Source organism: Loxodonta africana, chromosome 12 (assembly GCF_030014295.1).
Source record: "Loxodonta africana isolate mLoxAfr1 chromosome 12, mLoxAfr1.hap2, whole genome shotgun sequence".
Taxonomy (NCBI): Eukaryota; Metazoa; Chordata; class Mammalia; order Proboscidea; family Elephantidae; genus Loxodonta; species Loxodonta africana.
The window spans coordinates 49,229,505-49,373,683 of NC_087353.1; the positions used below are offsets into that span (position 1 = coordinate 49,229,505).

Sequence of the window (144,179 nt, forward strand, 5' to 3'; positions counted from 1 at the left end):
GATATTAGAAACAAAAGTAATAAGTACTCAAAATATTGCATTTTACTATTGAGATTATTTCCACCTATTGTGTCTGTATAGTCGAAACACTATGTAATTGTCTTACTGTGCATTTCTTCCCAACTCCATGTTTAGTAACTTCTTGTTGGTAGGTTGAAATTAGCCATGGTAGAATATTTATACCATGGAAATTAGCAGACATCACACATCAGAACTTTTTCCCCTCATCTATCTGGGTAGTGCAAGTGGTTTATAATCAGCTGCTATCCTAAAGATTGGTGGTTTGAATACACCCAGTGGTTCCATGGAAGAAAGACCTGGAGAACTGTTTCCATAAAGATTGCAGCCAAGAAAACCCTATGAAGTAGTACTACTCTGTAACCCTCGGGGTTACCCTGAGCCAGAATCGACTGGATGGCAATGGGTTTGATTTTTGTTTTAGATTGTTGGTGATTAAACATTCATCAGCGTACCACTAGGTGAAATGTATACAACTTTGTGTGTGTGTGTGTACCTATGTTTTAGTTACCATATTACCAAACAGAAGAACATTTCTTTTGGGCCTCTTTCCTCCTACCCATTAGATTTGGTACAGACCTATCTAAGTGTTGAGTCTCTGACATGCCCCTCCAAGTAAGTCTTTTTCCTTTTCTCACTTTCTTTCTTTCTTGCCTTCACCTTAAGAATGTTGGAGTCTCTGTAGTGTTCTCTGCAGCTCCATGGCACTGTGGACTGAGGTTAAAGCTGTTGCTAACAAATCCTGGCAGAAAACAAGAAAAAAAAAAATCAGAATTTCAATCATGACTATTTCTGCTGCACAAACAGTTGTTGATAGTGTTAAAGCAATGTAGCATTGTTTTTAGCTTGCAAAAATTGTTGAGTCCCAGTAATCAAGTCTGTGAAATCAAACATTTATTACTAATCAGTTTATCTTATCATTACCCATGTTTTAAAAGTAATATTTCCATGAATATTCACACATTGAAGATAACTAGCAGGAGATAAATTTTCTGGGAGTCTCTAAATCATTTAATTAGCCCAGGACCACATGTCCCCGTCTGCCCAGAGTGTGCGTGTATATATATATACATATGGAAGCTCTTTCATGATCATAAATGTATGTGTTCAGTCCCTTACCATCCTCATGGTGGGGCATAATGAATATAAAATAATTTTATATTTATGTGTTTTGCCAAATATTATATTGAGATATTTGGCAACATGTGGACAACTGATTGAAGGGAGACACTCTCCCCAGGCTCACTTCTCTTTCCCTTTTAGAGTTGTGCAGGCCCAAGTTATGTGTAAAGTCACTCACCTGGACTTGTGAACTCATATCACCAAAATCTATCACAGCATGTGTGGAAGATCATTTTTAGGCGGTAAATTTTGAAAGTCTGGAAATCATATAATTAGCCCAATACTATATCTCCCATCTGCCTAAAGTGTGTAAAATGGAAGCTGTTCTGTTTCATCAGATGATTAATTCCCTTCCTTTCATCTTTGTAGGGCAGCATGTAAATAAGTATCTCATGAGTGTGTGTATGTGTGTATCACCAAATATCTTACTGGGTATTTGGCTACATCTGGACAACTGATTGAAGAAAGGCATTCTGTCCCCAGCCCCGCTTCCCTTGCCCTTTTAAGAGTTCCTGCAGGCCCAGGTTAAGTATGAAATTACTCTCTGGAGTTTGTGGCTTATGTCATCAACCACTGCATTTCATAGCATATATGGAAGATGAGGAAACCCTGGTGGCATAGTGGTTAAGTGCTACGGCTGCTAACCAAAGGGTTGGCAGTTCGAATCCGCCAGACACTCCTTGGAAACTGTGCAGGGCAGTTCTACCCTGTCCTATAGGGTCACAATGAGTCGGAATCGACTCGACAGCACTGGGTTTGGTTTTTCTTTTTTTGGTATGGAAGATGACTCTTAGGAAATAAATATTAGAAGCCTAGAAATCATTTAACTGCTCCAAGCACCAAGTCTCCCCCATCTACTTAAAGCGTGTAAGTGGACTTTCTTTCATCCTCATTGGCACAATGATACGCCCTCCTTTTATCTTTTAGTACATGTTATATATAAATATTTTGTAATATATAATACATGTTATATATAAATACATTTGATAATGTATATGTACCAACTGAAAGGTTAGCATTTGGAACCCACAAACTGCTCTTCAGGAGAAGGATATGACAGTCTGCTCTCAAAAATTTACAGCCTTGGAAACCCTATGGGCTGTTCTACTCCGTCCTGTAGGGCCTCTATGAGTTGGTATCGACCCAATGGCAATAGGTTTGGTTTGGTTTTTTGGAAGGCCCTTCTAGGAGTCCTGGTGGTGCAACGGTCAAGTGTTTGGCTGCTAACAAAAAGGTCGGTGGTTCAAACCCACCAGCATGCTCCTTAGGAGAAAAGACCTGGTAATTTACTTTTATAAAGATTTACAACCTAGGAAATCCTATGGGACATTTCTACTCTGTTCTGTAGGGTCGCTATGAGTTAGAATTGACTCAACAACAAGGAAGCCCTTCCACCTCCAAAACTTTCCAATCCTGTGATCCTAAAATGTTTCTATTGCCTCTGAACATGGGTGAAGGATATCTCTTTTGCTACTTCATTTCCCTCCAGATGGCTTTGTTCCAAGGAAGAAATCTGAACATTCATAGTTATTTGTACCTCTTCAGCAGTTTTGACTAATTCTTCAGGGTAGTTCTTGATGAGCACCTTTTCCGAAAGGGTATTTTAAAATATCTAGTTTTTTCTCCTTAGAATTGATGAGGAAGGAGAGGAAACACAAAAAAGGAAATTGAGCACAGTAAATGCAACACGGATTTTGTAGGCTTGTATCTGAAGTGTGTGTGTGTGTTTCTGAGCACATATTGACTAGGTAGGAGGAGGAAGCCAATTTGAACAATTGAGGGAACATGGACCAGGATTAAAAATTTCCCATGGATAATCTAAATATGGGTAAATAGTAATTGGCTGTTTGGTGAAATGAAATGGATAGAAAAATGTGTTTTCTGGGGAAATTTTATTTTAGTACCAAACATTGCCAGTGACGATCTCTAGTTAAGAAAGAAATTATTGTAACCTAAAATTCTTATCTCTGCCACTTTGGTTTTTGGAGAAAAAAAAAAAAAAACACTCATATATGCATGGAATATTTCTATTTTAGTTAAGCCTTTACCTTAATTATGTTTCGTCTATTCGAAGAGAACAAATAAGCATTTTAGTTGCATTTAAAAAATGTAAGATACTTGCATGCCAGTAATGTGTAATCTTACTAGTTCAGATGCCTGTAACGTGTGGCTTTATGTGTACCTGTATTGTTTTGAAGAAAACAAAGGAAATAATACTTTTGGAAGCTGTTTAAACTTGGAAGCATTTATTTAGCTAAGCACTTACTGAAAAGTCTACATAGTTGCATGTTTCATTTTGAAACTTTTCAAAGGTGGACAATTTATTACATTCATTGGGAATTAAACACTAATTTGCCTTTTAAATGTGAAGTTGAACATTGTGCAGAAAGCAAATGTGTGATGAAGCAGAATGTATGAAGTATGAAATACTTTTACCCTGATAATTAATAAGGTCCCAAATAGCCCAATAGGTGCAATTTTTGACCCTTTGGAGTTAGGAAGCTAATAATAAATGTGAACTGTTAATTAATAAAGATCATTTAGCTTTCAAATAATATATTCATTTGTGTCTGAAATGGAATTTCTAAATGCAGGTATAAAGAACATTGGAAATTAATAAACTCTTTTTAAAATGAAAGTAAAGACTGGTTTTATAAATGGTTGGCATCAAGTTCTTATATTAGACCAGAAAATTTGAAAAATGAACTATAAAGTGACCCTATCATAAGGAAGATGAATAGAAGTAGATAGACAACCAGAAATAGCCAAAGGGGAAAAAGAGAGCTCCTTGTCAAAAGAAAAATGCACACACTTGGCTGAACAGTTAAGAATTTGTTAGATAAATGGGAGCAGGAATTCAGATAACTCAAACAGGTTAAGCATTTTACCTTGAATTTTTATATTAACTTTGGATTTACACTGTAATGATTTGTTAAGCCATTCTGGAAGTTTGTAATACTGAACACTTAAAAATAATAAAATCACATTATGAAGGTTTGACTCTGGGTAAACAGGAACATCTGCTTTCCTCTCTCCTACTGAACTGTACTTACTCTGCACCCTGCTCAGTGGATTTCATCACTTTGTAGACTGATGATGGGGTCCAGCTAAGAAGCAAGGAGGGCCTGTGTCTAATCTCTATAACTGCTATTTCACACCTTCTCTTGGACAAGGAAGTATAGTAATTATTTTGTGTAAAGGATTCTCTCTTTCTGTCTATGGGGTTGTAATACATAGGGGTTACTAGTATGGACTCTGGGATCAGACTTGCCTGGTTTCAAATCTCACTTCTATTAGTTGTGTGAGCTTATTGAAGTGACCTAATCTCAGTTTCTTAATCTGTAAAATAGGATGAATGTGTAAAACACTTAGAACAGCGCCTGGCATATATTCCATAGGAGCACTTAGCTATTATCCTAAATTCTAACTTAAATAAATATCCATGGGTATTAATGCCAGCAAAATTATCCATTTTATGCTGACAATGCCAGGAACTTAAATAGGATAGAATAGAATCTTACTCTTTTTTTTTTTTTCATTTCCATTGTGACAGACAGGCCTTCCCTATCACTCCAAGAATTGAATATAAACAAGATAGAACTGACTCAGGAGTTACTCCTGATACACCCTCTCACTTATCACAGCTCCTCATGACTTCCCTGATGTTTCCACCTGTTTGTACTTGCTCTGCACTTCTTTTGGATTTGGTTGTCTGGCTTTTGGAGTGATTCCTTGACTTCTAGATCTATTGTATGTTAGACTTGACGCTGTTATGGACCATCCTCTCTCACCTTGATAATTTAGCCTTTACCTATGGCTACAAGAAGTGGTGCCCCACACCCTCTCTGCCCTGCCCTGACTACCAACCCACTGCCCAGTCCTGCCAGTCAGGGAGAAATGATTAGATGCCCACAGCCTCTAACAAGTGTCCCATGCATCACAGGAGCTGAGTAGGAACTGGGTGTAAGTGTGTTTGAATTAGGTTGGACTGTGCTTTGGGGCCAACCAATCTAAGACGGGACATGATGTAGGAAAATCAAGCAGGTGCTTGACTAAAAAGTTGTGGTGCAGGGAGTAGATTCTCCAAATTATAGACCACTGAACTTACTGTCTTAGTTATCTAGTGCTGCTGTAACAGAAATACCACAAGTGGATAGCTTTAACAAACAGAAGCTTATTCTCTCACAGTCTAGTAGGCTAGAAGTCCAAATTCAGGACATCACCTTCAGGGGAAGGCTTTCTCCCTCTGTCAGCTCTGGAGGAAGGTCCTTCTCGTCAGTCTTTCCTTGGTCGAGGAGCTTCTCAGCATGCGGACCCTGGGTCCAAAGGGCACACTCTGCTCCTGGCACTGCTTTCTTGGTGGTATGAGGTCCTGCTGTCTCTCTGTTCACTTCTGTCTTTTATATCTCAAAAGAGATTGGTTCAAGACACAATCCAATCTTGTAGATAGAGTCCTGCCTCATTAACATAACTGCTGCGTATCCCACCTCATTAACATCATAGGGGTAGGATTTACAACACAGAAAAATCACATCAGTTGACAAAATGGTGGACAATCACACAATACTGGGAATCATGGCCTAGTCAAATTGATACACATATTTTTGGGGGACACAATCCCATCCATCACATTCTACCCTTTGGCCCCCCAAAATTTACGTCCTTGCCACATGTAAAACATTCACCCCATCGTATCATAGCAAAAGTCTTAATTCCAAGTCGAAAATCCAAAAATTCTTCATCTGTGAAATCTAGAATACAAGTTATCTGCTTCCAAAGGTACAGTCTCAGAACAGGTACAAGCTAGGCAGTTCCATTACAAATGGGAGAAACTGAAGGGAAAGAAGGGATAACAGGCACCAAGCAAGTCAGCAGAACACATCACATTAGCCCTCAAGGCTTTGAAAATAATCCTCTGTTCTCTGAGATAATGTACACAATGGCCCTGGCCCCTAGATTCTAGGTATTAGCCACACTCTGCAGATTCTGAGTGGAGGCACCTGGGCCCTGGGCTTCAGCTCCGCCTTCCAGACCCACTGGGACGGTAACTCTGCTCCCTCAGCTTTAGGCACACCATTCTCCCAATCCATTTGAGTGGCACTCCACCCTTAGAAATACCAGAGGCCGTGGCTCCCCCCTTTGAAGCCCCAGAGGTCGTGGCCATACCCTTTGAGACTGAGGTAGCTTGGCTTCTGGTGTTCTTTGTCTCTTCAGCTTCTGCTTCCTGGTTTCTTAGCCTCTTGGCCCCTTGGGTCTCTCTGCCCACATCTGCCCTGCTGGAGCAAGTGTTCCAAAGCTCTGTAGCTCCACCGATAAGTACCCAGAGGCACCCCACTCCACCTGGAAGCCTCCCGCAGAAAGGCACTCAGCTCTCTCACTCTGTGGGTTGGCTCCAGCGCTGTCTCACACTAGTCTCCTGGTTCTGCTGCTGCTGGTCCTCTGCTGCTGCTGGTCCTCTGTTGCTGTTTCTCACCATCTACACCTTCTCTGGCGTTAACAGTTCACTTCCTTCTGAGTCCTCTATCCATTCACAGTTTCAAAACTGCTTCCACATTTTAGGTATCTGTTAGAGCAGTACCCCACTCTTGGTATCAAATTCTGTCTCAGTCATCTAGTGCTGCTGTAACAGAAAAACCACAAGCGGATGGCTTTAACAAACAGAAGTTTATTCTCTCACAGTTTAGTAGGCTAGAAGTCCAAATTCAGGGCATCAGCTTCAGGGGAAGGCTTTCTCTGTTAGCTCTGGAGGAAGGTCTTTGTCTGTTATCAGTCTTCCCCTGGACTAGGAGTTTCTCCACACAGGAACCCCAGGTCCAAAGGACATGTGCTCTGCACCCAGAGCTGCTTTCTTGGTGATATGAGGTCCCTCTGTCTCTCTGCTCACTTCTCTCTTTTATATCTCAAAAGAGATTGGTTCAAGACACAATCCAATCTTGTAGATTGAGTCCTACCTCAATAACTGCTGCCTATCCCACCTCACTAACATCATAGAGGTAGAATTTACAACACATAGGAAAATCACATCAGATGTCAAAATGGTAGGCAATCAAACAATGCTGGGAATCATGGCGTAGCCGAATTGATACACATATTTTTTGGCGACACAATTCAATCCATGACACCAACCCTGCACAAAATTTTAGAAAAGCGCGTTATCCATTTTAGTGGTTTGTAAGCACTTAGAAGTAAAGCACTGATCTCTAAGATCCGGCACAGATTCACTTAGAGTGATAGGATTATCATGACAGTGCAGTCAAAAGAGGACACTCTATTCAGATTACATGAAGACAGTGGACAAAGCCTCATGACGTCCTTGAGAAATGTGGGCTGCATAATGGTGCAGCTAAATAGTTAAATGTCAGAGTCATCATTATCGTCGTCTTTTTTTTTTTTTTTTGTGGTCAATATATACGAAACAAAGCTTTTGCCTTTTCAACATTCTTCATGTGTATAATTCAGTGGCATTAATTATGCTGATCACGTTGTTCGACCATCACCACTGTCTGAAAAAGGAGTCTTATTTGACTCTTGATTGTAATTAAGTGCTGATTAACAGAATCATTTCAATCAGAAGAACCTTAGTAGCTATCACAGGGCTCTTCCCTTGACATGTCTTGATCAGCAGTTTATCAGTAACTTGGATGTGGATACTGATAAAATATTGAATCTATAGCTGATGGACACTGGGAAGGAGAATGAGTACTTTGACAGATAGATTAAAAAAAAATCTGGATAAAGCTGCAGTAAAAGCCTGTATCTATAGATAAAATTTAATAGAAGTAAGAATAAAGTATTCTACTTTTAACCCAAAAAATCATTTACAAAAAGATAGAATGGGAAAAATATGACTTAAGAGTCATCTGTGTGGAAGGAGACTTAGGCACGTTAGTTGACTAAAAGCTTAATGTGAATAAGAAGTACAATGTGCTTGAATGAAAGCTAACTCTGTCTTAAGCAACATTAAACAAAAAGTCTTGGTATTTGGCCTTGACTTTGAACCAGCTTTTGGAATCCCTACTTCAATATCATTTTCAACATCCTTGAACTTTGGCATGATTGGTGATTTTGTGTTCATAAAGCTTAAAAAATCCATTGCCGTTGAGTTGATTCCAATTCCTAGTGACCCTATAGGACATAGTAGAACTGCCCTATAGAATTTCCAGGGAGCAGCTGGTGGATTTGAACTGCTGACCTTTTGATTAGCAGCCTAATGCTTAACCACTGCACCACCAGGGCTCATATCTAATTAACTGTCGTTATGGATTGAATTATGTCCCAAAAAAATATGTGTTGTAAATCCTAACCTCTGTAACTCTGGTTATAATCCCATGTGGGAATCGGTTGTCTTTGTTATGTTAATGAGGCATAAAATACAAAAGAGATTAAACAAGCAATTAAGAGACAAAGAGTGGGGGGAGAAAAAAAATGCCAATGAAGACTGCTTAGGACCGGGAGCTCAAAGAGTCAAGGACCTTCCTCCAGAGCTGACAGAGAAAGCCTTACCCTAGAGTCGTCACCCTGAATTCAGACTTTTAGCCTTCTAAACTGTGAAAAAGTAAATTTCTGTTTGTTAAAGCCACCCACTTGTGGTATTTCTGTTATAGTAGCACTAGGTAACTAAGACAATAGTGTCACTGATTATGAACAAAATATGTCATTTAGATTTGTTATTATTATATGAATATTCATTTTCAGATATAGGCAGACATTATAGATGTAACCTGAGTGAAAAATCTCATTTATTTGTTGAAATCCTATCAACGTATAAATGTATATTAATTATCGGATGAGTAAAATGTTATAATAATTGCTGATTATAAAAGGTTTTATGTTCAAAACCAATTAAGAACAATTAGGAGCTGTTAAGTAGATAAATACAGAAGCAGATTGACAGCTAATACAAAATAGTGTATTAACTAGATAATTAAGGAAAAATATTATATCCTTTTTGAGACAATAAATACTTATAAAATTTTAAATAATACAAGACATGATAAGTAGAGATTGTATCACATCATAGCTCTGGTCTTTGTAGAAATATATGGTGTACCTAGCATTTATAAAATTAAAGAAAATAGCCTTTAAAACCTGTATTTAATTTTTAGTTATTAATTCCATTTAGAATGAGGTCTTGTTCCTCTGCTCACATCAGCAGAAATGTGACTCTCTGTAGTGACTGTATGAATCCAAGGGCTGCCGGTGCTGGGCAATCATTGCTCCTGTACTGCAATGTTAAATGCTACAATGTTAGCATTACATTCTTAATAATATTATTATAATAATAATTAAAATTTTTGGATAAAATTTCAGATTTATTTATGTATTCCAGAAGTTTATTCTTTGATAGTGATGTTTATCATTAACCTTGGCTTGAGCTGAACAGTGATTTTAATTCCCAGCCCTTTGGAATTTTGCTGAAATGTATATTCAGTACACCTCCAACAGAAGTATAATGTGGTATGAAAATATGGGGAAAGGCAAAATTAATTCCAGCTGGTGGCATTTAGGGACGTTTGTGTGAGGAACAGGCATTCGAGGTGGATGGTGAAACATGAGGAGGCTTCTAATAGGCAGAGATAGGGTAACAGGGAAGTGCATTTCAGTCCAAAGAGTTTGCTAGAATTCCTCCTATAAAATCATATGCCTCTAGTCAGGGAATTTTTTTTTTTTCATTTTTTAAAAGTCATCTACTTTTAAAGGTTCAGATCATTTCAAGTTGTTTTCCCGGACTCATCCTTAGAGATGAGTAGCTTAGATAATTAAAAAAAAAAAAAAACTCAGGAAGAAATTTTTAAACGTTTGCCTTTTCTTCTCTAATGAGATAAATATACAAGCTTTAAAATATAATTACATATTAGAAGAAGGGCAGGTCCATTTATAAGAGGTATTGGATTTTTTGTATGGGAAAACAGAAACGTGTCAAGGCAGACATTAGTGCTTCAAAAAACATGTGAAATGAAATAAAAAATCAGGGATTTTCCTAGAGAAGTCTTCAAGCTGTTCAAGTATATTTATTCCTTCTAAGAAAACCAACTGCAATACAGGATGTCTCTGTCCCAGGGCAATCTAAAACACAAACTCTCAATGTACATAAAGAAAATATATCTGTCTTAACAACATGGAAGAAAAGCAACATTCTAGGCATAGGAATGTATTTTCTCAAATTCTTCCTTTTTTTTTTTTTTTTTGAACTGGATTTGTAAGAGCATGGAGGCTTGGGAGGAGCAGGTGGAGGCTCCAGAGTGCTGGCATTTGCGCCTGACTCCTAGAGCTGGTTCCTACAGAGCAAAGGGCTCTCTGGGACTGCTTACCTCAGTGATCTCTTTTGGGACCAGAATGGAGGGCTTTCCAATGAAGGGTGTGAGACACCTGCTGCCACAGCAAGAAATTACTAAATGAGGAACCATATTTGCCATCTGAAGAATTCTTTAAAATTTGAATATTTGGGTAACATTGACCAAGGCTGTGCCCTGATTTTCTATTTCTGAAAGCCACACTTTAAGTTATATATTTTTTGGTTTGCATGTTTCCATTTATCAACAGATATTTGTAGAAGTTAAATCATGGTATCTTCCCAAAAGGAAGAAAAAGAACAGTCCTTCATAGGAGCCCCTTTTCTTTGTATCTTAAATGTCAATGATCACAAAAACTTCTGGCTTCTCTTCATCATAGGCCTGCATGCCGAGTATGTTACTGCCTTGACTTCAGTTCCCTGAGGGTGCTTGGAGAATGCAAATTTTTCTCCCCACCCAATTGATGGTAATTTGAAGTTTCTTTGATCAATACTGAGTACTTTCACTTCCCAGGGTATGAAGAACTCATCAGCACTGAACTTATAAAGCCACTCATCCAAAAAATGAAACAGAAGAGACTATAAGTCATCTTCTTGGGTTTCTACTTCTACTGTATGAAAGGACTCAACAGTTCCAGTATCTGTCATGTAACCAAACATGACCATTGTACATTGCTCAAATGCTTCCTCCAGAGTATCTCCCCATGCATGCAACTGGACATCACTTGTATGATCCAAATACTTGTGCTTCCAATTGACTGGAGGATACTTGGCCTTGACCTCCTTCTGCTTCTCAGTCAAATTATAGTCTCTCACATCTTGTCCCCCCTATTGTGCCATGATTACAACATTGGCTACCCTCTAGTCAGAGTATTTTGTCTTCTCTGATTCCTACCTTCCACTGTTTTAACCAACTCCAAGCTCCCAGAAAGAATTCTCACCTTTCAGTTTCAAGTTTATGTCTTAAAATTTTCTGAACTCCCCTATAAAATACATGTTTTTTTAAAAAATGCTGAAGTATACTGTTATGGATGGAATTGTGTCCCCCCAAAATGTGTGCCAACTTGGCTAGACCATGAATCCCAGTATTGTGTGGTTGTCCTCCATTTTGTAATCTGACATAATTATCCTATGTGTTACAAATCCTAACCTCTATGGTGTTAATGAGGTAGGATTAGAGGCAGTTATGTTAATGAGGCAGAGCACAATCTACAGTATTAGATTGTATCTTGAGTCAGACTCTTTTTTGAGATACAAAAGAGAGAAACAAGCAGAGAGGAGAAGGACCTCACACCACCAAGAAAGAAAAGTTAGGAGCAGAGCATGTCCTTTGGACCCAGTGTCCCTGTGCTGAGAAGCTCCTAGACCCAAGGGAAGATTGATGACAAGGACCTTTCCAAAAGCTGACAGAGAGAGAAAGCCTTCCCCTGGAGCTGGCACCTGGAATCAGACTTCTAGCATCCTAAACTGTGACTGAATAAATTTCTTTTTGTTAAAGCCACCCAATTGTGGTATTTCTGTTATAGCAGCACTAGATAACTAAGACATACACCAATGAAGCTATTTCCTAAAGTAACCCTTTGATAAGAAGAGAATTGCTGCTGATGTTCATTTGCATATGATGATTCAGTGTGACACGCTTTACAAGTTACTCTGTCTGGAAGCTTGAAGATATTACTAATTACGGCTTGTAATATATTAAACAGAGTTGGAGTTTAATTTTATCAATCACTTTCAGTCTAAGCAAGCCCTGAAAACTAAATGGAACCTAACTCTGCCCCTTAGCCAAACGTTTTATCTAACAATCTCAAATTTGCTCTCTTTAATATATTCAGCTTCAACTCTTTTTCATTACTTGAGGTGGGATCAAAGGCAGGGAGATGCCATGCCAATTCCACCTCAGAGGACCGCTTTTAGTGAACAGACATTGTGGTAGTCAGCTTGTTCTAGTTAAGTCTGTGGTAACAAGCACACCTGAACCTCTGTTTACTTCTTGCTCACATTACAAGTCAGCCCCTGTGGCTGGCTGATGCACTGATTTCCCATTCTAAGACCCAGGCAGAATGAACAGCCTGTATTAGGATATACCATTCTCTTGGCAGAGGAGAAGAGCAAGCATACTAGCAGAAAATAGCAATGACTCTTCAAGGTTCCACTCCGAACTGTCGTATTGTCACTTCTACTCACGTTTCAATGGGCAAAGCAAGTTTCATGTTTGTAGGCCTTGTGATTATAATGTGATAGCATTTGTCTGAAGAAAGAAGGAAAAAATCCACCACTAGATGATGGCCAAGCTTGGAAACATCTACAGGGAGGCCCTGCAGGTCACACAGCAATGGTTTGGGCTTCTGCTCCTCTTACAGGGAGAAGGAGAGCAAATATTTGGAAACAATATTTCCATCTATTCAATATTTCACTTATTTATGTTAACATAATTTTTAGGGTTCTTTCCTTTTTTATTTTTTTGTTCTTCAAGAATTGTGTTTTGCTAACTATAAGCTAATAACTGCAAACCATAAAGAGAGCTCTGTCTCCATTTCAAGATGAGTTTCACTGAGTATTATTCTCCCATGTAGCCAACCCTCTTGCAACTGGTTTTATATGGGCATCAGATCACTAGTTGGCATTTATAGCTGAACCCTTCTGGTTCTGTGCCCCAAGATGAGAGTAGGAGGGAGAGGGAAGGATCCAACATTCATTTATACACAAATATTTATGGAATAGCTACCTATGCGTTAAGTCACACTGTTCTAGATGCTAGAGATACAGAGGTAAAAAAAAAGCAAATCCTTATTGAGCTTACACTAAGTAAACAAGCAACATGGTTGATAAATGCTACAAAGTAAGGAAAGGGGAGAATAACAGTAAGGCGATCAGAGAAGACCTTTCAGAAGCGACATTTGAGCAGAATTGTCCTTAAAATGAGGGCATGAATTCTTAATTCAGCAGCACATATACTAAAATTAGAATGACACAGGAAAAATTAGCACGGCCCCTGTACAAGGATGACATGCAAAATTTGTGAAGCGTACTGTATTTTTTTGTATGAGAGACTGACTTGATTTGTAAACTTTCACTTAAAGTACAATTAAAAAAGAAAAACAAACGAAAACCGAGGCCATAAGTCATGAGTACCTGGGAGGAAAAGCATTCTCCTGTGTAGTGCAAAAGCCCTGAGGTGGGGGTGCGCTTGGCATGACTGAGAAATCCCAAGGAGGTCAGTGTGACTACAGCAGCATGTAGGGGGTGATAACTTTGGATTTGACTCTAAGTGTGATGGGAAGCGTAAGTGATTTGGACGAGGAGAGTAACAATCTGATATGTTTCTAAAAGATCCTTCTGGCTGCTGGTATAGAGAATAGATTGTAGCAAGAAGACTGGAAGCAGCAGGAAAGGCTCTATTTCTTACAGTTTTATCTTATAATACTATGATGTTAGTCTTAATTCCTCTGATCCCATATGTGGTATTTAATAGATACAGGTTTAGGAGATTTGTGTTTGTGAGCCTTGTGATTACAATATGATAACATTTGTCTGAAGGAAGAAGGAAAAAATTTATCACCTGATCACTTTATTTTAGAAAAAGGAAATAAGATGCAAACATTTGTTAGGAAAAACTTAAGAGCCAAAAATGAAAATACATGAAATCTATGCCTAAAGCCCCATATTGGAAGTTCAGGGAAGAAAAGTATCACAGATTAAATCAGCCAGCCACTGAATAAAAGCCCTCTCTGCCTAAAAGAGGAGTTCCTGGGTGGTGCAAATGTGCTCAGCTGCTAACAGAAAGGTGGACGTTCAAGTCCACCCAGAGGTGCCTTGGAAGAAAAGTCTGATGACCTACTTCTGAAAAATCAGCCATTGCAAACCCTATGGAGCACACACATGGGGTCATCATGAGTTGGCATGGACTCCAAGGCAATGAATGGTGTTGGTGTTACCCAAAAGAGCAAAGCAAAATCAGCCACGTATCAGAGGAAAGTCATTCTTAAACCGTGTTTGGATGGCCATGGATCTAAAGTCTGGTTTTCTGCTTCCATGTTCAGGAATTCCATTTCGTCAGTTCCTCCAGGGGTGATACCCCAGAGGTATAGCATTTTATCACAAGATACTTACTGGTAAGCCGAGCACTTACATATTAACTAAAACGAGAGATAGAACTATTGAGTGAATCAAAATATTAATCTCATCCAGAGTACCATCTCCCCTAGGCTGTGTTAGAGAATTCTTTTTCATGTACCTTGGACATGGTCACAGATTGTCTTACTTTAAAGAACTTGATGAGGTTTAGGAGATGTAGCAGTCTAATCAGCAGTGGAAAGCACCTGAGAATTTGAGTCAGAATATATGGATTTCATTTCTGGATCTCCAACTTACTGGTAGGTGGTCTTGTACAAGTTACTTAACTTTTCTGAGTCCTAATTTTCTCATCTGTAGAAATGGAGGATGCTAATATATTCCCTGTAGAGTTATTTTGAGGATTGAATGAGATAACATAAGTGAAATGCAGGCACAGTGTTTGGCATGTACTAAGTGCTCAATAAATATTAATTGAACCTGAATTCTAGAGAAGATTTCTCTCAGCAAACTGTTTTCTCCACAAATATTCAAGATACTGATTCACACTATGATGCTATAGACTGTCTTCTAAGAGTATTTGCAATTTAAGAGTTTTTTTTGTTGTCGTTTGTTTGTTTTGTTTTTTAACAACCCCAAATCATTAGTGATCTTCATTGCTGGGATTAGTGGGTGCCAGTTGCTGGTGCATGAAATTCCAGGGTATTTACCTTGGGCACTCCCTGCTCTGAGAGGAAGGAGTAGATGCCAGGGGAAGGTCTAACCATTAGGAAGCTCCTGGGTGTAGCTGGAACGTACTGCAGGAGTCACTTCAGGCCCCCTCTTTGTATGCACAAAGGGCAGCCATTTCATAGGTCACCTTCCAACTGTCCTCCGAGGTATTCCCACCATGTTTGTCTTCTCCTCCAGACTACCCATCTGTCCCAGTCCCCTCTTTCTGTTTTTTGTTTTTGTTTTTCCTACAACCCACGTCAGCCAAGTCCCACTGCCAGGTGTAAAGCCTGAAGTGGAAATGGAAAGATGGGATGGAACTGAGACTGCTGGGAAGTTAGGGGCAATCGCTGCTTGGTCAAGGAGACCACTAGGGTCACCACACCCTTGAGGTGACATCCCCCTGATTTAAGCCCTCTTGTGCCTTTATTTGTTTATTTCCTATCAGTCCTTCATGACAAGTTTGAAAGGCTCGGTGTCATCAGCAGCCAAAGGTATAGTACAAGCCCTGTTTGTCCAGCCCTGCCGGGTCAAGGTAAAGAGGAAATCTATACCGAAGAGCTTCCAGTTGTTATTTAAAGCTTCTATAAGGTCGCAGGTAGGTATTTCTACGAGCAGAGAGCATTGTCCCAGGCCCGGGTAAGGCTTGTTATCCTCAGCCCCTTCCAACGTCCTGCCCATTCTAAGGACTAGGGTCTGCACCGAGGCTCGCCCTTCTCTCTCGAACTACAACTCCCAGGGTGCCCTGCGCGCTGGGAGTGCGCACGAGCGTCGGCGGCGGATTGGGAACAAGCGCATCGACAGCACGCTTGAGGTGGGGGAGCTGCTTGCGGGCTGGTAGGTCCGGCAACTCCCTCTGGGAGGCTCACAGAGGCAGACGGGTGGCTACTGGGAGCCGAGCGGGTCAGAGCTGCCGGCAGTCCCAGCGGATCTGTGAAGGAGGTCGGTGTTCCCAGAGGGCGCCAGTCAGGTAAGCCCAAGCCCAGTTCATTCCAGGAAGTCCGTCTGCGGGTATGGGCAGGAAGTCGCACCGGCCATGGTGGGAGAGGGAGAGGTTGCTCCTTCCCGCCGCCTGGCCCGGCCTCCTTCCTCTCGGCTTCTTCTCGGGGAGTGGGGGCACACTGGGGCTGGCTCGGGGCAAGCCGGCTTGGGTCGGAGCAGTGCCACCCGCCGGGCGTCGCCCGCCGGTCGAGGCACGCACCGCAGTGGCTGATGAATCACCCCGGCCCGGCCTCGCAGGCTCGGGACCTGACCCTTGCCTCCTGCCGGCGCCGGCAGCGACTGCGCGCTTTCACCCCGCTCAGGAGTGGCGAGGGACCATCAGCTTAAAAGGGTTTTCTCACCAACGCTCAAAGGTTGCTGCCTGTTGAAAGTTATAAAAAAAAGAAAACAAAAACAAACTTAGAGCGCACACCCTTTTTGTGATTGGAATCTGGCCCGAATTGCATCCGCCGTTTTGATATATCTGCTCTTAGAATAAATTCCTGGCTCCGGTGCAGCACAGCTGGATCCGGCTGGGAAATTTGTGTGTTGGTTTGTTTTGAGGACGTGACTGGTCACTGTATTTTTGCGTACAGGAGTTGGCGTTTCCTTTGCAAGCCTGCAATCTGATTGCAAACAGAAATGGGAAACAGCGCAGTTTAGTTTAGCTTTTTTTTTTTTTTTAATGTTAAAAATCGCATTTTCAACTTGCCCTCGACTTCTCATAAAAGCAAGTCATCTCAGGAAGGACACTGCAGTAAAACTTATTACAGGAGGCCATACTTCAGCAGGAAATAAGCCTGTGGAGATTGAAGTTAGTTCTGTGCCCTCTCCCCTGATCCTTAACGTTTTCATGCAGGTCATGTTTCTTTTTCTGAGAATCCTTCAGATTAATTTTCCGGCAGATTAAATTGATTAATTAACTGGCTTGTCTAAAATATGTTAGACTTTAAAAATATGTCTGTTCAGACTCATTTACTCTTGCTAGTCTCTGCTTCCTACTTATAGACATCCTCCTACTCTATCACTTCTTTAAGAGCCCACAAATATTTTCCTATAATGCTTAGAATCCTTTAACACACTCCAATGAAAGGAACAAAAACGGAATTAAAACGTGAGTTCTAATACCTTATGTTATGGCACTTTTAGCTTTCTGGCTTTTGTACCTCTCATGATTTCTACTTTGCCCAACCTTAAAATGCAGTTATTGAACTACATGACCCCAAGGTTATTCGGGCCTAAATAGCTCTGATTTTGAAAAATTTATTTACTTATTTTATTCATTCCGAAACATTGCCACATACATCATTCCAAGCTTTGTGCTAGATATGAAGCATCAAAAATAAGTAAGATGAGATGTCTGTTCTTGAGTATGTTATTGACCTCAGTTTCCTTTAATCATATATTTTTATGACTAATTCTGGAGTTTTGTAATATACCCCTCAGGCCAAATTACTCTGTGATTAGTAAGTTCATCTAAAATTAAATATGTACAGGTCAAATTCCATTACAATTATTGGTTCCACTCTAATCAAAGATTTTGTAGTCCCAGCCACTGGCTTATTTAAATAAAATTTTACAGGTTCAGCACAGCAGAAAGGACCTGAATGGTGTACAGCAGTGTTTCTCAAACTTCTAACTTGCATACGTCACCTAGGATCTTGTTAAAATGCAGATTCTGATCCAGTAATTTTGAAATGGGGCCCCACGTCTGAGAAGTGATGCCCTCGTCATGCTACTGGCCACACTTTGAACATCAGGGTTTGGGAGATAATTTTAAAGGTGTCTATCATGACATTTAAAGATTGATGCTGATAGCTGTGATATTGGATGCATATTGATGGCTTTTTCCAACTCTCAGATTTTAAAATTAATCCTGTTCAGTCTAACTAAAACCATTGCCTTCACAACAAGCTTTTTTACCTCTGTTCTTTCCCCTTTTCTTTTTCTCCTCTTTCTGTTTCCTCTCTTACTCTTCACTGTGTCCTCTCAGCTTTTTTTTCCTCTCTTCCTCTCCCACCCTCAACTGTTTTTGTTCCCATGAATTCAGTAATTCAACAAGCATACGTTTCCATTCATCCTGTATAAGGCACCGTCTTTGGTCTTGGTGAATGCAGACATAGAAAACATGGCTCCTGCGGGGGAGCTTACTCTCTTTGAGGAGGTTAGATGTGTGTACTTGTTTATAGGACAAAAGCTGTAAGAACCCTCTGTAGGGAATAAACAAGGGTGGTAGGAGTTCAAGTGCAAGGAGCCCTGGTAGTTCAGTGGTTAAGTGCTCAGCTGTGAACTAAAAGGTCACTGGTTTGGCCTAGCAGCCACTCCGTGGGAGAAAGATGTAGCTGCCTGCTTCTGTAAAAATTACAACCTTGGAAACCCTATGGGGCTGTTCTACTCTGTCATATAGGGTCACTGTAAGTCAGAATCAACTTGATGGCAGTGGGTTTGGTTTTGATAGGAATTCAGACAGAGTGATCTTTACCTGAGGGGGTAGAAAACAAATGAAGTAATCTTCCTTTTCCCTTACTGGTCATGTCTTCCCCTCTAGGCTATACACGCTGTACTGTTTGACTGTATGTGACATACATGGGCAGAGCCCAGCACAGATTTGTCAATTTATATCACTGTCTTTTAAAAATCAAATTAGCTCGCAAACTATTCTTTATGCTTTTCAATCTCTCTTAAAATTAAATATGTATGGATCCTCTCTTGATTGGAATAGTTGAGGATGGCACTATTCTCTAGGCTGTAATAGTGACTAAAGCAATGTCATCCTCCCATCGTTGACTTTCCTTGCTGACATTTGATTTTCATGCTTTACTTCTCAGTCAGTTTTATTAACTCAGATCCTTTAAAACCACAAGTATAAGATCACATTAACAGGAAAATGATAATACCTGTTGCCATTGAGTCAATTTTGACTCATAGTGACCCTATAGGAGAGAGTAGAATTGCCCCATAGAATTTCCAAGGAGCATCTGATGGATTCCAACTGCTGAACTTTTGGTTAGCAGCTGAGCTCTTAACCACTGCACCACCAGGGCTCCAAAATGATATAAAAAAAGAAACCAAACCCATTGCTGTCGAGTCAATTTTGACTCATAGCAACCCTATAGGACAGAGTAGAACCGCCTCATAGAGTTTCCAAGGAGCGCCTAGTGGATTTGAACTGCCAACATTTTGGTTAGCGGCCATAGTACTCAACCACTGTACCACCAGGGTTTCCCCAGAATGATATAGAAAATAGAAAATTCTGTTGAACCTCAAACAGTCCATTAGGTACATATTGAAATTGTGAAGAATCAAATTTAGGTTACTATTTATGAAAAATTAATTATATGAACATCTGTTCTTGTATCCAGAGCCCTGATGGCACAGTGGTTAAGAGCTTGGCTGCTAACCAAAAGGTTGGCGGTTTGAGTCCACCATCCGCTCCTTGGAAACCCTATAGGGCAGTTCTCCTCTGTCCTATAGGATTGCTATGAGTGAGAATCAACTCGATGGCAGTGGTTTTTTTGGTTTTAGATTTCTTGTATCTTTCTGTGTGTCATAATCCATTAGGTTATTTACAGTAATGAAAGAATAGAAGTATGAATAATCCAAAGTGGCAAATAACTGAAAATGCGTGTGTGTTGTTCTAGAAATTCATCTGAAACAAAGTCAGTAATCTATGTCTTGAAGCAGAGGGCTACTTTGTAGTTTTTAATTGAGGTATAGTTAACATTCAGATCCGCAGATCTTAAGTGTCATGTTCAGGGCGTTCTGGTTTATACACTGTATGTTGTATTGTTGTTGTTGTGTGCTGTGGAGTCAATTCTGATCATAGCGACACTATATGACACTGTATGCCCATAGGGTTTTCTCGCATATGCGTGTGAAAGCTGGAAAATGAGTAAAGAAGACCGAAGAGGAATTGACGCCTTTGAATTATGGTGTTGGTGAAGAATACTGAATATACCATAGACTGCGAGAACAAACAGATCTGTCTTGGAAGAAATACAGCTAGAATGCTTCTTAAAAGCTAGGATTGCGAGACTTCATCTCATGTACTTTGGACATGTAATCAGGAGGGACCAGTCCCTGCAGAAGGTCATCATGTTTGGTTAAGTAGACAGTGAAAAAGAGGAAGACCCTCAGCAAGATGGATTGACACAGTGGCTGCAACAATGGACTCAAACACAGCAACAATTTTGAGGATGGCACAGGACCTGGCAGATTACCAGGTCTTTTTCCCCATGGAGCAGCTTAGTGGATTCAAACCTCTGACCTTTTGGTTAGCAGCTGAACACTTAACCACTATACCATCAGCTCTCCTTATACGCTGTATAACCACCACCAAAATAAGATGGAAAATATTTTTATCACCTTAGTAAGTTCCCTCATGCCCCTTTCTAGCCATTTCCCTCATTCACCCTCCTCCAAAGACAACCACTTTCTAACTTCTGTCCCCATAAATTTTTGGTTAGTCTTGTTTTTTTTTTTTTTTTTTCTTGTACATCACATAAATGGAATTCTGCAATATGTGGTTTTTTGTGCCTGGCTTATTTTGCTTAATGTAATGTTTTTGAGATTCGTCTGTGCTTTGGGGTATATCAGTTGTTTGTTCTTTTTTTATTACTAAATAGTATTCCATTGTATGAACATACCCCAATTTCTGTTTTCATGTTGATGGACATTTGGGCTATTTCCAGGTTTTGGATATTATTAATAAGGTTGCTGTGAACATTCTTGTACAAGTCTCTTGTAGCCATGTGTTTTCTCTTGAGTGGAATTACTTAGCCATAGGGTAGATGTATGTGTAATTTTATAATAAACTGACAAACAATTCTCCAAAGTCAGGTATATGTGTGAATTCTAGTTGGTATATGTTTTTAGTGTTGCCAGCTGTGTTGTCTTGTCAGTCTTTTTTATTTTTGCCATTCTAAAGGATGTAAAATGGTATCTCATTGTGGTTTTAATTTGTGTTTTCCTGAGGATTAGGAATGGAGTACTCTTTTGTATGCTATTTGGCTATTACTATATCTTCTTTTGCAAAGTATCTGTTCAAGTCTTTTGCCTATTTTTTTCACTGGGATGTTCATTTTTGTTGTTGTTTGTAGGAGTTCTTTGTGTATTCTGAGTACAAGTCCTGTGTCAGATCCATATGTTTTACTCAGTCTGTGGCATGTCTGTTTATTTTTTAAAAGATGTTTTGATGAGCAGAAGTTTTTATGAAGTCTATTCCATCATTTTTTGTGTGTCCTGACCAAGAAATCTTTGCCTTCTTCAAGGGTTGTGAAGATATTCTTTGTTTTCTCCTAGAAACTTTAATTGTGCTAAGTTTTACATTTAAGTCTGTGATCCATCTCAAATTAATTTTTGTGTTTTGAAGTGAGGTAGGGATTGAGGTTCGTATTTCCCCTATATGGGTATCTAGTTGTTCCAGCAACACAGATTAAAAACTTTGCTTTCTGCATTGAATTGACTTGACACTGTATTTTAGTTGTGCTTGGTTTGTACGTTTCTTAAGAGCAAGCCTTGGATCTTAAAAAACTTTTCTGCACCTCTTCCAGGCTAGGGCTAGATTGATTGATCCAGGGTTGGTTGCCATATATTTCCTGATGAAGAAATGCTAACTATGAATTTGAATTGTAAATGCATTTTCTGTAGGTCGAGTTAATGGAGGCAACCTCATTTCAGGAGAATATGTGCCCTGCCCATGAGCTAGGCAAATGTTGGGGAGAAGGAAGGAAATTCAAGCCTGGAGAGATCACCAACCCCCATAATAGAGCAAGCCTACAGAAGCTTAATATGTCTACTGACTTGGTTAAAATAAATGTAAATATGTATTACCTGTGTGTTTTTCACGTTTCTGCCCCACTACTTCATTTTAATCCTTGATGGCACACAGTTCCTGAATTTGCCTTGGAACAATTTCTAAGGAGACAGGTCGGTTATTTTTCTTCCAGGTTTTATTTACTTATAAGACAATAAGATGACAACATTATTTTTAAAAGAATGTCACCACAATCTTGTTGCTGTAATGCAGCTGTTTCCTTTTCTCATTTCCTTACAGGTCTTGTTTATTCACATACATATTTTTATACGGTTGTAATCATAGCATACATGTTATTTTGTATTCAGAGATTTAGTTGTAACTAGTGAATGCTTTTGCCCATGCGTGGGTCACCCTTGTGAGTGAAAACAAACAAGGCTGGAGAAGAAGAGAAGACAAGGGGACTTATCAGTGGGGATCCGTGAATCCCAAAGCTTAATTAAAATAGGAGGAGAAAAGGGCTAAGGTTTTAAAAGACAGGGTTACCCTTCATTGAAAATGCAGGATGACTTTGGTTCCCTTATACACTTTTAGATATAGATATAAAATAGCTTTATGAGATATAATTCATATACCATAAAATTCACCCTTTTAAAGTATACAATTCAATGGTTTTTAGTATATCCACAGAGTTATGCAACTATCACTGTAATTTTAGAACATTTTTATCACCTCCCCCCCCCCAATAAAAACAAAAAAAAAAACTTATCTGTTAGCAGCCACCACCCTCTTCCTCCAACTCTCCCAGCCCTAGGCAACTACTAATCTACTTTTTGTCTCTGTGGATTTGCCTATTCTGGACATTTCATGTAAATAGAATCATTCAGTGTATGATCATTTGTGATTGACTTCGTTCACCCTTATACGCTTTTAACAGTTCATTTTGAGAATTACTGAGGTACAGTCAAGGCTACTTCACAGATGCACACACTTTTTGACCAGTAAAGATATACACGCCCTCAGGTACATATGCTCAAACTCACTAAGGAAGGAACACAAACATACCAAGATAAACTTACTGAGGTTGCAAATAAACAGCTTCATATCTGGACATATATAAGCACCAGCATCACTACAGGTAAATACTAGTGAACACAATTCCTGAAGTGTGTGTGAGAAAACAGATGAAAATATGGTAAGTTGGCAGAAAGTGAGGGCTGAGTGGAATAGAGTGAGAGTGAATCAGAGTGTGGATGGCAAGGGTATTCTCCTGATTTTTAAAACACTTCCTAGAGCTTTTAGTTAAGTTTTTTAACCAGTAGCAGTTGTTTGATATGTCTATATGGTTTCATATATATAGAAACTTATAGGTAAAATTGTTGTAGTTTCTTAACCTATGACATAGCAGTCTCTTTGAGCAGGATATTATTATTATTAATCATCAAGTAGGGAATTTCCTTATAGAAAATTATAACCAACAAAATATTTTTATTTCCTGGGTGTGGTATTATAACTTCAATGAGGTGTTGTTAAGGAATATTCCTTTGATATGCATGTCCAGTGAAAAGAAAGGAGGCCCCTCAAATGTATATACTGTAAGTGGCATATATTCTAGCAGTCCTTATTCTGGGGCAAGCATGGTGAGATTTATTTTCCTTCATGGTGAACTATTATTAACCCAAGTTATTATTCCTAAGGAACTGTTTTCTTTCTTTTGTTTCCTCTTTAATATGCCCACTAGGGTGCTAAACCCGAGAAGAGGGAAAAGCTCTAATTTGATTGGGAAATGTTAATACCAAAACCTGTTGCTGTCAAGTTGATTCTAACTCATAGTGACTCTATAGGACACAGTAGAACTTCCCTACAGGGTTTCCAAGGAGCTGTTGGTGGATTCGAACTGCCGACCTTTTGGTTAGCAGCCAAGCTCTTAACCACTGCACCATCAGGGCTCTGAAATATCAATACATATGTGATTATTTCAAAGTTGACCCCTCTTCCTGCCCTCCCACTGTGTTTTTCTGGTTTTGTTCCTAGGATCTACAGTTTATTGGAGAAAACGGCAGAACCATACAGAAATGGACAGATTTGTACGGTTTCCCCTGTGTGAGGCCTTCAGTACGGCTCAGCCCCCTGTCAGTCATCAGCACACCCTCTACGCCTGCCCTTTCTTTGCTGCTTTTCTCCAGCCCCATCACCACCCCTTCTGGTCAGGCCAGCTCGCTTCCCACTCTCCTAAGACGTGAGATGATATAACAAGTAAACTCCTGGGTGTGGTTTGCTGTCCACCAGAGGATAGCCCTTGTCACTACATTCAGGCTCTTAGCCTTCCCTGCCTCAAAGGAAACCATATCCTCTTTTCTTCCTTTCTTTTCCCACTGCCCAAACCCTAGTTCTGGCCTGTGTCTTCTTTTGAGTAGAACACCAGGGAAGCCTCTTGAAAGAAATGTTATTTGAGCTGGGCCCTGAAATATGTGAAAGGACTTGAACATGAGATCAGGAGGAAAAGGTTATTTCAGGTATAATGAACAGGGTAAGCCAGGGACTGGAGGCACAGAAGCCGTATTATATGGCTGTAAACAGGTTGTGTGAAGATCGGTTTCCCTTCACTTTTCTCCCCCTCCTTTCCCTGGGACCCCTCCTGTTCCCCCATTTTTTAGCCTGAGTTTTGATCTCTTTTTTTGCTATGCACTTCTCTCTAGCTAGCTAAATGTATCCTTCCCTGACCACCCATAGTGATTTCTGAACTTCTCTAGCACTAATTGTCAGTTAATTATATGTTGGCCTTGATTTAAAAAAAAAAGCTTTATGTGCATGTCTCATTTTCCCCAAATAGTGTCTCAGTCAAGCTTTTAGGTCCCAGGGAACACAAACCCACTTGAGCTCGTTTTTTTTTTTTTATGGAGGCAGGCCCTGGGGTTGTAGCAGGTTGTTATTCTAAGGCTGATCTCCCTGAAATGAGCTGCAGCTGAAATCCAGAGCAGGCACTTGGAAAGCCCCCTGACCTCTCCTTTCTGTCTCTGTGGTTTGCGTGGGCTCTCTTTTGCTTCTTTCTACCCCTTTGCTCCATTCCAGGACATTTATTTTAACTTTTGAAATTATCAGGCATGATAATATTAATTATCTTAATTACTGAGTGTTTTGGTGTCCTCTTAAAACTCACACCCTAGGCGCGTGCCTCTCTCTCCAGACTGGCTCTGACTCTGCTTCTGTTCTCTCTGCTACAGATTGGCTTTCTCTGCTTTCACATGGCTTTTTTCTTCTCCCTAGCTTCAGCTTAAGTGTAACTTTGGCTTGCTGTGACGCTGCCTCCAGACTTCATAATATATGATCTCGCAACATAGGTTTTGTCTCTCAGCTTTCCAAATTTCTGGAGAAGAATTGGATTTGACTTGTCCTGCTTGGGTTGGGAGGTGACCTCTGTACCAAACAGCTGTGACAGAGGGGGCATTGTTAGGTGGTCACCTAAGCTGGATATTTCACAGGTACTGGGAAACGTAAGGGTGATCCCAGACAAGGGGGCTTGTGGTTAGACTGTCATCCCAGTACATGCTTTCTTTGCTACTGGAAGTCAGAGGGACAGGACCATGCCTTACCTTTTTTGTATCTGCACTGCATCCAACAGATTGCATCCAGATGTGTTTCTTATTTAGTGTGTTTATTGCTATGGCTTTTTGACCATTTGACCATCAGAATTAGCTTTTAGGCATAGCAGGCAATACAGAGCAATACTTCAATGTTTAAAATAAATTACTGAAATTTGTTTTATCATCATTTGAAAAATTTTAAAATTGCTTTTTGAAATTTGTTTACCAGTTCAGAAAGAATAGGGGAGTAGAATATTGATAGTCAGTTAAACAAAGATTAGTAATTAAGCTTGTACTGACTCTGCCTCCAGCCCAGTTAGGATATGGCAAAATCAGGTACTTCCATCACTGAGCTCAAAGGTTACTGAGCAGCCCTAATTATTTTACTGTACATTTATTTAGTGTCTACTATGTTGCAGTCACTACATTAAAAAAATAAACCAAACCCCTTGCCGTCAAGTTGATTCCGACTCAGTGACCATATAGGACAGAATAGAACTGGCCCATAGAATTTCCAAGGAGTGCCTAGTGGATTTGAACTGCCGACCTTTTGGTTAGCAGCTGTAGCTCTTAACCACTGCACCACCAGGGTTTCTGGCACTACATTAGGTGCGGCTAATATAAAAATAAATCTCTGCCCTCAAAGTACTCACAGTTGTTTATTTACACAACTGAGTATAATACAGTGAGGTAAATATTGATAGAAGTACAGGCAAAGTGTTGGCTTCTTGTTTTCTTTGTGTACATCTACTCTCATGTTTATATGTATTTATACTCTACCTCTCTCACCAATCTCTGCCATTAATTGTCTGTTATTATTATATGGAGCAAAAACCAAAAAAAAAAAAAACAAAAAAACCCAAACCCATTGCTGTTCAGTGGATTCCAACTCATAGTGACCCTGTAGACCTGCCCCATAGAGTTTCCAAGGAGTGCTTGATGGATTCGAACTGCCCACCTTTTGGTTAGCAGCACTTAACCACTACACCACCAGGGTCTCCTTGTATGGAGCAGAGTATAGTAATATCTCATTTGCCCAACTGGAGCTGATACAGTATTCGTTAAAAATGAACTTTGGCGATGATAATGACACCATTAGCTAACATTATTGAATACTTGGTCTGTGTCAAACACTGTTCTAAGTGTTTTATATGTATTAAATAATTTAATCCTTGCATCAGCCCCTTAGGATAGATACTGTTCTACTTGTTAGAGAAGAAAGCAGAGGGACAGAAGAATAATTGTCTTGCCCGAAGTTACAAAGCTAGTGAGAAATCGAAACTTTTCTTGACAAGCTATTTTAAATGTCATTCTTTGTGAAGTACATTATATATGCAGTTTATTCTGGTCGTCTTAAATGGAGTCCTCCAAAGCACTGGGGTTTGGTTTTTAAACTTAATTTAACCAAAGTGATTTGGGGATCATGGAATTTAGAATTCATTGTGTGCCTCAGTGTAGACTATTGGTAACTGCATTAACTAGTCCTTTGCTTTTATGTGTGTGTGTGTTTTCTCATTAAACTTTGTTTTAATGGGTTGCTTTTGTATTTTAGTTACTTTAGTAATAGTTTTCCTTCTCTTTTGCCTCCAGCTGTGGCTTCTTGCTGTCAGTTATTGTCACTTAATTTGCTTCTGTAATGTGTGGTAACATAATACTAAGAACATGGTATAGAGTATTTTAGAGACACATGGATTTTAGGGTTAGGTTCAAACTTCACATCTGTTATTGAGACCTTGGTCAGGTGCTTTATCCTCTCTGAGCCTCACTCAGTTTGTTCATCTGTGAAATGGGAATGTAATATTTTGCAGTTATTATAAAGAGATGTATGTGGTAAAACGCCTGGCATATAATAGGTATGCCAGTAAAAATTGATTTTTTTTCTCATCATTACATGAAAGTATGGTACATGATCCCTTTGTTAATCTGAGAAACTCAGATAAATGGAAGAAAAGTGTTCCTAAGGTGTACGTAAGATATGGTAGTTTTATCACTTGAAAATTATATTTAAAGTTGGTGTCATGGGTGTTAATTTTAGAATTACATCCTGAACTCCTGTTTTTGGCTCTTATACTAATCTCTCAACAACCTCCTCTCTTTTCCATCTGTTAAATTGTCTTTTACTTCTGTGTTGCTCTCTTGCTTTCTCTTATTTGCTATCAAAGGAAAAATGACCTTTAGCCCGTTTTTAAAGAGTATATACCAAAGCAGACATTACGACCCTGGGGGCAGTAAACCTAGCTTCTTGGCCAAGAGCAATGATTTCTAAGACTTCTCTTCTTTCAACTATCCTCAGTCTTAAATATTCATTTGTCTTTCTTTCTACCCTCACTGCCTCCCATTTCTCCTTTCCTAGACTATCCCCACTAGCTGTATGATTCTATTATTAGTAGTTTTGTATGGTTTGGTTTTTATTGTGTGTGTGTGTGTATGTATTTAATAGACTTTATTTTTTAGAGCATTTTTAGGTTTATAGAAAAATTACACAGAAAGTACAGAGAATTCCCATATTTCCCCCCCCCATACTATTTCTTCTGTTGGTAGCATATTGTACTGGTATATTTGTTACAGTTGATGAACCAATATTGATACAGTATTATTAACCAAAATCCATAGTTTACGTTAGGGTTCACTTTTTGTGTTGTACAGTAATGCCGGTTTTGACAAATGTCTAATATCATGTATAATTACAGTATTATGTAGAATAGTTTCTCTGCCCTAATAATGTCCTATGCTCCCACCTATTCATCCCTCCCCCTGAACCTCTGGCAACCACTGATCTTTTTACTGCTTGTGTAGTTTTGCCTTTTCCAGAATGTCATGTAATTGGAATCACACAGTATGTAGCCTTTTTAGCCTGGCTTCTTTTAGTTAATGGTAAGCATTTAAGTTTCCTTCATGTTTTTTCATGGCTTGATAGCTCATTTCTTTTTACTGCTTAATAATACTTCATCATATGAATGTACCACAATGTATATGTATTTCTCAAAGGTCATATTTTAGTATTTTCTGTAATCATTGATAGTGAACTCTCCTGTCTTAATATCTTGAGAAATTTCAGTTTTCATACCAGAGGTTTTGTGCCTTCTGTCTTCCAATAAAAACCTGTGAGTACTACCTCCTTCTGGACTGTTGGGTGCTTCTCCGCATGCAAATACTCCAGCTCAAGGCACCAAATATCTTTTTTTAAAAACAGTTTTTTCAAGGTACGTACCATAAAATCCATCCATTTTAGATGTACAATTCAATGATTCCAAATTACTTTTCCTTAGCAAAACTCTTCAGTGCTGTCTTTGGTCTATAAGAGAATAATCATCTTGCTCTATTCCCTTTTGTTTCAAGATCGCTTATGGTGGGTGGGTGAATATTGCCCCTGGCCGCCATTTGGTTACTTACAAGCACCTGATCTGTTGGTTTTGCTTCAGTTATTCCTTCAGGATATCACATTAGGAATGAGATTCTCTGCAGGTGGTATACAGGGCCGAGGTAGTGGGGCTGCGCCATTTTCTTGAAGAATGCCTCCCTTTTGCCCTACTATTGACTGAGAGGGTTCACTTACTCTCTTGTTTTAGGTAGTCATTTCATGCTTTATCCCCTTGATAAGAATTATACCTTAACTCCAGGGGCTACCACATCTCTTTGATTGGGTCTAAATTTCACATCTCCTCTGTAAGGCATCAAGATACATTATGCAGCTTGTCATCTTGTGCCTCCTCAAATACCTATCATAACTGCTTCTTCCTGTTAGTCTGAAAATTAATTTAATTGCTATAGCAAAGCTTGTTTCATACCCCCCACCTTGAAACCGAAAACCAAGCCTGTTTCCATCAAGTCTATTTGGACTCGTAACAACACTATCGGACAGAGTAGAACTGCTCTGTAGGGTTTCCAAGGAACACCTTGTGGATTTGAACTGCCAGGCTTTTGGTTAGCAGCTGTAGCTTTTAACCACTATGCCACCGGGGTTTCCATTTCATCCCCAGGCCTCTGAAATTGATTAGAGTAATACCAGTGGTATCCCTAAAAGTCATTAGTGTACTGTGTCTTCAAAGGTGTGTATGAAATGCCTACACCATGTAGGGGTAAAACATTCAAAAACAAAAAAAAACTCATTGCCGTTGAGTTAGTTCCAACTGATAGAGACTTAATAGGGCAGGGTTGAACTGCCCCATAGGGTTTCCAAGGAGCAGCTGGTAGATTTGAACTGCTGACCTTTTGATTAGCAGCCACTGTACCACTAGGGCCCAAAGGCATTTGAAGGTGTATATGAAATGCCTACACCATGTAGGGGTAAGGCATGGTTCATCAAGGAGCATGCATATGTGTCAGCTGGGACACCAGGCAGACACGTGAAACACTGACAGATATCGGGGCTAAATGATGTGATGCACCCTGAGCACTGATGGCCTTCAGAAGGGAAAAAAGGCTAAGGGTTGGAGGGGGATCCGTAGGTGGTGCAGACAGTTTGCACTCACCTGCTAACCTACCCACCCAGTGGCACCACAGAAGAAAGGCCTGGCAATCTGCTTCCATAAAGACTACAGCCAAGAAAACCATTTGGAGTTCCACTGTGTAATATATAGGGTTGCCATGAGTCTGAGTTGACTCGATGGAAATGAGTTTGGAGTTTTTTAGGGTTGGAGGAGCTAGGAAAGGTTTTAGAGAGGAGGGACTTGAGCTAGTCTTTGAAGAGGATAGGATGGAGAAATGTGAAAATTGAGGATGGGTCAAGGAGGGTTGTTGAAGAGAATTGTACATACCATTGTGGAAAACAAATGAGGCAAATTAATAAAATGTGTATTTAACTTCTTAATTAAGACTTCTTTTTGCATTTATTCCTATGATTTAATGATATATTGGAAATTTATATTTCCTAAAAATATTTGTAATATGAAAATCAATGAGAAAATAGGAAATGATCTGTAGAAATTTCTTTATTTGGTGAGTTTTTGGGAAAGCATTTTTTAATATTGTCATACCACTTTAATTTTTTTTTTTTCATGGTACTTATCGACTTTGGCCCAAGTTTAACTTCATTATTTTTCCATTGTTTATCTGTTCTGGTTTTGCAAGTCACCTTCCTGAACTGTTTCACTTTGTTTTGTTTTTGTGCTTGTCTAGCATGATTCAGCTTTTATGTTTTTTCTTTCTACATATACATTGTTCATCTTGGCAGTGTTGAGGGTAAGTTAGTTTTTTTCCCCAGGATTGGGTTAAATGGTGTTTCTTTAAGATCACAGATAATTAGAGCTAGAAAAGACTCAAGCCCATCTGGCCCAGGGATACAATGAATGAGTTTCACCCCTTTCGGCAATTCTCATCTGTTGGTAGTGACTGCTTGGGGATTGAGGGGAATTTGCCCTCAGGGGTAAAGGCTGTGTTTGATTTGCAGTTTGTCATAGATATGGCGGGCCTATTGTAGAATAGGTGCCATATTTTGGCTAGCCTTCATCTAGCCCAGAAACTGAGAAGTAAAGTGACTTGCTCAAAGTCACCAAGCCCTTAGGTACTGTAGATCTACTGACCCCTTGTTCAGTGTGGGGAGCTAAGTGCTTGGCTTTTTCTCCCAAAGAATTTTGGTGTTCCCTATAGGTTTTGTTGGTTTTATTGTTTTTCCTCCTTGGTCTCTGTGGTGATTGGATTAGTGAAGGCCTCTATAATCTCCATGGTATTCCTCAGGCAGTCTAAAGATAGAGCCCTGTCTATTCTAGCAAAGAAAAGGAGTTCAAGTCCCATAGTCTAAAAGAAAGAAAAGCTTTCTTTTCATTTCTTTTTAACTGAAGGTTTTCCTCATTAAAATTTAAAAACTTACTACGATCTTATCCCCATTACAATCCATCCAGACCCACTGTCCCCTATAAAACAACAACAACAACAAAAAGTAGAATTTTATTAGGAAGAAGAGAGTTTGTTGGTTCAAAAACAAAATCTGGTCTGGAACGATTAAAACACCAGTAAAGTGAGACTGGGTAGGAGGACATCTTAGTATTTAGTATGGTATTTTAGACATTTACTTACTGTACCATTTGATATTTTTGGCCAAGGTAATGCATTATTTTGCAATTAATCAACACAAACAATAGTAGTAAGTGTGTACGTATATCAGTATTTTCTGATCATTAATCTAGGCAATCTTCATATTAAAAATATTCTAACATAGTCCATATCTTCTGGGCTTATTTTGGCAGTTTAAATTAGTTTTGGTAATCCCTTAGAGCACTTTCTTCTATGTTAGAACAAAACCTTACCTTTTTAAAGTCTCCAGAATGCTGGGATTGCTTTCATACAAAATGTTTTTGCACTTCCATAAAACAAAACTAGACTAAAGGGGTACAGCAGCCCAGGGGCAAGAACTAGATGGAGAAGGGGACAGGAAAACTGGTAACAGGGAATCCGGGGTCGAGAGGGGAGAGTGTTGACATGTCATGGGGTTGTTAACCAATGTCATAAAACAATATATATACTAACTATTTGATGAGAAACTAGTTCTGTAAACCTTCATCTAAAGTACAATAAAAAGAAAAAAAGTTTTTGTGCCTTAAAAACCAAACCAAACCCAGCGCCATCGAGTCGATTCGGACACATAGCAACCCGATAGGACAGAGTAGAACTGCCCCGTAGAGTTTCCAAGGAGCGCCTGGCGGATTCGAACTGCTGACCCTTTGGTTAGCGGCTGTAGCACTTATCACTACGCCACCCGGGTTTTTGTGCCTTACTGTTTATCAGCGGATCTACTGACTGATGACAATCGTGAACATCTTCATTTAAGCACACTTTGTTGAGCGTAGTTGATTTCTCCCAGCAGAGTTTCCTCATTGGGGGGTTTGTTTACATAAACACCTTCTCAGTGAACAGTGATGTGCTTCTCAATCTTTATTATGGCTTAATTGTGGATGTATATCATTGCTAGAAGGTAGAGTTTTTGCGCTCAGATGTGAAGTGGGAGTGGAGAAATAGAAAAAGTGAAGAAAAAGTGATGGCTTCCCAATGCATCGGTTGAGTCATGCCCAGTAATGGAATTGGCAGGAGAGGGTCCGGGGGACAATCAGAGTTACTTCTGCTATTTGACCAACTTTGCTGGTCACCACTTTTATAATTTGAGAGACACCAATGGTGTATCCAAAGAAAATTTAAAAGTACTAGCTTTGTAGCTACACTTAACATTTAATTTACAATCCAACATTACAGTCTCTGTGCCCAGTTCGTGCCCTATCCTTGATCCTTGTCATCTCTTAAATTCTGGTTTGAGAAACATTTCGGAAGGGGGTAGGGGAAGAGAACAAGAATCTGTCCTATACAATTTTTTCAATTTCTCTTCTTCTCCTTCCCATGGTCCCTTTCCTCTGCCTATGCCCTACCCCTCCAGTCCAGCACTACCCACCCAACCCCAGGGCAGTACATTAAATGTGATAGGCACTTAATAAATGTAGGCAAATATATCTTGATTTGAAGATGATAAAGTTGAAAAGAATTTCTGAATTCAGAAGATCCATCAGAAAATGAAGCTAAAAATCTGGTCTGAAGTCCCAAGGAATTCAGAAGGGATAAAACTGAGGAAAGATGTTACGGTTTACTTTTTGTTCATTGCATAAAATTCAGCTTGCTGTTAGCATGATTTCTTTAAATCTAGCCTAGTTTATTTTAGGGTTTTGTATATAGTTCAGTGCTTACTAACTTGGTGGATAAAGAAATTCATGCAAGAGGAAGGTTGAGTCATGCTTCCCTTTCGGAGAGAGAGAGAAAGAAAACCCATTTCTCTCCATTATGCACTTGGACTGGATTCAGCATTTTGATTGATGGTTGAGCTCTGATAAGCCTTCCCTGCAGGCCACCTCGTATCATATTTGGTTTTGTCCGTAGTATGACTGGTGGAAGACTCGTGGGTTACCAGCATGGATAAAGAGCTCTGTAACCCCATAACCCCAGAGACTTGCTCACATGATGTGATTTCTATTTTAAGATTTTTTGAGTTTTCAGCAACTTCTAAAAAAGCTTCAGCATTTCCTAGTCTACCCAGTCTATTAAACAAACAGACCAAAAAGATGAAACTGAGTATGCTAAGGGTGCGGCTATTGCAGCATTTATCTTTGGTATGCACAGAGGTAGGTTCCCCTCTGGCCTTGCCTTGGCTCCCTCAGATGCCACAACTCCATAGGGAAGAACTAAAAAGAGAAGAGGTGGGATAGGACTGGGAGTTGGTTTGGCTGCTTTAAGCCTGAAAAGGAGGTGGGGTGATCTTATGAGAGCCACAGAATCTCTCAGTAGGATCTTGTGAAAGATTGTTCTTAAAGCGATATGAGTAACCTGTTAAGTATTTTCTTGTAATAGTCACAGAAATGATCTGACTGCTTTCTACTTTAAGTTTGACTTCAGTAACCTGCTTCCAGTTAAATCTCTTCTTTATTCTGGCCGGGGAAAGTTTTCCTGGACTGCCTTCAGACTTCAGATTTTATTCTCTTTCCTTGTGCTTTTGAGGAGCCCTGATATGCATTGGTTAAGAGCTATGGCTGCTGATCAAACAGGTTGGCAGTTCGAATCCGCCACATGCTTCTTGGAAACCCTATGGGACAGTTTTACTCTGTCCTATAGGGTTGCTATGAATTGGAATCGACTCAACGGCAACAGGTTTCGTTGTACTTTTGAGATCCTCTGTTGATCTCATTTAAAAAAAAACTCAAGGTGATGTCAGTAGCAATAGCAGGAAAGGCAGGCTACTTAACTAATCTCATACTTGGGTTGGTTAGTTACCATGGAAATTTTGCACAAAATGATCAACCACCAATTCCCCAGACTTCCATGTGCACAGCAGCCACCTCTCTCAGATGTGCCCCTGCATCTGGTTCAATTATCACGTCCAAAAAAACTACAAAATTATTCTTTAATGTACTGTCTTTTAGATTTCATTGTATACACAAATTAGTGAACCTAGCAGAAGGATAGATTTAACATCTAATTTATATCCTTTATAAATGTCTTATATCTTATAATACTTTGTTGTTGTTGTTGTCATGTGCCATCGAGTTGGTTCTGACTCATAGCAACCCTATGCACAACAGGATGAAACACTGCCCGGTACTGAGCCATCCTTACAGTCATTGTTATGCTTGAGCTCATTGTTGCAGCCACTGTGTCAATCCACCTCGTTGAGGGTCTTCCTCTTTTCCGCTGACCCTGTACTCTGCCAAGCATGATGTCCTTCTCCAGGGACTGATCCCTCCTGACAACATGTCCAAAGTATGTAAGACACAGTCTCGCCATCCTTGCTTTAAGGAGCACTCTGGCTGCACTTCTTCTAAGACAGATTTGTTTGTTCTTTTGGCAGTCCATGGTATATTCACTATTCTTTGCCAGCATCACAATTCAAAGGTGTCAATTCTTCTTCGGTCTTCCTTATTCATTGTCTGGCTTTCCCATGCATATGATGCGATTGAGAATACCATGGCTTGGGTCAGGTGCACCGTAGTCTTCAAGGTGACATCTTTGCTCTTTAACACTTTGAAAAGGTCCTTTGCAGCAGATTTACCCAATGCAATGCATCTTTTGATTTCTTGACTCCTGCTTCCATGGCTGTTGATTGTGCATCCAAGTAAAATGAAATCCTCCACAACTTCAATCTTTTCTCCATTTATTGTGCTGTTGCTCATTGGTCCAGTTGTGAGGATTTTTGTTTTCTTTATGTTGAGGTGCAATCCATACTGAAGGCTGTGGTCTCTGATCTTCATTAGTAAGTGCTTCAAGTCCTCTTCCCTTTCAGCAAGGAAGGTTGTGTTATCTGCATAATGCAGGTTGTTAATGAGTCTTCCTCCAATCCTGATTCCCCGTTCTTCTTCATATAGTCCAGCTTCTCGTATTATTTGCTCAGCATACAGATGGAATAGATATGGTGAAAGAATACAACCCTGACGCACACCTTTCCTGACTTTAAACCAATCAGTATTCTCTCGTTCTGTCCGAACAACTGCCTCTTGATTTATGTAAAGGTTCCTCATGAGCACAATTAAGTGTTCTGGAATTCCCATTCTTTGCAATGTTATCTATAATTTGTTATGATCCACACAGTCAAATGCCTTTGCATAGTCAGTAAAGCACAGGTAAGCATCCTTCTGGTATTCTCTGCTTTCAGCCAGGGTCCATCTGACATCAGCAATGATATCCCTAGTTCCACATCCTCTTTTGAACCAGCCTGAACTTCTGGCAGTTCCCTGTCAATATACTGCTGCAGCCCTTTTTGAATGATCTTCAGCAAAATTTTGCTTGTGTGTGATATTAGTGATATTCTATAATTTCCACATTCAGTCGGATCACCTTTCTTGGGAATAGGTATAAATATGGATCTCTTCCAGTCAGTTGGCCAGGTAGCTGTCTTCCATATTTCTTGGCGTAGACGAGTGAGCACCTCCCTTGCTGCATCTGTTTGTTGAAACATCTCAAATGGTATTCCGTCAATTCCTGGAGCCTTGTTTTTCACCAGTGCCTTCAGAGCAGCTTGGACTTCTTCCTTCAGTACCATCGGTTTCTGTTCATCTGCCACCTCTTGAAGTGGTTGAATGTAGACTAATTCTTTTTGGTGTAATGACTCTGTGTATTCCTTCCATTGTCTTTTGATGCATCCTGCATCGTTTAATATTTTCCCCATGGAATCCTTCACTATTGCAACTTGAGGCTTGAATTTTTCTTCAGTTCTTTCAGCTTAAGAAATGCCGAGTGTGTTCTTCTCTTTGCTTTTCCATCTCCAGCTCTCAAAATGAGAAGCAACAGCTGCAAACATCCATTAATAATTGGAACTTGGAATATACGAAGTATGAATCTAGGAAAATTGGAAATCGTCAGTCTACTTCTGAAAAGCATTAGCCAGTGAAAACCTTATGAATAATTGTCTGATATACTGCTGGAATATGAGCCCCCCAGGTTGGAAGGCACTCAAAAGATGACTGGGGAAGAGCTGCCTCCTCACAGTAGAGTCGACCATAATGAGGTGGATGGAGTAAACCTTTCGGGACCTTCATTTGCTGATGTGACACGACTCAAAATGAGAAGAAACAGCTGCAAAAATCCATTAATAATCAAAAATGAAATGGAACACATAAACATCGATATCCTAGGCATTAGTGAGCTGAAATGGACTGGTATTGGCCATTTTGAATCGGACAATCATATAGCCTACTATGCTGGGAATGACAGCTCAAAGAGGAATGGTGTTGTATTCATCATCAAAAAGAAAGTTTCAGTCTACCCTGAAGTACAACGCTGTCAGTGATAGGATAATATCCATACGCCTACAAGGAAGTCCAGTTAATACAACTATTATTCAAATTTACGCACCAACCATTAGGGCCAAAGATGAAGAAATAGATTTTTATCAGCTGCTGCAGTCTGAAATGCAATCAAGGTGCATTGATAATTATGGCGATTGGAATGCGAAAGTTGAAAAATAAGAAGGATCAGTAGTTGGAAAATACGGCCTTGGTGATAGAAACAATGCCGGAGATTGAATGATAGACTTTTGCAAGACCAACGACTTCTTCATTGCAAATACCTTCTTTCACCAAAATAAGCGGCAACTGTACACATGAACCTCGCCAGATGGAACACACAGAAATCAAATTGACTACATCTGTGGAAAGAGATGATGGAAAAGCTCAATATCATCAGTCAGAACAAGGTCAGGGTCCGACTGTGGAACAGACCGTCAATTGCTCATATGCAAGTTCAAGCTGAAACTGAAGAAAATCAGAGCGAGTCCACGAGAGCCAAAATATGACCTTGAGTACATCCCATCTGAATTTAGAGACCATCTGAAGAATAGATTTGATGCATTGAACACTAGTGACTGAAGACCGGATGAGTTGTGGAATGACATCAAGGGCATCATCCATGAAGAAAGCAAGAGGTCATTGAAAACACAGGAAAGAAAGAAAAGACCAAGATGGATGTCAGAGGAGACGCTGAAACTTGCTCTCGAATATTGAGCAGCTAAAGCAAAAGGAAGAATTGATGAAGTAAAAGAACTGAACAGAAGATTTCAAAGGCATCTCGAGAAGACAAAGTAAAGTATTATTATTATGATGATACTTTAAAAGTAATCATACACAACTAAAACAATGGGTTTCATTATTTTTTAACAGAAAAGATTCTTATTTTAAATAGTAATATAAAAAATGGATTTTTAATATCTTTTTTTCTGCTTTAGATGAAAGTTTACAGCTCCTTAGTTTCTAATTCAAAAATTTATACACATTTTTTATGACATTGGTTGCAATCCCCACAATGTGACAGCAGTCTCTTCCTTTCCACCCTGAGCTCTTCATGTCCACTTGTCCAGTTTCCTTGTTCATTCCTGCATTTTTGTCTTGCTTTTGGGCAGGAGTTGCCAGTTTATAGGCCTGTCTAATCTTTGTCTAAGAAGTGGGCTTTGGGGGTGGTTTCAGTTCTGAGTTAGAGTGTGGCAGGGGGGCATATTCTCTCAGGTTCTGCCAATCTCTGTGATAAGATCCTATCATCTGTAAATAGAGATACTTTTACTTCTTCCTTACCAGTTTGGATGCCCTTTATTTCTTTCTCTAGCCTGATTGCTCTGGCTAGGACCTCCAGCACAATTTTGAATAAGAGTGGTGATAAAGGGCATCCTTGTCTGGTTCCTGTTCTCAAGGAGAATGCTTTCAGACTCTCCATTTAGGATGATGTTGGCTGTTGGCTTTGTATAAATGCCCTTTATTATGTTGAGGAATTTTCCTGGTGTTCCTATTTTGCTGAGTGTTTTTCAGTTGTCTTTTCTTCAACTGATAAGATCATGTGGTTCTTGTCTTTTGTGTTATTTATGTGGTGGATTACATTGTTTTTCTAATGTCGAACCACCCCCACATACCTGGTATGAATCCTACTTGGTCATGGTGAATTATTTTTTTGATATATTGTTGAATTCTATTGGCTAGAATTTTGTTGAGGATTTTTGCATCTATGTTTATGAGGGATTCTGGTCTGTAATTATCTTTTTTTGTGGTGTCTTTACCTGGTTTTGGTATCAGGGCTTCATAGAATGAGTTTGGGAGTATTCCATCCCTTTCTAGCTTCTGAAATACATCTGGTACTAGTGGTGTGTACTCTTCTATGAAAGTTTGGAAGAATTCTCCAGTGGAGACTTCAGGGCCAGGGCTTTTTTTTTCTTGTTGGGAGTTTTTTAAATTACCTTTTCAATCTCTTGTTATAGGTTTATTTAGTTGTTGTATCTCTGTGTTAGTTTAGATAGGTCCTGTGTTTATAGAAATTTGTCCTTTTCCTCTAGGTTTTCAAATTTGTTGGAGTACAATTTTTCATAGTATCCTGTTATGATTCTTTTAATTTCATTTGGGTCTGTTGTGATATCGCCCATCTCATTCCTTATTCGGGCTATGCTTCCTCTCCTGTTTTTCTCTTGTCAGTTTGGCCAATAGTTTATTGATTTTGTTGATATTTTCAAAGAACCAGCTTTTGGTCTTGTTAACTCTTTCAATTGTTTTTCTGTTCTCTATTTCATTTAATTCTCTGGTTTTTGTTATTTGCTTTCTTTTGGTGCCCAAGGGCTTGTTTTGCTGCTCTTTCTATTTGTTCGAGTTGTAGGGTTAATGTTTTGATTTTGGCCCTTTCTTCTTTTTGGATATGTGCATTTGTTGCTATAAATTGACTTCTGAGCACTGCTTTTGCTGTGTCTGAAATGTTCTGGTAAAATGTGTTTTCATTCTCATTTGAATCTATGAATTTCTTTATTCTATCCTTGATTTCTTGTATAACCCAGTAGTTTTTGGTATTGTTCAGTTTCCATGTATTTTTTTTTTTTCCTTGCTTTTTCAGTTATTGATTTCTACTTTTATGGCTTTATAGTCAGAAAAGATGCTTTGGAATATTTTGATTTTTGGATTCTTTTAAGGCTTGCTTTGTGGCCTGATATGTGGCCTATTCTGGAATATTCCATGTGGGCTGGGAGAGAAATTATACTTGGGTGCTATTGGGTGGTGTGTTCTGTATATGTCTGTAAGATTAAGTTGGTTGATAGTGTGTATTTTTTCCTTTAAGCACACATTTTCAAAACAATGTTTTTTCCTTGAAAGAGGCTACTCCCCCGTGTATATCTCTGCTAATATTGATTTAGAAAATAATGTTCCTCTAAACAATTTATGGGGCAGTTCACAGTGAAACAAGCATGCCTTAAACATACTGTGCTTAGGGAGAGTACTCCGATAGCAATACATTGAAAATCTCTTGATGGAAAAATTTTACTTTAGCACATATTTTCACTTCTTTTCCTCTAGAACTCAGTTATTAGAAATTCTAAATTCTATCAACTAGCTGTTTTGATGGATTTGAATTTTATTCCTCTCCCTTTTTTCCCCAGTTTCTTTTTGGTCAACAAAAGACAAAAGGTAAAGCCAGTGAATGATCCATAAAGGCAAGGTATGATAAATGGACAAAGAATAATATATGACTAATGGAAATTTTATTTTATTTAATCTAATAATGGATCTAAATAGGTGGAGATGACTTAATTTTTTTTTAATTCTTTTCCAATAGTTTTAAGAAAAAGTAGAAATCACTTCCTCCTGTACTGAATATTGCAAAAATCAAGCGGCTTCCTACACTGCTCATTATGGCACTGCCATTCCAGAAGGACTTAGAGAAGTACAAGGACCTTGATGAAGATGAGCTCCTTGGCAGTCTGTCAGAAATAGAACTGAAGCAACTGGAAACTGTTCTCGATGATCTTGACCCAGAGGTAGGTTCTAGGTAACAAAGAGAAATGAAACAACTTTTCATATTCTTTGAGACAAAGTAGCTGCCTTCAGCAGTTAGTTTTTTCAGAACATTCTCCTGGTCCCACCCACTCTCCTCCTCCTCTTTATCTAAATGAACTTGCTTTTTGCTTCCTCTCCAGCTCCTGCATGTCTTCATTAATATGAACATTCTAAACTCTTCCCCAACATCCTCATTTTGAAACTTCTGTTGAAATTTTCTCTGTTCTAAGAAATCTTTTCTGTCTGTGCAGAGAGGTATGTTTTTGATAAAATGCAGCAAGCGATTAACTCTTTTATATGTGCCAACCTCTGGGCTTCTTCAGAGCTTCTATACCAGATTCGCTCCAGCACAGAGCATCTCTTGAAGGTCCTTCGTGACTTGAAACCTATCATTACCTTTCTGAAAGATACTGACCAAATTGAGTAATTTTCTAGTGATTGGTAGAATAAACCTAAGTAGGCTTTCAGCAGTACTGCAGCCTACCGTGGAGCAGACCTGAATATATGTTTTAATATAGGAAGTGATACTTTTTGTCTTACAAATTACACAAGGCTGAGGTAGAGAACCTTGGCTTACTGTGGATTGTTATTTCCGTGTGTGTACGTGCGTGCATGCGTGCGTATGTAGAGCCTGATACTAATGGCTGCTTAACCTGAAGGTAATGGTTACTTGCTAGGTTACTTTTCTTTACCACATGTTTCTCTATGCCAAGACATTGTTTTTTTTAATTTTCATTGTGCTTTAACTGGAAGTTTACAAATCAAGTCAGTCTCTCATACAAAAATTTATATACACCTTGCTATAGTACTCCTAGTTGCTCTCCTTGTAATGAGACAGCACGCTCCTCCTTTCCACTCTGTTTTCATGCCAATTCAGCCAGCTTTTGACCTCCTCTGCCCTCTCCTCTCCCATCCAGACAGAAGCTGCCCACAGAGTCTCATGTGTCTGCTTGATCCAAGAAGCTCCCTCCTCACAGTATCATTTTCTATTCCATTGTCCAGTCCAATCGCTGTCTGAAGAGTTGGCTTTGGGAATGGCTCCTGTCTTGGGCTAACAGAAGGTCTGGGGATCATGACCTTCGAGGTTCTTCTAGTCTCAGTCAGACCATAAAGTCTCGTCTTTTTATGAGAACTTGGGGTCTGCATCCCACTGCTCTCCTGCTCCCTTAGGGGTTCTGTTGTGTTCCCTGTCAGGGCAGTCATCGGTTGTAGCTGGGCACCATCTAGTTCTTCTGGTCTCATGCTGATGTAGTCTCTGATTTATGTGGCCCTTTTGGTCTCTTGGGCTCATAATTACCTTGTGTCTTTGGTGTTCTTCATTCTACTTTGCTCCAGGTGGGTTGAGACTAATTGATGCATCTTAGATGGCTGCTTGCTAGCATTTAAAACCTCAGACACCACTTTCCAAAGTGGGATGCAGAACCAAGACATTGATTTTTAGTATCTTTTACGGATTGAGGTAGTTTCTCTATGTTTTTGTTACTGCCACACATTTATTTCCTGCTGGAACATATTTTGAAAAAAAAATTTTTTTTTTTTTTTTTCACAATTACACTCCTGTCCTGAGCATTACTTCTTTCTGTCCCTGTACTCAAAAAGCTTAGTACCCACATGAAGCCCAGGGACACGGCACTGGTTATGAGTATCTCAGCGTGCCCTGTACATGTGTAGCCTGTTGACAGTGATTGCTGCAGCTGTATCCTAGTGTGTATGTATATACACATACACATACACATACCTGCAAAAGTTGAACCTTTCACATTGTTTAAACACAAGTAAGTAAACGTTAATCTCTGATATATCATGTATTGTATACATGTTTTACTTATGAGAAAGGTTATTAGAAGAAATAAGATGTATCTAGTCTTTTAACATTCTTTTTTAATCAAATTATTCTCTCTTTACAGTCTGTACTGAGTAGTTATTAAGCATTAAAAAAACTATTTCTTTATTACCATACCAGAAAATTTAGAAACTAAAGGGTGTTTCCTACTAGCAGCATACTTTCTAAAGGAAATGTATACATGCTTATTTTAATAATGATGTAAGTTAATTCTTCCTAATCAAAAAAAATCTTTGATTTATTTTTTTCATTGCTGCCCCCAAATCCGGTGATGACGTGTTTAATGCCTACCCCACATTCTAGTTTCTAATTCTTGCTTATTCTCGTCTATAATTCTTTCTTACACGGGTAATTTATGGAAACACGTTGCATTGGCATCCTTGGTGGTTATAATGACTGATTCATTCTCTTCGGCAGAATGCCCTTCTGCCTGCAGGGTTCCGACAGAAGAACCAGACATCAAAGTCTGCCACGGGACCATTTGATAGAGAACACCTCCTTTCATATCTGGAGAAGGAAGCATTGGAGCATAAGGACAGGGAAGACTATGTGCCCTACACTGGAGAAAAAAAAGGTATGCACAGAATTTTGAAGTCATTATTTGATAGCAGTTGATTTTTTTATTGGGTAGGTATGAAGACAGTGATATTTTTAGAGGTACATCATTGGTAATCTTAGAGACGTGATACTCTTGACATAAACATTTATTAGATATTTTAGACCTTTCATTTACATTTTTCCTTAAGTTGGACAGTAAGTTTCTTGTTAATGATTTTTTGTGAGGTTTTATTACACAATGGTTTTGTATAAAGTTCTTTAGCTCCCTACTCTAATAAATGTGTGTTTAGGTAAAAATTTTAATTCACTGTTATGGAATACAAATGTTATCAAAGCTCTGCTCTGTTCCAACTCCTATCTTTATAGTGGAATACTGTAAACCAACTCATGCCATATTTTCAAAACTTTTTTTAAAGGCTATCCTACTGCCTTCCTTAGTAATTCACGCTAACAATTGTTAATGCTTCATAACTATTACTTTCAGGAGATTTTTCTAATCCGGGTCCCTCCCATTGCAGTGTTTGATCCTGTGTATCCTCCATGAAGACAGAGTGCACTTGTGTTTTTAAAAATCTTACATATAGTAGCACTTAACATGAAATAGGTTAACTTTCTTAGCTTTCAAAGCAAATACTAGTTAATTCAGGCTTTTCATGTGGCTCCTACTGTCTGACTTTTTAGGTCTAGTAATAACTCAACTTCCCAGTACTGAAAACTAATAAACTGAATTATTAGGCTGTGGCCAGACTGTAGCCAGCTGTGAATACACGTTTGCCTAAGAAGCCAAATTCTACTTGCACTCTTATTTAGGACATCGTGTATGGAGTGCTAAGGATGGCAGCAGTAGTAGAGCTGATGATCAACTCTCCCGGGCACTATTTTGCACCTGAATCCTTAGCCCAGGCAGGAAGAATAGGTTAGAGCATAAAACTTTCTCCTAGTGAGGCTTTGGCTTTTTATTTGGGAAGAAAGCCCCCCTCAAGAATTTTGGTATGTATCTTAACTGTTTATGTCACATGGCTACCCCTTAGCTGCAGGAGAAGGTAGAAAGTTCTATTAACATTCTTGCATCTATAGTGGAGGTTCCACAAGGTCTGCGTCAGGCTTTTTCGAAATTATCTTTTATCCCCTGCCCTTCCACTCTTTCTTTAGACCCCACCTTTTCTTCATTTTCAGTGAGAATCACTCCTTAGCTACTGTTAAAGATGAACTTGTCATATCCCTCAGGTGTTTTGGACCAGAAAAATGGTTGAAAGTCAATGCCAAGTTTTGGAGTGTGGAGAATCACAAAGATAGGCAAGAGCATCAGTTCTTTTGCATTTTCCATAGGAAAGATTGCCAGTTATATTTTGGTCTGTATTTATAGCCATACCTGAAACACAGTGTTTATAACTTTAATTCTTTTTATATAGAAAAAACATAATTTTATGAGAACAAATATTAACTGATTACCGTTTACTGTCATGTGTGCTTCAGGTAGACTCTGGGGGTATAATTAGGAAGACTGGAAATAGAGAACAAAGAAAAATGTAAGAAAAAAATATGGCATTTGAGGACAAGAGGAAAAGAAAATGAGAGATATGAAAGAGAACTGCATTTGTCCTAAGCTGACCAGGAATCTTCCCAATATGCTCTTGTTTCATAATCTGCAGTTACCTAGGTAAAGATTTTGACGGATTAGAGGAAGTGGAAAAGAAAGTAGCAAAGAATTGTGGAAAATAAGGAAATATGGGAGGGAAGAAATGATAGAGGCAAGGAATAAGGAACAAATGTATCAATAAGAAAAAATGATATACCCTCAACTATAGTGTAACAGTTTTTATTTCCTTTCGTATCTTTTTTTAAATTGTGCTTTAAGTGAAAGTTTACAATTCAAGTCAGTTTCTCATACAAAACTTACACACACATTATTAGGTGACCCTAGTTGCTCTGCCTATAATGTGACAGTACACACCTTCTTTCCACCCTGTATTTCCCATGTCCATTCAACCAGCTCCTGTCCCCCTCTGCCTTCTCATCTCACCTCCAGACAGGAGCTGCCCACATAGTCTCATGTGTCTACTTGAGCTAAGCAGCACACTCCTCACCAGTATCGCTTTATATCTTAGTCCAGTCTAATCTTTTGTCTGTACTGTCAGTTTGAGGAATGGTTTTAGTTTTGAGCTAACAGTGTGGAGGCCGTGACCTCTGGGGTCCGTCCAGTCTCAGTCAGAACCATTAAGTCTGGTCTTTTTACTAGAATTTAAGGTCTGCATCCCACTTTTCTCCTGCTCCATCAGGGATTCTCTGTTGTGTTCCCTGTCAGGGCAGTTATTGGTGGTAGCCCGGCACCATCTAGTTCTTCTGGTCTCAGGCTGATGGAGTCTCTGGCTTATGTGGCTTTCTGTCTCTTGGGTTCATATTTTCCTTGTGTCTTTGGTATTCTTCATTCCCCTTTGGTCCGGGTGGGTTGAGACCAATTGATGCATCTTAGATGGCCGCTTGCTAGTTTTTAAGACCCCAGACGCCACTCGTCAAAGTGGGATGAGGAACATTTTCTTAATACACTTTGTCATGCCAGTTGTCCTAGACGTCCCCTGAAACCATGGTTCCTAGACCCCCGCCCATGCTACTCTGTCCCTTGAAGTGTTTGGTTGTATTCAGGAAACTTCGTAGCTTTTGGTTTAGTCCAGCTGTGCTGACTTCCCGTGTGTTGTGTGTTGTCCTTCCCTTCGTCCTTTTCTATCTTTTTAAAACTTTATCTTATTTTTTGCTTTAGATTTTAGATTTATAAGAAAAAAATGAAGGGGAAAAAAAAAAGAGTACCTGCTGAGGCTTCTTATGTACAACCAAACATCTCATGGGATTTGATTCCTTGGTTTGGAGGTTTAGGGTCATGGTTTTATGGGACATCCCAGTTAATTGGCCTAATAATATGTTTAGTGCTTCTGTTCTGCCTCCTAGTTTGTTGTGTAGTGTTCGGAGTCTTAAAAGCTTGTAGGCGGCCATTCAAGGCACAACAATTGGTCTCTGTTCACCTGAAATAACAGAGGAAGAAGGAGAGTCAGGAATAGGAGGAGGATATAGAATATGTGGCTAATTGCCTCCATGAACAACTTCCTCTTTTGCCATCAGACCAGAAGAACTAGATGGTGCCACGCTACCATTACTGGACATTTTGATCAAAGATTCACAGAAGAATCCTGATCAAAAAGGGGGTGGGGATTTAGAACAGAATTTTAAATTCTAATGGACTCTTGACTTTCTGGAGCCATGGAGGGTGGATGAACCTCTGAAACTATTGCCCTGAGATAATCTTTAAACCTTAAACCAAAAATATCCCCTGAAGTCTCCTTAAAACCAAATGGTAGTTTAGCTTAACTAATAAAGAATATCTGTCTTGAGCATTATGCTCTTTTAAGATCTGTCGGGATCAAATTGACAACAGCAACTCAAGAGATTAGATAGGAACTTCAGGGGACAGTGAGTTTATGTTAATGGGGAGAAACAATTTGGAAAAGGAGAGTGAGAATGATTGCACAACTTGAAAAATGAAATTACTGTCACTGAATTGTACATACGGAAACTGTTGAATTGGTGTGTGTTTTGCTGTGTATATTCTCAGCAACAACGAAAAATGAAATTACGAAAAACAGAAAAAATGGAAGTAATTGATTTAAAAAAGCAAGTAATTTTGCATTCAAGATACAGTAGTTTTCTTTTTATGTTTAGTATTTTTACTGCCTCTTTTAAATATATTTATCCATTAAATACTGCTGGTGGGCAGCTATGATGCAGAGATTAAGACCATGGCATTATTTTAGATAAGGAACTTGATATTGAAGTATAACATGCTTACAGAAACTGCACAAATCATAAGTGTACAGCTCAATGAATTACAAAGTTAAGACACCCATATAATCATCACCTAGGTCAAGACTTTATCAGCACCTCCAGAAGGCCCCTTTGGGCTCCCTCTCGCACACATTTTCTTCCCTGCTTCCCAAAGGTAACCTGCAATGTAGTTTTAAATACAGTAGGTTAGTGTTGCTTGTTTTTGAGCTTTATGTAAGTAGAATCATATAGTCTGGGTTGTAATTTATGTTGTAAGATTCATGCTGCTGCATGTTAGCAGTAGTTTCTTCATTTTCATTGCCATATATTCTCCTACTATATGATTATAACACAATTTATTTATCCATTCTACTGTTGGTGAACATTTAGGCTGTTTCCAGCTTTGGCTGTTACAAGTAATGCTGCTATGAACATTCTTGTACATGTCTTGTGGTGTGTGTATATGTGTTCATTCTCATTTCTGTTAGGAGTGGAGTTGTAGAGTGTGTATTTTGAGTTTTAGTAGATATGCCCCACAGTTTTCCAAATGGTTGTACCACTGTAGGCTTTCACGAAGAGAGAATGAAAATTCACGTTGCCCCAGATCCTTGACAAATTTGCTGTTGTTACTCTACATTCTGGTAGGTATGTAATGGTATCTTTTAATTTGCATTTCCCTGATGACTAATGAGGTTGAATAATTTTTTAGATACTCTTTGGATCAGTGAATAGCTTCTTTTATGAATTGCCTGTTCGGACCTGTTGCTCATTTTTCTATTGGGCTGTACATTTTTTTCTTACTGCCTTTTAGGAGTTTTTAATAAACTCTTGATACAGACCCTCTGTCAGGTATATATATATTGCAAAATGTACTCTGTGGCAAAACATAGATTTTGATATTAGAGAGGTTCAAAACAGTTCATCCATTTAAAGTGTACAATTCAGTGACTTTTAGTAGATTCACAGAGCTGTGCATTCATTACTACAATCAATTTTAGAACATTTTTATCGCTCCCAAAAGAAATCCTGTACCCCTAGCACCACACATCCCCCACAAATCTCACAGCCCTGGGCAACTATTAATTTACTTTTTGTTTCTATAGATTTGGCTATTCTGGACATTTCATATAAATGGAATCATACGATACGTGGTCCTCTGTGGCTGACTTCTTTTACTTAGCATAATTTAGAATTTGTCCATGTTGTAGAATGTATCAGTACTTCATGTCTTTTTATTGCTGAACAATATTCCATTGTATAAAAAACATTATTGAATGCCTGCTGAGTGTCATGGAGGAGTGGTCCAGAACCACAGAGATAAGTTTTTGAGTTTCAGCAATCCATCTAACAGAAGCAAATGCTACCACCCAAGATTGGCCAAGGTCAAGCCTTAACAGCATGTCACTATGCCATAGTCCTGAAGGAGGGAGAGTTCCTCTTCAACAACTGTGGAACTTAGATAGAACTCTCCTTTGAAATATAGCTAAAAGCCAAAAAGTCTTTTAGTCTAGAAGCTAAAAGTCTTCTCAGATCCACCCTAGTCCCTCATCCTTAAATCAGCCTTGGATATCCTTAGTCACATATTAGCTTTCCTTTCTCTGGGTCTTATCTCCAAGATACTGATCACATTCTAGAAGATCCTTGGAATAATTCATCTATATCTTGTTAGCATACCTCCCAATCAAGCTAAACATGAATTCTGTCCTTACTAATAGCTCTGAAAACCCAGAAGTTTGTTGTTTTAAGATGTCTTTCCCATGACTCTTTGCCCTCAACACCTGGGTGGAGTCCCAGTTTTTTTACTTAATGGCTATTTCAGAGGAGAAATAGACTCCCAGACTGATGATACCTTCCCAGACAGTAGAGGTTCTCCTTATTTTTCATTAAAACACTAACAAACCTATCTCTGTTGAAAGGAAAATGTTTTACTTCTTTGGACCACTTGGGCTATTTAGAATCCATAAAATACATCACTGGCCTCTGAGCTAAATCATTTTTCATCCTGAAGCTGACTGGTCTCAGAGTTCACTACCTATGACCATATTAGTTTTCTGTGCCAGCGAGTGGTATAGCAGTGTCACTTAGTTCCTTGAGCCCTTTCCAAGTCATAGGCCAAGGTCACATAGTGATTTCTAACAACAAGTTATTTTTTCATTCTTTTTATTTTAATTTTTAACAATATTTTTTTTCAGTGGAGGTTTACACGGCAAATTAGGCTCCCCTTCAACAATTTTCTGCACAAATTGTTCAGTGATATTGATTACATTTTTCAGAGTCTGTCAGCATATTTATTATTTCCGTTCTGGTTGTTCCATTTCTAGTAATCTAGTTTCCCTGCCCCTTTGCCTTCTCATTGCTTTAGAGTAAATGTTGACTGTTTGGTCTCATATAGATGCTTTTTCAAAGGAGCACAGTACTCACAAGTTATATTCTTTATTTTATAAGCCAATCTGTTATTTACCTTAAAAGGTGAGTTCAGGGAATACGTTATTTTTAAAAATCTCTCAGGTGACTACTCAGTTTTATTTAAAAAAAAAAAAAAAAGGAAACCATTAAAAGAACTAGTTATTCAATCATTAGCATTGACTACTTTATCAAATACACACACTCCTCACTTATCGACATGGTTAGATTCCAAAAATCAAGTTCGTTTGTTATGTGAAAATCAGCATTATAAACAAGTGGAGGATTTTTTTTGTGTGTGTGTTTTCAGACCATTCGTCTGATTTTTTTTTTTTCCACTTAGAAAACATGATCATAGAAATAATACCAGCTGAGATTTACTGATGTGCTCATCACTGTGACAAGTCCAGTTTTGGATTATTCCTCTGCAGAGAAGGAGCCTTGGAGGGGACAAAGCTTGGCTTTGTAACTAGAGGGCCGACGGCTTAACCACTTCCCCTTCCTCCTGTGCTGGATCAGAGCTTCCCTCACAGAGCTGCCTCCAGGGCTCCACTTCCACCTGTGCAAACCCTGTGTTCGTGCCTGGCCGAGCACCCAGCCCCACCAGCGAAGGCTTCAGGACCAATTTGGCTCACTTTGGGATGTTATTAAACTCCCACGCATCTCTTCCAAATGCCAATGCCTCTTTCTTTCCTCCCTTCCTGCCCCTCAGTAATTTTCAGCTGCAGGGCCTCGGGCCGCATAGGAGCTGGAAACCCAGAATAGGCGCCCTCTGGCTTGATGCTGCCTGTGCATCCACTTGGAGTCCGTGGCCATGGAGGAGGCTGGCCCCATGCAGCAGCTGCATGCGGTGCCCCTGCTGGCAGGAGGGAGCATAGCGTACGGGGCAACATGGCCCAGCTTTCTGGAGGCTGCCTGGAAACCCTCTTCAAAGGAGAGGGCGCTCCACAGCCATTGCTGCATTAATGCACAAAATAGTTGAATAGTAGATTTTTTTGTTATTGTTGTAAATGTATAATGTCAGATAACAAAATAGTTGATAAGTGAGTAGATGTAGAGTTACTAAATGACAATTAAACCCTCTCCTCACTTACCAACATGTTTAGGTTCCAAAGACCAAGTCATTATGTAAAAACCAGCAACATGCAAAAATGGAGGATGACCACATCAGCTCACAAAGTGGAAGATGACTGTATCATTACATAACTGCCAGATCACATCATTGCATAACTACCAAATTACATCATTATATAACTGCCAAACCACTGAGAATTATGGCCCAGCCAAGGTGACACATAACCTTAACCATCAAAGCCAGCAATACTCTCACTTCAGTGTTCTTTACTGCCAGATATACATTGTTAATGTGCAAAATAGACAGTAGATTTTTTACTGTTGTCGTAAATGCAAAATATTGAATAAGATAGTCGATAAGTGAGGAGTAGGTGTAATTATACTTGTTATGCTACTCTTTCCCTCAAAGGCACACTTTGTTTCTGGAGCTAAAATTACACAACCGGCCATGGCAGAGGGGAACCCAATAAAACTGGAAATTGCATGTTTTAGGATTTTCCGTATTGACCAAGTACAACAACTTTATATTCGTGCCAAATTCTATCTTTCTAGATCATCTCAAAATGTTTTAAAAAGACAGACTGAGGACACTTGACAGTTAAAATATGTAGGTAAATTAGTAATTACATTTCATGATTTGTGAAGTGATTGTTTATAATTTTACCTTTTACAAAATTGAAAGAGCATGTCAACATCTGAGAAGAAGGTATTAATCCTAATTAAGTGAAGTTCAAGGCGTTATGTCTTAGATGCGTTTTGGGAGCATTTTGTCCTACACTAGTAAATGTTCTACTTTTAATACTGTAATTTTATTAACAGCAAAAAAGAAGGCATTAGGCAGCTAGTAAGGACAGAGCTAACAGAAGGTATATTAAGGACTGTTTTTAAGTGCATTATTTACAGTTACCGTTAGGTGTTGAGTCGGTTCTAACTCATAGTGACCATGTGTACCACAGAATGAAACACTGCTCAGTCCTGTGCCATTCTCATGATCGTTGTTATGCTTAAGCCCGCTGTTGCAGGCACTGCGTCAATCCATCTCATTGAGGGTCTTCCTCTTTTCTGCTGACCCTGTACTTTACCAAGCATGGTGTCCTTCTCCAGGGACTGACCCCTCCTGATAACATGTCCAAAGTATGTAAGATGCTTTTAAGGAGCATTCTGGTTGACTTCTGCCAAGACAGATTTGTTTGTTCTTTTGACAGTCCATGTTGTTGTTGTTAGGTGCCGTTGAGTTGGTTCCGACTCATAGCAACCCTATGCACAACAGAACGAAACACTGCCTGGTCCTGCGCCATCCTTACAATCGTTGTGCTTGAGCTCATGGTTGCAGCCACGGTGTCAATCCACCTTGTTGACGGTCTTCCTTTTTTCTGCTGACCCTGTACTTTGCCAAGCATGATGTCCTTCTCCAGGGACTGATCCCTCCTAACAACATATCCAAAGTATGTAAGATGCAATCTCGCCATCCTTGCATCTAAGGAGCATTCTGGTTGTACTTCTAAGACAGATTTGTTCGTTCTTTTGGCAGTCCAAGGTATATTCAATATTCTTCGCCAACACCACAAATCAAAGGTATCAGTTCTTCTTTGGTCTTCCTTATTCATTGTCCAGCTTTCACATGCATATGATGCAGTTGAATATGTCATGGCTTGGGTCAGCAGCACCTTAGTCTTCAAGATGACATCTTTGCTTTTCAACTCTTGGAAAGAAGTCCTTTGCGGCAGATTTACCCAATGCAATGCGTCTTTTGATTTCTCGACTCCTGCTTCCATGGCTGTTGATTGTGGATCCAAGTAAAATGAAATCCTTGACAACTTCAGTCTTTTCTCTGTTTATCATGATGTTGCTCATTGGTCCAGTTGTGTGGATTTTTGTATTCTTTATGTTGAAGTGTAATCCATACTGAAGGCTGTGGTCTTTGGTCTTCATCAGTAAGTGCTTCAAGCCCTCTTCAGGTTCAGCCAGCAAGGTTTTGTCATCTGTATATTGCAGGTTGTTAATGAGTCTTCCTACAATCCTTCCCACAGCCCAGCTTCTCAGATTATTTGCTCAGCATACAGACTGAATAGGTATGGTGAAAGGTTACAGCCCTGACACATACCTTTCCTGACTTTAAAGCACACAGTATCCCCTTGTTCTGTCTGAACAACTGCCTCTTGATCTGTGTAAAGTTTCCTCATGAACACAATTAAGTGTTCTGGAATTCCTGTTCTTTGCAATGTTTATTTACAGTAGGCTCCACAAATACACCTCTTAAATTAATATAAATTTAATAAGCTCATGGTGTCATGGTATCAGTGGAAATGTTTTTTCTTTGTGTCTGCTGGGTTCAAAGTGTCGAGAAGCTCGTCTAAATGTTTAAGAAAATTAAAACAACATATTTCCAGTATATGTTCCTTTTACTTAAAAAATACAGTGTTAAAATGTTGGAAATTTGTAGCTTTTTACCTTTTCCTCAGAATTTTGCAAAAATATTTAACTGAGACACAGACCAAGAGTGAAAGAGAGTGTTCATCTAGCTCTTGAGAATATGCAAATGCACAGAGGGTTGACACTACAGCTGGTTAATATTTCTCATCATATTTTTACATATCTTGAGTATTCTAGGAGCCCTGGTGGCACAGTGGTTAAGAGTTTTGCTGATAACCAAGTGGTTGGCAGTTTGAATCCACCAGCCACTCCATGGAAACCCTATGGGGCAGTTATACTCTGTCCTGTAGGGTCGCTATGAGTCAGAATTGACTTGATGGGATCACATTTGGTGTTTTATTATTTTTTTTAAATATTCTAACTTCAAGATAGATAAACCTTGTCATGAATTTGTCACTTAAAGAAATTTGCCCCAATGTTTATTTAATATTTCTCACTCAATTTCCTTTTGCTTTGATTTCCTGAACAGCTCCTTCCCATTTCTAACATCACACTTCATCATTACCTAGGTTATTCCTGAGTGTCCCTTATTTCATGGAGGGACCAGAGCAGCGGCTGGCACTTGTGCACTACATTGAATTAGGCATACCACCTAATTCCATATGAGCTGTTTACTCACCTTGGTTGGGCTCCTCCCTTTCTGGCAAAGCATTCCTATTCTTCTTATTGGCCTTGACCCTTGGGATACAGCCATCTATGTTTTGTCTTGTTTTTCCTTCTCCACCCTGAGAATGGAACGCCCTTAAGTTTCCTTCCCGGGAATCCCACATGCCCCACCCTACTTACTAAAGATGAGGTTAACCAGGTTGCCTTAAACTAGGTACTTCTCATATACTTTCCAAGTTATTTGGAGCCCTGGTGGCATGGTGGTTAAGAGCTATGGCTGCTAACTAATAGGTCAACAGTTTGAATCTACCAGCTGCTCCTTGGAAGTCCTATGGGGCAGTTCTCTTCTGTCCTGTAGGGTCACTATGAGTCAGAATTTATTGGATGACAACAGGTTTGCTTTTTGGTTTTCGAAGTTACTGATTCACAATAGCCATAGCTTTCCAGAAAACTTACTGTAGTCACACTTATTCTAAAACAAGTTTCTCTAACCCTGCTATATATATGATTTGAGGAAAGACAGGCCTGATCCTTTAGTAAGCCAGAAAGAGCCTGGTTATAACCTGCCTAAATCCAAGGGATTATGTAACTGCCAGTGAGCAATTGTTTTCCACTAAGTGCAAGATAAAAACTGCCTCTTATTTTTGTAGTCATGTTGTATGAGCTCTGAATGTTGAGAAGTGGTTTTCCTGGGTGCTGCAGTTGATACCTGAAATGCTCGCTTAAACTCACCATGCAGATGGCGCATCCTTTTCAGACTGCTCACTTTATATCCTTTGATGATTCGCTTGTTATTCCTTTGGGTGAGGAATTAGCCTGATGGATCTCCACTCATCTTTGTCCTTCCTGCTCTCTTACTCATGTTATTTTCCTTATCTGGTATGTTCTCGCTCACCTCCACTGCCTAGTTCATCTCTTACATTAAGACCCTGTTTTGTGGGAAACTTCCCCTGAATAAATACACGCACTCTAGATATTCCTGTCCCATCAACATTTCTGTATAAAATTTAAATACCATGGAGTACTGCTTTTTATTGTTCTAGAATCATGTACTATGAGACTCTGTTATTAGATTTCATTAGTTTAGGATTGTTACGTCCTTTTAATGAATTGACTCCTTTGCCATTATAAAATGACCTTCTTTATCCCTGGTAATATTCTTCGTTCTAAAATCTACTTTGTCTGATATTAATATAGCCAGTCTTGCTTTCTTTTGATTAGTGTTAACGTGGTGTATATATTCTGTTTGTCCCATTGTTCTTTGTTTCCTTTTCCTCTTTTTTCATTTGTTTAATTGAATTTTTTTTATGATTCCATTCAGTCTCCTTTAGTGGCTTATTAGCTGTAACTCTTTGTTGTTATTTTAGTGGTTGCTTAAGGTTTATAGTGTATGTCCTTATCACAGTCTATCTTCAAGTGACATTATAACACTTTACATATAGTATAAAAAAGAACCTTAAAATAATATACTTTGATTTTTCCCCTGTTGACCTTTGTGCTATTGTCATACTTTCATGTAAGTTATAAACCCCGTAATACATTGTTACTAATCTTCTTTAAATAATTATCCTTTAAAGAGATTTAAATAATAAAACAATTCTTAGATTTATCCATGTAGTTACCATATTCAGTGCTCTTTGTTCCTTTGTATGAATCCATGTTTTCATCTGATTATCATTTTCCTTTTCTCTGAATGACTTTAGCATTTTTTGTTTGTGGGTCTGTTCGCAATGGATTCTTTCAGCTTTTGTATGACCAAGATATCTTTATTTTGTTTTTGAAAAAGTATTTTGCTGAATATAGAATTTGACGTTGATGGCTTCCTTTCAGGAATCCATGAGTGGCTCGAACAGGTCACGCTCAGCTGCTAACCAAAAGGTTGATAGTTCTAACCTACCCAGAGATACCTCGGAAGACAGGCCTGGTGATCTGCTTCCAAAAGGTGACAGCCTTGAAAACCCTATGGAGAGCAGTTCTACTCTGAAACACGTGAGGTCTCCATGAGCCAGAGTCAGCTCCACAGCTACTGGTTTGGTTCAGTTTTTTAGTTTCCTTTCAGTACTTTAAAGATGTTCTTCACTGTCTTCTCACTTGTATTGTTTCCGACAAGAAATAGCTTTCATTTTTATCTTTGCTACTCTGTGCATAATGTGTCTTTTTTTTTCTGACTGCTTTGAACAAGGAAACCCTGGTGGGGTAGTGGTTAAGTGCTGTGGCTGCTAACCAAAAGGTCAGCAGTTTGAATCCACCAGGCGCTCCTTGGGAACTCTGTGGGGCAGTTCTGCTCTGTCTTATAGGGTTGCTATGAGTCGGAATCGACTCGATGGCAATGGGTTTGGTTTTGGTGGGTTTGCTTTGAACAGTTTCCTCTTTATCGCTGGTTTTGAGCAATTTGATTATGGTGTGTTTTGGTGTAGTTTTCTTCATGTTCTTTGTCGTTTGGTGTCATTGAACTTCATAAATAAGTGGGGTTATCAAATTTGGAAATTTTTCATCAAAGTTGGAAATTTTTCAAATTTTTTGTGTCATTCTTTTTCTCTCCTCTCCTTTGGGAACTCCAAGTACACATGCATTAGGCTGCTTGAAGTTATGTCACAGCTCGGTGATGCTCTGTTCACTTTTTTCTTATTCTCTTTTTTTCCCTGTGTTTCATTTTGGGTAATCTTACTCCTATATCATCAAATTTGTTACTTTTTTCTTCTGTGAGGTTTAATCTGTCATTAATCCTGTCCAGTGTATTTTTTTTTTTTTAATCTCAAATATTGTAGTCTTCATTTTCATTGTACTTTGATTTGGGTCTTTTTAAAAATATCTTCCATGTCTCTACTTCTTTTTGGTAAGTGACATTTTTTTAAAATAATATTCTGTTTTCAGTGAAGGTTTAACAGCAGTTTAGGTTCCCATTCAACAATTTCTGCACAAGTTGTTCAGTGACGTTGGTTATATTCTTCACAATGCATGAACATTCTCATTTCCATTCTGGTTGTTTCATTTCTCTATTTTTTTGAACATATGGAATACAATTATAGTGACTTTAATCTCCTTGCTTATTTTATCTTCAATAGATTTTTTTTTTCCCCCTTCTCCTTATGGATCAAGGTTTCCTGTTCTTTGTTTGCTGGCAATTTTTGATTAGATAAAAGACATTGTGAATTTTACCTTGTTGGATGCTGGATATTTTTGTTTCACTATAAATATTCTTGAGTTCCATTCTGCAACACAATTAGTTATCTGAAAATAATTTGATTCTTTAGGGTCTTTTTAAGATTTGTTAGATGGAACTGGAGCAGTATTCAGTATAGGGTTAACTATTTCCCACTACTGAGGCAAGACCCTTCTGAGTTCCCTACCCAAGATCTCATGAATTGTGAGGTTTTTCTTTTGGCTGATGGGAATATTCAAAGGCGGCTCTCTACAGATCTCCAGATTTCCCTCTCTCTGCAGCTCTATCCTCTCTGGTACTGTGTCCTGCAAATGCTAACCACTTTGGTCTTTCTAGATCTAGACTGCCGGAAGATGAGCCTCCCAGGTTGGAAGGCACTCAAAAGACGACTGGGGAAAAGCTGCCTCCTCACAGTAGAGTCAACCTTAATGACAAGGATGGAGTAAAGCTTTCGGGGCCTTCATTTGTGTTGTGGCACGACTCAAAATGAGAAGAGACAGCTGCAGACATCCATTAATAATTGGAACCTAGAATGTACAAAGTATGAATCTAGGAAAATTAGAAATTGTCAAAAATGAAATGGAACACATAAACATCGATATCCTAGGCATTAGTGAGCTGAAATGGACTGGTATTGGCCATTTTGAATCAGACAGTCATGTAGTCTACTATGCCAGGAATGATAACTTGAAGAGGAATGGTGTTGCATTCATCGTCAAAAAGAACATTTCAAGATCTATCCTGAAGTACAATGTGGTCAGTGATAGGATAATATCCATATGCCTACAATGAAGACCAGTTAATATGACTATCATTCAAACTTACGCACCAACCACTAAGGCCAAAGATGAAGAAACTGAAGAATTTTATCAGCTTCTGCAGTCTGAAATGGATCGAACGTGCAGTCAAGATGCATTGATAGTTACTGGTGATTAGAATGCAAAAGTTGGAAACAAAGAAGGAGGATCAGTAGTTGGAAAATACGGTGTTGGTGATAGAAACAATGCCAGAGATCGAATGATAGATTTTTGCAAGACCAATGACTTTTTCATTGCAAGTACCTTTTTTCACCAATATAAGCGGTAACTGTACTCACCAAATGGAATACACAGGAATCAAATGGACAACATCTGTGGAAAGAGACAATGGAAAAGCTCAATATCATCAGTCAGAACAAGGCCAGGGGCCGACTGTGGAACAGACTATCAGTTGCTCATTTGCAAGTTCAAATTGAAGCTGAAGGAAATCAGAGCAAGTTCTTGAGACCCAAAATACGACTTTGAGTATATCCCACCTGAATTTAGAAACCATCTCAAGAATAGATTTGACGCATTGAACGCTAATGACTGAAGACCAGATGAGTTGTGGAATAACATCAAGGACATTATCCATGAAGAAAGCAAGTGGTCATTGAAAACACAGAAAAGAAAGAAAAGACCAAGATGGATGTCAGAGGAGACTCTGAAACTTGCTTTTGAACATTGAGCAGCTAAAGCAAAAGGAAGAAATGATGGAGTAAAAGAACTGAACAGAAGATTTCAAAGTGTGGCTTGAGAAGACAAAGTATTATAATGACATGTGCAAAGAGCTGGAGATAGGAAACCAAAAAGGAAGAACATGCTCAGTGTTTATCAGGCTGAAAGAACTGAAGAAAAAATTTCAAGCCTCGAGTTGCAATAGCAGAGGATTCTATGGGGAAAATATTAAATGACGCAGGAAACGTCAAAAGAAGATGGAAGGGATACACAGAGTCATTATACCAAAAAGAATTAGTCAGTGTTCAACCATTTCAAGAGGTAGTATATGATCAGGAACCGATGGTACTGAAGGAAGAAGTCAAGCTTCTCTGAAGGCATTGGCAAGAAACAAGGCTCCAGGAGTTGATGGAATATCAATTGAGATGTTTCAACAAATGGATACAGTGCGGGAAGTGCTCACTCATCTATGCCAAGAAATTTGGAAGACAGCTACCTGGCCAACTGACTGGAAGAGATCCATATTTATGCCTATTCCCAAGAAAGGTAATCCAACTGAATGTGGAAATTATAGAATATCATTAATATCACACGCAAGCAAAATTTTGCTGAAGATCATTCAAAAATGGTTGCAGCAGTATATTGACAGGGAACTGCCAGAAATTCAGGCCAGATTCAGAAGAGGACGTGGAACCAGGGATATCATTGCTGATGTCAGATGGATCCTGGCTGAAAGCAGAGACTACCAGAAGGATGTTTACCTGTGTTTTATTGACTATGCAGAGGCGTTGGACTATGCGGATCATAACAAATAATGGATAGCTTTAAGAATGGGAATTTCAGAACACTTAATTTTGTTCATAAGGAACCTGTACGTAGATCAAGAAGCAGTTGTTCAGACAGAACAAGAGGATACTGATTGGTTTAAAGTCAGGAAAGGTGTGCGTCAGGGTTGTATTCTTTCACCATACCTATTCAATCTGTATGCCGAGCAAATAATCTGAGAAGCTGGACTACATGAAGAAGAACGGGCAATCAGGATTGGAGGAAAACTCATTAACAGCCTGCGTTATGCAGATGACACAACCTTGCTTGATGAATGTGAAGAGGACTTGAAGCACTTACTGATGAAGATCAAAGACCACAGCCTTCAGTATGGATTACACCTCCACATAAAGAAAACAAAAATCCTCACAGCTGGACCAATGAGCAACATCATGATAAACGGAGAAAAGATTGAAGTTGTCAAGGATTTCATTTTACTTGGATCCGCGGTCAGCACCTATGGAAGCAGTAGTTGGGAAATCAAAAGATGCATTGCATTGGGCAAATCTGCTGCAGAGGACCTCTTTAAAGTGTTGAAAAGCAAAGATGTTACCTTGAAGACTAAGATGCGCCTGACCCAAGCCGTGGTATTTCCAATTGCATCATGCGCATGGGAAAGCTGGACAGTGAATAAGGAAGACAAAAGAAGAATTGATGCCTTTGAATTGTGGTGTCAGTGAAGAATATTGAATATACCGTGGACTGTCAAAAGGATGAACAAATCTGTCTTGGAAGAAGTACAACCAGAATGCTCCTTAGAAGCAAGGATGGCAAGACTGCGCCTTTCATACTTTGGACATGTTGTCAAGAGGGATCAGTCCCTGGAGAAGGACATGATGCTTAATAAAGTACAGGGTCAGCGGAAAAGAGGAAGACCCTCAACGAAATGGACTGACCCAGTGGCTGGAACAATGGGCTCAAGTATAGCAATGATTATAAGGATGGCACAGGACCGGGCAGTGTTTCGTTCTGTGATACATAGGGTCGCTATGAGTCGGAACTGACTTGACAGCACCTAACAACAATCTGTCTCCTCAACTAAGGGTTCATCATAAGGCTGTGCCTGAGTTCCCTCTCCCTCTGCTATAGACTGGAAACTTTCTCTGGGCAGTAAGCTGGGCAGTCATAGAGCTCACCTCATTTGTTTCCCATCTCTCAGGTATCACTGCCCTTTGTTGCCTGATGATCAGTGTCTGGAAGACTGCTGTTTCATATGTTTTTTTTTTTTCTGGTTGCTTCAGACTGGTGGGTAAATCTGGTCCTTGTTACTTCATCTTGATTGGAAGTGGAAGTCATCAGAATTATGTATTTATAGATGGCCTGTTTCCTAAACTAGAGTATTAACTCCCCAAAGTTTCCCTCATTTTGTTTCCCTCATGGTATCTTTCAGCTCATTATGTAGTATATAGATATTCACTGAACATTTGTTGAATAAATGAGCATTTGTTGGTGACCATATTGCAGTATTGAGCAGGTGTCATGTGTGTCATTGGCTCAAAACAAAAATACCTTTCCAGGATCTGACCCATCATCTTTTAGTTTGATTGGTTTGAGGTTTGTGTACTTCCTATCAAAAGGCATAACCTCCTAGGAACTTGTAGTTGCCTAAAAAAACCCAAACCCATTGCTGTTGAGTTGATTCTGACTCACAGCAACCCTATGGGACAGAGTAAAACTGCCCCATAGTGTTTCCAAGGAGTGGCTGGTGGATTCGAACTGCTGACCTTTTGGTTAGCAGCCGAACTCTTAACCACTGTGCCACCAAGGCTCCTATAGTTGCCTTAAATCTTTTTGGACAAGGCAGCTCAAAAAGAAATGAGTAAATTCGCTGGGGCGTTTCAACTCTGTAAGAATGAAATAACTAAGAGCTATCTCTGTTTCTTGTTGTTACACTTGTTATATACGCAGCAAGAACGGGAATTCTTAATGTTGATTTCAGAGCAAAGGAGATGAGGACTAGTGAAGAAATGTCCTGGCAGTGAATTGTTAACATGGTTCATAGTATCTCTTACTGATTTTGTGACAGCAACAGGGATCTTGGCAGGATATTCCTTTTTTTTTTCTTGGTACAAACATGGTTTAGATAAATGCCATATATTTAAATTGCTGTGGTAGGAATTCTTATCTTGGTTTCTACTATTAGCTGCCATTTTCTAGTTGGAGAAATAATACTGAACTGTCTTAACATTCTTAGCAACCAAGAGTCATAGCCCTGTTTTGTTTGTTTTGTTTTATTTGGGGTGGGGGCGGGAAGCAGGGACGTGTCATTTCATACCTGTCTGAGAGTTTTTGCTCTGATCTAGTCATTGCCTATTTTTTAATTTTTGCTAAGCTAAATGTAAGGATGGTAATTTCAGTTTTTAAAAAAAGTTTTATGCTCTATTACGTTAAAGAAACTAAAGCCATTTAGATAGAATGCTGTGTACTGAAGGATAAATGTGCAGAGCTATTTTCTCAGAATGTTATTTCAAATAAATGCAAATATCTGAAATCAGGGCTTTATGACCATATTTTAAGGAGGGGAAAATAAAATTGGATCAACTCATTATAACTCACTTTAATCTTTCCAAACCTGTAATTTTACAAATTCCAAAAAACAAAACCCAGTGCCTTGATTATGACTCATAGAGACCCTATAGGACAGAGTAGAACTGCTCCATAGGGTTTCCAAGGAGCGGCTGGTGGATTTGAATTGCCGACCTTTTGGTTAGCAGCCAAGCTCTTAACCAGTGTGCCGCCAGGGCTCCATGATTATACAGATTAGTGGTTTATCAACCTGAATTGGGTAAGAATCAGGATTACCAGTGGAGCTTTTTAGAAATATATCTGTCTAGCCAATCCTCATTCCCTGAGTTTAAGAATCACTGATATAGGTTCTTGGGACTATGTAGTTTTCAATCCTCTTGGGTTGTTAGTTTGTTTTATAAAACTGTGTCCCTGTCTCTCTCTCTCTCTCACACACACACAGGAAGTTCTAGAGGGAATAATAAATAATAGTGTCTGCTATGTTTACTATATACATGTTCCTTTATATATGCTAAATTATTTTATCAGAATGAAATAGAGATTTCTGTAAGGAAATATTCCATGACTTAAGGAAAACATATCAGAATCAAGATGATCATAAAGTAGAATACTACTAAGTTTGTTAGTAGATGGCTTTGGACAAAAGAAACATCAAACTTGCTGCACATTCCCTGCTCTCTGCAAAAACAAACAAAACCCTACATAATACTTCTACATCTAATAAAAACCTAGCATTTCATTCACCTTGCGAGACATTCAGGTACAAACTAAACTGACCGTTTTTAAAGCGATCTATTGTATTTACCTACATCTCATAGTCATTAAGATTTTTTACTTAAATCTAATTGATATTAGACATTTAAATTAATTTATATATGTATTTTTTTTTGTTATATGAAATCTTTCCAGCAGTTTGCTAATTACATATTTCTCAGGAAACAGCTGATTTTGACTAACAAATACACCGTGTCTGACTCACTCTGTCTCAGAAAATTATTTTTTCTCTGTACATTTTATATAAATTTTTATTTATGTAGTATAAATATATTAAGATATAAACATGTATTTAATTAATACATCAGCATTTTAGTTTAAAACATCTTTATTGAGATATAATTCACATGTCATAAAATTTTCCCGTTTAAAGTATACATTCAGTAGTTTTTAGTATATTCACAGAGTTGTGCAACCATCAATACAGTCCAAGTTTAGAGCATTTTCATCACCTCAGAAAGAAACCCCCAACCAATTAGCAGTCAATCCCCCTTCTCCATTCTACTCCCTAGTCCTAAGCAACCGCTGATCTAATTTTTGTCTCTATAGATTTGCCCATTTTGAATTATTTTATATAAATGGAATCATATGGTATGTATGTATTTGTGACAGGCTTCTTTCACTTAGCATAACATTTTCAAGATTGATATTGTAGTATGTATTAGTACTTCATTCCTTTTATAGCTGAATGGTCTTTTATATGGATATAACATTTTGTTTTTCTGTTTATAAGCTGATGGACATTTGAGTTGTTTGTACCTTATAATGCTTCTATAAACATTTGTGTACAAGCTTTTGTGCAGACATACGTTTTCATTCCCCTTGGGTATAGACATAGGAGTGGAATTACTGGGTTATATGGCAATTCTATGCTTAAAAATTTGAGTTGCTGCCAAGCTGTTTTCCAAAGTGGCCGTACCATTTTACACTCCCATTAGCCGTTTATGAAGGTTCCAGTTTTTCCACATCCTTGCCAACACTTGTCTGTCTTTTTTGATTGTAGTCATCCTAGCAGGTGAGAAATGGTATCTCATTGTGGTTTTGATTTGTATTTCCCAGTGTCTAATGCTATTGAGCCTCTTTTTTCATGTGCTTTTTTTTTTTTTTTTTATCTTTGAGAAAATGTCTGTTCAAATTCTTTTCCCATTTTGAATTGGATTGTCTTTTTATTATCGATTGTAAACGTTTTTTATATGTTTTGGATACAAGTCCCATTCTGGGGTTTGTCTTTTTACTTTCTTGATGGTATCACTTACAGCACAGATTTTTGTGTTGTTGTTGTTCTTAGGTGCCGTTGAGTCGGTTCCAACTAATAGCGATTCTATATACAACAGTATGAAGCACTGCCAGGTCCTGTGCCATCCTCAAATTTGTTTTTATGCTTAAGCCCGTTGTTGCAGCCACTGTGTCAGTCCATCTTATTGAGGGCCTTCCTCTTTTTTCGCTGACTCCCTACTATACCAAGTATGATGTCCTTTTCCAGGGACTAATCCCTCCTGGTAACATGTCCAAAGTATGTGAGATGTAGTCTCACCATCCTTGCTCCTAAGGTGCATTCTGGTTGTACTTCTTCCAAGACAGATTTGTTCATTCTTTTGGCAGTCCATCATATATTCAGTATTCTTCCCCAGTACCACAACTCAAAGGAGTAGGTTCTTCTTCCGTCTTCCTTATTCATTGTCCAGCTTTCACATGCATATGAGGTGATTGAAAACACCATGGCTTGAGTCAGGAGCATCTTAATCTTCAAGGTAACATCTTTGCCTTTTAACACTTTAAAGAGGTCCTTTGCAGCAGATTCGCCCAATGCAGTGTGTCTTTTGATTTCTTGACTGCTGCTTCCATGAGTATTGATTGTGGGTCCAAGTAAAATGAAATCCTTGACAACTTCAGTCTTTTTTCTGTTTATCATGATGTTGCTTATTGGTCCAGTTGTGAGGATTTTTGTTTTCTTTATGTTGAGGTATAATCCATACTGAAGGCTGTGGTCTTTGATCTTCATCAGTAAGTGCTTCAAGTCCTCTTCACATTCAGTAAGCAAGGTTGTGTCATCTGTATAACATAGGTTGTTAATGAGTCTTTCTCCAATCCTGATGCCCTGTTTTTCTTAATACTGTCCAACTTCTCGGATTATTTGCTTGGCATACAGATTGAATAAAAGGTATGGTAAAAGAATACAACCCTGACATATACCTTTCTTGACTTTAAATCATGCAGTATCCACTTTTTCTGTACAAATGACTGCTTTTTGATCTAAGTACAGGTTCTTCAGGAACCTTTTCTCTGAATGCTGTTTCTCACCACCTGCACCTTCTCTGGTGTTAACAGTTCTCCTCACTTCCTTCTGAGTCCTCTATCCATTCAGTTTCAAAACCGTTTCCACATTTTAGGTATCTATTATTAGAACAGCACCCTACTCTTCCAGTACTGAATCCTGTCTTAGTTTTCTAGTGCTGCTATAACAAAAATTCCACAGGTAGATGGCTTTAACAAACAGAAATTTATTTTTTCACAGTTAGGAGGCTAGCCATCCGAATTCAGAGTCAACTCCAGAGGAATGCTTTATCTCTGCAACTTTGGAGGAAGGCCCTTGCTTCTTTGAGCTTCTGCTCCTCGGAAATCTTCATGTGCTTGGCATCTGCCTTCCCCTTTGTCTGCTTCTCTTGCTTGTTTAATATCTTTTATATCTCAAAAGAGATTTTCTCAAGATACACCCTAATCTTTCCTCATTAACATAATAAACTAACCCTGTTGACATAACCTAACCTAATCCTGTCACATTAACATAACAAACTCCCATTCACAAATGGGATTATAACTGCAGGCAGAGATTAGGATTTACAATACATATTTTTAGGGGACACAATCCATAACAAAGATGCATCAAAATTGTTATAGATGTTAATCTTGAGTTTTTCCTTCAGCTCAATTGCACATACTTTTAATAATTGTTATTAAAAAAATTTAAATTAGAAGGGTAAAATGTTATAATGCCAGTAAGTCTTAGTGAAATTAACAAACTGCTTTATTTTTCAGGGAAAATATTTATCCCTAAACAGAAACCTGTACAGACTTTTGCAGAAGAAAAAGTATCTCTTGATCCAGAATTAGAAGAAGCTTTGACGGGTGCTTCTGATACAGAGTTGTGTGATCTTGCAGGTATCTCTTAAAGCAAATTGATTTGTGAGTGAGTGTGCACACATGCATGTGCATTGTACAGATGTGTCTTTTACCTAACGAAGTGCTATTAAATCAGTAACAATGTATTTGGCTTTGTTTTTTACACTATAAATCTGACAAAAGATTTAATTTCTTAAATTATATAATTATAAAAATAGCGAAATTTTTATATTAATAGAATTTATTGTATTATTTGACATTCTGCCCCATATTGTCATATTTGAAAGTCTTTATAAAAATCTTTCATCAGCTACTGCTCTACTAGAAGCTGCCCTATCCAAGCACTGGGAAAGAGTCTTCAGGGTCAGGTGCTACCCCATTATATCAGTAGGTCCAGAGATGGGTGACTGCAAAGCAGATGGCCCAGTCAGCCCTGAGCCACATTCACCACCTTCCCATAGAAAAATGTGAAGCATAAGGAGACCTTAGTGCCAAGTAGCCTCAAGAACTAACATGTTTCAAAGTAACAGTGATGGTTCTTTGAGAAAGACCCTGGAAAGGGACAAACCAAGGCTTGTGTCACAGCCAGAACAGGTTTCTTATTCTTTAGGGGGCTGAGGACTGATAGATCTGTAAATACATTCATTATGATCAGAGCGAAATGGGCCAGGGCATACTGTAGCTTTTGCCTTATTTGTGCACAAGGTCATCAAAAACAAAAAATGAATGTACTTTCCCTCCAAAGTGTCGTTTTTGAGGGATGCTATTGAATCTTAAATATGAGAACTTAACTATACATCTAGTATTCTACTCTTAGCTGGAATGCAAATATAAATTAATGATATGAAGTTTAACAGGTTAAGTTGAAAACCTTCATTATGTTCCTTGTGAGAAGGGTGAACAACAAAAATACATCATTTCAGTTTTCTCTTAACCACCAGATGGAGCTAAGCATAAATTTAAGTTTCGGATTAGGCTGACTCCAGTATATGTCTGAATTCAGAAATTTGGGGGGGGGGTTGGCGGGGGAGTATGGATGAGCAAGAGATTGTAAGTGATTTTAATCACTTTGTCTCCATTTTTTGCTGTAAAGTGTGTATTTAATAGGAAATAATCCAGAGAATGTTAAAATCATTGATGTAAGTTTTTGGTTGTAAAATTAATTATGTTTAGAACAGATGGAATAAAAAATAATTTTCTTTTTCTGTATTTATAGCTATTCTTGGGATGCACAATTTGATAACAAATACACAGTTCTGTAATATAGTGGGAAGTAGTAATGGTGTCGACCCAGAACATTTTTCAAGTGAGTATTTAAAATGCCTTGTGAGTCCCTATCCTTTATTAAATATTTTTTTCCATGTATCGACTTTAGTGCTTACATAACAAATGTTATGTACATACTTGAAATCTAAGATTCCAGTTTGATGGTATTAACATAGAAACCCATTAAAAATAGAATATTAAATACTGTATGTTAAATATGTCAGCAAATGTAATAGGAGCCATTTACACTCCAGTAAATAACACAAATGGTAAATAGTATAAAAACTAAGTCTATATCCATTTGCAAAAAAATGAAACAGGACCCATACCTCACACCATGCACAAAAACTAACTCCAAGTGGATCAAAGACCTAAACATAAAGACTAAAACAATAAAGATCATGGAAGAAAAAATAGGGACAACGTTAGGAGCCCTACTACAAGGCATAAACAGAATACAAAACATTACCAAAAATGACGAAGAAAAACCAGATAACTGGGAGCTCCTAAAAATCAAACACCTATGCTCGTCTAAAGACTTCACCAAGAGAGTAAAAAGACCACCTACGGACTGGGAAAGAATTTTCAGCTATGACATCTCCGACCAGCGCCTGATCTCTAAAATCTATATGATTCTGTCAAAACTCAACCACAAAAAGACAAACAACCCAATCAAGAAGTGGGCAAAGGATATGAACACACACTTCACTAAAGAAGATATTCAGGAAGCTAACAGATACATGAGAAAATGCTCTCGATCATTAGCCATTAGGGAAATGCCAATTAAAACTACGATGAGATTCCATCTCACTCCAACAAGGCTGGCATTAATCCAAAAAACACAAAATAACAGATGGGAGAGGCTGTGGAGAGATTGGAACTCTTATACACTGCTGGTGGGAATGTAAAATGGTACAACCACTTTGGAAATCTGTCTGGCGTTATCTTAAACAGTTAGAAATAGAACTACGATACAACCCAGAAATCCCACTCCTCGGAATATACCCTAGAGAAATAAGAGCCTTCACACAAACAGATATATGCACACCCATGTTTATTGCAGCTCTGTTTACAATAGCAAAAAGCTGGAAGCAACCAAGGTGTCCATCAACGGATGAGTGGTTAAATAAATTGTGGCATATTCACACAATGGAATACTACGCATCGATAAAGAACAGTGAGGAATCTGTGAAACATTTCATAACATGGAGGAACCTGGAAGAATACTATCTCTCTATGATTAGTCAGAGGCAAAAGGACAAATATTGTATAAGACCACTATTATAAGATCTTGAGAAATAGTATAAACTGAGAAGAACACATACTTTTGTGGTTATGAGGGGGGTGGGAGGGAGGGTGGGAGAGGGTTTTTTACTGATTAGTTAGTAGATAAGAACTACTTTAGGTGAAGGGAAGGACAATACTCAATATATGGAAGGTCAGCTCAACTGGACTGGACCAAAAGCAAAGAAGTTTCCGGGATAAACTGAATGCTTCAAAGGTCAGCGGAGCAAGGGCGGGGGTTTGGGGACCATGGTTTAAGGGGACTTCTAAGTCAATTGGCAAGATAATTCTATTATGAAAACATTCTGCATCCCACTTTGAAATGTGGCGTCTGGGGTCTTAAGTGCTAACAAGCGGCCATGTAAGATGCATCAATTGGTCTCAACCCACCTGGATCAAAGGAGAATGAAGAACACCAAGGTCACACGATAACTAAGAGCCCAAGAGACAGAAAGGGCCCCATGAACCAGAGACTTAGATCATCCTGAGACCAGAAGAACTAGTTGGTGCCCGGCCACAACCAATGACTGCCCTGACAGGGAGCACAACAGTGAACCCCTGAGGGAGCAGGAGATCAGTGGGATGCAGACGCCAAATTCTCACAAAAAGACCATACTTAATGGTCTGACTGAGACTAGAGGAATCCCGGCAGTCATGGTCCCCAAACCTTCTTTTGGCCCAGGACAGGAACCATTCCCGAAGACATCTCATCAGACATGGAAGGGACTGGACAGTGGGTAGGAGAGAGATGCTGATGAAGAGTGAGCTATTTGTATCAGGTGGACACTTGAGACTGTGTTGGCATCTCCTGTCTGGAGGGGGGATGGGAGGGTAGACAGGGTTGGAAGCTGGCAAAATTGTCACGAAAGGAGAGACTGGAAGGGCTGACTCATTGGGGGCGAGCAAGTGGGAGTATGGAGTAAGGTGTATATAAACTTATATGTGACAGACTGACTTGATTTGTAAACGTTCACTTGAAGCTCAATAAAAATTAAAAAAAAAAAAAAAACAGCTAGTCTAACTTGGGTATTGTAGACATCTGTCCTAATTATCAGGTGCTGCTATAAAAGAAATAGCACAAGTGGGTTGCTTTCACAATCAGAAACCTATCTTCTCACAGTTTAGGAGGCTGAAGTCTAGGGGAAGGCTTTCTCTGTCAGCTCTGGAGGAAAGCCCTTGTCTCTTTTCAGCTTCTGCCCCTGGGCAGTCTTCCGCCATCTCTGTTTGCTCATTTGCTTGTTTAATCTCTTTTATATCTCAAAAGAGATTGATTTAAGACACACCCTGTGCTCATACTATCTCATTAACATAACAAAGGACGCTCATTCCCAAATGGCATTGTAACCACAAGTATAGGGGGTTAGGATTTACAACACATATTTATGGGGAAACATGTTATTGTTCCCCCTTAACAATCTTATTATCAGTGTTATGATTTTCAAGAAATTCACAACGGTGCTGACAAAGAAACCGAATTATAAGATCAAATCAGGAGAAACCACAAGACTGTTTAGCCTCTAAACTTTTTAGTCTGATTTGAAATATTAAGCATTTTAAAAAATTAATTTGTAAAGTAATACATGCTTATGTGACACATTTAAGTGGTAGAGAAGGGTATAAGGTAAAAAGTGTCTCTATTCACAACGATCTGTGCCTTCTGCTCCCCGCCACCCCTGGCCGTAGCTCTTAATAAGCTCTTAATAAAAAAAAAATAGCTGGGTGTATATCCTTTTAGATGTACTGTGTTAATGTAAACTTATGTATGTGTACATGTTATAAATGTGTAGTCTTTTGTTTTTTAAAAAAATGGGATCATAACAATTTTTTTATCTTTTGCTACTTTTTTCAATAATAATATTGGCTGCCTTTTTTTTTTTTTGAATGCTTACTATGGGCCATGTTTTGTGCATAACACTTAAATGTAGATTTTTCTTATTTAATCCTCACAATAGTTCTGCGAGATAGGTATCGTCTTTAATTTACATATGAGAGAGCTAAACTTTTAGAACGATTAAGTAACTAGCCTCAATGTCACATGCAAGTAAGGATTTTAACACATACCATATAGTACTATATCACTTAGTGATATATAATGTTTCCTAGTTAGTATATTCGACGGCACTGGGTACTAGAGTTAGTATATATAGATCTAACTCATTCAGATATCTGCATAACATCCCATTGTATGAATTTTCTGTAATTTAGCTATTTCCCCAATTTTTGAATGGTTTATTATATGAATGTTCAAACATACATAAAAGAAGAAAGAATAAAGTATTCATCACCCAGGTTCAGCTGTTTTTAGCCTTTTTGTCAACCTTGTTTCATCCATCTTCTGCCTCCGACCCTATTTCCTACACTTTTTTTTTCCCCCTTGGAGTATTTTAAAGCAAATCCTGGTCACTTCTGTATTGTTTCACCTGTAATATTTCTATATGTGTCTCTCACAAATAAGGGCTTTTTTTTTTATTCAACATTACCATTACCGAACTTAAAAATTAGTAATAATTCTTTATCATCTAATATCCAGTCCATGTTCAGATTTCCCCCATTCACTTTAAAATTTTATTTGTTCAAATTGGGATCTAAACAAGGGTCACATATTACGTTTGGTTGTTTGTCTTTTCAGTGTCTCTTAATTTCTTAACAATACCCTCTCCCCAACCTCTTCCCCCTTCCCTTTTTTTTCATGATATTTATTTCTAGAAGACATTGAGTCATTTGTCATGTGGCATTTCTCATACTCTGGATTTGGCTGATTGCAGCCTTATGATGTCATTTTACATGTTTCTCTGTCTCCCACATTTCTGTAAACTATTAGTGAGGCTCGATCAAATTCAGATACAGTGATTTGGCAAGAATGCTTCATAGGTGGTGGTGTGATTGAATCACACTGTGAAGCATATAAACTCTGGTCATCCCACTTTGAATGATGTGTTTAAACAATCAGTGGGTCCAAGTGTTGGTATCCTGATCCACCTCTTATAAAGTTCCCCATGAACCTTTCACATAGTGGTTTCAGCATCCTGCTAACTGGATCCATTATTGCATTAGGGAGCAAGTCTCTTTAAATACACACATTGTAAATTTTAATTTTACAAAATTTAGAATTGGGGAAGAACTAATCTAGTTTCCCAGTCAGTGAGGCATATTGGAAGAGAACAAGGTACTTTTGGAGGAAATTTATTGCATAAGTAAGCAAAGCACCTTGCCTCAAGAAGAGTTTTGCACCTAAAAGAAGAGAGCAGAAGAGAAGAACTAAGCCAGACAACCATCCATTCAGAGCCTTGTTAGTTTTTCCATGTCATTTGCTCTTAACCTTTGTGGGGTCTGTCACCTCTTCAAGAATCTGTTACTATCGATATTCTCCCCAGAAAATATATGCATAAAATTTTGTCTGTTATACGGGGGATCATGGGTCTGCACACACATGCTTGAAAGTTCATGTATATTTTATGAAAGGATTCAAGGATTCTGGGTCCTCTGTCTTTCCATTTTGAATAGGTGTATTCTGGTCGTGTGTGTGGGCATATAAGGTGAAGGATTGGTGGGTGGGAGTGAAGGAGGACAGTGATTTTTGGAATTTGTGCTGCAGTAGCTTTTCCCTGCACACCTTTACCTCTCCCTCCCTGCTCACTTCCTATCCCTGCCCTCTCCTTGAGAGCCCCCCTTTTCCCATTGCATGGTACTGTCCATGAGAGAAAGAGGTCATGTATCCTTCTATCACCCCACTTTTCTTGTTGAGTCTTTATTTCTTCAAATCTGTGTTACTAGTGCATTTATACAATTACCAGTCAAGTCTCAGATGAAATTATGATATGTGAGTTTTTATCATATTAGACTTTTACCATGGATATTGCTAAAAATAAGTGGGATCATCAACTTGTGATGTATTTTAGTGGAAAGGGTGTCTTGTAATATACCAAGTGAAAAAGGACAAATATTGTATAAGACCACTATTATAATAACTGGAGAAATAGTTCTGATGGCTACGAGATGGGGGAGGGAGGGAGTGAGGGAGAGGGCTTTTCACTAATTAGATAGTAGATAAGAGTCATTTTAGGTAAAGAGAAAGACAACACAATACAGGCGAGGTCAGCACAACTGGACTAAACTAAAAGCAAAGAAGTTTCCTGAATAAACTGAACTCTTTGAAGGCCAGCATAGCAGGAGCGGGGGTTTAGGGACCATGGTTTCAGGGGACATCTAAGTCAACTGGCATAATAAAACCTGTTAAGAAAACACTCTGCATCCCACTTTGGAGAGTGGAATCTGGGGTCTTAAACGCTATCAAGCGGCCATCTAAGATGCATCAATTGATCTCAACCCACCTGGAGCAAAGGAGAATGAAGAACACCAAGGACACAAGGTAATTATGAGCCCAAGAGACAGAAAGGGCCACATAAACCAGAAACTACATCAGCTTGAGACCAGAAGAACTAGATGGTGCCTGGCTACAACCAATGACTGCCCTGACTGGGAACACAACACAGAACCCCTGAGGGAGCAGGAGAGCAGTGGGATGCAGATCCCAAATTCTCATAAAAAGACCAGACTTAATGGTCTGACTGAGACTAGAAGGACCTCAGAGGTCATGGTCCCCAGACCTTCTATTAGCTCAAAACAGGAACCATTCCCAAAGCCAACTCTTCAGACAGGGATTGGACTGGACTATGGGGTAGAAAATGATACTGGTAAAGAGTGAGCTTCTTGGATCAAGTAGACACATGAGACTATGTTGGCATCTTCTGTCTGAAGGGGAAATGAGAGGGCAGAGGGCATCAGAAGCTGGCTGAAAGGACACAAAAATAGAGAGTGGAGGGAAGGAGTGTGCTATCTCATTAGGGGGAGAGCAATTAGGAGTATATAGCAAGGTGTATATAAATGAGAGACTGACTCAACTTGTAAACTTAAAGCACAATAAAAATTTTTAAAAAAGTGAAAATGTTCATTTGTTAACATTTTTAAAGTCTGACTCATTGCAAACAAATTAAATGTTGGAATGTGTTTTTATGTATACACAATGCAGTTTTATTTGGGTGCTTTACTTAAGTGTCAGCACATAAAGGATCTTTCAGGAATTGTGGAGAAGGAATTTTTAAACCAGTTCTACTAAGTAAGTATATGTCTTTGTGTGTGTCTGTAAGTGTAGCATATATGAGTTACCAAGTTAACATAGCATTCACTTTAATAGTATCAACCAGTTAGACTCTTGATCTTTTTGTTAACTGCAGATGTGGTAAAAGGTGAAAAGATTCTTCCAGTATTTGATGAACCACCAAATCCAACCAATGTTGAAGAGAGTTTAAAGAGAATGAAGGAAAATGATGCTCGTCTTGTTGAAATTAATTTGAATAATATAAAGGTAGGTATGCTAAGCAGACAATAAAGTTGTTTTATATTGCTTTGAGTCCATTGGATCTAGGGTGACAGCTAGATAGTTTTGATATAGTAGTGTAATTCTGTCTGCTTAAAGGTTAAGTTTTGCCTCTAACAGCATACTAACATCGGTTCCTTCATATTTAGAAATTAAATTATTATAGTATTTTCTGACCGGCTTCTTAAACAGTTCATCAGATATAAAACCTTCAGACTGTCAGTAGAGTAAATCTCTCTGGCATTCAGAATACTGCCCACTTCTAAGAACATTTAGTTTTTTGGGCTTTGTCTTATTTTAGGTTTTTTAGTGTACAGTTCTGTAAGTTTTGGGAAATAAATACATATGGTCATCTAACTACCACCACAATCAAGATGGAGATGTGCATCACCCCCAGAAGTTCTTTCCTACCCCTTTCTGTTATCCTCTTCTTCCATCCCTGGCTCCTGGCAACCAATGATCTGTTTTCTTGCCCTATCATTTTCCCTTCTCCAGAACATCACGTAAATGAAATCACACAGTATGTAGCCTTTTGTCTCTGATTTCATTAGTATAATGCATTTGAGATTGATCCATGTGGTTGACTGTATCAGAAGTTTGTTCTTTTTTATTGCCAAATAACATTCAATTGTGTGGATATCCTGTTTTGTTTACCCATTCACTAGTTAATAGACATTTGGGTTACATTTGGGGCAGTTATGAATAAAGCCACCATAAACACTCACATACAGGTTTTTGTGCAAACATATGTTTTCATTTATCTTGAGTAAATGCCTAGGCATGGGCTTTTCCTTGGATTAAGGAAAGAAGAAATGAATTAGGAGGGCATAAAGGTAGTTATTTACTAAAGAATAAAATCAAATTGTTAGGTAGTGGCCCTTGCATAATAGCTTAATTACAAATTCCTCATTTTAAATCTGGATTTATCTGGATTAGGAGGGGAACACCTGGAAATAACAAAAACCAATGAGCCACATGCAGTAAGACTTTTGTGCCCCTTTAGTGGATGTTCCTTCATGTGAGCTGGGGGAAGAAGGTCTTGGGGAAAGCTAATAATATTCTTAGTTGATCACTAATCTTAATTTGTAAAAAAAAAAAAAAAAAATTCAGTCCCTGTATCTCCCTGTGTCTGAGTCAATAGTAATGATCTAAAAATGACCAGGCTACAGGGAATTGAAGGCTTTAAAAGGAGAAATTAGTGCCTTCTGTATCTCTCCTCATTAGTTTAGGGCTAATCACTCTTAATACCTTGTAGGTTAAACTAAGTGACCAGTAACTATATATATGTTGTCTGCATCAGGAACCATGCTCATTAGAGGTTGAGTACCCACTTCTCTCTCCCTGTGGAAAAGTAGATCCACTTTGAATCATCAAGGATTGGCTTATTATAATACTAGTAATTTTAAAAAGTAGAATAGCAAGTGTTTCTTTAAGCTAAACGCAGGAGAAATGGTGACGTGTACTCTTCTGGGGCAACAGACAGCTTGTACACATGCACCACACCAGAGGGGTCAAGTAGATGTGGAGGAGGCCAAGTTGTTTTCATTAGTAGACTAACTATTGTGTGTTTATGTAATTTTTAGGTATATTTTAAAGCAAAAAATATATAAGTATAAATATATTCAACTAACGATATGAACTGAATTTCCTAAAAACTTAGATGTAATGATGCTTCATGTTATTGTCTTTCAAGAATATCCCAATTCCCACCCTAAAAGATTTTGCCAAGGCTTTGGAAACCAACACTCATGTGAAATATTTCAGTCTTGCAGCCACCCGGAGCAATGACCCTGTTGCTATTGTAAGTAAGGTACTATTGGTATATCAGTATTTGAACAACATACCAAAGTGATGGTTAAACTCTGATTTTTTTAACTCTGATTTCATGAACAAGATTTACTCCTTTTTTCAATTGATTTTAGCTCACTATTAGGCAATCCGTTATTTACTAACCTTTGTGTTAATTTTTCCTGTATTTTCTTCTTGTGAATTTTTTTAAAGCGTGAGTAGAGTCATGCAATATGTGGTGTTCTGCACTTTGATTTTTCACTCAGCGGTAGAGCTCACATCAGTACATAAAAATCTATACCATTCTTTTAACATCTGCAAGAGGATTCCACTTATGGATCTGTAGTGTTGGATTTTTTCCAAACATTTTTCCTCTATCTACTGAGATGATCATGACCTTTATCCTGTTACTGTGGTGTACCACTTGGTTATGGCATGCACCTTTTCTTCAGTTGATATCACTTCCTTTAGTTCTCCTACCTCACTGAAAATTCCTTCTGAAGTCTTCATGCGGGTTCCTCCTCATCTCTCCAACCTCTAAACATTGGAATGGGCCAGGACTTGGTCCTAGGCCCTTATCTTTTCTCTATTTACACACACATTCCGTTTTGTTGCTGTATCATGTATATATGCAGAGTCGGCATTGCTGACATCTCCCAAGATTATTGCCTCCAGTTCATATCTCTTCCTGAACTCCATACTCATATCCAGCTACCTACTCAACAGCTTTACTTGGGTATCTAATAGACTTCTCATATGTAAATACCAAACCAAACCCCTGACTAACACCCCATACCTGCTTCTCTGATGCTCTTTTCTACCTCACTCAGTGGCAGCTTTATTCTTTCATTTGCTCAGGCCAAAAAAAAAAAAAAGGAGTCATCCTTGACTTCCGTCTTTAAACAACCTTAAATGTATATCCAGCTCAATCTTCAAAATATTTCTAGAATCCAACCGCTTCCTGCCGTTTTCACAACTCCCACCCTGGTCCAAGCCACTATACTCTCTCATCTGAATTGTTACCATAACTTCCTAAGTGAGTTGCCTGCTTCCATCTTACCAACCCCAAAGCCGATTCTTTGTACAGCATCAAAAGTGATTCTGTTACAACTTCAGACAAATTACATGACTCCTGTACTCAGAACCCTCGAGCAGCTTTCCATCTCACTAAAAGTAAAAATCAGAATTTGTCCAGTGGCCCTGTGAAGCCCTATGTGAGGAGACCTTGTCCTCTCTTTCATTCTACTCCATCCATGTAGTCTTCTTGCTCTTCCTAAAACATGTCATGCATGCTCCCAACTCAGGGCCTTAATACTTGATGTTCTGTCTTCCTAGAACTTTCTCCCTAAAGATATTCCACATAGTTTTACTTTATCACTTTTCAAGTCTTTAAGTATCACTTTCTTGGTGGGCCTTTACAGATAGCCCTATATAAAATAGCAACCCCACCCCTAGCCCCAGCATTTCCTGTTTATCCTACTTTGCCTTTTTTCCCCTCTGTAGCCCATTTTACCAACTGATACAGCATTTTGTTTCCTTGTTTATAGTTTGTACCTCCCCCACACACTAGATTGTTAGTTCCATCAGATAGGGACTTGTATGTTGTATGTTGTGTTTCTAAATCTCTAAAACAGTACCTAGGAAATAATAGGCACACAGTTATATTTGAATAAATGTATGTATAGATGGATGGATAAGGGATTTGTTCTAGATCACATAGCTAATTACTGCTACTAGAAAGTACAAGCATGTAGATGTCTGCCCCAAGCTTTTCTAGTATCCTTGCCTCCACTGCCTTTTTTTAATCTTAACTTTGAGCTTGATCTTATCCATGTTTTCTAGAGTTTAACCTTGCCTTTGATCCTCTAAGGAGCTCTTTTACACATGTACTCATATTTCTCTCTCTCTCTCTCCCTCTTTCGGGTCTTTTACCCCTCTTCTCACTTGCAGGCTTCTCTTAATCAATGTGGTGTTTATTAAATACTGAGTTGAATGTCTGACACTGTACCAGATCCTGTGAAAACTATAATGGAAGCAGATTGAAGACATGCCATTCCTTGAGGAATTTTAATATTTAGTTAGCCTCTTCTTCTCTGTAGCCTTTGAGCTCATTTGGTTCTAGTTCTCTGTGATCTTTCTGCCTTAAGCATTCCTTTTGGTCCCTGCCTTGGAAATTAGTCTGTGATTTATCTTCGTTTTGTCTTTGCAATGACCTAGCTAAAGCCAGGACCCAAATAAGGAAAAATGTTTCAAAGAGACGTTGATGGAGTTGGCCCTACATAGAAACTGAGAGAATATGTCAGAGACAGAGGAGAAAAAGCATGATGGAGGGTATGAATGAACATTAGAACGTAAATAGGAGTAGAGAATGTTACCACAGTACATCGGGAATTGCATGTGACAAAAACCTTAAAAGTTGTGACAAAGTGCACATGAAAAGTAGATATATGTGAGATGTTTGAGGTAATGTGTCAAGCTAAAACAATCTAATGAGAAACATTAAGACAGTTATGTTAATTGATACAAATTGTTTATGGCATTACAATGTGTAACAACATGGGTGGTATGAAATTTTAATTTCAAAATACTTTCTTCAATTTCTAGGCTTTTGCAGATATGCTGAAAGTGAACAAAACTTTGAAGAGTTTAAATATGGAGTCCAACTTTATTACGGGAGCTGGAATTCTAGCACTGCTTGATGCTCTAAGAGATAATGAAACCCTGGCAGAGCTCAAGATCGACAACCAGGTCAGTGATCGATAACAGTAACTTTGAGGGAGCTACAGCCGCCTGTTGCTGTGTAGGGCTTGGAGACTCAAAAGGTGGGTATGGAGAGGGCTTTCAGGGACCCTTTTGGGAAGGTGATGTGCTGAAAGGGAATGAGAGGACGTTTGGGACATCTAGAATAAGGATGCATACAAAGCAGCTTTCTTTAATTGTAAGAGAATTTAGATAACTGGCTATTTTGAACTAGAAGGACTTTTTGAGGTAACTCAGTCCATCCTCCAATTTTTCAGCTCTTAGATGGCAAGATCCACTTTGTAGACTCTCTGTATGTCGCAGTCCCAAACACACAGGAGATGAATAGAAGAGGGTGAATCAAAGAACAACAAGCCCCAATACCCGGGTTAGCCTAAGGGGGTGTCTTCTGTCCAGCCATAATGATCATGTGGGGTTGCCCACACCCAGATGAGCTTCTAAAGCAGCAGAGACACACATGTTAGAAACGTTTACATCTAGAGTGGTTATTAATTAGAATAAATCAGCATAAATATTTGACTGAAACACATATTTGGTAAATTATTCCCTGAGTCCTTTGAAGTCAGCAAATTTTGTAGACTATGAAGGTGAAAAGGAGGATTATGTCTAAAAGTTTAATCAGAATCCCACTTAATCTACATTTAAATTTTTTTTGAGATATAATTCACATAAAATCTATCCTTTTAAAGTGTACAGTGCAATGGTTTTTAGTATATTTGTAGCACTGTACAACCATCAGCACTATCTGATTGCAGAACATTTTCATCACCCCACAGAGAAACCCCATGCCCATTAGCAGTTACTTCTCTTTCACCCCCTCACCAACGCCTGGAAATCGCTATTGTAGTTTCTGTTACTATGAGTTTGCCAATTCTAGATGGTTCATATAAATGAAATTATACAGTATGATCTTTTGTGTATGGCTTTGTTCACTTAGCATGTTTTTAAGTCGTCCTTCTTGTAGAATATATCAGTACTTCATTCCTTTTTATGGCTGAGTAATATTCTGTTATATGGATGGATCACATTTTGTTTATCCAGTCATCAGTTCACAGGCATTTGTTTCTGCCTTTTGGTTATTATGAATAATGCTGTTATGAACATTCACGTACAAGCTTTTGTATAAATACATATTTTCATTTCTCTTGTGTATGTACCTAAGAGTAGAATTGCTGGGTCATATGGTAACTATGTTTAACTTTTTGAGGAACTGTCAAACTTTTTCAGTGGCTGAACTATTTAGCATACCCACCAGTGTGTATGAAGGTTCCAATTTTTCCACATTTTTGCCAACACTTGTTATTGTCTGTCTTTTTTATTGTAGTTACCCTAGTGAGTAAGAAGTGTTATTTCATTGTGGTAATCTACATTTTTTTTTTTGATGTCTACGTGATCATATACTGAACTTTTAAATTTTATTTTATGTACTGAAGAATTGGGAAAATTCAAAGACCAACAGAAGCAGCATATGCCTGAATGTCTTAGTCTTTCCTTGAGAAGTATTTTGATCTAATTTATTAATAGTCTTTATTTCTAATTATTCCAGAGGCAGCAGTTGGGGACAGCTGTAGAATTGGAAATGGCCAAGATGCTTGAGGGAAATACAAATATCCTTAAATTTGGATATCAGTTTACACAGCAGGGACCCCGAACAAGGGCAGCGGATGCTATAACAAAAAACAACGACTTGGGTAAGATATATCTAGTATCAAATTGAGATTCTGAATTGGATTATTAAGCTAATATACTGGAGGAATTTCTTTTATGTTTTACATTTTAGCAGAGAAATTACGTGGCTGTTGTTTGTAAAACCTGCATAGTTTTCTTTATACTGACTAAATTAAAGTCAAATTCAAGTGGCTGATAGTGATCATAAGGTGAGTGGGTAAAATCAACTTCCTTTGACAAACGTATTTTACAACTTTAAGTAAACAATTTCCTATAACGAACATTTTTTTTTTTAATTTTTATTGTGCTTTAAGTAAAAGTTTACAAATCAAGTCAGTCTCTCATATAAAAATTTATATACACGTTGCTATATACTCCTAGTTGCTCTCCCCTTAATGAGACAGCACACTCCTTCTCTCCACCCTCTATTTCTGTGTCCATTCAGCCAGCTTCTATCCCCCTGTGCCTTCTCATCTCCTCCCCAGACAGGAGCTGCCCACATAGTCTCGTGTCTACTTGATCCAAGAAGTCCACTCCTCACCAGTATCATTTTCTATTTTATAGTCCAATCCAATCCGTGTCTGAAGAGTTGGCCTTGGGAATGTTTCCTATCTTGGGCTAACAGAAGGTCTGGGGACCATGACCTCTGGAGTCCTAGTCTCAGTCAGACCATTAAGTCTGGTCTTTTTATGAGAATTTGAGGTCTCCATCCCACTGCTCTCCTGCTCCATCAGGCGTTTTCTGTTGTGTTCCCTGTCAGGGCAGGCATAGGTTGTAGCCAGGCACCATCTGGTTCTTCTGGTCTCAGGCTGATATAGTCTCTGATTTATGTGGCCCTTTCTGTCTCTTGGGCTCATAATTACCTTGTGTCCTTGGTGTTCTTCATTCTCCCTTGCTCCAGGTGGATTGAGACCAATTGATGCTCCTTAGATGGCTGCTTGGCAGTGTTTAAGACCCCAGACGCCACTCTCCAAAGTGGGATGCAGAATGTTTTCTTATAGATTTTATTATGCCAGTTGACTTAGATGTCCCCTGAAACCATGGTCCCCAAACCCCCACCCCTGCTACGGTGGCCTTTGAAGCATTCGATTTATTCAGGAAGTTGCTTTTGGTTTGGCCCAGTAGTGCTGACCTCTCCTGTATTATGTGTACAACGAACATTTTAACAAGTGTTTCTTATAACAGTTATTTTGTTCTTAGTTACAAGTTAGTCCACGAAACTATTAAAACAAAGATTTCAACATTATAGGAAAGTTTTTGCTCTTTTTATCAAACAGTCTCAGATATAAGTTTAGTTTTATATGATAAAATACAGGATAATTATAGCTTTAACCCAAGTTTTAGTCACTGGTATGTAAATGGAGCCATGGTGGCACAGTGGTTAAGAGCTTGGCTACTAACCAAAAGATTGGCAGTTCAAATCCAGCAGCCGCTCCTTGGAAACCCTATGGGGCAGTTCTGCTCTGTCCTGTAGTGCTGCTATGAGTCGGAATTAACTTGATGGCGACAGGTTTGGGTTTTTTTTTTTTTTTTTTTTTTTGTGCCTTACCAATCTCCTGCCACGACTGCCCAGTAGGGCAGCCTGTCTTCTCACTGTGCCCGTCTGGCTCAGGGTCATCAACTGTTTCATGCTTCTTTATCTAACTGCTGGGGCTTGTGGCTTCTGTTTGAAATAAGTTTTCAGCCAAAGCTCAGTTAAAGAATATAGTGCTTATAATTTTGTTTCTGCATGTTTCCAAAAGTCCACTCTTTTAGGTTATGGTTTTTGTCATTGAAGTATTTTAAAAGATGCATTTTAAACAAAAAAATAAGACTCTCAAAGGGAGGAACATTTCAAAGCGGTGCAGTTCTTTTAAACTTCAGCCATATTTGAGTTGGCATTCTTTAAAAGTTTTTGGAGCAGGAAAAATACAGCTTTATTCCTTTAATCCAGATCACTGAAAAATACTAGTTCAAACCCTTTCTGTCTTTTGTATGACCGTAGTTTCCCAAAGAAGATTTTAGCATCTTGCTTTTTGAAAGAGAAAAATTGGGGGACTGGGGGTGTGTATGTGCCCACGTGTGGTGTATTGTTAATTCTAGATGTATTTTGCAAAGTCATAGGAATTGTTTTAGTATTGGTTCACTAATTACCTAGCATTTTTTCCTTCAAGTGTTTAATTTTACTTTTTAGAACAGTGTTTCTCAAGTTTGAACTTCAAAAAAAATAATTGGAGAGCTTTAAAAACATACAGATTATTGGGCCTCCTTCCCTTTGAGATTATGATTTAGTTGATTTAAGGTGGGATTTGGGCATTGGGACCTTTAACAGATACTCCAGCTGCTTCTGCTCTAGGTGGCTCACACTTGGTGATACACTGGCTTATTTCTCCAATTTCAAATGGGTGTTTGACTCCCTGAGTTTATCATTGTTGTACACTTTCAGCAGGTGTGCCCCCACGTGCCCTATACTTCTCGTATTTGTCACACTTTTTAAATTGCCTTTTTACTTAGTAAGTTAGTCATACTTCATTTTAATACTCCGTTTTCAGAAACCGTAAAGTTTTTGAGGGCAGGTGCCATGTCCGTCTGTTGAATCCTCAACTCTCTTAAAACCATGCCTGACATACACCAAAAAAAAAAAACCTGTTGCCATCAAGTCGATTCCAACTCACAGTGACCCAATAGGACAGAGTATAACTGCCCCATAGGGTTTCCAAGGGGTAGGTGGTGGATTTGAACTGCTGACTTTTGGTTAGCAGCCGAACACTTAACCACTGCGCCACCAGGGCTCTGCAGCAGTATGTAATAGAGAGGACAGGGAGGCTTTGTTGGAGACGTTGTGCTCTAACACAGAATTGAGAGAAAGACAACTTTGTACTAGTAAGTCTATAGACTCCCTTTCAAGCTGTGTCATTCTAGGCCGAACTAGGTTTTCAGACATGGGTCTCAGGCATGAAATGAGAATAAGAAAGGACATTCCTGGAGTGAGGAGTTGTGTGGATAAAAGCTTAAAGCTGGGAGCAAACAAGTTTTTATTTTCTTCTATTTTGCTTTTTAATTTTTTTTTTCACACTGCATTCTCACTAGGTTTTTTGTTTTTAGTGAAAGCTTATGGCCCAAGTTAGTTTTTCATTCAAAAATTTATACACAAATTGTTTTGTGATATTGGTTGTAATCCCTGCAACATGTCAGCACTCTCTCCCTTTCCGTTTACACCCCGGGTTCCCGTGTCCATTCATCCAGTTTTCCTGTCTGTCCCTTCCTGCCTTCTTGTATTTGTTTTGGGGCAAGTGTTGCCCATTTGGTCTCCTAAAATTGATTGAACTAAGAAACATGTTCCTCACATGTGTTATTATTGTTTGTTTCATAAAAAAAAAAAAAAAAAAAAAAATTTTTTTTTAATTGTTTCATAGGCTTGTCTAATCTTTGTCTGAAAAGTGGGCTTTGGAAGTGGCTTCAGTTCTGAGTGAGCAGGGTGTCTGGGGACCGTAGGTTCTTCCAGTCTCTGTCAGACCAGTAAGTCTGGTCGTGTGTGTGTGTGTGAATTTTTTGAATTATGTTCTACGTCTTTCTCCCGATCTATCCGGGACCTCTATTGTGATCTCTGTCAGAACCATTGTGGTAGCCGGGCACTGTCTAGTTCTTCTGGGCTCAGACTAATGGAGGCTGTGGTTCATGTGGTTCGTTAATCCTTTGGACTAGTATTTTCCTTGTGTTTTTGGTTTTCTTCATCTTTCTTTGCTCTGGACAGGATGGGACCAATATATGTATCTTAGATGGCTACTCGAAAGCTTATAAGACTCTAGACGTTACTCACCAAAGTAGAATGTAGAACATTTTCTACAGCCTTGGAAATCCTATGGGGCAGTTCTACTCTGCCCTATAGGGTCGCTATGAGTTAAAAGTGACTTGATGGCAGTGGGTTTGGTTTTTATGCCATTTGACCTAGGTGTCCTCCAAGATTATAGTCCCCAGCCCTCAGCCCCAGTAATTCACTCCCTCAAGGTGTCTAGGTGTGTCTAGGAAGTGTCTGTGACTTTGCCTTGGTCAAGTTGTGCTGATTTACCCTATATTTTGTATTGTCTTTTTCTTCAACAAAGTTAACACTTGTCTACTATCTAGTTGGAGCCCTGGTGGCATAGTAGTTAAGAGCTCAGCTGCTAACCAAAAGGTCAACAGTTCAGATCTACTAGCTGCTCCTTGGAAACTATGGGGCAGTTCTACTCTGTCCTATAGGGTCACTATGGGTTGGAACCAACTAAAAGCACCTAACAACAGCAACTAGGTAGTTAGTGATTTCCCCTTCCTATCCCTCCCCTCCCTCTTAACCATCAAAGATTGTTTTTTCTGTGTGTAAACCTTTTCTTGAGTTTTTATAATAGTGGTCTCATACAGTGTTTGTCCTTTTGTGATTGACTAATTTCAGTTAGCATAATGCCCTCCAGATTCATCCATGTTGTGAGATGTTGCATGAATTCATCATTGTTCTTTATCATTGCATAGGATTCCGTTGTGTATATGTACCATAGTTTGTTTATCCATTCATCTGTTGATGGGCACTTCGATTGTTTCCATCTTTTTGCTAATGAAGAATGAATAATGCTGCTTGAACATGGGTGTACATATGTCTGTTCGGGCTCCGGCTCTTATTTCTCTAGGATATATTCCTAGGAGTGGGATTGCTGGATTTTATGGTATTTCTAGCTTTTTAAGGAGGCACCGTATCATTTTCCACCAGTAGTACATAAACATTCCAATCTCCTGCAGCCTCTACAATATTTGTTATTTTCTGGGGTTTTTTTGATTCATGCCAGTAATGTTGTGGTGAGCATTTCTCTAATGGCTAATCGGAATCGACTCAATGGCAACGAGTTTTTTGTTTTTGTTTTTTAGTGGCTAATGATTACGAGCATTTGCTCATGTATCTGTTAGCTACCTGAATGTCTTCTTTGGTGAAGTGTCTGTTCATATCTTTGCCCATTTTTTAATTGGAGTATTTGTCTTTTTGGTGTGGAGGTGTTGAAGTAGTCTACAGATTTTAGAGATTAGACCCTTGTCAGATATGTCGTAGCCAAAAATTTATTCCCAGTCTGTAGGTTCTCTTTTTACTCTTTTGGTGAAGTCTTTTGATGAACATGTGTTTAATTTTTAGGAGACCCCAGTTATCTTCTGATGTTCATGCACTGTTAGTTATGGTTTGTATTGTATTTATGCCATGTATTAGGATCCCTAGTGTTGTCCCTGTTTTTTTTTTTTCTAGGGCCTTTATCATTTTAGGTTTTATATTTAGGTTTTTGATCCATTTTGAGTTAGTTTTGTGTATGGTGTGAGGTATGATCCTGTTTCATTGTTTTACAGATGGACATCCAGTTCTGCCAGCACTATTTATTAAAAAAGATTGTCTTTTCCCCATTTAATGGACTTTGGTCCTTTGTCAAAGATCAGCTGACCATAACCAAACCCAAACTCACTGCCGTTTAGTCAATTCCAACTCATAGCAACCCTATAGGACAGAGTAGAACTGCCCCATAACGTTTCCAAGAAGCACCTGGTAGATTCCAACTGCCAACCTTTTTGGTTAGCAGCTGTAGCTCTTAAGCACTATGCCACCAGGGTTTCCCAGCTTACCATAGGTGGATAGATTTATGTCTGGGTTCTTGATTCTGTTCCATTGGTCTATGTATCTGTCGTTGTACCGGTACCTGGCTGTTTTGAGTACTGTGGCTATATAGTAGGTTCTAAGATCAGGTTGGAAACCCTGGTGGCGTAGTGATTAATTGCTACGGCTGCTAACTAAAAGGTCGGCAGTTCAAATCCGAATCTACCAGGCACTCCTTGGAAGCTACGGGGCAGTTCTACTCTGTCCTATAGGGTTGCTATGAGTCGGAATTGACTTGACGGCAGTGGGTATAAGATCAGGTAGCGTGAGGCCTCCTACTTTGTTCTTTTTCTTCAATAATGCTTTGTTTATCTGGGGCCTCTTTCCTTTCCATATAAAGCTGGTGATTAGTTTTTCCTTCTTGTTAAAGAGTGCTGTTGGTATTTGAGTCGGAATTGCATTATACCTGTAGATCACTTTGGGAGCAAACAAGTCTTTTATGCAAAGGGAAACTTGCAGATTTTGAGAACTGACTCTCATAGCATGGTGACAGGTCCAGAATAAACTTAACAGGATAAAAGGTGATAGCAACAGACTAAGAGGGAGACTTGGTAGAAGGCCCCCAGATTACATGGTAATAAATTTAGATTTCTTCAGCTTGTTGGTGGGGGGCATTTGAGAGCAATTATAGGCCACTGAATGCATGATTAAAATGATATTTCACAAAAGCTATACCTATTACTGTGGTTTCTGGCTGCTGCAAATAGCCACTACTAGCTGAGAGGTTTGTGGTTCAAACCCACCCAGAGGTGTCTTGGAAGACAGGCCTGGCCATCTGCTTCTTAAAGATCACAACTTTAAAAATTCTATGGAGCAGTTCTACTCTGCACACATGGGGTCACCATGAGTTGGAATCTACTTGACAACAGCTAACAACAATAACAGCAACATTACTCTTTTAGAGATAGAAAGAAAATGAGATTACTTAGGACTTATTTGCAATTAACTAATCATGATTAAAAAAACCCAAACCCCGTTGAGCCGATTCCAACTCATACCAACCCTATAGGACAGAGTAGAACTGTCCCATAGGGTTTCGAAGGAGCACCTGGTGGATTCGAACTGCTGACCTTTTGGTTAACAGCCAAACTCTTAACAACTATGCCACCAGGGTTTCCATCATGATTATCCATCATGATTAGTTAATTGCAAATAAGTGTTGGGAATTTATACCAGTAGAGTGAGTTTTAGAAAAAAATTAGACCACACCTAAAGTATTGTTAATAGGGCAAAATTCATAAGCTCTTATCTATAGTGTGAACTGAGGAATTGCTGGAAGGTTAATAAGTAAGCACCAAGTGAGAAGGAGGAACCAGAAATGGCTCTTTGCCCCCATCTTTCTCTGCTATGTTGTCCTCACAGCAACAGCGGGTCACCATCCACTCACGCTTGATTTTTTTCAGCCCTCCATTCTGATTTCTGCCTTTAGATGAAGAGGCAAGGTGAAGACCACATTTTCCTCCTCAAAGGTTTCAGCAGCCTGATATGTGGCAACTCAAAAGAAATATCAGAGAATAACACTGGAACCTTGCACAGAATCTCTTGGGCATATAACCTTTCTTCACCTTGCAAATTGGTCTACATCAGGTCTTTAGTACTCCGATTTTGATGTCTTCCCTGTCTCATTGTGTTCTTAGTCTCAGCTGTTGGTTGAAATCATTCTACATACTCTACATCTCTCCAGCTAAGAAGTATCACAGTTATAGCAGCCAAGAGGTTGTATGGCACACATGCAATATTCCATTGAACTCTGGGTCTCATGGTATTATCTTTACACTAGCTAACCACAGTTTTGTACAACTTTGTTGCACTCCGTCCTATAGATTGTGTTTATGTGTTTTTAATAACATATATTTAATGTGTGAAATGGTCTGCCGCAACATTCAAACCCTGCTGCAATCTAAAATTTTCTTCGAAATCTTCTTACCTAAAGAATTTATCTGGTTTGCCTTTAAGATTTTTCTATATTTTTCAGATATTTTTCTATATTTCAGCTCTGGAACAGGAGAACAGCAACATCTGTACTTCATGGCCGTGCAATGAGAGACACGCTAACCTGCTTAGTGCGGTAGAGAACACAGTGAGCGTTCACTGAAGAATACTACACGTCACCATCACCTTAATGATGTACATGAAATAAGTTTGGGTTTGAGGTCACCATTTGGTTTTTTCTCCTTAATATTTCAGTAAACACATGACACTTGTTCTTTGTTAAAATGGGCTAAAATTAGAGTCGGGTGAACTTGATTAGAGAATTATAAAAATGTCCAGGGGGACTTGGTACTCTAGAGTTCCTGCTTGTTGTTTGTTTTTCCTAGTTAACACCCAGCTAATGGCTGGAAAAGCATTAGTGCACATCACCTACATGTCTAGCCTCGTCCTATTGAAGGCCAGCAGACCAAAGCCAGCGGTCTGGATAGCCAAGAACAGAGCATCTGGGCCAGAGGCCAGGTGTGCCTGTTGGCTTTTCATTTCACTGCCAGGCAGTCTGTTCTGGCTGAACAAAGAGGCAGCTGCTTTCCTACTTGCTTCCATAGGCAGAAAAGAGTAGAAAATTAATAGACCAATAACTTAAACAGAGGAAGTTATTGGGAAGCATATAAAAATTAATAACCCATAAATGCAAGTCCTCTAACTGTAATAACTAAATGACTTTGGTAGCTTTAAAAAGATGGCTGACCAGGGCCTCAGAACCATGTCGTAACCACCTCTGTGGCATGTGATGGTGACGTGTAGTATTCTTCAGTGAATGCTCACTGTGTTCTCTACTGCACTAAGCAGGTTAGTGTGTCTTTAATTGCATGGCCATGAAGTACAGATGTTGCTGTTCTGTTCCAGAGCTGAAGACTAATTTTTTTAATTAATTAATTAATTGTGCTTTAAGTGAAAGTTTACAAATCAAGTCAGTCTCTCATACAAAAACTTACTAATACCTTGCTATGTACTCCTAGCTGCTCTCTCCCTAATAAGACAGCACACTCCTCCTCTCTTCCCTCTGTTCCCCGTGTCCATTCAGCCAGCTCTGTCCCCCTCTGCCTTCTCACCTTGCCTCCAGACAGGAGTTTCTCACATAGTCTCAGGCGTCTACTTGAGCCAAGAAGCTCAACTCCTCACCAGTATCATTTTCTATCTTATAGTCCAGTCCAATCCCTGTCTGAAGAGTTGGCTTCTCCAGGACAAATTTTTACAGAAGCAGACTGCCACATCTTTCTCCCCAGGAGCGGCTGGTGGTACACTACAAAAAAGTGGCAGACTCATGATTCACACTCTGCCGCTGACTCCAGAACCTGTACTTTTTGTTCTGTAGTACACTGCCTCTCTAAATAGGAGTTGGCCACAACGCTGAGGAGCCCTGAATTGGTGGTTCGCAGCAGATTCTCTCTGATGATTGATAGGTTGAAGGGTGAAGGAAGCTAGATCATGAAGCCAAAGGCCTTGCACTGCTACTAGTGAGCACAGCCTAGTGCTTTGAGGTCACCAGTCTGTGGAAAGATGGATGGGGATAGGTCCTCAGACATAGGCACCTATCTTTATTCTGTCAGCTGAGCTGGGCCACTTAGCTGGCCCAAATTTATAGAAGCAGAAATGACCTTACAACATTACCAGGGTCTAAGATGTTCATTACTTTGCATTTGTTGTTTTATCAGAGCCCTGAACCAGTTCATTTTGTAGGAGACAAGAGAAGGAAAATTTGGAAAGCAGTAGCAAGTCACTTACCTTTAAAAATGACAAAAAATGTTTTTGATATGTTCTTTCATAGACTAAGCAAATCCGTTGTAGTGTCTAATCAGAAGAGCATGCAAATAGTTACTTCAATATTTTCTAATTCCAGATACCTGAAGGTCTTTTTAAAATTTAATACAGTAATTTATTAATCTTTTTTTAGCAGGAAAATTATATAGGCACAATGACTAAAGGATAATTACTGAAAAAAAAATTTTTTTTTTTAATTACTGACCAGTCTATATTTTAGATTTTGGATGTTGTTCTTATATAAGCATAAGTGTCCATCCATGATTTTATGATGTATAGTTCTTATTTTGAAGCCCTTCAGTTCTCAACAGGTAAATTACAGTGATGTATGATGAAGAATTTTTTTTTTTTAATGGTCATGTGGTCTGGAAATTTCATTTTTGTACAACTGTAAATAGATTATACAGAAACCTGGTTGTTAGCAGCAAGTTAACAATGGTAAAAACTAATAGGATTTCTAACGTATTTTCTTATATTTTTCTCACAGTTCGCAAGAGACGAATTGAAGGAGACCACCAGTAAGTCGGCCGGGATATAATCTTTGGAAGACTTCAGAAGATCGCAAGGGCTTATAGCAGATATAAAATTTTCCTGGGTAGAAGGGAAAAGACTGGAAGCTTTTTTTTTAACTATATGTATCTTTATTCTAGTTGTTACCAATTTCAAATAGTAAAATCAATAGCAGGTGATCTGTTACATTTTTAAAAATTATTTCAACTTTCTGCTAAAATCAATTTTAGCTAAATTGAATAGCTTATGATGAATCTTGGGTAAAAATATGCAGTTGTAAAAAAGTTTCAGAAGTCATTTATGTAGAAGAATTTGAACATTTTGAGGACCGATCTTTTTTAAATCAAAAAGGGACACTGCTGATACCAAAATTGCTGTTTCTCTTTTTAGGTGTGAAGTACCTAAAAGCTTTCCTTTATCTGTGACCTGGAGAATTTTCTACTTTGTAAAATATGTGAACTTGGCAAGGGTGTTCAAGAGAACAAAATGCCAGGATTAAAAAAAAAAAAAAAGCATTGCCTTCGAGTTGATTTTGACTCATAGCAACCCTATAGGACAGAGTAGAACTGCCCCGTAGGGTTTACAAGCCTGTAATCTTTACAGAAGCAGACTGTCAAATCTTTCTCCCACAGAGCGGCTGGTGGGTTTGAGCCATCAACCTTGTGGTTAGCAGCTGAGCGCTTAACTACTGTGCCACAGGGCTCCTCGGATTTTAAAACAGATGGCTTAAAATATGGTCATGTTTAACTGCAGAAGCAGGCCTCAAGAGGGAGAAAACAGTCTTCAATGCAGTCCAGGTCACTGTACTTACCTGATAGGTCTCAGCAACACCTAGATTTTTTTTTTTTTTTTTAAATCTAAGTCATCAGCTTTGCCAGGTTACATACTTTGTTTAGAAGTATGGTTATGTCTAACTTTATTACAGTTTTTCATTTTGATAATGTGGGCATTACTAAATTTTATGAAAGCTAATAGTAAAAAGTATCTGAGTAGAAAGCTATTTTCTTCCCTGTAAAAAAGGCATACAGCCAACTCTTATTTAGGGTGAAAAAAGAAAGCTATTGTTAAAAACATCAAATCAAAGATAATAAACGTGGTAGAGTTTTCTGAGAAGCTTACAAAAAGGTCATTTAAACTGGTTACTGTAAGTAAGTTAGAAACTGGTGTGTGTATACATTACCTACTGTTGCACAGTGTAGTGGGAATTTCCTACATGCAGTGCAGAATTGGAGAAACAGTATGTAATCACTACTACAAATTTTCCAACCAATAAGGAAAACTGCTGTTCTTCACAAGTCTGATTTTTAATATGTTTCCTTTCAACTTGTATATTTTTATCCATATTGTGTAAAAGTAATTCCTTATAACGAAAATAGCTTTCCTGTTGCCAAAGTATTAAAGGAAACAATTCAACAGAGTTCTGTGGTGGGAAGACCATTATGAGACTCCAGAATCCGTGCTATCATGGAGGGTTCAGACTTGTATCCAAGCCCCATCTCAGGGCAGCCTTTGAAGCAGGAGATGGCCGAGGCACTTACAGCTGAAAAAGATAGGGAGGAAAGGAATCTGAGTAATCCTGGCTTCAGAGATTCAGGCCTGGCTGGATCACTTACAGAGATTTTTTTTTAGAGAATCTGGTTTTAGAGTGGGGGCAGTAGTTCGTTGTTAATTTTTTTTTTAACTTTCTGAAATTGAATTACAAAATGTCTGCTACTCCAGCTTGGGCTGGACAGTTTATCTAATGATTGAGGCAGCTTCTTGTGCTCTCTGGGAATACGCCTGCTGAACAAGCTACAGTTTCCCTCATCACAACTGTGGTGTGTGTGTTTGTTTGAATCAGTATCCAGTGTTTTAAAGGGGCCAAAGCTTAACTTCACACTGTTCCTTTCAGTTGTAGGCCGCTGACTTTTTTTTCCAAGTTATAGAAGCTCTTTTTACTTTCCTTTTTTTTTTATGGACAACTTTTGAATTGTACTTGATCTTAGAGATGGCACAGTTCTGAAAGGGTTGGGAGTCAGACATGGAGCAGCAGCTCTGTGAGGACACTAGGCAAAGTTGTCACACTTTCAGCCAGGCTTCCTTGCTCGCATTGTCCTATAACTCATTAAATTGATAAGTGTGTTCCCCTCCCCCCATACTTTTTTTTTCAATATAGGTAGATGGGACCCTGCCTGAAACTTTGTATCATATTTATGGGAAATATCTTTTCTCAAAATATGAGAAAGTTAAATATATGATTGATGAAAACATTTCTTCATAAATAATTTTAAAGATGAACATTCATCCAATTAAATATAGAAAATCTTGCAAGGGTTGTAATTATAAAGCAGAAAAATGATGTTTACTTTGATCTTTAAAAATCTGGTACCTCTTTACCTTTTAGGAACCTTCAGTATTTTATCTTGCTCTGAAATTTTGTAACAGAATAAAAAGAGTATGCTTTTGAAATAGTCTTGATTATTAAACCAAAGATTTTCTAAGACCTTGAGATTTGTAGTCTAATGAATTTAAACTTACCTGGTTATGGAAACTCTGGTGGCTTAGTGGTTAAGAGCTATGGCTGCTATCCAAAAGGTTGGCAGTTTGAATCCCCCAGGTGCTCCTTGGAAACCATATGGGGCAGTTCTACTCTGTCCTATAGGGTCACTGTGAGTAGGAATCAACGGCAATGAGTTTTTTTTTTTTTCTTGGTCATCTAAAAGAATACTCTTTGCATTTTTAAATTGCTGTTTTTTAAAAAAGCTTTTAATTACCCATTTTATAAAATTTTATATCCAGACTTATCTAAAGTTCTGATTTTTCCATTATGTCATCGTGAAATCGTATGTGTTAAAAATCCAATATTAATGGCTAATATTGATATTATTAAAATGGATTTTGGTGCTATATGGTTGTAGTTAAAGCCTAGTAGAAGTCTACTCATAAAAATGTCCCATAGAGTTTCCGAGGAGCGGCTGGTAGATTCAAACTGCAGACCTTTTGGTTAGCAGCCGAGCTTTTAGCCCCTGAGCCACCAGGGCTCCAGTAGAAGTCTACAGTATAGGTGAAATACATTTTCTAAGCATGCCTGTCATTTAAAAGACCAAATAAACATTTCATGTTAAATAAATTAGCAGATTGTTAGAGAGTTTAAAGGAGCATTATCTTGGTCATTCAGTTGCAAATTCTCATTACTTGAGTAAGAGCACCCACATGCTTGCTTTGTGTGAATGGTGCACTCTGGAAATGTTACCTGTAAATAGAACATTGTAAAATGTTTTCTCATTGACCAAGTATCTGATGTGTTTTCATTTTAAAAGGGAATTTGGTTATATGATAAAAATTATAAAAGAAAAAAAGTTTCAATAAAATGTTATTCATGCTCCACTGTACTTAAATAAGATGAAAGAACTCATGGGGTTTCATAGAATCTTATATTTTGGGCTCTGTGTGTTTACATAGTTGCCCCACTTTTTCCCTATAAAATTAGGAACCACTGTTCCCTCCTGGCAGATCCAAGATTGTGCTTTCTCTGGAGTCCATAGCTACTTCCATTCTTTACAAGTTCCATACAGGCTGACTCTGCTCCTTTATTACTGGCCACTTCACTTTGAATAAGGAGCCCTAGTGGCAGAGTGATTAAAAGCGCTCAGCTGCTACCTGAAAGATCAGTGGTTCCAATCCACGAGCCACTTAGTGGGAGAAAGACGTGGTAGTCTGTTTCCATAAATATTACAGCTTTGGAAACCCTAGTGGACAGTTCTACTCTGTCCTTTAGGATCACTATGGGTCAAAATTAATGCAGCGGCAGTGGGTTCACTTTTGAATAAATTGACTAAAAACACAGCTCCCAAGAGAACAGAGCACATGGATGTATCAGGGAGCATATCTGTGATTCCTTCCAGACAAGTGGCATGAAGTCTTGGGTCTACACATCTACACAACTGCCTCATACAGTGTTCAAAATTACAAGTATGAATTCAGGGTGTCAGCAGGGCCAGGCTGTCTGTGAAGGCTCTAGGGGAAGGTCCTTCCTTGTCTCTTCCAGTTTCTGGCAGCCACAGGCGTTACTTGGCTCCTGATAATGTAACTCCAATCTCTGCCACCATCTTCCCTCTGTGTCTCATCTGTTTTTACAAGGACACCAGTTACATTGAATTAGAGCCCACCATGCTCCAGTATGACCTCGTATTAACTGATTATGTCTGCAGAGACCCTATTCCCAGATAAGTCCACATTCACAGGTACTGGGGGTACTTGAACATATGTTTTGGGGGGATACAATCAACCCACAGCACTAAGTATTTCAGAAAGCCTTTATTGACAAAGAATTTTATTTAGGACACCTACTGTAGTGGCTAGAGCCAACATGGCACTAAAGACAGAAGCATCACGTTGTCCTTCTGCAGCAAAGACCTGAAAAACTAAGTGAAACAGATAAAACCTCAATCCTGGAACCCTAACCACTAAATAAAGGAATAAACTCATTCAAGCACCAAATGGAGTAAGACACTGACAGCACAGAGAACAAGGAGAGCTATAGAGTGGAGGTCACTTACCGGCTAATGTGGCCAGATTCACCATCTTGGACTACAGCCACCAAAGAACACAGGGAAAACGGGAAGCCAACTTCATGGAGCTGCCAGCAGGAGACAGGGCATCCAATGACCAGGGATACACACTTTCCCACCCCGCACCCTTTTCCCCTGTACACAGCCTCTGCTGCTTCCCAACAGTCCACAGTTGCTCGGCCAGAGAGACGCCAGCTTTTTGCCACCAGAGTCTGCCCCACCCCCACCAGCTGGCCTCTTCAGCACCACTTTTGGTTGGTTGGTTGGTTTTTTTGATATTGTTTTTTGGCTTTTTTTGTTGCTTTCTCTCTCCCTTTCCTTTCTCCTGCCCAGCTAGCCCTGTGTGCCATCCTCTCCCCTTCTTGATAGGCTGTGATTTTTTTTTTTTTTTTCCAATTTCTTCTCTGTCTCTCCTTTCCTTTCTCGCACCCATCCAGCCCTTCTGATTGGAGAGTCACTACGCATGGCCTCCCCGGGTCTGTGCTGTCACTGATCGGCTCCCTCAGCACCATTGTTTGTTTGGTTTTTTGTTATTGTTTCTTCTGTCTTCCTTTCCTTTCTCCCATCCACCCAGCCCTGTGCACCACCCCCAACTTCTTGCATGGCTGTGCTGTACCGCTCAGCTGGAAATCCTCTGGCACACAGCCTCACCGGGTCTGTGCTGCTCCCACAGCCCAGTTCCCTCAGTGATGTATTTTTTATCTTTCTCCTTTTCCTTCCCACCTAGGCCAGACGCTGCCTCTGCCCCTTCCTGACAGGCTGTGCTGTGCCACCTGTTGAGAGAGACATCAACTCGCCACCACCCCAATTCTGCCCCACCCCCAACAGCCAGTTCCACAACCACTATATATTTTTTTTGTGGTTGCTGTTTTTATTTTTTGTTCTCTCTTTTTCCCCTCTTTAATTTCTCCTGCCCACCTAGCCCTGTGCGCCAACCATGCCCCTCCTCAACAAGCCAGTCTACGCCACTCTGCTAGAGAGCCACCAGCACAGGGCTCACTGAGTCTGCCCTGCCCCCATCTGCTGAATACAACTGTGCTGCTTCTTTACTTTTTTCCTCTTATTTTTATTTATATGACTTCATTCATTGCTTTTTTTCCATTTGTTTTGCTTTTGTTTTCTTTCACCCAGCCACTTAACTCTGCACAGCACATTCTTTCCTTTCACTCCTGCCTATGTACACCAAGTGCCACACCCCCGAGAGGTACCAACTCAGTCCCCCGGATCCTGCCCTGCACTGCCCCCCAGCCTTGCCCCATTACCCCCAGTTCATGCTGCAATCTACCCATCCCCACCACTCCACCCCCCTGGACCTGCCCTGCAGCACAATAGCTGAGTGACCAGCCCTGATCACCTGGTCATGGTGATGAGAAGTATCATGCATACAGGCGAGTAAGCAACAAAACACGTCCAGTCCGCCTGCCCAGCTATAACCAAATAAAAAAGTAGGATGAAAAAAATCTATAATCAATAAAGTAATTCCTGCATGTCTGGAGACAGACAATCCCTATCAAAACAAAAAATAGGAGAGGGTGGCTCCGAAAAGCGACCAAATAAAACAACAGATAACCTTCTGCTAGAAGAAAAGGCACTGGAACTACCTGATAAGGAATTCAAAACTCTAATATTCAGGATTCTCCAACAGATGAAGGAAAATGAAGGCAAAAATAAGGAAAAAAATAGACAAGATCATGGAAAAGACAGACAAAACAATGGAAGAATTCAGGAAAGTAATACAGGAAATATCAAACAACTAGGACTCAAACAAAAACAGCAATTAGAAATCCAAAAGATAACATTATAGAAATGGACAGTGCCATAGACAGTTATAGGAGCAAATTTGAAACAACAGAAGACAGGATCAATGAAGTTGAAGACAAATCCTTGGATACCATTTTGAGGGAAAATGAGAGAAAAGAATGAAGAAAAATGAAGAAACCCTGAGAGCAATGTGGGATACAATCAAAAGAAATTTGCATGTGATTAGAGTTCCAGAACAGGGAGAAAATGGAAAACACAGAGAGGATCACTGAAGATTTGCTGACAGAAAACTTCCCTAATGTCATGAAAGATGAAAAGCTGACCATCCAAGAAGCTTAACAAACCCCATATAGGATAGACCCGAAAAGAAAAACACCAAGTCATGTAGTCACACTCACTAAAACCAAAGACAAAGAAAGAATCCTGAAAGCAGCTTGAGAAAAACAAAAAGTCACATACAAAAGAGAATAAGACTAAGCTCTGATTACTCAGCAGAAACCATGCAGGCAAGAAGGCAATGGATGACATATATAAAATCTTGAAAGAGAAAAAACTGCCAACCAAGAATAAATATATCCTGAAAACTCTTGTTGAAATAGGGTGGTGAAATTAGGACATTTCCAGATGAACAGAAATTAAGGGAATATGTAAAAACCAAGCCAAACTTACAAGAATTATTAAAGGGAGTCCTTCAGTTAGAGAACCAACAACATTAGACAACAACCTGAATCTAGCACGTAAGACAGCATCAGCCAGATACCAACCTGGTAATGAACTCTCAAGGATAAACAAAACTAAAAAATTTACAACAGGGAACCAGAGAGGTCAATCTATAAACAGTAACGATGTCAGAACAATAAAAGGAAATAAACAGTGTAGGTATACAACTTTCAAATGGAGAGGAAGTCAAGGCATCATCAAGTAATAAAAGACTGGTTTAAACTTAGGAAAAAAAAAAAAGATGGGTATATTTCAAGGTAACCATGAAGAAAGTTAACAAACCTACTCACCAAAATAAGAAAAACAAAGTCTCAGTAAACACAAAATCTACAAAAACAACGTGATGGTTAAGATTGTGTGTCAACTTGGCTGGACCATGACTCTCAGTGTTTTGGCAGTTGTATAATGTTGTGATCAATTCCCTGTTGAAATTTGATATGTGATCACACCTGTGATAGAATCTGCTGTGGCGACTCACTGCCCCTTCAGCCTTCATCTCTCCACCCTCTACCATCTACTTCCTTCCTGCTCACCTTGCCAAGGTTTTTGGCTTGTTCTGGATCCAGCAGCTGCCTTTTTTCTGACCTCGTTCTTGGGACTTGAGCTAGCAGCTTACTTTTTGATCTTGGAATTCCTCGACCTTCACAGCTTGTGAGTGGGGGCCCTGCTCTCCAACCTGCTGATCTTGGGTTCACCAGCTTCTATGGCTGCATGAATTGGGAGAGGCCTCTATCCTGATCCATGGACTTGGAACGTTCCAACCTCTACAATCATGTGAGCTGTTTTCTTGATATAAATCTGTCTGTCTGTCTGTCTGTCTACCTACCTACCTACCTACCTATGCTTTACTGGTGTTGCTTCTCTGGATAACCCAGCCTAAGACATTTGGTACCGAGAGGGGAGTCTAGAGAAATAAAATTGTAAGGATGAGTTTTCTCAATTGGCTCTCAAGTCATTAATCTTAAAGATGTTGATGACACTGTTTCCAGCAGTAAAGAGGGCACTGCTAATCCATAGCATCAGGAGGTGATACGAATACACAAAGTATCACCACCGGTAGATCAGGTATTGGTGAAAGGCAAGGCTCTGGGTGAGCACATGTGTGATATCTCTCTACAGTTTTGTCAGAATGAGAAGGATAAGGAAGCTGGTTGGTTGGTCCTACTTTCACTAGACAAACTGGTGGAAAGAAAGAGATGTGCTCAGGGCTTCAGAGTCAGAGCTCACGTGCTGCATAAACAACCTCAAAGCTTCCACTTGTGCTTTGAAAGAAAGCCTTATTTCTTATAGTAACAGAGCTGATTTTGCCAAAAACCAAACCCACACTTTTATTGTAAGAGTAGCTGAATTACAATGCCAGCTCAATTGCCAACCTCAAGAGGCATCTGAAGTTAAATGAGAGCACTGATTGAGAAGAAATGGGATCCTGAAACTTGGGAGGGGATATATGGGCAGATAATCAGGAAGCTGGAGACACTGAGCCCCTAAATTCCATTGAATCACTCCTGCTGACAAAACCACTCCCATCTGAAGAGATTACTTCATATTTGTCTGCTAAACAATCCTGCCCAGAAAAACCATTAGCCCCTCCACTTCCATCTAATGAGATTAGCCCTAGCGCAGCTGCCTCTAAAGACCCCTTGCCTGAGTCATTGGCTGGGGCATCACCTGAGGTATGTGCTTTACAAGACAATGCTGAATGTTCTCAAAACAATTCCACAGTACTGATTCTGGCTTCTAGACCTATAACTTAAGTTCCATCAAGCCCCAAAAGGTGAAGTACAAAGTGTGACCCAGGAGGAGGCATGCTACTCTCCAAAAGAACTACTTGAATTTTCTAATATGTACAAACAGAAACCTGAGGAATATGTGTGTGAAGGGCTACTAAGAATGTGGGATAATGGTGCAAGGAACATAAAGATGGATCAGTCTGTGTTTATTGATATGGGTCCACTAAGCACAGATTATTCCTTCAATGTTTTAGCTCAAGAAGTTAGGAAAGGATCTAATAGTTTGTTTGGCTGGGTTGCTGAAGGATGGATTACGTGGTGGCCTACACTAAATCAAGTTGAAATACCAGACCTGCCTTGGTATACTGTAGAAGAATGTATCCAAATGCTTAGGGAAATTGGCATGCTAGAGTGGGTTTATCAGGATAGACCCACAGACCCACACATGGAGTTCCCAGAGGACACACCTTTTATCACAACTGTAAGGAACAAATTTGTGAAGGGAGCTCCAGCATCCTTGAAGACTGCTGTGATTGCTATTTTGTATAAATTAGATTTGACAGTGGGAACTCCCCTAACTGAATTAAGACACCTAACTACAATGGGGCTGATTGGACCCCATGGTAAGAGGGGCCAAATGGCTGCACTCAATCGACAAAGACAAGGTGGGTGTGGTTACAGTAATGGCCAGTGGAGTCAAAGCAGTAATCAGAAGAGTTTGACTTGTATGGACTTATGGCATTGGCTACTTAGTAATGGTGTCCCTAGGAGTGAAATAGATGGGAAATCTATTAAATATTTACTTGATCTGTACAAACAGATGAATTCTAAGTCAGATGAACAGCAGTCTAACTTGAATAGCCAGAATAGAGAGTTACGGTCCCTCAGTCAATTCCCAGACTTGATCAAGTTTAAAGACCCACAACCCCTTGAGTGAAGGGGAGGCTTTGTCCCCTTGAGGAAGGACTCCAATACACTGCCAAAAATTTATACTGTTAACCTCTCTCCTAGCCTTCCCCAAAGGGATCTACAGCCTTTTACAAGAGTGACTTTTCACTGGGGAAAAGGAATTAATCAGACTTTTTGGGGATTACTGGATACTGGCTCTGAACTGACACTAATTCCAGAGGACCCAAAATGTCACTGTGGCCCACCAGTCAGAGTGAGGGCATATGGAGGTCAGGTTATTAATGGAGTCTTGGCTCATGTCTATCTCACAGTAAGTCCAGTGGGTCCCCAAAACCATCCTGTAGTGATTTCCTCCATTCCAGAATGCATAATTAGGGTAGATATACTCAGCAACTTGCAGAATCTCCACATTAGATCCCTGAAAAATGGAGTAAGGGCTATTATGGTAGCAAAAGCCAAGTAGAAGCAATTAGAACTGCCTCTATCTAGGAAAATAGTAAACCAAAAGCAATACCACATTCCTGGAGGGATTGCAGAAATTACTGCCACCATCAAGGACTTGAAGGATGCAGGGGTGGTGATTCCCACCACATCCCCATTCAACTCGCCTATTTGGCCTGTGCAAAAAACAGATGGATCTTGGAGAATGACCATAGATTATTGAAAACTTATCCAGGCAGTGACTCCAATTGGAGCTGCTGATCCGGATGTAGTTTCATTGCTTGAGCAAATTAATACATCTCCTGGTACCTGGTATGCAGCTGTTGATCTGGCTAATACCTTTTTCTCCATACCTGTTTCAAAGGACCACCAGAAGCAGTTTGCCATCAGCTGGCAAGGCCAACAATACACCTTCACTTGCCTACCTCAGGGCTACATTAACTCTCCAGCCCTATTTCATAATTTAGTCCGCAGGGACCTTGATTGCCTTTCCCTTCCAGAAGATGTCACACTGGTCCATTACATTGATGACATTATGCTGATTGGACCTAGTAAGGGAGAAAGGAGTTACCATGCTGGCTGGTGTGATTGATCCTGATTACCAAGAGGAAATTGGATTGATATTACATAATGGAGGTAAAGAAGAGTATATCTGGAATGCAGGAGATCCCTTAGGGCATCTCTTAGTACTACCATGTCCTGCAATTAAAGTCAATGGAAAACTACAGCAACCCATTTCTGACATGACTACTAATGGCCCAGACCCTTCAGGAATGAAGGTCTGGGTCACCTCACCAGGAAAATAACCACGACCAGCTGAGGTGCTTGCTGAGGGCAAGGGAATATAGAATGGATGGTAGAAGAAAGTAATTCTAAATACAAGTTATGGCCATGTGGCCAGTTGCAGAAATGAGGACCATAATTGTTATGAGTATTTCTGCTTTTGTTTTCTTTGCTTATAAAATACAAGATGTAAATGCGGCTAGTGCGTTTTTGGTTGTACATGTGTTTTATCATGTTAGGCACAAGTATGACTTTTTAATTGTGTTTATTCAGAGATTATTATGGTTTGGGGAGATGAGTACAGGTGCCAAGTTGACAAACGGTGGATTGTGATGGATAAGATTGTGTGTCAACTTGGCTAGGCCATCATTCTCAGCATTTTGGCAGTTTTATAATGTTGTGATCACTTCCCTGTTGAAATTTCATATGTGATCACCCCCATGATGGAATCTGCTGAATGGTACCGGCAAGGGCGGGGTCTGTGGCAGCTCACTGCCTTCACAGCCTTATCTCTCCTCCCTCCACATCCTACTTCCTTCCTGCTTGCCTTGCCAAGGTCTTTGGCTTGTTCTGAATCCAGCAGCTGCCTCTTGTCTGACCTCCGGTTCTTGGGACTTGAGCTAGCAGCTTACCTGTCAATCTTGGAAGTCCTCGAAATTTACAGCCTGTGAGCAGGAGCCCTGCTCTCCAATCTGCTGATCCTGGGTTCACCAGTTTCTATGGCTGCGTGAACTGGGAGAGGCCTCTGTCCTAATCCACAGACTTGGGATGTTCCAATCTCTACAACTATGTGAGCTGTTTCCTTGATATAAATCTCTCTGTATGTATATATATGTATTTATATGTTTTACTTCTCTAGAGAACTTAGCCTAAGACAAACGAAAATGAAAAGAAATCCACAAACAAAAGTAATTCAGCACAGAAGAGTAAGAGTAACAAAGAAAACATGAGTACCACAAAAAAAGCACTACAAAATGACAACAATAAACTCACAGGTATCAATAATCAAACTGAACATAAATGGCTTAAACGCACCCACAAAGAGACAGACAGTGACAGAATGGGTAAAAAAAAAAAAAAAAAAGAACCCATCAACATGCTGTCTGTAGGAGACACACCTTAGAAACAAGACATAAATATATTAAAAATCAAAGGATGGGAAAAAAATAAGCAAACAGCAACCAAAAAAAGAAGCAGTGGCAATAATAATCTCGGATGAAATAGACTTTAAAACAAAATCCACCATAAAATACAAAGAAGGACATTATATAATGATTAAAGGGACAATCCACCATGAGGATGATGTAACCATAATATCTAAGAACCCAATGACGGAGCTCCTAAATTCATAAAACAAACTCTAATAGCACTGAAAAGAGAAATTGATAGTTTACAATAATAGTAGGAGACTTCAACACACCACTCTTGGTAAAGGGCAGAACATCTAGAAAGAACCTCAACCAATATACAGGAGATCTAAAGGCCACAATCAACCAACTTGACCTCATAGATACATATAGAACACTCCGCTCAACAGCAGCAAAGTTAACTTTCTTCTCCAACGCACATGGAACGTTCTTCAGAATAGACCACATCTTAGGCCATGAAGTAACCGTCAACAAAATCCAAAACATTATGATAATACAAAGCATCTTCTGTGATCACAATGCATTAAAAGTAGAAATTAATAACAGGTAGAGCAAAATGGAAACTAATACCCTGCTTAAAAACCACAGGGTAATAGAAGAAATCAAAGATGGAATGACAAAAATTCCTGAAATCAAATGAATGAAAACACATCATATTAAAACCTCCTGGACACAGCAAAGCAGGGCTCAGAGGTCAATTTATAGCAATAGATGCACACATCAAAAAAAGGTACCAGAAGAAAGCAAATAATAAAAGATCAGAGCAGAAATAAATGAAAAAGAGAATAGAAAAAATCAACAGAACAAATAGTTGAAATAGTTGGTATTTTGAAAGGATCCACAAAATGGAAAAACCACTGGCCAAACTGACAAAAACAGGAGAGGACACAACCCAAATGAGAAACAAAATGGGGGACATTACAACAGACTCAACTGCAATAAAAAGGATCATAACCAAACTATGAAAAACTGTACTCTGACAAATTTGAAAACCTAGAGGAAATGGACAAATTTCTAGAAACACACTACCTACCTAAGCTGTCACAAATTGAGGTCGAAAATCTGAACAGACCCATAACAAGAGATTGAAAAGGTAATTAAAAAAAAAAAAAAACTCCCAACAAAAAAAAAGCCTTGGTGAAATTCCTCAACATAATAAAGGACATCTATACAAAACCAACAGCCAACATCATTCTTAATGGAGAGAGGCTGAGAATATTCCCCTTAAGAACAGGAACAAGACAAGTATGCCCTTTATCACCACTCCTATTTAACATTGTGCTGGAATTCCTAGCTAGAGAAATAAGGCAGGAAAAAAGAATAAAGAGCATCCAAATTGGTGATGAAGAAGTAAAACTGTCCGTATATGTGGATAATATGATACTATACACAGAAAATCCAAAAGACTCCATGAGAAAACTACTGGAACTAATAAAAAGATTCAGCAGGGAAGCAGGATACAAGATAAACATACAAAAATCAGTTGGATTCCTCTACACCAATAAAGAGAATGATTAAAAGAAAATGAGGAAAACAATACCATTTATAATAAAGCTCCTAAAAAAAGAAAATACTTAGGAATAAATCTAGCCAGGTATGTAAAAGACCTATACAAATAAAACTACAAAAGGCTACCACAGGAAACCAAAAGAGATCTACATAAATGGAAAAACATGCCATGCTCGTGGATAGGTAGACTCAACATTCTGAAAATGACAATTCTACCCAAAGCAATTTACAAATACAGTGCAACCCTGATCCAAATACCAACAGCATTCTTTAAACGGATGGAAAAATTAATCATTAGCTTTAGATGGAAAGGGAAGAGTCCCCAGATAAGTAAAGCACTATTGAAGAAGAATAAGGTAAGAGGACTCATACTACCGGACCTAAGAACCTACCATACAGCTACGGTAGTCAAAACAGCCTGGTACTGGTATGACAGATACATTGACAATGGAACAGAATTGAGAACCCAGATGTAAATCCATCCACCTCTGGTCACCTGATCTTCGACAAGGACCCAAAGTCCATCAAATTGGAAAAAGATAGTCTTTTTTAACAAAAACTAATTCAAAATTGATCAAAGACCTAAATATAAAGCCAAAACTATAAAGATCATAGAAGAAAAAATAGAATCAATGTTAGAGGCCCTAACACAGCATTAACAGGATACAAACCATAACTAACAACACACAAAGTCCAGAAGATACTCTAGATAACTGGGATCTTCTAAAAATTTAAACAACGCTCATCAAAAGACTTCACCAAAAGAGTAAAAAGAGAAGCTACAGACCGGGGAAAAAATTTTGGCTATTACAAATCCAACAAAGTTCTAATCTCTAAAATCTACAGAAAAATCCAACACCTCTACAACAAAAAGATAAATAATCCAATTTAAAATGGGCAAACAAAATGGACACTTCACCAAAGAAGACATTCCACTGGCTAACAGACATGAGGAAATGCTCGTGACCACTAGCCATTTAAAAAAAGACCAAACCCATTGCAGTCAAGTCGATTTCAACTCATAGTGACCCTATAGAACAGAGTAGAACTGCCCCATACGGTTTCCAAGGAGTGCCTGGTGGGTTTGAACTGCCAGCCTTTTGGTTAGCAGGCATAGCTCTTAACCACTATGCGATCAGGGAGAAATGCAAATCAAAACCACAATGAGATACCATCTCACTCCAGCATTACTGGCATGAATAATAATAATAAAAAGAAAATAACAAATGTTGGAGAGGCTGTGAAGAGACTGGAACTCTTATCCACTGCTGATGGAAATGCAAAATGATACAGCCATTTTGGAAAATGATATGGCACTTCCTTAGAAAGCTGGAAATAGAAATACCATATGATCCAGCAATCCCAGTCTTAGGAATATATTTGAGTCTTCACACGAAGTGATATATGCACACCCATGTTCATTGTGGAAACCCTGGTGGCATAGTAGTTAAGAGCTACATCTGCTAATCAAAAGGTAGGCATCATTGCAGCATTGTTCACAATAGCAAAAAGATGGAAACAACCTAGATTCCCATCAACAGAGGAATGGATAAACAAATTATGATATATGCATACAATGGAGTATACCCAAGAATAAAGAACAATGATGAATCTGCAAAGCTTCTCACAACATGGATGAATCTGGAGGGCATCACGCTGAGTGAAATAAGTCAATTACAAAAGGACAGACATTTTATGAGGCCACTACTATAAAAACTCATGAAAAGGTTTACACACAAAATGAAACAATCTTTGATGGTTACAAGGGTTGGGGATAGAAAAACATGAAATAGACAATAGATAAGTGGTAACTTTGGTGAATGGTAAAACAGTACACAATACTGGGGAAGCCAGCACAACTTGTACAAGACAGGGTCATGGAAGCTCCATAGACACATCCAAACTCCCTAAGGAACTGAATTGTTGGGCTGAGGGCTGTAGGGACCATGGTCTCGGGGAACATCTAGCTCAATCGGCATAACATAGTTTATAAAGGAAATGTTCTACATTCTGCTTTGCTGAGTAGTGCCTGGGGTCTTAAAAGCCTGTGAGTGGCCATCTATGATACTCCACTGGTCTCACGCCTTTGGGAGCAAGGAAGAATGAAGAAAACTAAAGATACAGGGAAAGATTAGTCCAAAGGTTTAATAGGCCACAACTACCACGGCCTCCACCAGAATGAGTCCAGTACAAATAGATGGTGCCCAGCTGCCACCACTGACTGCTCTGACAGGGATCACAATAGAGGGTCCCAGACAGAGCTGGAGAAAATCGTAGAACAAAATTGTAACTTATAAAAAAAGACCAGACTTACTGGCCTGACAGAGACTGGAGAAACCCCAAGAGTATGGCCCCCAGACACCCTTTTAGTTCAGTAAGGAAGTCACTCCTGAGGTTCACTCTTCAGCCAAAAATTAGGCCCATAAAACAAAACAAGACTAAAGGGACACACCAGCCCAGGGGCAAGACTAGAAGGCAGGAGGGGATAGGAAAGCTAGCAATAGGGAACCCTGTGCCGAGAAGGAAGAGCGTTGACATGTCACGGAGTTGTTAACCAATGTCATAAAACAATATGTGTACTGTTAATGAGAAGCTAGTTCTGTAAACCTTCATCTAAAGTACAATGAATAAATAAATAAACAACACAGGGCAACCTAGAAATTGAAGGACAAGGCTCAATAAATCTTTCTGAGACAACCCCTAAGTCATGACCCCTGTCCCTAAGTCCAAAAAAAAAAGACCCCTGGCCCAGATGGCTTCACCGGAGAATTCTACCATTCAGGGAGGACTTGTACCAGTATTACTCAAACTATTTCAGAATTTAGAAAAGGAAAGGATACTATTGAATTCATTCTATGAAGCCAGCATAACCCTGATACGAAAACAAGACAAAGACACCACAAAAAAAAATTACAGACCAACATCACCCATGAGTATAGATGCAAAAATTCTCAACAAAATTCTAGCTAATAGAATTCAGCATCATATCAAAAAAATAATACAGCACAACAAAACAAGATTATACCAGGTATGCAAGGATGGCTTAACATTAGAAAATCAATCAACATAATCCACCACATAAATAAAAGAATCACATGATCTTCTCAATCGATAAAAAAAGGCATTCAACAAAGTACAACACCCCTTCCTGATAAAAACTCTCAACAAAATAGGTATGGAAGGGAAATTCCTCAACATAATAAAGGATATCTATACAAAATCACTTAATTGTGTTCATGAAGAACCTGTACATAGATCAAGAGGCAGTCATTCAAACAGAACAAGGGGTACTGTGCGGTTTAAAGTCAGGAAGGGTGTGTATGAGGGATGTATCCTTTCACCATACTTATTCAATCTGTATGCTGAGCAAATAATCTGAGAAGCTGGATTATATGAAGAACAACCAAGCATCAGAGTTGGAGGAAGACTTATTAATAACCTGCATTATGCAGATAACACAACCTTGCTTGCTCAAAGTGAAGAGGACTTGAAACAGTGATGAAGATCAAAGACCACAGCCTTCAATATTGATTACTGCTCAACATAAAGAAAACAAAAATCCTCACAACTGGACCAATAAGCAACATCATGTAAATGGAGAAAAAATTGAAGTTGTCAAGGATTTCATTTTATTGGATCCACAATCAATACCCATGGAAACAGCAGTCAAGAAACTAAAAGATGCATTGCATTGGGCAAATCTGCTGCAAAAGACCTCTTTAAAATGTTGAAAAGCAAAGATGTCACCTTGAGGTATACCTCACCCAAGCCATGATGTTTTCAGTCACCTTCTATGCATGTGAAAACTGGAGGATGAATAAGGAAGACCGAAGAAGAATTGATGCTTTTGATTTGTGATGTTGGAGAAGAATATTGAATATACCATGGACTGCCGAAAGAATGAACAAATCCATGTTGGAAGAAGTACAACCAGAATGCTCCTTAGAGGCAAGGATGACAAGACTACTTCTCATAAACGTTGGACATGTTGTCAGGAGGAATCAGTCCCTGGAGGACATCATTCTTGGTAAAGTAGAAGGTCAGCAAAAAAGAGGAAGACTTTCAATAGGATGGATTATCACAGTAGCTGCAACAATGGGCTTAAGTGTAACAATGATTGTGAGGATGGCACAAGACTGGGCAGTGTTTCATTCTGTTGTACATAAGGTCAATATAAGTCAGAACAGACTCAATGGTGCCTAACAACAATAACAACAACGTCCAAAACCAACAGCAAACATCATTCTTAATGGAGAGAGGCTGAAAACATTCCCCCTAAGAAGAGGAACAAAACAAGCTTGCCCTTTATCGCCACTCCTATTTAACACTGTACTGGAAGTCCTAGCTCAAGCAATAAGGCAAGAAAAAGAAATAAAGGGCATCGAAATTAGTAAGGAAGAAGTAAAACTATCCCTACTTGTGGAAGATATGATACTATACATACAGAACCCAAAGGGCTCCACAAGAAAATTACTAGAACAAATAGAAAGTTTCAGCAGGGAAGCAGGATACAAGATAAACACACAAAAATCTGTTGGATTCTTCTACACCAATAAAGAGAACTACAAAAAGCAAATCAGGAAAGCAACACAATTTATAATAGCTCCTAAAAAAATAAAATACTTAGAAATAAATCTAACGAGGAAGGTAAAAGACCTATACAAATAAAACTACAAAACACTACTGCAAGAAACCAAATGAGACCTACATAAATGGAAAAACATACCATGCTCATGGATAGGTACACTCAACATTGTGAAAATGTCAATTCTACCCAAAGCAGTCTACAAATACAATGCAATCCCAATCCAAATACCAACAGCATTCTTTAACAAGATGGAAAAACTAATCATTAACTTTATACGGAAAGGAAAGAGACCCTGGAGAAGTAATGCACTATGGAAGAAAAAGTAGGAGGACTCTCACTACCTGACCTCAGAACCTACTATACAGCAATGGTAGTCAAAACAGCCCGGTCCTGGTAATACAACAAACATTGACCAAAGGAACAGCACTGAGAATCCAGATGTAAATCCATTCACCTACAGTCACCTGATCTCCAACAAAGGCCCAAAGTCCATTAAATGGGGAAAAGACAATCTTTTTAACAAATGGTGCTGGCAAAGCTTTAGGTCCATCTGTAAAAAAATGAAACGGAAACCATACCTGACACCATATACAAAAACTAATTCAAAATGCATCAATGACTTAAACATAAAACCCAAAACTATAAGGATCATAAAATAAAAAACAGGGTCAACACTAGAGGCCCTAATAACATGGCATAAATAGCATACAAACTATAACTGTTGTTGTTAGGTGCTATCGAGTTGACTCTGACTCATAGCAATCCCATGCACAGCAGAATGAAACACTGCCTGGTCCTGCGCCATCTTCACAATCCTTGTTATGCTTGAGCCCATTGTTGCAGCCACTGGGTCAATCCCTCTCCTTGAGGATCTTCCTCTTTCTCAGTGACCTTCCACTTTTTGAAGCATGATGTCCTTCTCCAGGGACTGATCCCTCCTGATAACATGACCAAAATATGTAAGAAGTAGTCTCGCAATCCTTGCTTCTAAGGAGCATTATGGTTGTATTTCTTCCAAGACAGACTTGTTCTTCCTTTTGGCAGTCCATGGTATATTCAGTATTCTTCTCCAACACCGCAATTCAAAGGCGTCAATTCTTCTTCGGTTTTCCTTATTCATTGTCCAGCTTCAAATGCGTAGGAGGTGACTGAAAACATCATGGTGGTCAGGTGCACCTTAGTATTCAAGATGATATCTTTGCTTTTCAACACTGTAAAGAGGTCTTTTGCAGCAGATTTGGCCAATGCAATGTGTCTTTTGATTTCTTGACTGCTGCCTTCATGAGTGTTGATTGTGGATCCAAGTAAAATGAAATTCTTCACAACTTCAGTCTTTATCATGATGTTGCTTATCAGTCCAGTTGTGACGATTTTTGTTTTGTTTGTTAAGGTGTAATCCATACTGAAGGCTATAGTCTTTGATGTACATCACTAAGTGTTTCAAGTCCTCTTCACTTTGAGCGAGCAAGGTTGTGTCATCTGCATAACACAGGTTTTAATGAGTCTTTCTCCAATCCTGATGCCTGTTTCTTCTTCATATAGTGCAGCTTCTCAGGTTATTTCCTTTGCATACAGACCGAATAAATATGGTGAAAGATTCAACCCTGATGCACACAATTCCTGACTTTAAAACATGTAGTATCCCCTTGTTCTGTTCGAATGACTGCGTCTTAATCTATGTACAGGCTCCTCATGAGTGCAAGTGTTATGGAATTCCTATTCTTTGCAATGTTGTCCATGATTTGTTATGATCCATACAGTCAAATGCCCTTGCATACTCAATAAAACAAAGGGAAACAGCTTTCTGGTATTCTTTGCTTTCATCCAAGATCCATCTGATATCAACAATGATATCTCTGGTTCCACATCCTCTTCTTAATCTGGCTTGAATCTCTGGCAGTTCCAAGTCAATATACTGCTGCAGCCACCCTTAAATGATCTTCAGCAAAATTTTATTGGCATGTGATATTAATGATATTGTTGATAATTTCCACATTTGGTTGGATCATTTCTTGGGAATAGGCATAAATATGGATCTCTTCCAGTCAGTTGGCCAGGTAGCTGTCTTCCAAATTTCTTGGCATAGACGAGTGAGCTCTTCCAGGGCTGCATCCATTTATTGAAAGATCTCAATCGGTAGTCCATCAATTCCTGGAGCCTCATTGTTCGCTGATACCTTCAGTGCAGCTTGGAATTCTTCCTTCAGAACCATAGTTCCTTATCATATGCTACCTCCTGAAATTGTTGAATGTTGACAAATTCTTTCTGGTATAGTGAGTCTGTGTATTCTTCCCATGTTCTTTTGATGCTTCATCTTTGTTTAATATTTTCCCTATAGAATCCTTCAATATTGCAACTCGAGACTTGAATTTTGACAATAACTAACATTACACAAACACCAGAAGATAATCTAGATAACTGAGATCTTCTAAAAATTAAACATTTCTGCTCATCAAAAGACTTCACCAAAAGAGTAAAAAGACAACCTACCACTTGAGAAAAAAATTTTGGCTATGACAAATCCGACAAAGGTTTAGTCTCTAAGGTCTATAGGAAAATCCAACACCTCTACAACAAAAAGACAAATAATCCAATTAAAAAATGGACCAAGTATGTGAACAGACACCTCGGCAAAGAAGACATTCAGGCAGCTGGCAGACACATGAGGACATGCTCAGGATCACTAGCCGTTAGAGAAATGCAAATCAAAACTGCAATGAGATACCATCTCACTTCAACTTTACTGGCACAAATTGAAAAAAAAAAAAAAAACAGAAAATAACAAATGTTAGGCTGAAGTGAGCTTAGAACTCTTACGCACTGTTGGTGGGAATATAAGATGGTACAAGCATTTTGGAAAACAATATGGAGCTTCCTTAAAAAGCTAGAAATAAAAAACCATATCATCCAGCAATCCCACTTCTAGGAATATATCCTAGAGAAATAAGAGCCGTCACATGAATAGACATATGCACACCCATGTTCATTGCATCATTATTCACAATAGTGAAAAGATGGAAACAACCTAAGCGCCCATCAACAGATGAATGGGTAAACAAACTAGGTACATACACACAATGAAATACTGCGCAACAATAAAGAACAATGTTGAATCTTCGAAACATCTCACAACTTGGATGAACCTGGATGCATTACACTGAGTGTAATAAGTCAATCACAAAAGTACAAATGCTGTATAAGGCCACTATTATAAAAACTAACGAAAAGCTTTACACACAGAAAGAAGCAACATTTGATGGTTACTAGTGAGGGGAGGTCACTATGACTTGGAATTGACTCAATGACAGTGGGTTTGGTTTTTTCTTTTGGATTATGGAGGGGAGGGGTGGGAATGAAAAAATACTAGTCAATAGATGAGTGGTAACTTTGGTGAGGGGTAACACAGTACACAACTCTGGGGAAGTCAGCACAACTTGACAAAGGCAAGGTCATGGAAGCTTTGTCGACAGATCCAAACTTCCTGAGGGGCTGAATTGCTGGGCTGAGGGCTGGGGACCATGGTTTCAGGGGACATAAAAAAAAAAAAAATTTTTTTTTTTTATAGCTCAGTTGGCATAACATAGTTTAACAAAGAAAAGATTCTACATGCTACTTTGATGAGCAGCACCTAGGATCTTAAAAGCCCGTGAGTGGCCATCTAAAGATGCTCCACTGGTCCCACCCTGTCTGGAGCAAGGGAGAATGAAGAAAACCAAAGACACAAGGGAAAGGACTAATGGACCACAAATACCAGGCTGAGTCCAGCACAACTAGATGGTGCCCGGCTACCACCACCAACTGTTCTGACAGTCAGAGCTGGAGAAAAATGTAGAACAAAATTTTAACTCACCAAAAAAGACCAGATAGGCTGGAGAGACCCCAAGAGTATGGTCCCTGGACGCCTTTTTAACTCTGTACCAAAGTCACTCCTGAGGTTCACCCTTCAGCCAAAGATTAGACAGGCCCACAAAACAAAACAAGACTAAATGGGCACACCAGCTCGGGGGCAAGAATGAGAAGGCAGGAAGGGTCAGGAAAGCTGTAATGGGGAACCCACGGTTGAGAGGGAGAGACTGTAGACATGTCATGAGGTTGGCAACCAATGTCGCAAACAATATATGTATTAATTGTTTAATGAGAAGCTAGTTTGCTCTGTAAACCTTCATCTAAAGTACAAAAAAACAAATAAGAATAGATTGCAACACTAAGGAGCACCAACAGCCATGTTCTGTTTACATAGCTGTAAATACATTGTTGTTGCACAGTTTTAAGATAATCAGATACCGGTAGAGTCTAAATATATATGGTTTTGCTCCCTTTTCTACAAACCGTCAGTATGTTTTAATTGGTACATAAAATATTTGTCAGATATTGTATCCCATATTTATAAATTCAGAGAATAAGTTTTAAGAACATCATGAATTCTGAGTGCTTTTTAGTGGGTATGTATAGCAATTTTTAGAAGTTTAAATTTCATCTCCATTCCAAAAAGAAAGATAAGGAAAAGCTTTCATTTCAGCTGCTTTGAGTTTTGGGATTTGTCTGCTTAAGAAGTGAAGGGGAAAAAAATGCACATGTGCACACACAGCATAAAAACTTTTGCAATTTCAAGAAAATTCTTGTTTTATTTTTTCTCTTTCGGATGAATTATATTTGATTTTAGATTTTTTCAAGTTTAAAAGCTTGAAAGTTACCTTAGTAACAATGCCATTATTCTTTGTCATGTGAAGCCTGGTGTTAAATATATTTTTTTCATGCTAAAATATCCAAAACACTGCAGTTGCTTTACTTTTTTTCAGTTTTTAAAAGTGCGAAAGCAATGAATTTTACGATGCCGGCATTTCAGTAATACAAAATATTAACCTAGTTAACAGCTCAGTGAAGTTTCTTTCAAAGTATATGTACTACAGGAATTTAGAACGTACCTCTATGTACTGGAATAAATAAATTCTATAAAGTTTATTAAATATCTCTACAGAGCAGGATTAGGAAAAGAAAGGAGAGTATTCCAGGGGAAGGGATCCATGAAGGCTCTGAGCTGAGAAAGTGCTTGGTTCACAGAGGAGAGTGCTGCAGTGAGGATGTCTGGCAGAGCTGTGAAGAGCCTTGAGCTCTCCCTTGTCCCCGCTCCCCCCCCCCGCCGCCCCACCTTTCCCCTGTAGGAGAGGGGAGCTGTTGCGGGCTCTCAGCATGGCCAGCAAGCTTGGCACTCACTTGATTAGTAATATTGGAGAAATTCTTTATTTCTTTGGACCTTGGACTATTGGTACAACACAAGAACGTTCATCTAGATAATTGCTAAGCTCTTTTTTTTTTTTATTGTGCTGTAACTGAAAGTTTACAGTTCAAGTCAGTTTCTCATACAAAATCATACACACACATTGTTATACAACCCCAGTTGCTCTCCATACAATGTAATAGCACACTCTTTCTCTCCACCCTGAACTTCCTGTGTCCATTCAACCAGTTCCTGACCCCCTCTGCCTTCTCATCTCCAGACAGGAGCTGCCCACATAGTCTCATGTGTCTACTTGAGCTAAAAAGCACACTCCTCACCAGGGTTATTTTATGTCTCATTGTCCAGTCTAATCTTTGTCTGAAGAGTTGGCTTTGAGAATGTTTTTAATTTTGGGCTAACAGAGAGTCCGGGGGCCATAACCTCTGGGATCTCTCCAGTCTCAGTCAGACCATTAAGTCTGGTCTTTTTACTAGAATTTGGGGTCTGCATCCCAGTTTTCTCCTGCTCCATCAGGAATTCTCTGTTTTGTTCCGTGTCTGGGCAGTCATTGGTGGTAGCTGGGTACCTTCTAGTTCTTCCGGTCTCAGGCTGATGAAGCCTCTAGTTTATGTGGTCCTTTCTTTCTCTTGGGCTCATATTTTCCTTGTGTGTTTGGTGTTTTTCATTCTCCTTTGCTCCAGGTGGGTTGAGAACAGTTGATGCATCTTAGATGGCCACTTGATAGCTTTTAAGACCCCAGACACCACTCACCAAAGTCGGATGCAGAAGGTTTTCTTAATACATTTTGTTATGCCAAATGACCTATATGTCCCCTGAAACCATGGTCACCAGACTCCTGCCCCTGCTATTCTGTCCCTCAAAGTGTTTGATTGTATTCAGGAAACTTCTTAACTTTTGGATTAGTCCAGTTGTGCTGGCCCCCGCTATTGTGTGTTGTCCTTCCCTTCACCTAAAACAATTCATGTCTACTATCTAATTAGTGAATACCCCTCTCCCTCCCTCCATTCCCACTCTTGTAACCAACAAAGAATGTTTTCTTCTGTGTTTAAACCTTTTCTTGAATTCTTATAATAGTGGTCTCATACAATAGTTGTCCTTTTGCGACTGACTAATTTCATTCCGTATAATGCCTTCCAGATTCATCCATGTTATGAGATGTTTCACGGATTCATCGTTGTTCTTTATCATTGCATAGTATCTCATTGTGTGAATATACCATAATTTGTTTATCCATTCATCCTTTGATAGGCACCTGCAATGAACATGGATGTGCGTATTTGAGTGAAGCTCTTATTTCTCTAGGATATATTCCAAGGAGTGGAATTGCTGGATCTTATGGTACTTCTATTTCTAGCTTTCTAAGGAGGTGCCAAATTGATTTCCAAAGTGGTTGTACCATTTTACATTCCTATCAGCAGCGTGTAAGTGTTCCAGTTTCTCCACAACCTCTCCATCACTTATTATAATGTATTTTTTGGATCAATGTCAGCCTTGTTGGCATGAGGTGGTATCTCTTTGTAGTTTTGATTTGCATTTCTCTAATGGAAACCCTGGTGGTATAGTGGTTAAGTGCTACGGCTGCTAACCAAGAGGTCGGCAGTTCAAATCCGCCAGGTGCTCCTTCGAAACTCTATGGGACAGTTCTACTCTGCCCTATAGGGTTGCTATGAGTTGAAATCGACTCGACAGCAGTAGGTTTGGGGTTTTTTTAACGGCTAATGATCGTCACCATTTCCTCACGTATCTGTTAGTCACCTGAATGTCTTCTTTGGTGAAGTGCCTGTTCATATTCTTTGTCCTTTTTTTAATTGGGTTATTTGTCTTCTTGTTGTTGAGTTTTTGCAGGATCTTATAGATTTTAGAGATTTAGACCCTGATCAGATTTGTGATAGCCAAAACATTTCTCCCAGTCTATAGGTAAATCTTTTTATTCTTTTGGTGAAGTCTTTGGATGAGCCTAAGTGTTTGATTTTTAGGAGCTCCCAGTTATCTAACCCAGTTATCTAGTTTCTCTTCTGGTGTTTGTGCATTATTAGTAATGTTTTGTATACTGTTTATGCCATGTATTAGGGCTCCTAGTGTTGTCTCTATTTTTTCTTCCATGATCTTTGTCATTTTAGATGTTATATTTGGGTCTTTGGTCCATTTTGAGTTAGTTTTTGTACATGGTGTGAGATATGTGTCTTGTTTCATTTTTTTGCAGACGGATATCCAGTTATGCCAGCACCATTTGTTAAGGAGACTGTCTTTTCCCCATTTAACGGACTTGGGGCCTTTGTCAAATATCAGCTGCTCATAGGTGGATGAATTTATGTCTGGATTCCCAATTCTGTTCCATTGGTCTATGTATCTGTTGTTGTACCAGTACCAGGCTGTTTTTACTACTGTGGCAGTATAACAGGTTCTAAAATCAGGTAGTATGAGGCCTCCCACTTTGTTCTTCTTTTTCAGTAATGCTTTACTTATCCGGGGTCTCTCCCTTTCCATATGAAGTTGGTGATTTGTTTCTCCATCTCATTAAAAAATACCTGTCATAGATTGAATTATGTCCCTCCAAAAATGTGCTTATGAACTTGGTTAGGCCATGTGTGGTTGTCTTCCATTTTGTGATTGTAATTTTATGTTGAGAGGATTAGGATGGGATTGTAACACCACCATTACTCAGGTCACCTCCCTGATCCACTGAAAAGGGAGTCTCCCTGGGGTGTGGCCTGCACCATCTTTTATCTCTCAAGAGATAAAAGGAAAGGGAAGCAAGCAGAGAGTTGGGGACCTGATACCACCAAGAAAGCAGCACCAGGAGCAGAGTGCATCCTTTGGACCCAGGGTCCCTGCGCCTGAGAAGCTCCTTGACCAGAGGACGTTTGAGGGCAAGGAATCTTCCTCTATGTCCAACAGAGAGAGAAACCTGTTCCCTGGAGCTGACACCCTGAATTTGGACTTTTAGCCTACTTTACTGTGAGGAAAGAAATTTCTCTTTGTTAAAGCCGTCCACTTGTGGTATTTCTGTTATAGCAGCACTAGATGACTAAGGCAATGCCATTGGAATCTGAATTGGGATTGCATTGTATCTGTAGATCACTTTGGGTAGAATGAACATTGTCACAATGTTGAGTCTTCCTATCCATGAGCAAGGTATGTTTTTCCACTGATGTAGTTCTCTTGATTTCTTGCCGTAGTGTCTTTTAGTTTTCTTTGTATAGGTCTTTTATGTCTCTGGTTAGATTTATTCATAAGTATTTTATCATCTTGGGGGCTATTGTAAATGGTATGGATTTGGCGATTTCTTCTTCGACGTTGTCTTTCTTGGTGTAGAGGAATCCAACTGATTTTTGTATGTTTATCTCGTATCCTGATACTTTGCTGAAATCTTCTGTTAGTTCCAGTAGTTTTCTTGTGGATTCTTTAGGGTTTTCTGTGTATAAGATCCTATCGTCTGCAAAGAGAGATACTTTTACTTCTTCCTTACCGATCTGGATGTCTTTATTTCTTTTTCTAGCCTAATTGCTCGGGCCAGGACCTCCAACACAATGTTAATAAGAGTGGTAATAAAGGGCATCCTTGTCTGGTTCCCATTCTCAAGGGGAAATGCTTTCAGACTCTCTCCATTTAGGATGATGTTGGCTGTTGCCTTTTCATAAATGCTCTTTATTACATTGAGGAATTTCCCTTCTATTCCTATTTTGCTGAGAGTTTTTATCATGAATGGTTTTTGGACTTTGTCAAATGCCCTTTCTGTGCCAACTGATAAGATCATATGGTTCTTCTCTTGTGTTTTATTTATGTGATGGATCACATTGATTGTTTTTCTAATGTTGAACCACCCCTGCATAACTGGTATGAATCCCACTTGGTCATGGTGAATTATTTTTTTGATACATTGTTAAATTCTATTGGCTAGAATTTTGTTGAGGTTTTTTGTGTCTAAGTTCCTGAGGGATATTAGTCTGTAATATTCTTTTTTTGTGGTGTCTTTCCCTGGTTTTGGTATCAGGGATATGCTGGCTTCATAAAATGAGTTTGGGAGTATTCCATCCTTTTCTATCCTCTGAAATACCTTTTGTAGTAGTAGTGTTAACTCTTCTCTGAAAGTTTGTAGAATTCTCCAGGGAAGCCATCAGGGCCAGGGTTTTTTGTTTTTTGTTTTTAGTTTTTAAATTACCTTTTCAATCTCTCCTTTTGTTATAGGTTTATTTAGTTGTTCTATCTCTGTGTTAGTTTAGGTAGGTAGTGTTTCTAGAAATTTGTCCATTTCCTCTAGGTTTTCAAATTTGTTAGAGTACAACTTTTCATAGTATTCTGTTATGATTCTTTTAATTTCAGTTGAGTCTGTTGTGATATCGCCCATCTCATTTCTTATTTGGATTATTTGCTTTCTCTCCTGTTTTTCTTTTGTCAGTATGGCCAAAGGTTTATCAATTTTATTGATCTTTTCAAAGAACCAGGTTTTGGTCTTGTTAACTCTTTTGATTATTTTTCTACTCTCTATTTCATTTAATTCTGCTCCAATTTTTATTATTTGCTTTCCTTTTGTGCCCGAGCATTTTTGTTTTGTTTTGTTTTTGCTGTTCTCTTTCTATTTGTTCGAGTTCTAGGGTTAATGTTTTAGTTTTGGCCCTTTCTTCTTTTTGGATGTGTGCATTTATTGGTATAAATTGACCTCTGAGCAGTGATTTTGCTGTGTCCCAAAGGTTCTGGTAGGATGTGTTTTCATTCTCATTTGTTTCTATGAATTTCTTTATTCCATCCTTAATTTCTTCTATAACCCAATAGTTTTTTAGCAAGGTGTTGTTCGGTTTCCAGGTGTTTGATTTTTTTTTTCTTTGCTTTTTCTCTTATTGATTTTTACTTTTTTGGCTTTATGGTCAGAAAAGATGCTTTGTAATGTTTTGGTTTTTGGATTCTGTTAAGGCTTGCTTTTTGTGGTCTATTCTGAAGAATGTTCCATGCGCTTTGGAAAAGAAAGTGTACTTGTCTACTGTTGGATGGAGTGTTCTGTATATGTGTATGAGGTCAAGTTGGTTGATTGGACTTCTTTCCGGATGTTCTGTCCGTCACTGAAAGTGGTGTATTGAAGTCTCCTACTGTTATTGTGGAGCTATCTTCTCACTTTTCAATGCTGTTAGAGTTTGTTTTACGTATTTTGGAGCCCTGTTGTTGGGTCCATAAATATTTATTATGGTTATGTCCTCCAAGTGTATTGACCCTTTAATCATTATATAGTGTCCTTCCTTATCCTTTGTGGTGGATTTTACTTTAAAGTCTATTTTGTCAGAAATTAATATTGCCACTCCTGCTCTGCCTTGATTGTTGTTTGCTTGATATTTTTTTTCCATCCTTTGAGTTTTAGTTTGTTTGCATCTTTAAGTATACGGTGTGTCTCTTGTAGACAGCATGTAGATGGATCGTGTCTTTTTAACCACTCTGCCACTCTCTGTCTTTTTATTGGTGCATTTAATCCATTTACATTCAGAGTATTTATTGATACATATGAGTTTGTGCTGTCATTTTGATATCTTTTTTGTGTATGTTTTGCTGACAGTTTCTTTGTTCCAGTTAATTTTCTGTGTTGAGTTGTTTTTCTTTGTATATTTTCTTTTCCTCTTTTTCATTGTTGTTGATTTTGTATTTGCTGAGTCTTTATCTTTCTCTCATTTTAAATTTTGATGTGTAGGATTGTTAGTTTCCTTTGTGGTTACCTTAATATTTACCCCTATTTTTCTAAGTTGAAACCAATCTTTAATTTTTTTTAATATGGCCTTGACTTCCTCTCCATATGAAAGATCTATGACCTCATTTTTTGGTCCCTCTTTTTTGTTTTAATGTCATCTTTTACGTAATGACATCTCTGTTTCCGTGTTTTGAGTGTTCTAGCTTTGATTTGTTTTTGTGAATCCCCCATCTGAGTTGATATCTGGTTGCTTTGTTCTGTGTCCTAGTTTTGGGTTGTTATCTGATGTTATTGACTTTCTAACTAGAGGACTCCCTTTAGTAGTTCTTGTAATTTTGGCTTGGTTTTTGCAAAGTCCCTAAACTTCCATTTGTCTGGAATTGTCCTACTTTCGCCATCATATTTGTGAGACAGTTTTCCTGGATATATAGTTCTTTGCTGGGCAATTTTTTTTTTTTTTTTCAAGAAAAAAAAAAAAGTAGGGGCTCATACACTGAGCAAGGCAGGGAGCTTACAGCTGCCCCTGAGTGTCTGTGAGGAAAACGTGTCCCTATTCCCTAGAGCATGAAGGTGGGTGGGTTTTGCATCCGGACTATGGGCATCCAGTGCTGTTAGCTGTAAGGACTGGGAGGCACCACTTATTCTTGGACCCTTGTTGGGGGTGGCCAGGTGTCATGGGTGGAGCCTCCAGTACTCAGGCCCCTGATGTTGGTAGGTGAAAAACCAAAAAACAAACAAAAAAAAACCATTGCTGTCAAGTCGATTCTGACTCATAGCGACCCTATTGGACATAGTAGAACTGCCCCATAGAGTTTCCAAGGAGCTCCTGGTGGATTTGAGCTGCTGACCTTTTGGTTAGCAGCTGTAGCATTTAACCACTGCACTACCAGGATTTCCATGGGTAGGTGAGGACCCTGGTTAATAGGCAGAGTCGTGTCAAATGTCACAAACTTGCCTCTCCACCACATTGCCGAATCAGTTGAAGTTAGACTTCAGGTATCTACCCTGTTATACCATGCTAATGTGATCCTATGTTGTTGAAATGGGCCCACACAGATCTATGCAGGGGTGAAAGGCATTCAAAGTCCATGGACCCCTTATGCCTGTGCCTAGGCAAAGGAGCTGTTTCTGGCCTGAGTTCCTGGCTTAGGGGAGCCAGCAGATTATTTCTTCCCTGTTTGTTAATTTGTTCCCTCTCCAAGTCCAGGAGAATAGGTCAGGGTGAGTGCAGGGTCCTTCTTCTGGCCCAGGGGATGCAGCTGGCTGGGACCCAGTGCAGATCAGGAAGATAGCAGATAAGTGGGTGAGAGGTTTCCCCCAAAAGGGTATTTTTGGATGGTGATAGATTAAACACAGGTACTTATCATTTGTCAATTGTGGACTAGTTCTTGCTTGTTCTGGAAGGTTGAGCAGACTCTGCCGTTCACCCTCCCCTGAGGTGGAAAACGCATTTTGAACACCTCTGCTTGCCTCACAGCACTCACAGCAGCAGTGGGACATGCCTGTTGAGCACTGGTTCCCACTGGGTCAGGTCTGGCAATTCCTTGCTACTTCTGAACCATTTCTCCCTCCCCCTGCCACTCAGTCTGATTCCTCAACTTTGCCTTTGATGTTCAGGGCTCCTAGCTTGTCATATATAATTGGTTCACTTGTTTTCTTGGGTCTTTGTTGTAAGAGGAACCACAGGAAGTGTCTGACTACTCTGCCATCTTGGCCTCACCTCCATAATTGCTAAAGTCTTAAAGCCATTGTATTGAATTGCAAATCTGAGTACAAAAGACTCTAAAGCAGTTCATGAGCTGTCTTTTGAGTAAATGTTCTCCCCTGGAGGAGGATTTGCATATTACAGAAGATTTTAATGTATTCCATCTCCAAACACTTAGGTCCACAACAACACAAAAATCAAAACAGTAGTAAAAATTACAGCAACAACAAAAAGTTTACCAAATAGATCTTCAAAGAAAGTCACCAAGACGTATTACAATCAAGCTTGCCAAAACCAAAGATAAAAGAATTATAAGAGCAGCGAGGGTAAAATGAAAAGTCACCTACAAAGGAGAGCCAATAAGAATAAGCTCGGACTACTCGGCAGAAACCATGCAGGCAAGAAGGCAATGGGATGACATATTTTAAAAACTGAAGGAAAAAAATTGCCTGCCAAGATTCATATATCCATCAAAACTGTCTCTTAAATATGAAGGTGAAATTAAGACATTTCCAGATAAACACAAGTTGAGGCAATTTGTAAAAACCAAACCAAAGCTACAAGAAATACTAAACGGAGTTCTTTGGTTAGAAAATCAATAATATCGGGTACAACCCAACACTAAAACACTGGCCAGAGCAACCAGAAGACAACCCAGACAGGGGGAAAAAAAAAAAAAGCAAGATTAAAAAAAAAAAAAAGCCCAAAACAGGGCAACAGCAATAATATTATATAAAAGAAGATAATATTAAAATAATAAAGAGGGACTAAGAAATGTAATCATACACCTTCAATATGGAGAGGAAGATACGGTGATACAAAGAAATAAAAGTTAGTTTTAAATTTAGAAAAATAGGGGTAAATAATAAGGTAACCACAAAGAAGACAAACTATCCTACTCATCAAAATAAAATACAAGGGAAAAATACAGACTCAGCAGAAACAAAATCAACAACAACAAATATGGGGAAAGGACACTGTATAAAGAAAATCTACTCAGCACATAAAATCAAGTGGGAAAAAGAAACTGTCAACAACACACAAAAAAAAGACATCAAAATGATAGCACTAAATTCATACCTATCCATAATTACCCTGAATGTAAATGGACTAAATGCACCAATAAAGAGACAGAGAGTGGCAGACTGGATTAAAAAACAAGATCTGTCTATATGCTGCCTCAAGAACACACCTTAGACTTAGAGACACAAACAAACTAAAACGCAAAGGATGGAAAAAAATATATCAAGCAAAGAACAATCAAAAAAGAGCAGGAGTGGCAATATTAATTTCTGACAGAATAGACTTTGAAGTGAAATCCATGAGAAAGGATAAAGAAGGACACTATATAATGATTAAACAGACAATACACCAAGAAGATATAACCATATTAAATATTTATGCACCCAATGACAGGGCTGTAAGATACATGAAACAAACTCTAACAGCATTGAAAATGAGATAGACAGCTCCACAATAATAGTAAGAGACTTCAACACAGCACTTTTGGTGAAGGACAGGACGTCCAGAAAGAAGCTCAATAAAGACATGGAAGATCTAAATGCCAAAATTAACCAACTTGACCTCGTAGACATGTACAGAACACTCCACCCAACAGCAACCAAGTATACTTTCTTTTCTAGTGCACATGGAACATTCTCTAGAATAGACTACATATTAGGTCATAAAGCAAGCCTTAGGAGAATCCAAAACATTGAACTGTTCCAAAGTGTCTTCTCTGACCATAAGGCCATAAAAGTGGAAATCAATAACAGGAAAAGCAGGTAAAAGAAATCAAACACTTGGAAACTGAACAATACCCTGTTCAAACAGGACTGGATTATAGAAGACATTAAGGATGGAATAAAGAAATTCAGAGAATCCAATGAGAATGAAAACACTTCGTATCAGAACCTTTAAGACAGAGCAAAAGCGATGCTCAGAGGCCAATTTATATCAATAAATGCACACATCCAAAAAGAAGAAAGGGCCAAAATCAAAGAATTATCCCTACAACTTGAACAAATAGAAGGCAACAAAAGCAACCCACAGGCACCAGGAGAAAACAAATCATAAAGATTAGAGCTGAACTAAATGAAATAGAAAACAGAAAAACAATTGAAAGAATTAACAAGACCAAAACCTGTCTTTTGAAAAGCTCAACAAAATTGATAAACCACTGGCCAAACTCACAAAAGAAAAACAGGAGAGGAAGCAAATAACCCAAATAAGAAATGAGATGGGCGATATTATGAAAGACTTAACTAAAATTAAAAGAATCATATCAGATTACTATGAAAAACTATACTCAAACAAATTTGAAAACCTAGAAGAAATGGATGAACTCCTGGAAACACACTATCTACCTAAACTAACACAAACACAGGTAGAACAACTAAATAGACCCATACCAAAAGTAGAGATTGAAAAAAAGGTAATCAAAAAACTCCCAACAAAAAAAAAAAGCCCTGATCCAGACGGCTTCACTGCAGAAGTTCTACAAAACTTTCAGAGAAGAGTTAAAACCACTACTACTAAAGGTATTTCGGAGCATAGAAAAGGACAGAATACTACCAAACTCATTCTATGAAGCCACCATATCCCTGATACCAAAACCAGGTAAAGACACCACAAGAAAACAAAATTATAGACCTATATCCCTCATGAATGCAGATGCAAAAATCCTCAACAAAATTCTAGCTAATAGAAAACAACATATCAAAAAAATAATTCACCATGACCAAGTGGGGTTCATACCAGGTATGCAAGGATGGTTCAACATTAGAAAAACAATTAATATAATCCACCACATAAATAAACAAAAGACAAGAATCATATGATTTTATCAATTGATACAGAAAAGGCATTTGACAAAGTTCAACACTCATTCATGATAAAAACTCTCAGCAAAATAGGAATAGAAGGAAAATTCCTCAACATAATAAAGGGCATTCATACAAAGCCAACAGCCAACATCACCCTAAATGGAGAGAGCCCAAAAACATTCCCATTGAGTTCAGGAACTAGACAAAGATGCAGTTTATCACCAGTCTTATTCAACATTGTGCTGGAAGTCCTAGCCAGAGCAATTAGGCTAGATAAAGAAAAAAAGGGCATCCAGATTGGCAAGGAAGAAGTAAAAGTATCTCTATTTGCAGATGATGTGATCTTATACACAGAAAACTACTGAAACTAATAGAAGAGTTCACCAGAGCATTGGGATACAAGATAAACATACAAAAATCATTTGGATTCCTCTACACCAACAAAAAGAACATCGAAGAGGAAATCACCAAATCAATGCCATTTACAGTAGCCCCCAAGAAGATAAAATACTTAAGAATAAATCTTACCAGAGATGTAAACGACTTATACAAAGAAAACTACAGAACACTTCTGCGGGAAACCAAAAGAGACTTACATAAGTGGAAGAACATACCTTGCTCGTGGATAGGAAGTCTTGACATTATAAAAATGTCTATTCTACCAAAAGCGATCTATACATTTAATGCAATTCTGATCCAAATCCCAATGACATTCTTTAACGAGATGGAGAAACAAATCACCAACTTCATATGGAAGGGAAAGAGGCCCCGGATAAGTAAAGCATTACTGAAAAAGAAGAACAAAGAGGGAGGCTTTACTTTACCTGATTTTAGAACCTATTATACTGCCACAGTAGTCAAAACAGCCTGGTACGGTAGGGGTACAACAACAGATACATATGAACCAATGGAACAGAGCTGAGAATCCAGACATAAATCCATCCACATATGAGCAGTCGATATTTTACAAAGGCCCCAAAACAGTTAAATTGGGGAAAAGACAGTCTTTTTCACAAATGCTGCTGGCATAACTGGATATCTATCTGCAAAAAAAATGAAACAAGACCCATACCTCACTTCATGCACAAAAACTAACTCAAATTGGATCCAAGACCTAAATATAAAATCTAAAACGATAAAGATCGTGGAAGAAAAAATAGGGACAATATTAGGAGACATGATACATGGCATAAACAGTATAGAAAACATTATAAAGAATGTAGAAGAAAAACTAGATAACTGGGAGCTTCTAAAAATCAAACACCTATGCTCATCCAAAGATTTCACCAAAAGTGTAAAAAGACTACCTACAGACTGGGAAAATGTTTTTAGCAATGGCATTTCTGATCAGCGCCTGATCTCTAAAATCTACGTGATACTGCAAAAATTCAACTGCAAAAAGACAAATAACCCAATTAAAAAGTGGGCCAAAGATATGAATAGACACTTCACTAAAGAAGACATTCACGTAGCTAACACATATATGAGGAAATGTTCACGATCGTTAGCCATTAGACAAATGCAGATAAAAACTACAATGAGATTTCATCTTACTCCAACAAGGTTGGTATTAATCCAAAAAACACAAAATAATAAGTGTTGGAGAGGCTGTGGAGAGATTGGAACACTTATACACTGCTGGTGGGAATGTCAAATGGTACAACCACTTTGGAAATCGATTTGGCCCTTCCTTAAAAAGCTAGAAATAGAACTACCATACGACCCAGCAATCCCACTCCTTGGAATATATCCTAGAGAAATAAGAGCCTTTACACGAACAGATATATGCACACCCATGTTTACTGCACCACTGTTTACAATAGCAAAAAGATGGAAACAACCAAGGTGCCCATCAATGGATGGATGGATAAATAAATTATGGTATATTCAGACAATGGAATACTACGCATCCATAAAGAACAGTGAGGAATCTATGAAACATTTCATAACATGGAGGAACCTGGAAGGCATTATGCTGAGTGAAATTAGTCAGTTGCAAAAGGACAAATATTGTATGAGACCACTATTACAAGAGCTTGAGAAATAGTTTAAACTGAGAAGAAAACATTCTTCCATGGTTACGAGAGGGGGAAGGGAGGGAGGGTGGGAGGGGGCATTCACTTATTAGATAGCAGATAAGAACTACTTTAGGTGAAGGGAAAGACAGCACACAATACAGGGGATGTCAGCACAATTAGACTAAGCCAAAAGCAAAGAAGTTTCCTGAATAATCTGAATGCTTGGAAGGCCAGCGTAGCAGGGGCTTGGGTCTGGGGACCATGATTTCAGGGGACATCTAAGTCAGTTGGCATAATGAAATCTATTAAGAAAACACTCTGCATCCTACTTTGAAGAGTGGCATCTGGGGTCTTAAGCGCTGGCTAGCAGCCATCTAAAAAAAAAAAAAGTTTTTTTTTTTTTTAAATTGGTCTCAACCCACCTGGATCAAAGGAGAATGAAGAACACCAAGGACACAAGACGATTATGAGCCCAAGAGACAGAAAGGGCCACATGAACCAGCGACTACATCATCCTGAGACCAGAAGAACTAGATGGTGCCTGGCTACAACCGATGACTGCCCTGACAGGGAACACAACAGAGAACCCCTGAGGGAACAGGAGAGCAGTAGGATGCAGACTCCAAATTCTTATAAGATCAGACTTAATGGCCTGACTGAGACTAGAAGGACCCCGGTGGTCATGGCCCCCAGACCTTCTGTTGTCCCAGGACAGGAACCATTCCCAAAGCCAACTCTTCAGACATGGATTGGACTGGACAATGGGTTGGAGAGGGATGCTGGTGAGGAGTGGATCAGGTGGACACTTGAGACTATGTTGGCATCTCCTGCCTGGAGGGAAGGTGAGAGGGTGAAGAGGGTTAGAAGGTGGCAAAATGGACAGGAAAAGAGAGAGTGGAGGGAGACAGCGGGCTGTTTCATTAGGGGGAGAGTAAGTGGAAGTGTGTAACAAGGTGTACATGGGTTTTTGTGTGAGAGACTGACTTGATTTGTAAACTTTCACTTAGAACGCAATAAAAATTACTTTTAAAAAAGTTTACCAAATATCCTATAGATGTGGACTTTTTCAAATATTACTTTCTATGTTCTAACATTCAGTCTTTACATATCTTTTAAAGAACAAGGATTTATTGATTTCCCTGAGTTATTCTACCCTTTTAAGTTAGACCATATGAAATTGTCAATAGTTGACCATTTTTACCTAAAAAATTATAACTTCTTGTGGTTCAATCTAATGCTGTCAGTATTCGGTCTTATCCATCCATAAAATTGAATTCAGCTGACAAACATGAAGAAACAGGGTCCTATGATACAATGTATCTGTGCCTGATGGGAGCCAGTCTTGCTAACAGGCTAGAGATTATTTTACAGTATCTCATACTGCATCTGCATCTGTCAACAGAAAGAAAATCAGTGAAATGTGTTATGGGTTTCAGGGAAATTTTAAGGTAAGTGTCAATTTAGTTTTAATTTTTGGAGTCCTCTTAACCTACGGGAGTAAAGAAATACCTCTAAATATTTAATGTTTGACCTCTGAGGATGGCTTTTGTGCTTTACATTCACAACCTAAGTTGCCTGGATATGTATCCTCTTTGGGTAGTCAGGGAGGCTCAGGCAACTTGAGGTCTGAGGGAAATCCAGCTCCCTGGAGCGGGATTGGGTGCCAGCCACTGGCTGTGGAGATGAGACATCACTGCAGTCCACTTAAAATGCTCCACCCAGTGTCATCCCTGCTCTTTTAAGGTACCAAATAATGGGGGTGAGTCCACAATAACATAACTTTTTTACTTCAAACACTAAGCTTCCATCCATGGTCTATAAGGGTTGAGGGCCAGGAAAGGCAAGCACCATATAAAGATGCTTTGTCTTACCATTAAATTGTGCTAGTATCTCTCAGTATTCTGAAAGAGTCTCTAAATTTCCTTTCAGGAGCTAGTGCTAATTATGAATGTGTTTACTATACAACAATGAAATTATGTTTTAAAAATATGAAAGAAGAAAAAGCGGAGGAAGTATAATGTAAATGTCTCATTCTGCATGGTGAGATTATGGGCCATATTTTTTCCTTGATCATTTCTATTTAATAATAAAGTGTTTTCAAAAACATATCTCATTAGTACTCAAATCTCAGAGATAGAAAAATATAAAAATCATAGGTCAGGAAGGATATATGCAGACAAGTCCAAATCTCACATAGTTAAGGAAACTGACCTCAGAGAAGTGACTTGCCCAAGATAATACTGCTGGTTTGTTCATTCAATAAATATTTATTTATGAGCTCGTTGCTGTCAATTCCTACTCACTGTGACCCTGCTGGACAGAGTAGAACTGCTCCACAGGGTTTCCAAGGCTGAAAATCTTTACAGAAGCAGACTGCTGCATCTTTCTCCCACAGAGCGAGCAGCTGGTGGGTTTGAACCACCTACCTTTCAGTTAGCGGCAGAGTGCTTTAACCACTGCGCCACCAAAACAAAAACCAAACCCAATTCTGACTCATAGCAACCCTATAGGACAGAGTAGAACTGCCCCATTGGGTAGAACTGCTGACCTTTTTGTTAGCAGCCGAGCTCTTACCAGAGATCCTTAAGTATTTATTAGCTACCTCTTCTTTTCCAACTGCTATTTTTTAATACCAATCACAAAGCTAGAAATCAGACTTAGTATTCTGTTCTCCACTGCTCTTTTTCCTGAACATAGTGGTGGCCATTTACCTCAGGTAGATATTTAGGGTAGCTGTCCCCATAAAGTGGAGCCCTGCTGGCACAGTGGTTAAGAGCTAGGCTAACCAAAAGGTCTGTGGTTCGAACCTACCAGCTGCTCCGCAGGAGAAAGATGTGGCAGTCTGCTCCCATAAAGATTATAGCCTTGGAAACCCTATGGGGCAGTTCAACTCTGTCCTATAAGGTCACTATGAGTCAGAATCAACTCGACGAAAGTGGGTGGTTTTTTTTGTTTTTTGTTTTTTTTTTTTTGGTCGTGCCCATAAAGTCACTAATGTATCTGTTCAGCATTTTGATTGTTGTGCATATAGGATCCTGACCCTTGTCTCAAAAAAAGCTTATTTATCCTTAAGAAAAAGCTTTGGACAAAGGTTTTAAGCTCTATAAACCTCAGCTTCCACATCTGTAAAGTGGGAATAACAGCACCTGCCCTTCAAGTTGTTCTGAGGATTAGAATCTGCAAGGCCCACACAGTGCTTAGCAAAGCACCCAGCACCCAGTGAGCCTTGCATGATGACCTGCTCCTCTCAGGTCACTGTGCCACGTGGTAAGTGGAGTGTTAGATGTCAATGCCATGCCAGGTGACCATAGAGCACAAAAGAGCCCTGAACCCAACCCAGAGGAGGCCATACACAGCTGAACCCAACCCGGAGGAGGCCATACTGAGCCGAACCCATGCAAACGTGTGGGGCCAGAAGGCTGTTTTTGGAGGATGAGAAGAAGGTGGTGGGCCAGAGCAGCAGGAATTCACTAAGACCTGAGGCCCAGAGTGGACTCTTATCAACATAAACTTCCAGTATGGGAAAAATAGATTTTCTAAAATCACAGCCTTGCATTTCAACATTTTTATTCACAACTGGAATTACACAATTCATCACTCCAATCGAAACAAATTGTTTTCATTACTGTTTTAAAACTGTTTAATACAATGCATACAATGAGTGTGCGTTCATACTTCAATTGTTTTCCTCCTCTTCACCCCTGCTTTCTTCTCCCTGGAAGGTTCACCTCCTAAATAGATAGGAAAGATAAAAGGTAAAAGTCATTATAGAACATTTCTGGAAATTTCGTCTAGAGTATTTCTGAGCTGATAGTGAAAGAGCCAGCCATGATATTAGAACTCAACACCTTAGGGGGTCAGCCTGTGACCTCTAAGGAGGAGTCAGAATTGGGGGATTTTTACTTTTCTCTTGTTGTAGTTAGGTGCCATCAAGTAGATATTTGACTCTTAACAACCCTGTATGATAGCAGAACTGCCCCCATAGGGTTTTCTAGGAAACCCTGGTGGTATAATGGTTAAGTGCTATGGCTGCTAACCAAAGCGTTGGCAGTTCGAGTCTGCCAGGTGCTCCTTGGAAACTCTATGGGGCAGTTCTACTCTGGCCTACAGGGTCTCTATGAGTAGGAATCGACTCGACAGCACTGGGTTTGGTTTGGTTTTAAGCTTTACAGGAGCAGATCACTAGTTTTGAAAACCACCGACCCTTCGGTTAGCAGCCAAGAGCTTAAACACTGAGCCACCAAGGCTCCTTTACTGGTATTCCTATCATATAACTTAAAATTTGTTATTCTGCTTCCTCAATATTTCACTTCTTTTCTCTATCTAAAATCCAGTATTTTAAAGCCTGTCAGTTTTAAAAAAGATTACGATTTTGCGTGTTTTCCATATGTGAAGTTTTAAGTATGTATTTAAACCAAAAAAAAAAAAAAAACCCATTGCCATTGAGTCAATTCCAACTCATATGTGTGTGTATATATATATAATATATATATGTACATATAAATGCCTCCCTTACACAAGTGACCAATGTTTAAAATCATTACCCATTTATGTTACTGCAGTGTTTATTCACATCCGTATCACCAGAACCCAGAGTGGAGCATTTTAAGTGTTCAGAAAATAGTGACTGAATTAAGACAGCATAGGGCAATAACAATAGCATTTCACTTGTATAAAAAAGATTTAAAATTTCTTTGCATCTTTGATCTTATAAATGGAAAAGTAAATTTAAAGAATTAAAGAAAAATATTTCAGTAACAGAAATATAATAATCTTCAATTATGTCCAAACAATAAAGACACACAGCTTTCCACAATGAACATGATACACCCCTTACTTTATCCACACTGAGCAATTTATAGTTGTCTAGATGAGTGGTGGTTACACAGTGGTTAAGCATTCAGCTGCTAACCAAAAGGTCAGCGGCTCAAATCCGCCAGCTGCTCCTTGGAAACCCTATGGGACAGTTCTACTGTGTCTATGGTGCAGTTCTACTCTGTCCTATAGGGTTGCTCTGAGTTAAAATTGACTTGATGGCAACAGGTTTGGTTTTTTTTCTTTTAGATAAGCCTTGGTGTCTCAGGACTCTGAGTCTTTTCCTTTTCAGGCCTTTCCGTCTACCTGGATTGCTCCACCATGACCTGTGTGCCCTGCAAGCCTCTACTCAATCTTCAAGACCCAGCCAGAAGTCTCTTCCTCTGCATAGCCTTCCAAGATCCACCCAAGCACAGAAAGCAGACCTCCATCTGGGCCCTCCCAGCCCTGTGACTGCACTTATCTCACTGAATTTTGGTGATTTGTTGCTGTCCAGTCAGCACTCACTTATATAATTGTTGTTGTTAATTGGCTAACACATCTGTGCCCAACTGGTCAGTTGCCGCTTCTTCATTCTAAGGAGCGGGTAGCTTCTGGTACACATAAGCCCTAGAATTGAACTAATTTGGTTTTACCTCTTCACTCATTGCTTTGAGTAATCTTTGAGCCTTATCTTCTTCTGATTTCTCATCTCTGTCTGAAGAACAGATTCTGGCTCATTCCTCTCTAAGCAAAGGTCTGAGACAATGACCGCTTTATTCCTGAACTTTTCTTCTGCTGTATGTTGTCACTTCCACTGCACTTTTTCCTTGAGAAGCCAAAAATTTTTTTTTTTTAACCTTTGATGTGATGATAAATGTAACTTTCAGATACACCAAAATGACTTGGATTTGAGAGGTTCTTGTGCTCACAGAGGTTATCTGATCATTTTTAAACACCCAAGAGGCCTTATGCACCCTTTATTTTTTTTAATTATAAAGTTTAAATTTGGGGTTCTTAATTATACAAGTGCAAATGGGTAAGCCCTTGACTATGAGCCAAAAAGGTTGGCGATTAGAACATACTCAAAGGCATCTTGGAAAGCAGGCCTGGCAATCTGCTTCTGAAAGGTCACAGCCAAGAAAACCTTATGGAGCAGTTTTACTGTGCACACATGGGGTCGTCAAGAGTTGAAATCAACTCAAAGGCAGCTAACAACAACAATTAGCAGGTGAACTGCCTATTACACATTTCTCTTCCCACAAAAAACCATTGCCATTCCATCAGTTCCGACTCATAGCAACTCTAGGATAGAGTAGGACTGCCCCATAGGGTTTCCAAGGAGCTGGTGGATTCGAACTGCCAACCTTTTTGTTATCAGCCTGAGCTCTTAACTGCTGTGACACCAGGGCTCCTCCCTTCCCATACACATAAATTATTTTACTGATTTTCCTTATTTTGGGGGTGCATTATTTGCATAGCTAACTTTTCTGTGGGAAAGTGGCCTTAATGAAAACAAAATAATAGAAGGCCTTTGCACCATTTTCCTAAGTAAACAATAGGAGAACAGGAAGTAAGAGCTCACAGAGCAGAGGCCGTTGCCACAACCCTGAAATGATGAAATGTCACTTCCATACCCAACTCACCTAGGAGGCCCCTTTGGTAATGGCTTTTCATGAAAACCAGGCTGACAGCTTCCTCACCTCCATCCTCATCATTACTGCCAGGGTCCAGGAAAGAGGCACTCGGCCCCTGTAGGCTCTGCTACTCCTGCACATGGATTGTTCAGAATTCAGGGTGAGTAGAAACCCTCAACCTTTCTCTCTCTCAGAAAACCCATAACTTTAACAAATGAAAATATCTGAACTCCTTTTATGCCCACTTGCACCTACTTTTACTATAAAGGAATGCACCGTGAAATAGTACCACCTATTGCATATGTCTTCAGAGTACAGTTTTCTCCATATTATATCTCTGTTCCCATACAGGGATTGTTTTGTTGGTTTTAAATTACGAAGTTCATGAAAGGGTGAGGAGGTGCATATGTTCTTTCACATTCTCTGTTGGCCCAGTCCGAACAGGCACGACATGTCCTTGGGGGCTGCATCATTCTCTCTGCTGTCAAAGCCCAGACAGAAATGACCAGCCCTGAGACACCTTACCCAGGCCTAGGGAGCCTGAGTTGACTCCCTGGGGCTTCAAAGACCATTTCTGCTCATCCCTGAGCCACAGACACCTGACTTGCTCAGGCCAGGTTTCACCAAACTACCGTGATTCCCAAATATTCCCATCCAGGCCATTCAATGCAGAGAGCTCCCCCCAGCTCCTGATGACAAAGGACGGGGAGACCCTGCTAGAGAAGGTCCCCAAGCCCTGAAGTAGAGACTTTATTTCCTTACAGCTTCCTGACATTCCGCATGTTTGTGTTCTCAAGGCAGGGACAATGCTGAGTCAGGAATGTTCATACCTGTCTCAGAACACCTGATTGTGCTCATGCGGAACCTGTACGTAGACCAAGAGGCAGTTGTTCGAACAGAACAAGGGGATACAGTGTGGCTTAAAGTCAGGAAATATGTGTTTCAGGGTTATATTTGTCACCATACTTTTTCAATCTGTATGCTGAGCAAATAACCCAAGAAGCTGGACTATACGAAGAAGAACTGGGCATGAGGATTGGAGGAAGACTCATTAACAACCTGCAACATGCAAATGATACAACATTTCTTACTGAAAGTGAAGAGGACTTAAAATTACTTACTGATGCATATCAAAGACTACAGCCTTCAGTATGAGTTACACCTCAACACAAAAAAGAAAAACAAAAATCTTCACAACTGGACCAATAAGCAATATCATGATAAGCAGAGAAAAGATGGAAATTGTTAATGATTTCATTTTATCTGGATCCACAATCAACACCCATGGAAGCAGAAGTCAAGAAATCAAACAATGCACTTGCATTGGGCAAATCTATTGCAAAAGACTTCTTTAAAGTGTTAAAAAGCAAAGATGTCACTTTGAGGATTAAAGTGGGTCTGACCCAAGCCATGGTGTTTTCAGTTGTCTCATAGGCATGCAAAAGCTCTACAATGAATAAGGAAGACAGAAGAATTGATGCCTTTGAATTATGGTGTTGGTGAAGAATACTGAATATACCATGGGCTGCTAGAAGAACAAACAAATCTGTCTTGGAAGAAGTACAGTCAGAATGCTCCTTAGAAGCAAGGATAGCTAGACCATGTCTCATGTACTTTGGACATGTTATCAGGAGGGATCAGTCCCTGGAGAAGGACATTGTGCTTGGTAAGGCAGAAGGTCAGCAAAAGAGAGGAAGACACTCAATGAGATGGACTCATACAGTGGTTGCAACAAAGGTTTCAAACATGACAACAATTATGAGGATGGCACAGGACCAGGCAGTGTTTCATTTTGTTGTGCATAATGTCCCTATGAGCCGAAACTGACTTGATGGCACCTAACAACAACATTATAAATATATCAATTGTAAAGTTCTAAAAATTCTCAGTTTTCCTCTGAAACATCATAGATTGGAGGGAGAGCACCTTTACACCCTGTTTGCTAGATCTCACAGCAGCTATTGGCATTATACGGTTCATCACATGCTTAGAAGGTTAGGCTGGCTCCCTGATAACTAAAACACACACACATACAAAAAAACCCATTGCTGTCAATTCTGACTCATAGCGACCCTATAGGACAGAGTAGAACTGCACCATAGGGTTTCCAAGGAGCGCCTGGTGGATTTGAACAGCAGACCTTTTGGTTAGCAGCCGTAGCACTTAACAACTACACCACCGGGGTTTCCCCCCTGATAACTCAAGAAATAAAATAGCAGTGGCAATAAAAAATGGTGAATTAATATTCTGGAAAGCACAGCTTTTAACACTCAAAATATCCATGGATAAAGCTAAGCAAACATACCTTAATCATTTCTGTGCACTGGCATTCAGGATCATGACTGGCCATTGATAAGATTCTAATCTGTGTATTTGAACATCTACTGGCAAGTGACAGAGTCATCTTTCTATGTGTGGTACTGTCTGTAGAGTGAGGTCTGTCAGGAAATGAACAAAAATGTCTCGCCATTTACTGAGATTTGGAGGCAGTCATACCAATAGCAACAACACCTGTGGATAGTGACCCCTTCACATTCCGCAAGTAGGTAGGGCCAGGGCTCCCAGCACAGCCTTAGCACAAGGTGGTGCTTCTGCACCGTCTTCACTCTCTGGCTGGCCAAGAAGTCCTTCCCTCTGCTCACATCCTGAGGAAAGCTGACTGCAGATGAAGTGTGATGGAAGGAATGAAAGGTAGGTGGCAAGGTCAAGGGCTTTTACAAGAGTACTCCCAGCCACGATCACAAAGAGAGAGAAGGAATGTGAACTCTCATTCCTGCAAGGTGGCACAGCAGCCCAGGAGGTGCAATATAAGAACCGAAGAAGAGACCCTTCACTGGAATAAAATTGGAAGGAAAGTCAAAGCAAGGTGACAGCCGGGTGGGGCAATACCAGCTGAAACAGGAGGTCCTGGCACAGGCTGCAGAAAGAGGAGTCCTGGCACTCTAGACTGAAGGCAGGCAGATTTGAAGTACATCAGAGGGATGATCCTAGAGAGAGGTGCTGAAGAGACCACGGTTATAAAGAGCTGGGGTGGAAGGATGAAATCATACTGGGCAGTCACATTACCCCAAGTGGAGCACAGGGTACAAGGAAAGAAAGGCAAGTTGTAGAATACTGTATCTTTTAGGACACAGCCTAGAAGCGATCATTAAGAGGTTGGACTGAGCAGCGTTTATTGGATACACTCTATGTGCCAGGCCTCTGTGTGGTGTTTTGCTTATTATTTGGCTTAATTCAAACAACATATCTGTGATGTAGATATTATTATCCCCATTTTATAGATAAGGAAACTGAAAGTTAGTGAGACTGAGACCATTCCTCAAAATCACACAGAAGTGAAATACAACCTCAGAGGTGCCTATTTGCAGTCCTAATAGCACAGCTTTATTGAAGTATAATTTCCATACCAATAAAGTTACCTGTTATAAATATACAATTCCATAATTTTTACTAAATTTACAAAGTTGTACAACCTTCACCACAATCTAATTTTAGAATATTTCCATCACCCCAAAAAGAAACCTGGTACCCATTGTTACAGTCTTTTGCTTTTCTCTTCTCTATTTCATTTAATTCTACTCTAATTTTTATTATTTTCTTTCTTCTGGTGCCTGAGTGTTTCTTTTGTTGCTCTCTTTCTATTTGTTCAAGATGTAGGGATAATTCTTTGATTTTGGCCCTTCTTTTTGGATGTGTGCATTTATTGATACAAATTGGCCTCTGAGCACCGCTTTTGCTGTGTCCCAAAGGTTCTGATAGGAAGTGTTTTCATTGTCATTGGAGTCTATGAATTTCTTGATTCCATCCTTAATGTCTTCTATAACCCAGTCGTTTTTGAGCAGGGTGTTGTTCAGTTTCCAAGTGTTTGTTATCTTTTCCCTGCTTTTTCTGTTATTGATTTCTACTTTTGTGGCCTTATGGTCAGAGAAGATGCTTTGGAATATTTTGATGTTTTGGATTCTGTTAAGTCTTGCTTTATGGCCTAATATGTGGTCTATTGTAGAGAATGTTTCATGTGCACTAGAACAGAAAGTATACGTGGATGCTGTCGGGTGGAGTGTTCTGTTTATGTCTGTGAGGTCAAGTTGGTTGATTGTGGCATTTAGATCTTCCATGTCTTTACTGAGCTTCTTTATGGATATTCTGTCCTTCACCAAAAGTGGTGTGTTGAAGTCTGTGATTGTGGAGCTGTCTATCTCATTTTTCAATGCTGTTAGTTTGTTTTCTGTATCTTGCAGCCCTGCCATTGGATGCATAAACATTTAATATGGTTATATCCTCCTGGTATATTGTCCCTTTAATCATTATATAGTGTCCTTCCTTATCCTTTGTGGTGGATTTAAGTTTAAAGTCTATTTTGTCAGAAATTAATATTGTTTCCTTGATTTTTTTTTCCATCCTTTAAGTTTTAGTTTGTGTCTCTAAATCTAAGGTGTGTCTCTTATAGCCAGCATACAGACAGATTGTGTTTTTTAAATCCATTCTGCCACTCTCTGTCTCGCACCGTAATTATGTATAGGAATGAGTTTAGTGCTGTCATTTTGATGTCTTTTTTTGTGTGTTGTTGACAGTTTCTTTTTCCCACTTAATTTTTTTGTGCTGAGAAGTTTATCTTTATATATTGTCTTTTCCTCTCATTCTTTGTTTTTTTTTTTTTTTTGCTGAGTATTTTTTTCTTGTATTTTATTTTGCTGAACAGGATTGTTAGTATCCTTTGTGGTTAACTTAATCTTTACCCCTATTTTTCTAAGTTTAAACCTAACTTTTATTTCCTTATATCGCCTTGACTTCCTCTCCACATGGAAGATCTATGACTACATTTCTTAGTCTCTCTTTATTGTTTTAATATTGTCTTCTTTTACATAATGACATCGCTGTTTCCCTGTTTTGAGCATTTTTTTATCTTGATTTATTTTTGTAATTTCCCTGTCTGGGTTGACATCTAGTTGCTCTGTCCTGTATTCTAAATTTGGGTTGATATCTGATATTATTGATTTTCTAACCAAAGAACTCCCTTTAGTATTTCTTGTAGTTTTGGTTTGATTTTTACAAATTCCCTAAACTTCTATTTATCTGGAAATGTCTTAATTTCACCTTCATATTTGAGAGAGAGTTTTGCTGGATATATGATGCTTGGCTGGCAGTTTTTTTCCTTCAGTTATTTAAATAAGCCATCCCATTGCCTTCTTGCCTGCATGGCTTCTGCTGAGCAGTCCGAGCTTATTCATATTGGCTCTCCTTTGTAGGTGACTTTTCATTTATCCCTAGCCACTCTTAAAATTCTCTTTTTATCTTTGGTTTTGGCAAGTTTGATGATAATATGTTTTGGTGACTTTCTTTTAACATCTACCTTATGTGGAGTTTAATGAGCATCTTGGATAGATATCCTGTCATCTTTCATGATATCAGGGAAGTATTCTGCCAACAGATCTTCAAGGGTTCTCTCTGTATTTTCTGTCATCCCTCCCTGTGCTGGTACTCCAATCACTTGTAGGTTATTTCTCTTGATAGAGTGCCACATGATTCTTAAAGTTTCTTCATTTTTTAAAAATTCTTTTATCTGATTTTTCTTCAAATATATTAGTGCCAAGTGATTTATCTTCAAGTTCAGAAATTCTGGCTTCTACTTGATCAATTCTGCTCCTCTGACTTTCTATTGAGTTTTCTAATTCTGAAATTTTATTGTTAATCTTCTGAATTTCTGATTGCTGTCTGCCTATGGATTTTTCCAGCTTATTAAATTTTTCACTATGTTCCTGAATAATCTTTCTAATTTCTTCATCTTTGTTTTCCTTGGCTTGTTCTGCATATTGCATGATTTCCTTCCTGATGTCTTGAAGGGTTCTGTATATTAATCTCTTGTATTCAGCCTCTGGTAATTCCAGGAATGCACTTTCATCTAGAAGATCCCTGGATTCTTTGTTTTGAGAGCTTGTTGAGGTGATCGTGGTCTGTTTTGACTTGATATTGACTGTTGTCTCCGAGCCATCTATAAGTTATTGTATTAGTTTATGCTTCCTTACTGTGTCATAGCTTCTTGTTTTGTTTTATTTTTATATGTCCAAATGGGTTGCTTGATTGAGCTAGCTTGATTATTTTCACCTTTGGAGCTCCGACGTCCTATCCCCAGATGGCTAGAGCTGTTATCAGGTATATCAGTCTAGGAGTCCATTCACTTTTCTTGTATGAATTCAGCTCAGGTGTCCAGGTATCTGATCATCAAGTGTGTGGTACAGGCTCTGTCCTACAGTCTTAGACGGGCAGGGATGATTGGTGTATCTACCGGTATCTGATCGCCAGAGAGAGTCACTCTCCTAACAAGGCAGGGGGCTGAGAACTGACCCCTGAGTGTCTCTGAGGAAAGCAAGTCCCTGTTCCCTAGAGCATGCAGGTGGGTGGGTTCTGCAGACAGACTAGGGGCACCCAATGTTTTTGGTTGTAAGGACTGGGAGGTACCAGTTATCCTTGGATCCCTGTCACAGGTGGCTAGGTGACCTGAGTGGAGCTACCAGTCCTTAGGCCCCTGATCTGGGTAGGTGAGGACCCTGTTTAATAGGCAAAGCAATGTCAAACATCAAACACCCATCTCTCTACCACACAGCTGAAACGGTTGGAATTTGCCAATAAGGGCCTATTCTCCTGAAATAGGCCCACACAGGTCCATGGAGAGGGGAAAGGTGCTCAAAGTCCACAGACCATTTATGCCCAGACAGGAGCCACTTCTGTCCTGTGCTCCCCCAGTTAGTGGAGCTGGCAAATTATCTTTTCCCCCAATTGTGAATTTTTTCCTTCTCCAAGGCCAGGAAGATGGCTCTAGGCACTCAACAGTGCCTGTCTCAGGCCCAGGGAATTCAGCCACTGAAGCCAGCTTGGGGGTGGGGGGTATGGTAAAATATACATAAGTACTTAGCTTTTGCCAAGAGCGCCAATCTTCTCTGGTTCCAGAGGTGTGAGTAGGCTGTTTGGCTGGCTGCTTCTCCCTGAGGAAACTGCAGCTGAACGCTAGTACCAGCCTGCTGCCGCCGCTCCAGGAATAGTGCCTAAGGACTTCCCATGATTCAGGTCCAGTAACTCCTCTCTGCTTCTGAAAAGTCTCTTCCTACCCCTGCCCCTCTGTTCATTTGCTGTGCTTGCCTCTGATGCTCAGGGCTCCTAGCCTGTCATAAATATACTCGTTTCACTTGTGTTTTGGGATCTTTGTTGTAAAGAGGGCTCTCTGGAAGCGTCTGCCTATTCTGCCATCTTGGCTCTCCCTCTCTATGGAGTCTTGCTGATTATTAAATTTTTCATTATGTTCTTGAATAATCTTTTTAACTTCTTCAACTGCTTTATCTGTGAGTTCCTTGCTTGTTCTGCATTTTGCCTGATCTCATTTCTGATGCCTTTCCTAATGTCTTGAAGAATTCTGTATATTAATCTTTTGTATTCTACATCTGGTAATTCCGGGAATACTTCTTCATTCAGAAGAGTGAGTCCTTGATTCTTTGTTTTGGGAGTTTGTTGAAGCAATCATGGTCTGCTTCTTTACATGATTTGATATCAACTGTTGTTATCATATTAATTTATTTTATGTTTGCTCACTATGTCCTAGTTTCTTGCTTTGTTTTGTTTTTATATACCCAAGTAGGCTACTAGAGAGAGCTAACTTGATTATTGGAGCCTTTGAAGCACTAATGTCCTGTTACTAGATGGCTAGAGCTTTTACCAGGTATATGAGCCTTTTTCCAGCCTAGGCGTCCATTTACTATTGTATGGATTCAGCTTAGGTGTCCTGATAGTTGGTCACCTAGTGTGTGGGGTAGGCTCTCACTTACTATCTTAGAGGAGCAGTGGTGATTGGTGTATGCACAGTTTTCTGGTAGCAGCAGGGGGTCACACTGTGAGGAAGGCAGGGTGCTGACAACCTTCCCCCGAGTGTGTGTGAGGAAGGAACATCCCTGTTCTCTAGAGTGCTCTGGTTGGTTGGCTCTGCAGCCATACCAGAGGCATCCAATGCTTTTGCCTGTAAGGATTGGTAGACACCACTTATCCTTGGGGCCCTTTCATGGTGGGCTAGGTGGCGTGGTTTTAGCCTCCAGTCCTCAGGCCCCTGCTGTGGGTAGGTGAAGGCCTTGTTTAATATGCAGGGTGGTATCAAACGCCCAAACCTGCCTCTCCACTACACAGCTGACAGTTACAGTCAAGCCTCAAACAGATTTGCTCTTGCAGTATAATAGCCAGATCCCATCTGCTGTAGTGGAGCCACATGGATCCATGCAGGGGTGAAAGACAAAGTCTGTGGTTCACTTGTGCCTGGACTGGAGCCACTTCTGCTCTGAGTTTCCAGATTAGGGGAGTTGGCAGAGTATTTTTCCCCCGTTTGTTAATTTGTTCCTTCTCCAAGGCTAGGAGAATGGCTCAGGTAGCATAGCAGGAGCTACCTCAGGCCCAGGGAAATCAACTGTTAATGAAGCCGGCTGGGGCAGAGGAAAGAGGGATCAGATAGATAGGTGAGAGTTCTTTCAAAAGGAGGAGTATTAGATTCGTATGGTGAATTAGACAAAATCACTTATCTTGTGTCGAGAAGTGCTGTTTTATCTCAGATTCCAGAGGTGTGTGTAGCCTGTGTGCACTGGCTGGGTCCCTGATGAGATCACCCCAGGAGGTTAAGGTTGCATCCTGTGCTTGCCTTCTTTCACTGAAGCTGCCACATCCTAAATGCCATGGCCTGTCCCATTGCAGACACACCACAGGGTCAGGGGTGCACCATTTTGCCTTCTTTCACCGAAGTGACTGTGTCCCTGACAACTCCCATCAGCCCTGCCATTGTTGCACCAAGTAATCAGGGCTGAGGTGCTGCTGCGGGCTTGGCAACTCCTCCCTGCTTCTGCACAGACTCTCCCTCCTCCATCACTCAGTCTGATTTCTTAACTTTGTCTTTGATGCTCAGGGTTCCTAGCTTGTCATATATATATAAAAAAAAAAATCAATTCACTTGTTTTTTCAGGTCTTTGTTGTACGAGGAATCACCAGAAGAGTCTAACTACTCCGCCATCTTGGCCTCGCCTTTCTGAGCTTATTCTTATTGACTCTTCTTTGTAGGTGACTTTTCATTTATCCCTAGCTGCTCTTAAAATTCTCTCTTTATCTTTGGCAAGTTCGATTATAATATGTCTTGGTGACTTTCTTTTTTAAAATCTACCTTATGTGGAGTTTGATGAGAATCTTGGATAGATATCTTCTCATCTTTCATGATATCAGGGAAGTTTTCTGCCAACAAATCTTCAACAATTCTCTCTGTATTTTCTGTTATCCCTCCCTGCTCTGGTATTCTGATTAATCGTAGGTTATTTCTCTTGATAGAGTCCCACATGATTGTTAGGGTTTCTTCATTTTTTTTTTAATTCTTTTATCTGATTTTTCTTTGACTATATTGCTGCCAAGTGTTTTATTTCAGTCTCACTAATTCTGCCTTCCACTTTCTCAACTCTGCTCTTCTGACTTTCTATTGAGTTGTCTAACTATAAGTTTGTTAACCTTCTGAATTTCTGATTGCTGTCTCTCTATGCATTCTTGTAGCTTATTAAATTTTTCATTATGGTCTTGAATAACCTTTTTTAATTTCTTCAACTGTTTCATTTGTGTGTTCCTTGGCTTGTTCTGCATTTTGCCTGATCTCCTTCCTGATGTCTTGAAGAGTTCTGTATATTAATCTTTTTTATTCTACATCTGGTAATTCCAGGAAGGCACTTTCATCCAAAAGATCCCTTGATTCTTTGTTTTGAGAACTTGTTGAAACAATCATGGTTTGCTTCTTTATGTGATTTGATATTGACTGTTTTCTCTGAGCCATCTATAAGTTATTGTATTAGTTTATTTTATGTTTGCCTACTATATCCTAGCTTCTTGCTGTTCTGTTTCAGTATGCCCAAATAGGCTGCTGGAGTGAGCTAGCTTGGTCTTTTTCACCTTTGAAACTTTAATGTCCTGTCATCAGATAGGTAGAGCTGTTACCAGGTATAGGAGCCAAGAAGTCCATTCACTTTTCTTGCATGGATTCAGCTCAGGTGTCCAGGTAGTTGATCATCAAGTGTGTGGTACAGGCTGTCCTGTAGCCTTAGAGGGTCAGGGATGATTGGTGTAGGTACAGGTATCTGGTTGCAGCAGGGGTCATGCTCTGAATAATTGTCACCTGCGTGTCTGTGAGGAAAGCAAGTCCCTGTTCCCTAGAGCGAACAGGTGGGTGCATTCTACAGATGGAGCATGGGCATCTAATGCTTTTGGTTGTAGGGACTGGGAGGTACCAGTTATCCTTGGACCACTGTCGCAGGTGGCTAGGTGATGTAGGTGGAGCCACCAGTCCCTAGGCCCCTGATGTGGGTAGGTGAGGACCCTGTTTAATAGGCAATGAGGTGTCAAACATCAAACACCCACCTCTCTACCACATAGCTGAAACAGTTGCAGTCTGCCAACAAGGGCCTATTCTTCTGAAATGGGCCCACGCACATCCACGCATTGGTGAAAGGTATTCAAAGTCCACAGACTGTTTATGCCTGGACAAGAGTCATTTCTCTCCTGAGCTCCCCAGCTTAGTGGAGCTGGCAGGTAATCTTTTCCCTCAATTGTGAATTTATTCCTTCTCCAAGGCCGGGAGAAAGGCTCAGGGTGCACAGCAGAACCTGTCTTAGGCCCAGGGAAATCAACAGCCACTAAAGCCAGCTTGAGGTATAGTAAAATAAATGCAAGTACTTAGCTTTTGCCAAGAGCACCATTCTTCTCTGGTTCCGGAGGTGTGAGTAGGCTGTGCAGCTCGCTGTCTCTCCCTGAGAAAACTGCGTCCAGAATGCTACTTCCAGCCCTGCTGTGGTCACTGCAGGGAATGGTGCCTGAGGGTTCCCGGTGATTCAGTTCCGGCAGCTGCTTGCCACTTCTGAACCATCTCTCCCTCCCCCTGCTGCTCAGTCCATTTTCTAACTTTGCCTTTGAAGTTCAGGGCTCCTAGCTTGTCATATATATAATCATTTCACTTGTTTTTTCTGGACTTTGTTGTAAAAGGGTCACCAGAAGCATCTGACTACTCCACTGTCTTGGCCCCACCTCTAAATAGGTTTTTTATAAGAGCACTGTGACTGAGGCAAACAATATTAATTGGACTATACAGTTGTTTTGTTTAATGATGGCTTCATTGGATGGTTTCAGTTCAAGGTTTAAAGATTATTTCCAGTGATTATATTTGGGGGTTCCCCTAGGCTTGATCCAGTAAATCTGGTTTCCATATAAGTGAAGTTCTGTTCCACATTTTTCCTCTTTTTGATCAGAACTGGGTCCTTGATCAAAACGTTCAGTAATGGTAGCTGGGCACCATCCATTTCTTCTGGTCTCATGATAATGGAGGTAGTAGTTTATGGAGGCAATTAAGCCTGTAGTCTGTTTCTTCTCCAACTCCTAAGTCTCCTTCCTCTGCTGTTCCAGGTGAATACAGACCAATTGCTGTTATCTTGAGTGACCACTCACAAACTTTTAAGACATCAGGTGCTACTCGCTGAACTAAGAGGTAGAACAGAAACTGTAAAAATGTTAGACCAATTGACTGCATAAACCCACGACGTCATGACCCTAAACCTCCAAACCAAGAAAACTAATCCCAGAAAGTCTTTAGTTGTACCTAAGTAGTATCAACAGGCACAGCCTTTATTTTATTTTTGGCTACTGTTGTAGGTGTGAAATTATATAAAACACCTGATTCGCCATTTTGCTCCCTCTCCTTTTTTTTTTCTCCTGGTGTACACCTTCATGGAAACAGCTACATTAGTCTGGTTGTGTAAGCAATGTCCTTAGTCAATGCCAATTTTCCCATCACCATAGATAAAAACTCACTACTTCCTGGTGAATAATTTTCCCATTTCCCTTCTCCTCCCTTCTACCCCTGGTAATCACTAAACCCATTGCTGTGGAGTTGATTCCAACTCATAGGGACCCTATAGGTCAGAGTAGAACCACCCCACAGGGTTTTCAAGGAGTGGCTGGTGGATTTGAACTTTTGGTTAGTAGCCGAGCTCTTAACCACTGTACTACCAGGGCTTCTGGTAACCACTAGTCTCTATGTAATTACCTATTCTTGTCATTTCATATAACTGAGACCATACAATATTTGTCCTTTCATGACTAATTTCATTTAGCATGATGTCTTCAAGTTTCATTTCTGTTGCAATGTGCATCAGGGTTTCATTTTTGTTTATGGCTGAGTAGTATTCCTCTGGGTGTATGTACCACATTTTATTTATCCATTCATCTGTTGATGGAGATGTGGGTTGTTTCCACCTGTTTGCTATCTTGAATAATGCTGCAATGAACACCAGTGTATATATGTCTGTTGGGTCTCTGGGGTATACGCCAAGGATTAGAATTGTGGGGTCATATGGTAATTCTATTTTTAATTTTTTGAGGAATCAGCATACCATTTTCGCCAATGGTTGTGCCATTTTACATTCCCATCAGCAGTGGAAAAGGGTTTCAATCTCTCCACATCCTTGTCAACATTTGTTGTTTTCTGGGTTTTTTGTTGTTGTTGTTACATTAAGAAATATATTTTCTTGTATTTTTGGTGAAAGCTTACATAGTAAATTAACTTACTACATTAAATTTAACAATTACTGTAGAAATTGTTCCATGACATTGGTTACATTTTTCACAATGTGTCAACATTTTCATTAATTCCATTCTGGATGTTTTGTTTCCAGTAATCTGGTTTCCCTGTCCCCTTACCCTTTTATCTTTGCTTTAGAGTGATTATTGACCAGATGGTCTCATATAGATGATTTTTTAAAGGTACATAGTACTCACTGGTAATATTCTTTATTTTATGAACCAATCTCTTGTTTAGGTAAAAAGTGACCTCAAGGGGTAGTTTCAGTCCAAGGTTTAAGAAGTATCTCAGGGCGACAGTCTTGGGTAGTTCTCTAGTTTCAACTGGTCCAGAAAGTCTGGACTTTTTAAGAATTTGAGTTCTTTCTGTTCCATATTTTTCTCTCAGGATCTATCAGGATCCATCTGTTCTGGCGCTGATCAGAACCGTAGTTAGCGGTAGCCAGGCACCATCTAGTTCTTCTGGTCTCAGGGTAGATGAAGCCGTGGTTTGTGTAGCCCTGTAGACTAGTTTTTTCTCTGAGTCTTTGGTTTTCTTCTTTCTCTGCTACTCCAGATGAGAAGAGAC

General features: G+C 39.3%; 1 protein-coding gene, 1 non-coding gene and 1 pseudogene across 3 annotated transcripts; 2 read left to right on the top strand and 1 right to left on the bottom strand.

Annotated features, from left to right (window-relative positions):
* Positions 1-10,452: 10,452 nt before the first annotated feature.
* Positions 10,453-11,934, bottom strand: LOC100673820 (protein archease-like; annotated as a pseudogene).
* Positions 11,935-13,365: 1,431 nt separating this feature from the next.
* Positions 13,366-13,473, top strand: LOC111747825 (U6 spliceosomal RNA). Its single transcript, XR_002783772.1, has one exon. It is a non-coding gene; the product is annotated as a U6 spliceosomal RNA (small nuclear RNA).
* A 2,519-nt stretch (positions 13,474-15,992) lies between these two features.
* Positions 15,993-105,458, top strand: TMOD3 (tropomodulin 3). Of its 2 annotated transcripts, none has more exons than XM_003420527.4 (10): positions 15,993-16,187; positions 40,079-40,280; positions 42,560-42,716; positions 64,829-64,951; positions 66,129-66,218; positions 72,697-72,827; positions 74,533-74,640; positions 77,232-77,375; positions 78,934-79,078; positions 88,937-105,458. In XM_003420527.4, exons 2-10 carry the CDS (start codon positions 40,155-40,157, stop codon positions 88,969-88,971), a joined length of 1,059 nt encoding a protein of 352 aa, XP_003420575.1. In that variant the 5' UTR covers positions 15,993-16,187; positions 40,079-40,154; the 3' UTR covers positions 88,972-105,458. The 2 variants fall into 2 exon arrangements, with proteins under 2 accessions (XP_003420575.1, XP_023395263.1); XM_023539495.2 differs by lacking the exon at positions 15,993-16,187 and adding an exon at positions 39,897-39,961.
* The last annotated feature ends 38,721 nt before the right edge of the window (positions 105,459-144,179 follow it).

Excerpts from the sequence above, each read along its gene's own strand:
- TMOD3 (XM_003420527.4), top strand. The coding sequence starts at position 40,155 with ATGGCACTGCCATTCCAGAAGGACTTAGAGAAGTACAAGGACCTTGAT. Across the intron at positions 40,281-42,559 it reads TCGATGATCTTGACCCAGAG|AATGCCCTTCTGCCTGCAGG; the intron begins GTAGGTTCTAGG and ends TCTCTTCGGCAG. Across the intron at positions 66,219-72,696 it reads CGACCCAGAACATTTTTCAA|ATGTGGTAAAAGGTGAAAAG; the intron begins GTGAGTATTTAA and ends TGTTAACTGCAG.